A 125679-nucleotide genomic window follows, 5' to 3' on the forward strand; every position below is an offset into this window, starting at 1 on the left:
TGAGGTGATTGATGTTTAGAGTACCACTTAGTTTACACTAAATATTTTTATTATATATTGGCGCACGAATGTGTATTAAAGATAAACATAAGCTTAGGAAATATAGGTTTCACATAATAATGCAAGATAAATTAATAAAATTATCTTGTTTAATTTCAAATAGATGAAAGAATGTTTTATTAAATTTGAAAAACATTATCTATAAATAATTTCAAATAGATGTTATGAACTTGTATATTTGATATATTCAAAAGTGAATCGACGAACGAATATCGTTTCAGCTTATTATGATTCCAGCTTATTATTCGATATTCATAGCTGCTGATCTGTTGAGGAATTCTTGTTGGTTTTTATGGTTATGGCTGATATGAAGTTGGTTTTGAACTTAATATTTTATCGATTATCGAATTTCAGCTGTTACGCCGTCGAACTTGTGATTTGAAGTTGTTTTGTTATCTTGTGATCAGCTGTGATATTGTTGAGTTGGTTGCTGAGTTTTGTAGCTTGATGTATCTACTTTGTCAGATTTGGGTGAGAGCTTGACGAGATCGAGAAGTTCCAAATCGTATCGGCAAAGAAAAGAACAAGGTTTGAGAGTTATAGCTTGATATTTGAGTTGAGGTGCAAGTACAAGTGTTATTGAAGTGTGATGCTTGTTTCTTGTACAGAATGGATAGCTTGACGACACCTTAAACACCATACGTGAAAGGTAAAAGTGTACTTCTACTTGAATGAGATTAAAACTCGAGATGGTTTGTATCGAGTTCCCTAAATCACATACGTGTTTGACTATTTGCTCTTATGTGAATTGTTAATTGAGTTTATGATGTTAATAAATGCTATATTGATGTTATATGTTGCATTCATCTTGTGAGACTTATTCCTTGATTTTGAAATGAACTGAAGCGTTCGATTAGACGATTTGAGGAACTATATATGTATGGCCTGGGTGGTTGAGATAGCCTAGCGTCTGATTTACATGTATGGTGGCTTCAAAGTCTAGAGAAGCAAGATAAGTAGCCCCACCTCGATCGGGAGTGTCGGTGGTTCAGTTACGATATCTTCTTCTCGGGATCTCAACCGATGAAATGAGAGATTTCTTGAGACAAACCTGTTTTTAATCATGCATTGTATTTTATTTATATCATGAGTTTGATATATATATTTATTTGCATGTATGTCGCTTTTACTGGGAAATATGTTTCTCACCGGAGTTATCCGGCTGTTGTCGTGTTTGTATGTGTGCATGACAATAGATGGTTCAGGAACAGGGCAAAGACGGGCTTGATGAATCAAGACTTGAGAGAGTAGAGTGATGATCCGGTGTAGATGTTTGGTTGCTGTCAACTTTTGTTAGTTCAAGAATAATGATCTTGTAGTTGATAGACTTGAACTTTTGTCTAGAGATTCTACTACTTGGTTATGGATAACACTTGATCATGTTGTGTTCACTCTAACAATGATATTGTGGATGTATATTGTAGTTTGATGATATTGTTCTTGGACTTAGTATAGCTTGTAGTTGTATCCAAGAAGCTTGGGACAGCAGCTGAGCTTTCTGATTTTTTTTTCTGGCCGTCTTGCCTGCGCACGGGCGAGCCCTTGCTTGCGCGCGCGCACAGGCTAGCACTTGGGGCTGCTGGCCTGTTGGCCTGCGCACGCGCGAGGGGTGATCCCCGCGTGCAGGGCAATCTTTTTAAAAAAAAAAATAATTTTGTGGCTTTTGTTGCTTAGCTTTAATCCATGAACCTTGGATTATTAATATATTTTGAGAGATTACGAACCGGGTCGTCACAAAATCCAATTCAAAATCCCAATTTTTATTTATCCCAATTTTCACAGTTCCAAGCCACTTTTCTTTGTTGTGAAAGTTCGATATATATTCTTCAGAAAATTGTGTGTTGGTTCACGGGTTTAGCAATTTCCAATTTCTCTTGAAAAAACATAGAAAGTGGGTACTTAAAAAGAGAGCATTGTAAGCTACTAAAAAAATTATTGAAATTAGCGATCTAGCATTAGTTGAAATTTTATTTGAATTTCTAAATTTTTCCTGATTAAAACATTTTGAAATTAAAGATACGGGGCACATGAATTTTTAATAGAACTTATAATTCTCTATTGGACAAAGGATTATTGGAAAAATGAAAATAAAAAGAAAATGTATATATGTCATATTTATTGGAGCAAATCGTTAATTGCACAAACAACATATCAACCTTATTGTTGGTTTAATTAGTTATTATTATTTATTAGGCAATTATTGTAAATAATGAAATATATAATAATAGATTGAGGTGATTGATGTTTAGTTTTACACTAAATATTTTAAGTATAAGCTGGTGAACAAATGTGTATTAAAGAAAAACATTAAGTTTAGGAAATATAGGTTTCACATAGTAACGCTAGAAAAATTAATAAAAAAGTATTGTTCTTGGTTCATCATATAAAGGGGTGGGTTTTCGGTAGGGGTGATCAATTTTTTTAAAAACCGCTCGAACCGACCGCTCCGCACCGTCCCGCACCGCGCTGCCGTGTATTGTTGTATTAGCTAGGGTTATATTTATTGCACATTGTATATACATTATACACAATAGATTCCTATGTCGTCTCCACTCTTTTCTCTCTCAACTCTTCTTCAAACAATTTTCCCATCTTCTTGTTAATCTATTTACTACTTTTCTATACAAATGTTAATCTTCAACCTTGTCTAAACATATTATAGTTGATTAACTTTATTTTGTCGCTTGATTGTTATTTTATTTATTTTTATTTTGTTTATTATATTTTTCATTCACTATTCTAATAATTTGAATAGTTTTATTTTTTCATTTTACTTATCATTAAAATAAACCGCAAACCGACCTCAACCGCTTAAAACCACCGAAAACCGCGAAAACGATTTTAAATACAAAACCGCAACTAAAAAAATAAAATATAACCGAACCGCAATTGATAATTCGATTTGAATTTTTTACGAAAAACCGCCAAACCGCACCGTGATCACCCCTAGTTTTTGGTATACCGTATAAAAAATATTGTATACGGCATTGTAATAGATCATAACATCCGAAATAGTAGTGCTTGATTCTATGATATATATACTCTCCATTGTGTCCACGGATAACAATATCTCTATTGTATGGTGAAACGACCCAAAAACTACTACTGAATTTTTTTTTAAATACTTTAATTACTCTTAAATATAAAATAATAATATCATACGTACATATATATATATATATATATATATTGTTGGGATTATGTCTCTCAAACTCGGCTCGCACAGATCAGTTAGTCCAAAGGGGTCAAAGTGATATTATACATCTATTATGTTGACTTTCTTGGAGTTTGTTGAGAATGGCAGTTGGATTGGTTAATCGTTATATAACCTTCAACCATATAGAGATTGGGTAGATTCAAAAAACAGGATATTAACAGGAGTGGGTTGATCAATACTGAGAGATCGAGACACTTGAGCAGATGAAGCAGGAAGCAGAGCAAGAAGGAATTGGGGGAATCAGCTGGATCTTAAACAACTGAGAAGAAGTTCAATTCTTTTATTCGCATGTTCTTACTTCTCCAGATTGTACATGTACTGTAAACACCTTGGTGTATCAATAAAGAAAATCTTGGTTGCTTCTCCGTGGATGTAGATCACTTGTGATCGAATCACGTAAAGATCGTGTTCTTGATTTACTGCTTTTCATGATTGTGTTTACTATTGATGATTGTGTGATTGCTGGTGGGTGTTACGTGAATTCATCTTGCTTGATTGGCCCAAATCTTATAGCCCAGTATATATATTGTTCTTGTTGTTCTATTCATCCATCAAGTGACGCCGTCTATAGGAATGACTACCTCGATGGGAACAACAAGATTTGATGTTGAGAAATTTACTGGGAACAATGATTTTGGATTATGGAGGATTAAGATGAGAGCAATCTTGATACAACAAGGATTGGTAGATGCACTCAAGAAAGAAGGTGAAACATCAGACCCGAAAGTGGAGAAGATGAAACCAGAACTCCTGGAGAAAGCTCTAAGTGTGATCATTCTATGTTTAGGGGATAAACCACTCTGGGAAATTTCAAGAGAAACATCGGTTGCTGCTGCATGGTTGAAATTTGAGAGCTTGTATATGACTAAATCTCCTGCTAACAGATTGTATATGAAGCAGAGGTTATACTCGTTCAAGATAGTTGAGGAAAAGGGGATCTCGGACCTATTGGATGATTTCACTAAATTGAGCAGCTGAACTGGGCCAGTTAAGGAACAAAAGCAGTCCGAGTTGAGAAGCTGTACTAGAACAATTGAAGGAAAAAATCAATCAAACCATTTCAACTGGTCAGACTAGTTGGGGCATCCAGTTGACAACTCGTAACAGACAACATATAGTCTGGGTTTTGTGATAGTTGTGTTTTGTTTGCATATTTTAATGTTATTTTGTTAGTAGTTTGCATTCATTTATTTGTTTTGTTCGTGTTTTATCTTAGTTTTGTTTTTATGCATGCATTTAGCTACATAACACACTCCCGGGTTTAATTTGTAGGAAGTATCAAGTTCCAAGAAGTAAGGCAGAATGTTGGCAATTTTTCATGCGCTCGAACCCACGTACTCATAGGATCGAGCACGACATCTGAGGATTCAAGGCAGTGGGCTCGCGTAAAATGATGCGCTCGATTGCAGGTACTCATGCGATCGAGCGCGGGCAAGGCAATTTCAAGACAGTAGGTCCGTAATTTTTCATGCGCTCGATCAGACGTACTCATGCGATCGAGCGCGCTAGTCTGTTCGGGAAATATTTTGTAATTTTGGAAACTTTGTTATTTTAAACTTTAGCTTTTATTAGGCTTTTATTCCGATTTTTAGAGAAAATTATCAGACTTTGGAGATCTCTAGGGCGGCTAGGTTTTATTTTACATCTCTCTCTCAAGTTTTCTTCTCTTCTTTTGAATTTTTCTTGATTTTTTGATGAATCGTTGTAACTAACTTTTATACTTGGTTGAGGGAGACAAAACTTTGATATAATTTGTTCATGAGATTTGATTTTTAGTGTTTAATTCTTATTGAGTATCGATATTTGATATGTTTTATTTCATGCTTGTGTGCGAGATTTTAGGATTGGTCATCTTAGGATTTTGCTATGCAAACTATAGCTAAATTAGAATTCAAATCCGTAATTGTTTGAATCAACTAATTTGCGAAGCAACTACGTTTGATATTTTCTGCTGTTGAATTTATTAAATTGTAGGGTCAACTATTGACTAGGCTAAATACATCCGCTGGGGCATGTGTTTTCTAGGTTCATCAGTTTTACTCATTTGAATGCTACCGTGGATTTAAATTTGATCGCTGGTATTGGGTTAATTTATTGGTGAGGGTTAATCTAGAACGTTGGTTTCTAATTAACTAAAATTAAGGTGAAACATGAATTAGTTTTTCAATGATGAATATTTGATTGGATTAATTATTTTTAGTGAATCGATGATTTAATAAATAAATATCAAGGGTGTAGTCGACCGATACCAAGTCTCGTCTCTTATTGATATCTCTAGTTGAATTTTCATTCTTGCATGATAGTGATAATATTAAATTTTAATTGCTTGAATTTTTAATAGTTAATCACAAATCTCAAAACCCCCCTAATGTTTATTTAGAACACATTAAATTTACCTTTCTTCGTGGGACCGATCCCTACTCACACTACTACATTTTTAGTGGTTATTTGATTGAGTTGGGTAATTTGGGCGTGACGCGACTTAGCGATACCAAATTTTGGCGCCGTTGTCGGGGGACGGTGTTTAATTTATTGTGTTCTTTTTCTTTTTGTTTTGTTTGATTAATCTTACTCTCTTCTCTTTTCTTTGTTTCTAGTTTTCTCTCGTTCATGCTTGCAGGAGATTTCGCTAAAGAAGACTTTCTCTACGACCCGGAAATTGAAAGGACTTGCATAAGCGAAGGAGAGAACTTCGTAGGAAACAACAAGAGGAAGCTGCTCGAGCTGCTTTTCCAGAAGAAGAGATGGCTGCAAATGCAAACCCGAGTCTTAGACAATTGGGCACTCCTGATCCCAATCAACAACCTTTATGCATTACTTTTCCTACTTTAGAAAATAATACAACTTTCGAGCTTAAATCTAGATTGATTCACTTATTGCCTTCCTTTAATGGTCTTACAGGTGAGGATACGAATAAACACTTGATGGAATTCCACGTGGTTTTCACAAGTATGAAACCCCATGGAGTGACAGAGGAGCAGATTCAGCTGAGAGCTTTTCCTTTCTCTTTGAAGAGTGCTGCTAAGGATTGGCTATACTACTTGCCCTCTGGTTCTATCACAACTTGGACAGAGATGAAAAGAACCTTTCTGGAGAAATACTTCCCAGCCTCTAGAGCCGTGAACATCCGGAAGGAAATCTATGGAATCAAGCAATACTCTGGGGAATCACTGCATGAATACTTGGAGCGGTTCAAGAAGCTTTGTGCTAGCTGTCCGCAACACCAGATAAGTGAAAATTAATTAATACAATTTTGCTATGAAGGTTTGTTACCTCATGACATGAGTATGCTAGACGCAGCCAGTGGAGGAGTTTTTGTAGACAAAACTCCGGTACAAGCGAGAAATCTGATAGAGAATATGGCTGCCAATTCTCAACAATTTGGCACCATCAGGAATGAGCATGTACCAAAGAAAAACACCGAGGTAAATGTATCTTCCCTTGAGCAACAATTAATTGAATTGACGTCTCTTGTGCGTTAGATGGCTGTAGGGAATGGAAAAACTGCAAAGGCATGTGGGATTTGTGCTGCAGTGGGACATGCTACTGATATGTGTCCCACACTTCAAGAAGAATCGGTTGAACAAGTCAATTCTACTGGAGGATTTCCTGGACCACCACAGCGGAAATATGATCCTTATTCCAACACATATAATCCTGGTTGGAAGGATCATCCAAATTTGAGATATGGGAGCCCTCAAGCAAATCAATCAGGGCCTCAAGCACCACCGCACAATCAAACTTATAGTCCACCGTATCCTCAACAGCATCAGCGTCCTCAGATTCCCAATCCGGGTGAGTTTCTTGAAATATTGTTAAGGATCTTGCTACTAATACTGTAGCTTTCCAACAGGAGACAAGAGCAAGTATCCAAAACTTGAATACCCAGATGGGACAGCTCGCCACCGCCATCAATAAGTTAGAAGCACAACATTCCAATGCTCTACCATCTCAAACAATTCCGAACCCAAGAGAAAACGCAAGTGCCATCACTCTAATGAATGGGAAGGAGTTGAAGATCAAGGAGAAATAAGTGGATACTCCAGCCAAAGAGGAGCTGCAAGAAGAGCCGAAGGCGACTGATGGAGAGGCATCCAAGGAAGAAGCGCCAAGAGGTAAGTTTTCTCCACTTTCTGAATATAAGCATGTTTCCCCTTTTCCCTTAGCACCTAAAGAGTCTAGAAAAGATGAAGGGATAAAGGATCTTTATGAGACTTTTCGTAGATGTGAGGTGAATATTCCGTTGTTAGATGTTATTAAGCAGGTACCTCGATACACAAAGTTCTTGAAAGAATTGTGCACGGCAAAGAGAAAACAAACACTGAAGGGTTGTCAAAAAGTGGAACTTGGTGAGAACGTATCTGCTGTGATCCAACAAAAATTGCCCGCAAAATGCAAGGATCCAGATATGTTTTCTATCCCATGCACTATAGGGAATGTTAGACTTGAGAAGGTCATGTTAGATCTAGGAGCATCAATCAGTGTTATGCCATATTATATCTATGCATCCTTGAAACTTGGTACATTGAATAGAACTGGAATTGTTATTTAGTTAGCTGATAGGACTAATGCATACCCTAGGGGAGTAGTAGAAGATGTGCTAGTGCAAGTGAATGACTTGGTATTTCCTGCAGATTTTTATGTGCTAGACATGGAAAACGTATCGGATTAGTGATAGTGATGATTGTGTATTTTTTTTGATATTGTGGATTACTTGGCACAAGATTATTGTGAGCATGCAGGGAAAGATGATCTAAAGGTGGCTATTATTGCACCCATTCAGCAGGATGATGGAATTGGATTCAGCGAAGAAGTTAAGGAGATTGATGGAATTCTGAACAGTGCTTCTGAGCTACCTCAGTCAGGTAATGTCTCTTATGTATCTCTACCAATTTCTAATACTAGGCGCCTTCCATCTGTTTTGAAAGCACCAGTGGTCGAACTAAAGACACTTCCAAAACATCTTAAGTATATTTTTCTTGGAGAAGGAGAAACGTTACCATTCATAATCTCCAATAGTTTGGAAGCCGACCAAGAGGAATAGTTAGTCAAAGTACTGTAAGAGCACAAGACTGCCATTGGGTGGACCATATCAGAAATCAAGGGAATTAGCCCTTCTACATGCATGCACAAAATTTTAATGGAGAAAGGAGCGAGTCCCTCGCGGCAGCCACAAAGGAAGTTGAACCCACCCATGATGGAGGTGGTAAAAGCTGAAATTCTGAAACTAATTGAAGTTGGGGTCATCTACCCAATTTCTGACAGTCAGTGGGTCAATCCGGTCCAAGTTGTACCCAAGAAAACCGGAATTACTGTGGTGAAGAATAAGGATGACGAGATGGTTCCCACCCATATTCAAAATGGGTGGAGGGTTTGTATTGATTATAGGAAGCTGAATTCCGAAACCCGAAAGGACCACTTTCCTTTACCCTTTATTGATCAAATGATTGAAAGGTTAGCGTGTCATCCTTACTATTGTTTTCTTGATGGATACTCTGTCTATTTTTAGATTGCAATTGCACTGGAGGATCAGGAAAAGATGACATTCACATGCCCGTTTGACACCTTTGCATATCGACGGATGCCCTTTGGACTTTGCAATGCACCTGTTGGAAAACCGGTGTTCAGATCAATTAGAATTGATACCCGGTGCAGCGGAAGTTTAAAAAATTTATTTTATTAATATGGAACGATTCCATATCTGGGTATCAAAACTTTTACGATTAAATTTGTGTAAGTAAAATAAATAATCACAATTAAATATTTTACCTTAAAATCTCGAAGCGAGATTATGGACACCAACAGAATTTAATCTGCTCTTGTTGTATATCCTCGGAACTGATGAACGAACGTTTCTTCAATCAGGTCCACGAATAGAAAACAAAACCCTCTGATTGACTGCACTAGAAATCAATCAGAAGTTTCCGTAGAGAATAAACAGATATGATCTGTTAATCCGAATTGTAATTTTTCACAAAAATCACAAGACCAAATTTTCTCCGAAAAGGGATAGAAGATTTCGAAAATCCTCTTGAAATATTTTGTAGTGTTTCCGAAAATTCTAATAATGAATTGCATGTAATTTTCGAACACTGCACATATATTTATAGATAATTTCTAGACTAGATTAAGTTATAATTGTTTCAGAACTCCAACTCCTTAAAGCCCATAATCCATAACTTAAGCCCAACAAGCCAAGCCTGTTGTTATAGAAATTAATATAAAATTCATCGTGACTCAGATTGATAAACTGATTTTACCAATGTGCACAGAAACCATTTCTGCATCTTTTAAAGTCAAGATAATTTTTCTGAATCCGAATTCAGTGATTTCCAAAAATGCCCATCCCTATGTCATTTTAGGAAATTCCACTCCCTTTAGTTAAGAAGTCCAACTTCTCTTTCATTAAATTTAACTCTTTAAATTTAACTATCTCTACGGGGTTTTAGTAATCCATTACTTGTGTAACCCTCAATGGTTCAGGAATACAGCTAGCCGTGGGCTCACAACTCCTTGTGACTCGGAACAACAATTTCTGACTTACCCATCGAATCATGGTAAGAGCGCCTAGCAACATCGCCCCATGATTCCCTAGGTATTACTGATAGTGCCTGCAAGAACCAGTAGATTTTGGTTAGCGTACAGTACGGTCCCTTCATCCATATATCCCGATCAAATCAACAACCATTGGTATATCGAGAGTCGTTCGAGATTCGATAACTATGCATAATATCTTGGAGATCAAATAGTGACATCGCATGTGTTACTAGGATAACCCATTAACCTAAAACACATCATGTACTCTGGCCAGAGATTCGTCACACTAATATCTCCTCAGATCGCATAAGATATCCACACTCGCAAGTATGTGGTGAATCCTTGACAACAAAGCATCGACTCCTATATGTGTCGTAACTGTACCCAATCCCGACACCTGATGACCCCAATAGAGTCGGTAAACGAGTCAAAGTACAGTACTAGCATATAGAGTCTCAATGATGTTTCAAGTAATAAGGACTAATGGTGTACAACCAAAACCGCGGACTTTATCCACTCGATAAGTGATAACCACTTGGAAAGTCCGAATAGGGTAGTTCGATCATTCATCATATGAATATCCATTTGCATGCTTTGAACATCTCTATGTTCCATACCAATGAAACGTGGTACTCGGCATCGCAAATGCTAGTCTCAATCTCGAGCGATCCTTATCCTTATTTGCGGACGGCTCAATTGACTAGGAACAGTTTAGAATATACAGTGACTATAAGATGTGTTTCATGATAGCCATCCCCATGTGCTACCACATCTTACATACACTATAGTATATTCAAGGTCTTTATCAAAACAACAATAGTATATCATAATATAACAATATGAAGAAAGATAAAGTCAATGACATTATAAATGTGTAAATTATATTAAACAAAAGATTGTTTTACATAGAGTCATAAAAGCCCTTAGCCACAAGTTGGCTAACCGGGCACCCACTCTTTCAGCACCGACCACTTTTCAACGGTGTATGGTTAGTATTTTTTTTATTTCATTGAGCATATCTTAGAAGTTTTTATGGATGATTTCACTCTCTATGGTGATTCATTTGAAAACTGTCTGTCTAACCTTGCTCTTGTCCTTAAGAGATGTGTCGAAACCAACTTAGTCTTAAATTCTGAAAAATGTCACTTTATGGTTGGACAAGGTGTTGTGTTAGGTCATGTTTTTTTCATCTAAGGGAATCGAGGTAGACAAAGCTAAAATTTATATTATTCAGTCTCTCCCTTACCCCATATGTGTGCGGGAAGTGCGTTCATTTCTTGGCCATGCAGGTTTCTACAGGAGATACATTCAAGACTTCGCCAAGATCGCATCCCCCATGTGCAAACTATTACAAAAAGATGTCCCATTTGAGTTTGATGAACCATGCAAAACATCTTTTGATAAACTCAAAGAATCATTGACATCCGCACCAATAATCCAGTCACCGGATTGGAGCAAGTCATTCGAGATCATGTGTGATGTCAGCGACTATGCAGTTGGCGCGGTTTTAGGCCAAAAAGTTGGGAAAGCATCGCATGCTATTTACTACGCTTCGCGTATCCTGAACGATACCCAACGGAACTACTCCACCACTGAAAATAAGCTTTTAGCTGTTGTTTTTTCATTAGAAAAATTTCGCTCTTATTTACTTGGTGCTAAAGTCATTGTTTACTCTGATCATGCAGCTCTTCGTTTTCTGATGGCGAAGAAGGAGGCAAAACCAAGGCTGATAAGATGGATACTACTTTTTAGCGAATTTGATGTAGAAATCAAAGACAAAAAAGGGACCGAGAATTGAGTTGCTGACAACTTGAGTCGCCTAGTTCATATTGATGAGGAGCTGAATTTGCGAGAAGAATTTCCTGATGAGCAATTGTTTTCAGCAAGCGCCGAATTACCCTGGTACGCAAATATTGTTAATTATTTAGTGACTAAAGGGTTTCCTTCTAAATTTTCTAAGGCACAAAGGGACAAAGTGCGGAGCGATGCAAAGTATTATGTGTGGGATGATCCTTACTTGTGGAAACACTACGCTGATCAAGTCATACGACGATGTGTACCAGCAAGCGAGGTAATCCCTATTCTCACGTTTTGTCATTCTTATGCATGTGGAGGCCATTTTGGAGGGAAAAGAACAGCAAGAAAGGTGTTGGATTGCGGATTTTTCTGGCCATCCTTATTTCGAGACGCTTACGTGTTCTGTAAGTCGTGCGCTCAATGCCAGAAGAAAGGTAATATATCCCAACGCAAGGAGATGCCCCAGCAACCTATTTTAGTTTGTGAATTTTTTTATGTGTGGGGCATCGACTTCATGGGGCCTTTTCCTAGCTCATATGGTTATATATATATATTGCTTGCTGTGGACTATGTCTCGAAATGGGTGGAAGCAAAGGCCACTCGAACCTGATGATTCTAAAGTTGTTGCAGAATTTATCAAGCACAATCTATTCTCTAGGTTTGGAATTCCACGCGCTATCATCAGTGATATAGGAACGCACTTTTGCAACCGAACTGTGGCCAGTTTGCTAAAAAAATACCATGTCACGCACAAGATCTCTACTGCATACCATCCACAAACCAATGGTCAAGCTGAGGTTTCGAACAGAGAGATCAAATCCATCCTAGAAAAGACCGTGAATCCTACAAGAAAGGATTGGAGCTTGCACCTTGATGATGCTTTGTGGGCCTACAGAACCGCGTTCAAGACGCCGATTGGAATGTCTCCATATCGGCTGATTTTTGGAAAACCATGCCATCTGCCAATGGAATTGGAGTATCAAGCCTATTGGGCTATCAAAAACTTTAACATGCAGATGGATGAGAGTGGCGAGCACCGAAAGTTGCAGTTTCAAGAATAAGAAGAGATCTGCAATTATGCTTATGCCAGCTCCAAGATTCACAAGGACAAAACAAAGGCCTTCCACGACAAGATGATCTCTAGACGGGAATTCGAAGTCGGTCAGAAAGTTTTTCTCTATCATTCATGACTTTGACTATTTTCAGGTAAGTTGTGTTCACGTTGGAATGGTCTGTTTGTTGTTACTAATGTCTTTCCCCATGGTGCAGTCGAAATTCAAAGCTTGGACACATCCAAAACATTCAAGGTCAATGGCCACCGGCTTAAACACTACTATGAAGGAGTCCAAGCGAACATAGGGGGGGACGAGCATGATATCAATATAGATGCTCCGCCAACTGCCGACTAAATCGTGGCATGCAGTCGAGCTATAGACTGACTATAAATTTAGCGCTGACTGGGAGGCAGCCCAGAGTTTTTTTCCCTTTTATTTTTGTTTGATTTTATTTATTAGTTTATTTTTCTTTTGTTTGTTTTTTTTTTAGAAAATTTTGAAAAATTACAAAAAGTTTCACTGAAGGCATTGTGCGCTCGATCCTGCGAACTCATAGGATCGAGCGCACATTTTTCCCCAACTCTCTGCCCCGGATATTTTATTGGGCGCGCTCGATCCTGCGTACTCACGCAATCGAGCGCGCATTTTTACCCCAGTTCTCTGCCCCTGACTTTTACGTAGCGCGCTCGATCCTGCATACTCACGCGATCGAGCGCGCTCCCCTGTGCGTGTTATATTCTCTCTTTTCTTTCCTTTTCCCCTCATTCTTCCTTTTCTTTTATCGGCCTCCCTAGAACCCTAAACCCCCAAATTTTGAATTCGCTTAAATATTCACCAATTGTTCTAAATTTCTTGCAGGCGTCATTCCAAGGATTGAAATCATCATCCCTTCTCTCATCTCCAGTTCTCCAGCGCCTTGTTTTGCTCAGAAACGCCGGAAACTTTGGTGAACGCCACGTGTTCGACGAATTGCCCTATCCATTTTTCTTGCAAATTCTTGAGACATTATGGGCCCAAAATGCAATAGAGAGATCGGTGAATCTTCTCGCCAAGGAACAAGGGATGCACCTGCTTCACTCAACCTTGCCGGCCGATTCATCAACCAAACGGCTCGGGATAGGTATGATCATGCTAAAACCCATCGCTCCTCTATTACTGAGAGGAGTTTTGATATAGAGGCTTACGACAGCGATGTGACTACCCAATTCTTGAGCCGTGGGTAGGGAACCTTTTGTCAACAACCTTCTCCGATCATTGTCCCTATTGTTAGGGAATTTTACGCTAATGCTGCGGAGCGCACAGATAGTAAGGCCTTTGTTCGAGGCATTTTGGTTTCTTATGCGCCCAAAGATCTGAATAGTCTGTCGGAAACGCCCGACGTTGATGATAGCTTGTACCAGAGCATCGCCCTCAACCCGAATTTGCCCGAGGTCCTTCAGCAATTATGCATGGTAGGGGCTGCCTGGAAGGACCAAGTTACTTTCAAATGCTTTAAGGAGAAATACCTACTGATGGATCCGGCCACTTGGTACATTTTCGTCGCCCGTCGTCTGATGCCCATTTCCCACACGAGCGAAGTCCATGTTGAGCGTGCCGTGCTACTTTACGCTCTCGATCTTAATATGCTGGTAAATGCGGGACGAGTGATTCACGCACAGATGCGGCATTCAATCACTACCAGGACATCGGGTCTTTTCTTTCTAATGATCATCCCGCAGTTGTGCCTACGCGCCGGTGTGCAACTTAGACCCGACGAGGAATGGTTGCCACCAATGCGCCCCATTGATAGAGCGACTATCGATGCCAAACGCGCATTTCAAAGAAGCAAATTCATGGTGGACGATCAATTTATGTCGGTCCACGATCCAGTACGGCCTCCGCCGCTCCCCCGCCAAACTACTACTATAATTGTTAGGGAATTGGCCCACCATGCCCAGTATCAAACTGCCTTCAATGCCGCTACGGCCTCCAATTTTTAAGTCCTGGACTATATTTGTCATGGCATTTCTGAGAGGCTCGGGATCGACCCTACCACGCTTCCACCGGTTGTCCCATTTCCCCCACCTTTCGAGTTTCCATTCGCCGATCCTATCCCTCCTCCTGAGCATGAAGAGGAAAACGACGCCAACCGCTAAACCAGTGGAGTCTTGTTTTACTTTTCTTTGCATTGCATTCTGTTTGCATTTTGTTTTTTTTGGTTTGTTGGTTTGTTTTTTGTTTTTTTAGTTTCGTTCTCAAGAATTGAGGGTAATGCTTTATTTAAGTTGGGGGGGGGGGGTGCATTACATTACATTTGCGTGCATGAGTGTGTTGTTTGTTTATGTTTTGTTTTTGTCTTTCGTTATGTGCATTGTTATGTTTGTGTGCTTGTGTGTCGTATACAAGAGTTGAGGATGAGAGTGTTAGCTTATGATGAGGTAGTTGAAAAATGATGAATTTTTGAAAACTTTTGGCTCTTGATCACATTGAGAAACCGTAGGTTGTTTGTTGATATCGTGAATGTCTGTTAGACCATTGCACAACAATAGGTGTTTGTAGAACTTGATGGTTATTGAGTCTCGATGATCTTGTTGATTTAGCATTTACTTTCTTGGGTACTTTTTGAAAAAAAAAAAGAGACATAAATTTTATAATTGTTTATGAGCAATCGAATACATCCGGGTTGCGAGCAAGATGTTTGAAATCCTACTCATCTTGTTTGTGGCTAAGTCTGCGGAAAAAAATAAAATGTGGTTAAACCTTGAAAAAAAAAATTTAGTAAGGCATCAGTTTTATACGGGCTTGGAATGTGAATGAAATCATATTCACTATTTTATAGCTAAGTGTGCGGGTAATTATTGGGACTGTAAAAGAAGTAGAAAAATTTGGTGCGTAATTAGCTTAAGAGAGTTTGTGTTTTGTTGATGGATTTTTGGGAGGAGAGTTCTTGATTGTGAATCTTGCACTGAATTGTTTTTAGGTCGGCGAACAGTCTTGAGTGCATTACATTACATTTGCGTGCATGAGTGTGTTGTTTGTTTATGTTTCGTTTTTGTCTTTCCTTATGTGCGTTGTTATGTTTGTGTGCTTGTGTGTCGTATACAAGAGTTGAGGATGAGAGTGTTAGCTTATGATGAGGTAGTTGAAAAATGATGAATTTTTGAAAACTTTTGGCTCTTGATCACATTGAGAAACCGTAGGTTGTTTGTTGATATCGTGAATGTTTGTTGGACCATTGCACAACAATAGGTGTTTGTAGAACTTGATGGTTCTTGAGTCTCGATGATCTTGTTGATTTAGCATTTACTCTCTTGGGTACTTTTTGAAAAAAAAAAAAAAAAAAAAAAGAGACATAAACTTTTATAATTGTTTATGAGCAATCGAATACATCCAGGTTGCGAGCAAGATGTTTGAAATCCTACTCATCTTGTTTGTGGCTAAGTCTGCGGAAAAAAATAAAATGGGGTTAAGCCTTGAAAAAAAAAATTTAGTAAGGCATCAGTTTTATCCGGGCTTGGAATATGAATGAAATCCTATTCACTATTTTATAGCTAAGTGTGCGGGTAATTATTGGGACTGTAAAAGAAGTAGAAAAATTTGGTGCGTAATTAGCTTAAGAGAGTTTGTGTTTTGTTGATGGATTGTTGGGAGGAGAGTTCTTGATTGTGAAGCTTGCACTGAATTGTTTTTAGGTCGGCGAAAAGTCTTGACACTTTGTCTTTTGAAGTTGCATGTAACTGGGGTAACATGTCACACACACACGTTCGCATTCGACTGAAGGTATATCATTGATGATCGAGAGTACATGTGCACTTGTTTTTGTGAGAAGACTTTTTTGAGGCTATATTATTCATAATCGCCCTTACATATGTGTTTGTTTTGTTTTATTTTGTTTTGCATGGCTTACTCGAAGGCAAGTAAGGATTAAGTGTGGGGGTATTTGATAGTCGTGTTTTGTTTGCATATTTTAATGTTATTTTGTTAGTAGTTTGCATTCATTTATTTGTTTTGTTCTTGTTTTATCTTAGTTTTGTTTTTATGCATGCATTTAGCTACATAACACACTCTCGGGTTTAATGTGTAGGAAGTATCAAGTTTCAAGAAGTAAGGCAAAATGTTGGCAATTTTTCATGCGCTCGATCCCACGTACTCATAGGATCGAGCGCGACATTTGAGGATTCAAGGCAGTGGGCTCGCGTTAAAACAATGCGCTCGATCGCATGTACTCATGCGATCGAGCGCGGGCAAGGCAATTTTAAGACAGTAGGTTCGTAATTTTTCATGTGCTCGTTCGGACGTACTCATGCGATCGAGCGCGCTAGTCTGTTCGGGAAATATTTTGTAATTTTGAAAACTTTGTTATTTTAGACTCTAGCTTTTATTAGGCTTTTATTCCGATTTTTAGAGAAAATTATCAGACTTTGGAGATCTCTAGGGCGGCTAGGTTTTATTTTACATCTCTCTCTCAAGTTTTCTTCTCTTCTTTTGAATTTTTCTTGAGTTTTTGATGAATCGTTGTAACTAACTTTTATACTTGGTTGAGGGAGACGAAACTTTGATATAATTTGTTCATGAGATTCGATTTTCAGTGTTTAATTCTTATTGAGTATCGATATTTGATCTGTTTTATTTCATGCTTGTGTGCGAGATTTTAGGATTGACCATCTTAGGATTTTGCTATGCAAACTATAGCTAAATTAGAATTCAAATCCGTTATTGTTTGAATCAACTAATCTACGAAGCAACTACGTTTGATATTTTCTGCTGTTGAATTTATTAAATTGTAGGGTCAACTATTTACTAGGCTATATACATCCGCTGGTGCATGTGTTGTCTAGGTTCATCAGTTTTACTCGTTTGAATGTTACCGTGGATTTAAATCTGATCGCTGGTATTGGGTTATTTTATTGGTGAGGGTTAATCTAGAACGCTGGTTTCTAATTAACTAAAATTAAGGTGAAACATGAATTAGTTTTTCAATGATGAATATTTGATAGGATTAATTATTTTTAGGAAATCGATGATTGAATAAATAAATATCAAGGGTCTAGCCGATCGATACCAAGTCTCGTCTCTTATTGATATCTCCCGTTGAATTTTCATTCTTGCATGATAGTGATAATATTAAATTTTAATTGCTTGAATTTTTAATAGTTAATCACAAATCTCAAAACCCCTCCTTTTGTTTATTTAGAACACATTAAATTTACATTTCCTCGTGGGAACGATCCCTACTGACACTACTACATTTTTAGTGGTTATCTGATTGAGTTGGGTAATTTGGGCGTGACGCGACTTAGCGATACCATTTTGTAACCGACGTATTAACTCAAAATCAAGGCAATTCAAAGATATTAAATGGTGTGTAACAGTAGGATTTGAGCCTCTAAATAGCACTCGTATTTCTAATTAAGATTTGCACAAGATTATGAGAAAATACACACAGAAGTTTGAGTGAGAGAACTCAGCTGAACAAACAGCCGAGCTTCAATGAAAAAGGGCATAACCTCAATAATAACTGAAATTTCTATAGCAATCTACGGTAAGTGGACTTTCGGTTTTAAAGCTAATATTATGTTTTAAATTTGTGTTCCAACAACATATATCTGTTTTCAAAGCATAAATCTCTGAAATCTGTGATTTTAATACACTGATGTTTGTGAACTAATGGTAGGAATATATATTCTGGATACTCTATTATGTTTATGTTCTGTTCTGATTACTTACCATTTATTTGATAAACATATAAGAGACTGATCAATTAGCCACGAAAATCATAAGTTAATCGGTGCATAAATGGACTCTGTGTTTTTTATGAATAAATAATACTTCAGCTATGTTCTGTCTATGTATGTATAAATGGACTCCCATTTAATGTCATTATTTGTCATGATCTTGAGTTAATGTGCTAGTTACAACTTTAAAGCAGCAGCTAGAGAGTTGTAATTTCAGTTTGGATGATTGAACTGATTTGCCGAACTGAACTGAACTGAACTCATCTCACCAGTCTAGCTAAATCGACCTGAACTGAAATGAATAGGACAATCTATCTGAACTAATCCAAATTGAATCCAAACTGAATTGAAGTGAATGGAACTGAAATTTCGGGTTTTCACAATATTTTTTATGGCTATGCAAAATAATGAGCCATATATGAAAAATCACGAGCCTTGCTTAATTTGCTTCAAATCTATTCATGGAATAAATGTGTGATAATAGCTCCATCCTGTAATAAGGCTGAGCATATAACATCCACATTTTTGGAGTCAAGGTATGTCCCTGGGATAGAAATATAATTACATATTGTTGCTTGAAAAATTAATTAATTTTCATGCTCCCCTGTTGTACATAAACAATTACCATGATATCTTTAATTTACCACATATTTACAAATGACTACAAAATATATAAAATATCATAAAATCGATTTTCCTCGTCTAGAACTCAAATTCAAATTTACGAAATAATTTTTATTTTGTTAGATTAATTATAAAATGTGTGTAGTAAAATATATATATATATATATATATATATATATATATATATATATATATATATATATTATCATATTGTCATGGTCGTTGTTGATCAAGACGTTTCGTATTTTCCAACTTACGAAAATTAATGCCATTGTGTACGTTGATGTTGAATTGATAAATGCCAATCGTGATTCTTACGTGCATATGTTGACTTCAAAGATTTGGAAGTCTATTAGACCATTTAATACCACAAAATTAAAAGGAGCTACTTTTCTACGAAATCACTTAATGTTATATATGAATGCACATTGTTTATTTTAAAAAAATAATAATAATAATAATTTATTATTGAGAACAGATATTGAAAATTATTTCTTGAGAAGATTTTCAATTGTCAGCTTAACACATATGTTTTAAAACCAATTTCATTTCCAATTAATAAAGGTGAAACTGGAATCGAACTACTTGGATATCGATTAGTTCTCTGGTTTTAAATGGTTTCGGTTCTGGTTTGTTGTACTCGATGGTATGTGAAAAATGAATAGTACGATTTCTGCTATACGTAATAAAACTAGTTAAGATTAACAACGATTTTTGCTGTACGTAATAAAACTAGTTAATACTTAAGATTAACGTTGTATTATAAAATACTATGGATATTTTCATGAATGAGTTAAAGTATATATATAAATTATGTATACTACAAGATCACATAAAATTTAATATTTATTTACGGTTTTGATTACAATTGTAGACAATTTAGATCAAGGTTTTGGTTCCGTTTTTAATTTTTAGGTAAAGTAGAAAATTTACAATGAAAAAATGTCCTTCTAATCACATTTTTATATAAAGAATATTATATATTATAATATAATTAGTAGTTCTTATATGAGACGATTTTACATATATATCTGTAAGACGGATCAATCTGACTCTGTTTACAATGAAGTACTTTTGACATAAAATATAATATTTTTTTATGGAGAGGATTGAATACAAGATCAGTCACACAAAACTGAAACTGTGCTCTTTCCAATACCCAAACTCAGATTTCCTTCAAGTTCCATGTAGGAGATATCTAAAGTATTCGCTTTTTGGTGGCGAGAACTGCAAGTATGAAATATTAAAACCACTGCTAGAAGAAAAAACTGAAGTCTCTGTATGTCCATTTCCAGAAACATATAAAAATTTTGAATGAATTGGTAGATTATTGATATATATATTCAATAAGAGTGGACAACTACTTGACTATCGATTGACGTGACATTTAGTTACTGATTTTACAAGGCACCACGTTAACGATAACCCGTACTCAAGTAGTTACACTCCAAAAACTTACTATTATTAGAAGCATATTTCCTTATAATCATTTTTTATATAATAAATTTTGTTTACTTTTAAAAAAAAAACTCAAATATAATATGTTTTGTAGTTAACTACTAAAATTTTAAATTTTTTAGAAATCTCACATATTTTATTGTGTATAAATAAAACAAAAAATAATAAAAATATATTTTTTAATTAAAATTTAAGCTTATTTATATTATATCTCAAATTATAGTATGATATACAAATATTAGTCGATTTTTTCAAATATATACATACATATATAATATTGTATGTGAAAATTTGATTTACCAAACTTTATTGGTATAAGATACAGAATATATAAAAATATTAATAAAATAATTAAAAGTCTTGGCAAGTGAGTCAAGCATTTACGAGACTCCAATAATGGTAACTTCCGAGAAACTCTTAAAAGTTTTTATGGCATATTTATTTCATCCAGAATTATGGCCTATAGATGTTGGTTAAAAACATTCTTCTAAAAAGCTCGTTTAAGCGATGTTTAATTTTGCTTAAATTTTAATACGCTTAAAATCGATTAAACGATTGCTTTTTAGAACGAAAGATTTTATTTATTTTTTAAAATAAAAACATTTTTATAAATATGCATATTTATAGTTTAGAACTTGAATTATATATTAAATCATATATTTATGGTTAATCTAACATTTTATTTAATGTTTGTCTTAAAATAATTAAAATTATAATATAAATTGAAAAATTTTTTTTAATGCTTAAACTCGTTTTAAGCTCGCTTAAACTTGAAAAGCTTGAAACTTGACCTCCACGCTTCGACGCGCTTCACGTTTTTTAAAACCTTAGTTAAAAGTCAGTACATTCATCAAAATCCCTTCCAAGTAGAAGAGCCAAAAGAAGTTTGATCCTCATACCTTTATATTCAATATATTATTTTTCCTAGAATATATATATACTTTATATTCAATTATCCTATAAATATACATATATATATATATATATAGAAACATGATGCAGGACTAAAATGACAATGTGACCAATTTACAGGACGATTTTTTTTTTATTTTCGATGAAAATTCATGAGCCATCCTAATTTGAACATAATAAATTCGAGGAATAAATGTGACTGATAATCATTGTTACAATCATCAATTGAGGAACACATCAAGTCGTCACAAGTGTGTCATGATTTTCTAACTTAGGAGAAGCGCTTGAAAGGATTGAACTTTTATTTTTTGTCAAATTATTTTTCAATGAGACAAAATCCAATGCTCCACAAACCGTCCATATATGCATGTCAAAAGTTCACATGATACGATTAACGAGTGTTTGGTAGAATTTCTACAAAGCGTTTTACACAAACCTAGAAAGATTTTCAAAATCCATAAGACGTTACAAATTTAGCAAAAACACAATTTAATAAACAATTTTTGTGGTTTTATTTTGTATTACTAAGATAATTTTGTTATATAAGATATTTTTTTGTTGATAATCGTTTGTTATATGTGCTCCATTTGGATGTATTGTGATGGTTTTTGGTCAAATTATTTCACTTCTATGTTAATTTCTTTTTATCGTTTTCCTCTCGATGGAACAATGTATTTTTTTTATTTTTAAACTATATATGTATTGTTCTACTAAATATGATTTTTTTAAAAAAATATACACTTAATTTGTGTGTGTGTGTATTTTTAATTAATTATATCTTCTATCATTAATCTTTTCTTTAATGAGAATAACTTCAAATAGTCGTTGAGTACATCAGATCAAATGTTAGATGAAATATTTGTTTGTTCAAACTTCTATGCTTGTCTTTCATAGAAATTGATCTAGTCCGGATTGATCTCCAGCAGATAGCACTAAAATAGTGCAATTTTTACACTATTATTATGTTAAATATAGTGTAACTAATACTTCATCTCCAACAGTCTTCGCCAAATCTTTGCACCAAAATAATATTCCATAATATTCTTTATTTTTACATATATTTTATAAATTATTTTTATTATATAAATTAATGTGGTAAATTTAATTAAAAATTATATGAATTCGTATATAATTTATAATTTCGTTTTATTATGTAATTTTCTTGAAATTTTAAATATCCTATGTTAATTTTTTTTATATTATATGCCACTAATTATTTTCAAAGTAATATGTTAAATATTATTAATGTTATTAAAAAACAAATAATATAAAGATTCTAAAAAAAGGGAAAAAAAAGGAAAATAATGATAATATCAACAAATAAATCATAAAATAACAAAACAAAAAAGATATTAAAAAAAAAAAAATTATGCCGTTGTGAACAGTGAAACTCCACAACTTCAAAGAATCGGCATTTTGCAGTTCATTGCTGGAGCAATATTTTGCATTAATTTCCAGCAGCACACTATTTTAGTGTAGTGTGCTGCTGGAGATGGTATTAGGACTATCTTGGTCACATCAGTTTAATCGATTCAGATCACTTGTCTTCCTTCCGGATCAGTTTGATTTCTCTCATAGGTTTGGTCAGATTAGACTTATTCTGATCACTTTTGTCATGATAACCAAGACTTAACATTTATCGTACATAACCAAATACATTGACATAAAAATGTCTTCCACGTGCAACACACATCTTACTAGTATTATTAGTTGTTGAGTGGAGAATGCAAAATGCCAGAATTAGACATCTTCGTTTTCGCACTCGAGATGAATAATAACTTTTATTTCTCCTAGTTGTCCACAAATTGCAGTCATATCTAACATTTTTCCACATTTACGCACGGACAAAAACACTAATTCATACTGGAACTTACACACAAAGCACAAATTCAGTTTCAAACGTGGCCTACTTATTGTGGAGTACTATAGCGAAGGAGTTTAGACATGATCTTTTTCAGTGCTACAACAACAGATTTCATGCTAATTATCCTTTCACTCGGATTCTCCAATGAACATTTCAAAGCTATCTCCATTATTGACACCAAACATTCCAGATTTTCGTCCAAATATCTTTCATCTCCACTCAACAATTCTGAATCTATCACCTCTTCAATTGCATTAGGCACCGAATCATTCACCCACCTCCTTAGGCTTAAATCCCCTGTAAATTTTGTATCATTCGGCTTCGTTCTCGTGAAAACTTCCATCAACATTATGCCGTAGCTGTAAACGTCACATCTTACCGACACCAATCCTTCCAAACCATATTCTATAAAACAGGAAAACAAAGAAGTTCAACAAAGATATAGCAAGTGAAACCAAAAACTGTGCAAGGCTGATGGAAAATATTAATGACATGTTTACCTGGGGCTATGTAGCCTAATGTTGCAAGAGTCCTTGTGACAGTAATGCTAACTCCATCGCTCAATAGCTTAGCGATTCCAAAATCGCTCAAATGGGCAACCATAGCATCATCTAAGAGCACATTGCTTGGCTTTAAATCACAGTGAACTATAGGTGTCGAGTAATCATGGTGTAGATATTCCAATGCACATGCTACATCTATCATTATCTTCAGTCTCTGCGCCATATTCAACAAGTTGTTTCCCAAATATAGCAACTTCTCGAGGCTTCCATTCGGCATATATTCGAGAACCAATGCCTTGAACTCTTCATTGGAGCAACTACCAATGACTTTGCAGAGATTTCTATGGCGAAGCCTGCGTAGTACTTCGCATTCAGTGTCAAAACTCTTGAATCCACCTTCTGATTGCAAGTTGAACACTTTTACCGCCACATCCTCTCCATTCTGAAGTCTCGCTTTGTAGACCGAACCATAACTTCCTGTACCAAGTAAATGGCTCTCATTGTACCCTTCAGTCGCCTCTACAAGTTCATGATACGGGAATCGTGAAGGTGCTGTATTCAATGAAATATCTGTTGGAGTTTCTGTCTTGTTTGTCTTGCGGTACCTTGCAAGTATATATGACAACGCTACCACGAAAACTAGCATGGAGATCCCCAAGAAAATGAATACGTTACGAAGAATCACTTTCTTCCTCTTCAACACAGAGACGGTATTTTCTTGACAAGGTGGAACTCCATATCTAGGATCACCACAAAGTCCTCCATTAGACATGAAGAAGTGGCTTGAAAAGGATTTAAAGGGGCCACCAGCAGGGATTGGACCCGTTAACTCGTTGAAAGAAACATCAAAGTACTTGAGATATTGAAGTACTTCCAATGACTTTGGAATTGTTCCAGAAAGATTGTTGTGTGAAAGATCAAGCATCTCCAAACTCACTAACTTACCAATGGACTGGGGAATATATCCCTGAAATCTGTTTCGTGCCAAAGAAAGATTGACAATGCTTTCTAAGCCTTCAATGGAACTAGGAATGATGCCTGTCATTTGATTTTCTGACAAATCTAAAACAACTGCAACTTGAAGATTTACAATATCTGGAGGTAGAAAACCCGTCAAAAAATTAGAAGCTAGATTCAATTCGAGAAGATCATTGAGTTTCCAGAGGCTTGTGGGTATGACAGAATTTAATCTGTTATTCCTCAAGTATAGTGTCCTGAGAGAAGTAATGTTTCCTATGCAGTCAGGGATAGAACCAGTGATCTGATTCTGGCCAAGAGCTACTACATTCAAGCTCTGTAATGTACAGAGATTATTAGGAATGTATCCACTTAATCTGTTGTCATAGAGATATAATCCTTGAAATTTTTTCAAGTTTACAAAAGTATTCGGAATAGCTCCCGTTAGATCATTACTTAAGAGGGTTAGAGTAACCAAATTTTCAAGATTTCCAAATCCCTCAGGAATGCTGCCTCGAAGACCACATTTTTCGGCGTGGAAATATTCTACAGAGGTGGAGAGATTCCCGACAGAAGCCGGAAGAATTCCATTTAGAGGATTCTCCGCGAAATCGAACTCCCACAGGTGGCTGCAATTTTTCAATGGAGTGATGAAGCTTAGCTCTGAAGTTTCACTAACAAAATTGTTCTCAAATAACATCAATCTTTCTAAAAGATTCAACTTGCCAAAGGATTTGGGAACTTGTCCGCTGAAAGCGTTGGAAGAAATGGAGAAAATGGTAAGTTGAGATGAATTCGAGATAGAATCAGGGATTTCTCCGACCAAAAAATTGTCATTGAGGTAGAGTTCTTTCAGATTAGGCAGCCCTTCATTCCAAAGAGATGAAACGTCACCTAAAAACAAACAATTTAACTTAACCAAGAGATGTTGAAATGAAAACAAAACATGGACAGTTTAATTAAAACTAGTATTCCTCTTTTGCGATGCACAGATTGTTATTGTTATATAATTATTGATAAAAAATAGTAAATATGAGTATTTGAATAAATAAGTAGAATACAATTAAATTAAGATTGAATTTTGATGAAATGGTTTGAAGTATAGAGATTTAAATGTATTTCATATATTGTTTAGATAACTTTAAAAAATCAAATTTATCTTGATATAACTAATCACAATGGATTTCAAATTCTTAGAATATTGGAATCAATTTAAATTCTTGATATAATTAATCACAATGGATTTCAAATCCTTAGAATATTGCAATCAATTTAAATTATTAGAATATTGAAATCAATTTAAATTCTTGATATAACTAATCACAATGGATTTTAAATCTTAGAATATTGGAATCAATTTAAATTCATGACTGGGGCTAGAGGGTATTTGACATAGCTTATATGTTATTTAAATCTGTAAGAAAACAAAACAGTTTTAAGTTGTCAAAATAAGCTATTTGACATCTTATAAGATGCTTTTTTAAAAAAATCGTTACACCCCTACTTTTTTAGAAATGTCTTATTTTAATATTTTACTTTCCATGTTGTCTTTGTATATTTTGATATTTTTTTCGCTCAATTTTCACATTAACTAAAAAATTAACAGCCACTCATTTTTCTCATTGACCTAAGATAAATTTTTTATTTTTTATATAAAAATTTATGATAAAATTCTAATTTTTTTTGTATATATGCAATTACTTATATTAATTCATAGTATTATATATTTTTTGGTAATTTTTACAATAAATAGATCTAAAAATATTATCAAAAAATAGATTATAGTTTTTGAAAAACGTGAACTTAATATTATCTCATAAAATAATTATGTTATTATTAAATATGCTAATATATTTTTTTGTATTATTGCGTGACATTGTTTTAAATCTGATATTGAATATATAATCTAAAAAGGCTTATGTTTAAAAAAAATTCAACATTATCTCGTAAAAGGATTTTGCTATTTTTTAAGTATTATGTTATATTTTTTTGGGTCTTATTACATAACATTTTTTTTTATATATGCATCTAAATGAGATTGAATTTTGCTGTTTTTAATTATGTTATTTATTTTTTGGTCTTATTTGTGTAACTTTTTTTAAAAATTCTTTTGTTAGATATATCATCTAAAAAAAATTTATACCGTTTATAAAATTTAAATTTAGCATTATATTTACATAATATTATTAAATATGTCGTTGAATATATAATCTAAAAAGTGAGTATAAAATTTAAATTTAGCATTATCTCGTAAAAATTATTCTGTCGTTTTTAAAATATGATGTTATATATTTTTTGCTTCTTTGTATAACAATTTTTTAAATCTGCTGTTGAATTTTTTTGTGTCATTATGCATCATCGTAAAAATTTAAATTTAATAAATGAATCTATTATTTTTATTTTTTTAAAGCCAAAATTTGAATTTATTGTTATATCGGAACTGTTTTTCATCTTTTTAAAAGCAAAATTTGAATTTGTTGTTATCTCGTAATACTATTATGTATTAATGACTAATTATATTTTTCACAAATAGATTATTAGTTGTTTTTTTATAATTGCATTTTTCGGCTTTTAGTAATGAGTTTTAGGCGAAGAAAAATTGAGCTTTCTTTTTTAGCATATTTTTCTGCATACACACACACATATATATATATATATATACATATATATGTATATATATATATATATATTGATATAGATATAGATATTTAAATAATATTATAAAAAAATGAAGTTATGATTTGAAGTTTTTTTAAATGTGCACAGTGCACCAATAAATATTATATTAAAATTATTTTTTTAAGTAGACTTCACAAAAATCAAAGACGAACGCGTTTGATAATTTTTTTTTCAAATTATTCATTGATATTATAAAGGTTTATTATTATTAATATTTAATAGATATAACATAAATAATTAAATTATTTATTTTTGAGTTATTTTTTAATGTTTATTGATAATTTTTTCAATAGACATCTCATAATTTATAAGATTTTATTAGGTTAGTTGCATAGAAATCGAAAAGAGAATTATAAGATATTTTGAAATTACCCAATGAAGATGAAAGAAAAAAAATCATGATATACAATTTTCATTTTTTTAAATATCACTTTTTAAAAAAATTCGTATTAATTTGTTATTTTTTTCAAATATTTAATTTGTATATGTCAAGATATATTTTATTATTATTTTTATTATTAAATTGTCACTTTGACATAAATATATTACTGTTGACATTTTTTTTTTCACAAGAATATATGCATACAACTCATATTAAATCATAAAATTTTAATTTAACATTTTACTCTATCTATTTTTTTAAAATACTACGTGTTACTATTTGTTAGAACATACATTCAATTTTTTGGAATATGTAAATGCATTTAACTTATTTGATGACTTTTCATATTCTAGCATCATAATTAATATTCTTTCCATTTATAGTATTGGATTTTTGGCGGAAAAACTCAAATTACCATATTTAGTAGACTTGCTTGCTTTTATATATATACAGATATAGATTTCTTGGATTCACAAGCTAAAAATTTCATAATTTTTTTTTAAAGAAAGTTGTTTATTTTTAGACATTTTTAAAAATAAAAAAAAATTCTTAAATGAACTAATTACCATTGTGAAAAATAAAAAGAATTTTAAAAATCGTTCTTAGACCCCTGTAAAAATATTAACGTGATTCTAACTTCTTTTGTTGCATAACATTTTCAACATAAGCGCAGATACTATAATTTATGGAGAATATTCAGCAGTTATCTTTGAGAGTTTAAATTGTGCACGTGATTCTACGATATTTTTATAATATTTTAGCAACTAAAAATACACATAATTTATTGCTTTCAGATACTAAATTCTAATACAATTTATCAAGCACCCATGAGTTTGCTGACCTCTTGGTATGGAGTCACTAAACTTATTGAATAAAAAGCAAAGATGACTAGGAAAGTGTTTGCCATATTATATATGTTTTTGTCTAAGTTTTAAAGTTGAAGAAGTTGATGAAAATAAGAAGTGTATGATGTTTGAAAACAAAAGTGAAAGCTAAAAACAAAAGTGGATAGTATTTAATAAATATTTAATAATTATGTATTATTAATATTTTACTTGAATCACTTTCGAAAAAAAAAAATCACCATACATACGATTACTTTTTGGTTTTCAATTAAATTAATTAGAAAATAATGTAGATGAGTTTTAAGTAGTGTTTGTCAATGAATAAAAAAGATATTATCAACCTTTTTTTTCAAACTTTTGAAAACTTTATAAAGAAAAGTTCATAATTACTTTTTAAAAAAAAATATTTGCAAACACTAGCTACCTAATTAAGAATCACATAAAAACTGATATATATTTTTTAAACCAATAATTTTATTTATTTATTTTATTTGTTCGTGGTTAATGCACAACACTCCCTGTGCTGTGAACATTCAGAAATATTTCAGAGTATTGAGCTTGAGAAAGGTAGGATTTCCAATGTCATCATAGATAGAACCAGTGACTTATATCATGTTGAAGCACTATTTCATTAAAAATTAATCTGTAATATGCAGAGAATATTAGCATTAGTTATTGATTCATTTATTTCGTGAAGCAGTGTTCAAATTGAATTTTGGAAAATGACCCAAAAGTTGATTCTATCTTAATGTTGAGATGGGATGCTGAGATATTACCAGTTAAGTTATTCTGTGACAAGTCGAGTTGTTCCAAATTGGAAAGATTGCCCGTCCCTTGTGGAATTGTTCCTGAAATAAAGGAACAGTTGATATTAATTAATTTCTTGGATATATATACAAGCTACAGTTCGTCAAATATCATTAAAATATATCCATCATGAACTTGTCAGGGCCAATATACAACATTTCCATGATTTTTTAGTTTCCAATGGCTTTATGTATGCTTCCAATTACATGTGTAGTTATAAAAGTTTCAATGATCCAATCCAGTGATTATAATCCAATTTAATTAACACACGTTTAATTTCCTTCTCACAACACAAACACAACACCACACCGTCAAGTGAAGTTTTTTGTTGGAAAATGAGAACACATAAATATATACCTGTAAAATGGTTGGAACCAAGATACAATCTTTCAAGTGCCCTTGCGTTTCCAATTTCTGTTGGTATGGAGCCACTAAATTTATTCAATGACAAGGAAAGAAACCTAAGCTGTGAACATTCAGAAATATTTGGCGGTAATGGGCCTTCCAACTCATTGATAGACAGATAAAGCCCTTTCAAATTTGAAAGGCCGCGCCACATTCCTTCTGGTAGATTACCAGACAAACTATTCCTCGTAAAACCAAGAAATTCCATGGAGGATGAGTTGAAAACCGACAACGGTATAACACCAGTAAGATTGTTATCTTGAATTGCCAATTTTTTCAAGTTCAACAAACTTCCAATCTCTTCTGGGATGCTTCCTTGTAAAGGATTATATGATAAATCCAAAACTTCAAGCTTGGACATATTCGTGATGGTACTCGGGATCGAACCGGTGAAACTATTGTTACGAAGATTCAAGAACCGAAGTTCAACCATGGTTCCAAACCACCAAGAAGGGATGTCACCTACAAAGTGGTTGAACCCAAAATCCAAGAATCTGAGCCTATGCAACTGGGCCAACTCTTTGGGAAGTTGGCCACGAAAACTGTTATTTCTCAAGTTTAGAGAAACTAGGAACGACAGGTTTCCCAGTTGTGACGGCAGATTTCCGCCAAGTCCCATGTTGGAAAGATCAATAGCACCAACTCTTTTGTGGCGAATACTGCAAGTAACTCCAATCCATTGGCATGTGGGGAAAGAATGGGACCAGTTTTGGGACAAAATATGAGAAGGGTCTAAACTAAGTTGGGATTTGAAAGCAAGAAGGGCAGATTCATCAGTGGTTATGTTGGTTAGCGCCATCGCCAAACAAGCCATTAGTGTATGCAATAAAACCACTGCTAGAAGAAATAACTGAGGTCTCTGTATGCCCATTTCCAGATACAGAGGAATTTTGAATTAATTAATGTTATGTTACTGATTATATATATATACTGAGTATATATATTCACTATGCTTTTCCATCAAAAATTTAAAAATAAATAAATTAAAGAACGTCCACTCCTATTGCGTTGGTCCGCAAGTTTACGTCACAAAAAAAAAAACAAAAACAAAAACAAAAACAAAAGAAAGCTATGTTTATATGAAATTAATACTGCGAATTCCCATTTTGTTTAATTAAAAAATAGATATTTTGATTTGAAGAGCAAATGTAAATAATATTTCTTGCGAAAGTTGCAATTGGCATCTCAATATAATATTTTTGAGGGACAAATTGTTTAGTAACAAAAAGTACATAATATATAAAATATCATAAAATTGACATTTTTTTATATATAAACTCGATTTTAATTTTTATATAAAAATTAGATAATCGTATACACCACTCCCGTGGGATCACGAAATTGTTGAAATTCTTCTATGATTGTTAACTTTCTGTGTTTTCAAATTTTGAGTATTCATACGCCTAAAAGACGTACAAACAAGGGGGTGTATGTTCGAATTTGAAAAAATAAGACGTATGTACTCAAAATTTGAAATAATAGAGAACTAATACATCATTATTTTTCATTGGAAATTTTTTCATAATCTCAAGATTTTACAGGATTAGTGTATGAACTAATCCAATGAAAAGTTTCCAACAAAAAAATCTGACTGTATATACACACAACATAAACGAGAGCATGGAGTAGGTGAACTTTTGGTCTGAGATCAGGAGTTCGATTCTCCCTATCAACACTTTCTTGAACTAACCTGTCGCACCGGGCTTGCCTAGTGTGGTTTACGTGACTAACATAGTTTGCAGCTATTGCGTTAGTTCAAGGTTTTACCCAATGTGCACTGAAAATAGCGGGCGCAGATTCCCACGTCACAAAAAAAAAAAAACATAAACGAGAGCAAGAATGTAATTAAAGATAATTTCATGATCATTGTTACGACCGTGGACTAGGTCAACTAAGGGCATAACAAGTCTCGGCATTTAAGAGACTCCAATATTTTCTAACTTAAGAGAAACGCTTTAACGGATTTGACACATCACCAAAACTTAGTTTATCTAGCTAACAATTGTCCTACACGTGCATAGTGATAGGATCTCTTTGGTGGGGTGGTGGTCTTCCTAAACTGAAGTACTATAATATGTAGTCTGTATCAGTCAATCATCAAAGTTGCTAAACTGAAGTACTATAGTATGTAGATGTTAATTAGCAAACAAATATTATATGCAAAAATATGTCAATTAACAGATTATAATTATATCAAGGGTAAATTATAAATTCATACCCAAATCTATTTTCATCTTACATTTTAATACCTAATCCATTAAAACTTATTTTCTACTCCCTGAAGAGAGAAAATTTTGTTTAAAAATACCAATTCTACCCTTATCTATTAAAAATCCTAATAAATCACTATAAAAAAAAAAGGGTGAGAAAATGGATACTAAAAAAAAAACAAATCCAAATAGTATTTATATAAAAATTCAAATTAAAATCAAAGAACATAAACCATATCATAAACATGCTTATGTTGATACATGAGCAAGTATGTGTCTAGCAAGTAAACACATACTCCCAACTCATTATTGGAAGAAATACGACAAAAGATTAAAAGTTCGAATAGGAGATGAATCAATAATCATGCTTAATACAGTAGCAGAAAAGTTAAAAATAGAAATAGAAGAAACAAAATTTGTAATACCCATTATATATCAAATAGAATCAGGAATGGACTTTATAATAGAAAATAACTTTTTAAGAGAATATCTTCCATTTACACAATTTGAAAATTACATAACTTTAAACAAAGGATCATCAACGATTTATATTCCTAAAATACGAACAGTATTTCATGTAGAAAATGAAGGATTTACAAAGAATTTTCATAAACGAAAATACAAATCCAATAGAACTAAAAATAAAAAATATTTTAACAATTAATCATGAAAAAAAAATCATGAAGAAATTTCATGATATTTGTTCTGAAAATCCTCAGGACAAAATTAAGAAAAAAAAATAATTCATTGCTTCAATAAAACTTAAAGACCCTAATATCACAATCCGTGAAGCACCAAGAAGATGCAACATGAATGATGTAAAAATATTCGAAAAAGAGGTTCAAGAATTACTAAAACTTAAGATAATCATCCCAAGCAAGAGTTCACACTTTTCACCAGCCTTTTATGTCAGTAAGAAAGACACTGATAAGAAAAGAATGATAATTGATTATCGAAAAATGAATAATGCAACAATTATGGATGGATATTACATCCCAAACAAGAATGATTTACTATCTTATATAGGAGGAATGAAATATTTCTCCAGTTTAGATTGTAAATCAGAATTCTGGCAAATTCAGCTAGAACCACAAACACAATTACTTACATCATTCAGTTGTCCAAAAGGACAGTATCAATGGACTGTATTACCTTTCGGACTTAAACAAGCACCAGGTATCTTTCAAAGATATATGGATGAATCTTTTAAATCATATGTAGATTTTTATTGTGTTTATATAGATGACATATTAATTTATTCAAAAACACTAGATCAACATTATAAAGACCTCATGACAGTATTAGATATTTGTCATAAAGATGTAATTATACTTTCTGAAAAGAAAGCACAATTGTTTAAAACAAAAATAAATTATTTAGGATTACAAATAGAAGATGAAAAACATTGTTTACAACAGCATATACTTAAGAAAATTCACGATTTTCCTAGTGAAATCAAGGATAAAGATCAATTAAGAAGATTTTTAGGATTATTAACTTATTCTGGAAATTACATTAAGAAACTTGCAGAAATCAGAAAACCTCTTCAGGTAAAACTTAAACAAGACTACAAGTGAAAATGGTCTAAAAAGATACTAATTATATAGATACTATTAAAAAGAAAATAATTAGTAATCTTCCTAAGTTATATTTTCCTTCCAATAAAGATATAATAATAATTGAAACAGACGCTTCAGATGAATACTGGGGAGCATGTTTAAAAGCTTATACAGGAGAAAGAAATTTAGAAGAACTTACTAAAACAGCTACTAGAAATAATGAAGAATTATGCAATTATACATCAGGAACTTTTCAAGGTGCACAATTAAATTATCATTCAAATGAAAAAGAATTATTATCTTTAATATTCACAATTAGGACTTATGAAATTTATCTTATTCCTAAACCATTTTTAGTAAGAACAGATAATATGAATTTAACATATTTCAAGACAAAGAAAATATCAAGAAATGCAGGGAGAAATGCAGTAAGGCTAATTAGATGGCAATTGGAATTGAACCATTATCAGTTCGAGATCCAACATGTCAAAGGAACGGATAATTCATTACCCGACGCATTAACCAGAGAACTTCATCCAAATTATACTATCCATAGTAACGGAATAACAAAAGAGATCCTAAGTGATCCAGAAAATGACCACAAGTCATCCGAACATGCCTTAGAAAGCATGAGTAATATAAATTGATGAAATGAGATTTATATTCAGAGACATGAATTATTTTATGGCTTTCAGTCATCCGAACATGCCTCAGAAAGCATGAGAAATATAAATTGATGAAAATGAGATTTATATTCAGAAACATGAATTACTCTATGAGTAAAGACAATCAATCTCATTTATGAAGATTGATTCAATTCTTGCAAAAGAATTTCATAAATGCAATGATACGCATAATAAAACTATCCGGGTTACTCACGAAAAAGAGTTAAATTTCTAACCATTTATATATATATATGTTTTATTGTGCAGGATGGAACAATTAAATCAATTAGAAGAACAATTGATTGACATAGATGAAGAAATTCAGATTCTTCAACAAAGAAAAAAAAAATATAAAAGGAAAAATTCAGAGGATTAAAGAAAAGATGACAACATCATCATCATCATTCTCACCAAAAACTCCAATCAAGTTAGTAACTCCATTTAACAAAATAATGGAGATGAATGAAAAACAGTCAGTGGTCACAGCCAACACTGATAACCAAGAAAAAGAAAAGAAGAAAGAACCGGTGATCATAGCTAACACCGAGAAAAATGAAAAAAAAAAAGGACGTTTAAAAGTGCCCTTGAAGCAAGAGAAAGAAAGATGGTCAATCTGCGACCACAAAAACCAATTTTTAAAAAAACAAATTTTCCAGAAAAACTCAAGACTGAATTCTTTGAAACATTAAACTATTTAAGAATAGCCAAACCATCTGCAGAATCTTGGCTACAAACTTGTGACACACAGAGCATATCAAGAGCAAGAACACTGCAAGGTGCTCCAGTGCATAAAGTCGCAAGATTCTTTTCAAATGGATTATTAAGTGGATTGGAAGTCAGTCCCAACAATCAAGAAATAGAACTATTTCCATATCAGTTGAGAAATAGTATCATCCAGTTCAAGAAAGCAGTCTTTAAGGACGATCCAGTATTAACATTGAGTATTCACTCAACCCTTCCAGATTGGGATGATAACAAATTCTATCAACCAATGGTATATATTCAATGTCGAAAACAAAAAGACAAGTTCTTATTCGAAGGATCAAATGAAGAGAAACCAGTAATGGATATCTCAACACTTCCTGAGATAAGAATAAAGACATTGATTGACATGATCTCAAAGACAGGAAAGATTGATGGAAACTCAAAGGTTAAAATAAATTTTGCAACCAGTAAAATTTTATTAACCACTGGACACAAGGAGACAATCTAAAAGAAAGAACAAGTCATGTTAGCTCAATTCGAAGCTCCAATCTATGAAGCAAGAGTTGACATGACCCAAGAAACCCAACAAATGATATGTCAAAGACTAAGAACAATGATTTCCACTCACAAATGTGGACATTGCCAAACAATTCAGACAGAAGAAACAGCTGTCAAAGAAGACAAACCAATAAAGAAATGGTCCGAATGTACTAGTGATTCAGAAAGTGACACAATGTAAAAACAAATGAAATCGTGGACCACACCACATGTTAAAGGCATCCACTCAGATGTAAAATGAGTTGTTTTTCATTATGTATTGTCGGGTGGTCCCCCTATTTTCTTTATTATGTATGCGTTTCTCCACGTCTATAAAAGGAGATGTTTTGTGCTGTAAATAAGAAGAAGCGAAGTTTGAGTATCTCTCTCTTCTTAAGTTTCTTACAATCTGATTCATACAATACGTATGAAAACTATCAGAAACTAAGAAACATAAAATCAGAAACAAAATAAGCCTTATGGCTAATAACTAAACAAGCAGGGCGTAAGGAGGATAAGGTTGGAAATCAACCATTGAAGATTCATGGTTAGAGTAAACCTGGAGATCCATAGAGCAAGTATCAGTTGATCAAGTGATCGTTAAGGAAAAGCAAGGATTTGGCCTCTGCTCAAAATCAAGATTCATTCAAACAATGTAACCTTCCTAAATCTCCTGCAGCCCTTAATTCAAAGAAATATTCAAAATACGTTAATCATGTCATCATCCTTCATAAGAAATGGAAGATTGATAATAAAAAAACTGGTTTGAAATAGAAGATGATCATGAATATGATACATTTCATGAATATCGTTTAAATACTTCTGATTTAACCATATTCGAATCAATTTATCAACTAAAAGTTGTAATTATAACCCATGAATGGAACCAAACTAATCTGAAAACATTTATCTGTTATAAATGAATCAGATCTGTAAAGCCATGAATAAGAAAATTCATAAGAATTTGAAGAATTCCGCAACCCCTCTGTTATAAATGAATCAGATCTGTAAAGCCATGAATAAGAAAATTCATAAGAATTTGAAGAATTCCGCAACCTGGTATCAGAGCGGTTAATTAAAGCAGATTATTAATGCCTGGATTAACTTTAGATATTGAGATTAAAAATTTATTTGATAAAATAATTTTACTAAAAAATTTACGTCAAATAGATCAATTATGGTATAAAATAAAAAATCTCCAAACCTTTTATTTCAAAAATCATAAAAAAAAGAACATTTTTCAAGCAACTGGAAAATGATAATTTAAATTTCTGAAAACGATGAAATTGAAGACATAACAATATGTTATGAATAAGAACAAACTTTGTTATCGAAATCCGATCAACAAAAATAAAATAATAAAAGTAACAATTTTTACTAAATGGAAAATTTATGAAAATACGAAAATGAATATCTTTAATTTATATTCTCAAAATATAAATTTTGATATAGAAAATTGTGAAAACAATTTGAAACATCTTAAAAATTGTCAATCTTCAATTAATAGTTTCGAAGATTTTCAGAATTTATTAGAACAGATAGATTCAACAAAAAGGTTTTTAATAGCCTTAAAAAAATTAAGAAGTTCTATCATCTGTTAAAATGACAGAAGTAAAAATTTCAAATCATAATAGTCAAATTGATGAATCTGAAGAGAACCAAGAGTATAATTTGAATATTATATTTAATCAGAATAAGTTTGCTGAGATACAAAAAACAGGGTTTTCTAATTCAAAAACAAATCTAATAGACCAACCAGGAATATTAAGCAAGATTTCAAATTTTATTAATCCCAGAAAAAATTTAATTTATTATTCGATTCGTACAAAAGAACGATCTTGTAAAATAAATAACGAATCAAAGTCTAATACTCTGAAGTTATTAACAACTCAAGATATTGATACCATCATAGCAAAAGCCAGTGAAAAAGAACGATCTGAACTGAAATATGTTCACATTGGAGGAATTGAAATAATAGTATCAGCTCACTACCGAGAATGAATAGATACACCAATTGAAATCACAGTTCGTGACAAAAGGATACGTAATTTTGAGGATTCTATCCTTGGAAAAATTGAAGGAAACTTATGTTACAAAAAGATGAAATTTTGTATTTATCCACAATACAATATATCTCTTTTTGATAAAAACATAAAAGATGTTTTAACATTAGATTATTACTTTTATAGAAATAATCTTATGTTAACAGAAAACCATCCGATCAATATAAACTATGTTGTCGGTTTAGCAATAAGTAATAATTCTCAAACAGGAATAATTTCAACAAAATCAACTATTTCTGTTGAAAGAATGTTTGAAAATATTACAAGAATTGAACACCCTCGAAAAACATTTATTGAAGAAATAAATCCCTATAAAAGATGGAGTTCAGATGACCTCCAAATCACAAAACAGTCTGTACCAAGAAGATCATTATCATTTGCTAGAAATGATGAAGATATTCTTGAAAAGATTGTAACCATGAATCAAAATATTCTTAAAATTAAACAAGCTATTGTTAATGAATCAACCTCATGGAAATGACGTCCTTAATAAAATTAGAAAAAGATCTAGGAGATTTAGAAAATAATATCAATAAGATCAATCTATCAATACAAGAATTAGAGAAGAATTTCAAAGAATATATTGATTTAGCAACGACTAGATTAATAATTAAACAAGAAAGACATAGTAATGAAATATTAAACTATCTTAAGGAAGTTCTTCCAATAGATAAAGGAAAAAGGAAAATGGAAGAAGAACCACCATTCAAAATTGAATCATGGTATAGAAATCCCCTTAGTTATGACAAACATAAGTATGGAGATGTTTAGTGAAACAGACTCATCTGAATCTGAACAAATAGGAGTAAATACAGAAGAATTATATCATTCACATCAGAAATCAGAACAATACAGAGATATGGATATTTCAGAATCAGAGTCTGAAGTTGATTCTAGACCACAATTAAATCTACGAACAAATGTAGAAGGTAGTGGTGGAAGAGATGATGAAGAATTTAAATATAACAGAGACCAATACTCTGGATCTTATAAAGATGTTAGAGACATTCTTAGAGAATCAAAAACATCAGGATTTGTGAAACAAAATATTTTAGATTTAGGTTGTTCAACAACTAAAAAAAGAAAATCAAAGATAGATCATTGGGCAAATGAACTATCAGTACAAATTCAATTAACGCCATTATTAGACAAAAGTGAGAATATTCAAGTTTTACCTCATGGGATGATAAAAATGAAATTGGTAGGAGCAGTAAGAACTTGGGCTGAAAACCTAGTAATTACTAATCTACCACAAGGAATGACAGGACATCGATATTTCGAACTATTTGTTGATGCCTTGTACCAAAATTTTTTAGGAGTTTCTAATAATGATGCTAATCTGGTAGCTAAGAACATAGAACAAAATAGAGCAATTTTTATTCTAGATATTATTAAACTATGCAATTTATGTTATCTAGAAGAATTTATATGTGATTATGAAACAAACTATTATCAGTTAATAAATGCTGATAAAAAAGAACATTATAAATTAAGTATTTTTAATAAAATACCTAATATACCAATAAATAGTAAAGATGAATTCTTAACTAGCGCTTATGCCAAAACACTAGGAGGAGCTATTAAATTCATTAAAGATGTTATAACAAAGAAATGTCATGAAGTAACATTAAATAAAAGAATATCCAGATCTTACAAACAAAACAATAAACTTTGTTGTGACAAAATGTAATTCACAGTAAAGGAATACGGTTGCAAAACAAACATGTCACACAAACATTTAAAACGACAGAAACAGAATAAATTTAATAAACCTTATAAATCTTTTAATAGAAAATTTATTCCCTATAATAAAAAGAAATTTAAAAAGAATTTCTTCAGAAAACCTTATAAAAAAAAAATTTATAAAAAATTTGATAACAAAAAACCACCTTGCCCAAAGGGTAAAGGAAAGAATTGCACATGTTGGTTGTGCAACGAAGAAGGACATTATGCGAATGAATGTCCAAAACGAAACGAAAAGAAAAATAAAGTTAAACTTCTTGAAGAAATATATACTATTGAATTCTATCCAATAGAAACAATTGAATTTTCATCCGACGATGAAAATATTTATTATCTTGATGAATCAAGTGAATCAGATTTTGAATCTGATTCCACATTTGATAATTCAAGAAATAAAAATAATTAAAATAACGACAAGGGCATTTTTGGAAAATGCAACTCTAGGCACTAAACTCAAACTTTTGTTTGGCTTGGGTACCTATTTCCAAGTTGCCCTTATATCAAATGGTTGGATTGAAATGTAAAGAACACAAGAAATTATTTATGGATGTTTGAAGCTAAATTCACCTATATCACCCTTTCTTCCACCTCAGAATGATTCACTTTACAAGACTTTTATTATTACAACTATTTGCATCAGCCCAATCCAAGACTAGGGTTTCTCAACTGCCTATCTTAGAACTCGGGTAGTGTTTTACATTTCATTAAACTGATCTATTATAGTGTTAACAACTCGATAAACTTAGCACAAATTGATCCTACACTTGATCAAATATATCTTTACGTGTATGCTTGATCAGTTGCTTCGATCGCTCTTGAAGCTCTTTGCTAGACAGAGAAAATGTAGATTGTAGCAATTCGAGCGTGTTGATTGTTAAGAAAGTGGAGAGTTGACCAGCCGATATTGATCTTGTATTTTATAAGTGTAGGTTGTAACGGCTCTTTTCAATTCAAATTGCACCAGTTCTGAAACATTGTACTATTCTGACACAAAGGTAAATTGTGGCTTTGTAGTTTTGCGGCGTCAACTATATAAGAAAACTTTATCCCGCAAAGGTAAACTTATATAAAAATTAAATCTTGGTCATGGTGGAATGATCCAGTTTAGCTCATTAATCCAGTTTGGTTGACTCATTCGGTGATGACTTCAGTTTAGCTCTATTCAAAGTCAACTTAGTTAAGGTAGCACTTTAGTTTCGATGTGAAATTGTCGAGTTATGTCTTCAGTTGGGGTCGTGGACAAATTCATTTTACTTTGAGATTTTGCCTATATGTTTTGTCAACACCAAAATGTTGAAGTGTTCCAACAATTTCCAACTTTTTGGTGTTGATAAAGCCTTAACATGTAACTTCATCTTTGGAAAAATCAAATCTTAAATTATACTTTAACTTTATTCGAATTTTCCAAAGCACACAAAGCACAAATCCAGTTTCAAACGTGGCCTACTTATTGTGGAGTATAGCGAAGGAGTTCAGACATGATCTTCTTCAGTGCTATAACAACAGATTTCATGTTAATTATCCTTTCACTCGGATTCTCCATCGAACATTTCAAAGCTATCTCCATTATTGACACCAAACATTCCAGCTTTTCGTCCAAATATCTTTCATCTCCACTCAACAATTCTGAATCTATCACCTCTTCAATTGCATTAGGCATCGAATCATTCACCCACCTCCTTAGGCTTAAATCCCCTGTAAATTTTGTATCATTCGACTTCGTTCTTGTGAAAACATCCATCAACATTATGCCGTAGCTGTAAACATCACATCTTACCGACACCAATCCTTCCAAACCATATTCTATAAAATAGGAAAACAAAGAATTTCAACAAATCAAAAATTGTGGCTGATGGAAAATATTAATGACATGTTTACCTGGGGCTATGTAGCCTAATGTTGCAAGAGTCCTTGTGACAGTAATGCTAACTGTTAGGTGGAAATTAATGAGGTTGGTCGGGGAATTGCAGATGGTTGCTGAATTCCTATTAAATGCAACGCGTAAATAGACACGTAAAATGGCCTATAAATAGGCTCCTCTGATTTCAGTTTATATTATCCCATTCTTCTCTTTTTTTGTATTAACAAAGAGAGAAGAAAATAAAAAGAGAGAAAAAGTGTGTTTTTTTTTCGAAGATCTCTTGTGAGTTAGAGAATTATTTCTCGGTAATACTCGGGGTTTGGGTGTGGTGAGATATAGTGTTTTGTATAAACTTGTAATATTTTTCCGGTTATAAATATTGCAGCAGCTCCGTGGACATAGCCTATATTGGGTGAACCACGTAAATCTTGGTGTTCTTGTTGATTGTTTTATTCCGCAATTTTATTATCGTCATGATTAGGGGTGGGCACGGGAATCAAAATAAATACCATGATAGCTCCGGCATAATCCATAACAACTGGTATCAGAGCTGTTACGATGTCCGGGAGCCTTGGTGAAAAATTTCTTAAAATTCTGAGTATGCTCTGTGGTTGCAGCTTTGTCTGATCTTCCACATCAAAAAAGATTTTTTGAAATTTTATTAAGGCGGTAGAAGCGATGGCCGGAAATGACGGATCGGGTCCTGGAATCAATAAGTTCGATGGTACAGATTTCACGTTCTGGCGGTTACAGATTAAAGATTATCTGTATAGCAAGAAGCTACATCAACCTCTATACGGGGTGAAGCCAGAAAAGATGGAGGATGATGAGTGGGAGTTTCTTGACCGACAAGTGTTAGGGGTAATACGATTGAACCTAACAAAGAACGTGGCACACAACGTGTCAGAGGCAAAAACCACGGAGGAGATGATGTCCATTTTATCGGACATGTACGATAAACCATCAGCAAATAATAACGTGTTCCTTATGAAAAACGTTATTCAACTTGAAGATGGAGGAAGGTGCTTCAGTAGCGGCACACATCAATGAATTCAACACGATTGTTTCCCAGCTTACATCGGTTGAAATTAAATTTGATGATGAGATCCGTGCACTTATTCTTTTGGCGTCTTTACCAAATGCTTGGAAGCCGATGCGTGCAGCGGTTAGCAATTCTGCTGGAAAGGGAAAGTTACAATTCAATGATGTCAGAGATCGAATCCTTGGTGAAGAAGTTCGCAGAAGGGATTCGGGAGAAGCAACATCATCGAGATCTGCCCTAAATATCGAAAACAGAAGTAGGGGCAGGAGTAGCAAAAAAGGTTCTAACCGATGGCGTGGCAGATCCAAATCAAGGAGTGGAAAAGACAAAAATACATTCGAAAAGAAATTAAAGTGCTGGAGCTGTGGTGAAACTGGTCACATGAAAAAGGACTGCAGATCACCCAAGAATAATGCAAATGTTGTTACTGAGGATGTACATGATGCCTTAGTACTATCCATGAAAAGCCCGGTTGATTCATGGGTTATGGATTCGGGAGCTTCATTTCATACCACCGGTGATCGTGAGGTGTTTAGTAATTACATTGCTGGTAATTACGGAAAAGTTTTCTTGGCTGATGGAAAACCGTTGGAAATAGCTGGTATGGGTGATATCAGTTTGAAAATGTCAAACGGATTCATCTGGAAGCTCAACAAAGTGAGGCATGTACCAAAGTTGACCCGAAATCAGATCTCAGTGGGACAGCTCAATGACGAAGGCCATAAAGTGACCTTTGGTGATGGCTCTTGGAAAGTGAGCAAAGGAGCCATGATTATTGCTCGAGGAACAAAAACTGGAACCCTATACATGACTTTCAGTTGCAGAGACATGTTAGCAGCTGTGGATGCTGGAGCTAACTCAAGTCTATGGAATTGTAGACTTGGACATATGAGTGAGAAAAGAATGAAGATGCTGATATCAAAAGGGAAGCTACCGGAGTTAAAAACTGTCGAACACAAACTGTGTGAAAGTTGTGTTCTTGGAAAGCAAAAAACGGTGAGCTTTTCGAAAGGCGGTAGAAAACCGAAAACAGCAAAGTTGGAGCTGGTTCATACTGACGTGTGGGGGCCATCTCCTGTGACATCCCTTGGAGGCTCACGATATTATGTCAAATTTATCGATGATTCGAGCATGAAGGTCTGAGTTTATTTTTTGAAAAATAAATCTGATGTTTATGAAACCTTTAAGAGGTGGAAAGTCATGGTGGAGAATGAGACCAACCTGAAAGTGAAGTGTTTACGGTCTGATAATGGTGGAGAATATGAAGATTTTGAGTTCAAGAAGTATTGTGCACAGAACGGGATCAAGATGGAGAAAACCATTCCTGGTACACCATAACAGAATGGTATAGTTGAGAGGATGAACAGGACCCTGAATGAGCGAGCCAGGAGCACGAGATTGCACGCTGGACTGCCGAAATCATTATGGGCTGATACAGTTAACACTGCAACGTATCTGATCAACAGAGGACCTTCAGTACCACTTGATTTCAGAATACCAGAGGAGGTATGGAGCGGCAAAGGAGTAAACCTTTCGTTCTTGAAAGTGTTTGGTTGTCTCTCATATGTTCACATCGATTCAGCCAACAGAACGAAACTTGATCCGAAATCAAAGAAGTGTTTCTTTATTGGTTATTGAGATAATGAGTTTGGTTATTGGTTATGGGATGACCAAAATTGAAAGATCGTTCGGAGCAGAGACGTCATTTTCAATGAGCAAGTTTTGTACAAGGACAACTCAGACATTCCAACTGGAGATAAATGTCCAGAAGTCCAGAAGTCAAATGAAGTGTCATTGATTGATATTCCTGTGAATGAGTCGGAGGATAGTAACCAGGAAGAAGAAATTGCACAAGAAGCTGACCCACAAACTCCGGTAATTGAACTCAGGAGATCGTCAAGAACAATCAGACCACCTCAGAAATACTCCCCTGCACTTCACTATATTTTGCTGACTGATAAAGGTGAACCGGAGACCTTTGAAGAAGCGATGCAAAATGATGATTCAACCAAGTGGGAGTTAGTCATGGAAGATGAGATGGATTCACTGTCATCCAATCAGACATGGGAATTGACGGAACTTCCGAAAGACAAAAGGCCATTACACAACAAGTGGGTGTACCGGTTGAAATAAGAACATGATGGTAGCAAGCGGTACAAAGGGAGACTTGTTGTGAAAGGTTTTCAACAGCAGGAAGGCGTTGATTACACCGAGATTTTCTCTCCAGTGGTAAAGCTGACCACTATCAGAACTGTACTTGGATTAGTGGCGAATGAAAACTTACATCTAGAGCAGTTGGATGTAAAGATGGTGTTTCTTCATGGTGACTTGGATGAAGAAATATATACGAAGAAGCCACAGGGATTTGAATTACGAGGGAAGGAGAAAATGGTATGCAAACTTCAAAAGAGCTTGTATGGTCTCAAACAAGCTCCAAGACAGTGGTACAAGAAGTTTGATGGATTCATGAATAACAACGGTTTCTTGAGGTGCCAGGCGGATCACTGTTGTTATGTGAAGAAGATTGATGGTTCCTATATCATTCTACTGCTATATGTGGATGACATGTTGATAGCAGGATCTTGTCTGGAAGAGATTTATAAGCTCAAGAGAGAGTTGTCAAAAGAATTTGCAATGAAGGATTTGGTAGCTGCAAAACAAATTCTTGGTATGAGGATCTTGAGAGATAGGGTGAACGGAGTCTTGAAGTTATCTCAGGCAGAGTACGTGAAAAAGGTGCTTAGCAGATTCAACATGGATGAAGCTAAACCGGTTAGTACTCCTTTGGCCAGTCATTTCAAACTAACCAAAGCCCAATCGTCATCGACGGAGCAGGAGCATGCTTATATGAATAAGTTTCCTTATGCATCTGCTGTCGGAAGCCTCATGTATGCAATGGTATGCACCAGACCAGACATAGCACATGCAGTGGGAGTTGTGAGTAGATTTATGAGCAATCCAGGGAAACAACACTGGGAATCAGTGAAGTGGATTCTCAGATATTTTAAAGGTACTATCAGTTCATCTTTGTGCTTCAGAAAGTCAAATTCAGGCTTACAAGGTTTTGTAGATGCCGACATGGGTGGTGATCTAGACGGCAGGAAGAGTACTACTGGATATGTGTTTACATTGGGTGGTACGGCAGTAAGTTGGGTGTCCAAGTTGCAAAAGATTGTTGCACTTTTGACTACTGAAGCTGAGTATGTTGCAGTGACAGAATCTAGCAAGGAGATGATATGGTTGAGATCATTCCTTGAGGAGTTGGGTCAGAAGCTTGAGGATAACACATTACATTGTGACAGTCAGAGTGCTATTCATTTGGCAAATAATCCTGTTTATCATGCTAGGACGAAGCATATACAGGTTCGGTACCATTTCATCAGATCATTTTTGGAGGATGGAATCTTGATGCTTGACAAGATTCCTGGAAGCAAAAATTCAGGTGATATGTTCACGAAGGCAGTGACCACTGACAAACTGAAGTTATGTTCAACTTCAGTTGAACTTCAAGTATAAGAAAGGAGGCATGAGCTGTTGCATTAATTGTGTGAAGAGATGATTGAATTCAAGTTTTCAAGTGGGAGAAATGTTAGATGAAAATTAATGAGGTTGGTCGGGGAATTGCAGATGGTTGCTGAATTCCTATTAAATGCAACACATAAATAGACGCGTAAAATGGCCTATAAATAGGCTCCTCTGATTTCAGGTTATATTACCCCATTCTTCTCTTCTTTTGTATTAACAAAGAGAAAAGAAAATAAAAAGAGAGAAAAAGTGTGTGTGTTTTTTTCGGAGATTTCTTGTGAGTTAGAAAATTATTTCTCGGTAATACTCGGGGTTTGGGTGTGGTGAGATATAGTGTTTTGTATACACTGGCAATATTTCTCCGATTATAAATATTGCAGCAGCTCCGTGGACATAGCCTATATTGGGTGAACCACGTAAATCTTGGTGTTCTTGTTGATTGTTTTATTCCGCAATTTTATTATCGTCATGATAGCTCCGGCATAATCCATAACACTAACTCCATCGCTCAATAGCTTCGCGATTCCAAAATCGCTCAAATGGGAAACCATATCATCATCTAAGAGCACATTGCTTGGCTTTAAATCACAGTGAACGATAGGTGTCGAGTAATCATGGTGTAGATATTCTAATGCACATGCTACATCTATCATTATCTTCAGTCTCTGCACCATATTCAAGTAGTTGTTTTCCAAATATAGCAACTTCTCGAGGCTTTCATTCGGCATATATTTGAGAACCAATGCCTTGAACTCTTCATTGGAGCAACTACCAATGACTTTGCAGAGATTTCTATGGCGAAGCCTGCATAGTACTTCGCATTCAGTGTCAAAACTCTTGAATCCACCTTCTGATTTCAAGTTGAAAACTTTTACCGCCACATCGTCTCCATTCTGAAGCCTCGCTTTGTAGACCGAACCATAACTTCCTGTTCCAAGTAAATGGCTCTCATTGTACCCTTCAGTCGCCCTTAAAAGTTCGTGATACGGGACTCGTAATGGTGTTGTATTCAATGAAATATCTGCTGGAGTTTCAGTCTTGTTTTTCTTGTGGTACCTTTCAAGTATATATGACAACGCTAGCACGAAAACTAGCACCGAGATCCCCAGGAAAATGAATACGAAACGAAGAATCGCTTTCTTTCTTTTCAACACAGACACGGTTTTTTCGTGACAAGGTGGAACTCCATATATAGGATCACCACAAAGTCCTCCATTAGACATGAAGAACTGGCTTGTAAAGGATTTAAAGGGGCTTACCAGCAGGGATTGGACTGGTTAACTCGTTGAAAGAAACATCAAAGTACTTGAGATATTGAAGTGCTTCTGATGACTTTGGAATGGTCCCAGAAAGATTGTTGTGTGAAAGATCAAGCATCTCCAAACTCACAAATTTACCAATGGACTCGGGAATAGAGCCTTGAAATCTGTTTCTTGCCAAAGTAAGATTGACAACACTTTGTAAGCCATCGATAGAGCTAGGAATGATGCCCGATAGTTGATTTTCTGACAAATTAAAACTCACTGCAGCTTTAAGATTTCCAATATCTGGAGGTAGAAAACCCGTTAAAAGATTAGAAGCTAGATCCAACTCGCGAAGATCGTTGAGTTTCCAAAGGCTTGTGGGTATTCCCGAGTTTAATCTGTTACTCCCCAAGAATAATGTTCTGAGAGAAGTAATGTTTCCGATGCAATCGGGAATAGAACCCGTGATCTGATTCCCGTGAAGCACTATTCCATTCAAATTCTGCAATGTGCAGAGAATATCAGGAATCGATCCGCTAATTCTGTTCTAGAAAAGAGGCAGTTCTTGTAGATTTTTCAAGTTAACAAGAGTATTCAGAATAGTTCCGGTGAGATCGTTTTTAAATAGAGCTAGAGTGACCAAATTTTCAAGATTTCCAAATCCCTCGGGGATGATACCTCTAAGACCACATTTGTAACCATAAAAATACTTAATTGAGGTCGACAGATTCCCAACAGAAGCTGGAAGAATCCCATTGAGTGGATTCTCAGCAAAAGTTAACTTTCTTAGATGGCTGCAGTTTTTCAATGGAGTGATTAAGCTTAGCTCCGATGTTTCGCTAACAAAATTTTTCCAGCCTAATAGTAAACTTTGAAAAAGATTCAACTTTCCAAAGGAGTTGGGAACTCGTCCACTGAAACTGTTGACAGAAAAGGAGAGAATGGTGAGCTTAGAGGAATTTGAGATATAATCAGGGATTTCTCCGAAGAAAAAATTGCCATCGAGGTAGAGTTCTCGGGCATGCGATCTAGCAGTAAGCCCCGTCATGATTTATTGTTTGAGCATGCGATCTAGCAGTAAGCCCCGTCAGGATTTATTGTTCGGACATGCGATCTAGCAGTAAGCCCCGTCAGGATTTATTGTTCGGGCATGCGATCTAGCAGTAAGCCTCGTCAGGATTTATTGCTTGGGCATGCGATCTAGCATTAAGCCCCGCCAGGATTTATTGCTCAAGCATGCCATCTAGCAGTAAGCCCCGCCTCACTCTGTTTCTCAGGCATGCGATCTAGCAGTAAGCCCCATCAGATTTATTTTTGGGCGTGCAATCTAGCAGTAAGGCCCTGACATCTTTATTTAAAGTCCCGGGGTCTCAAGGCCTGGACACTCATTTAAAATCCCATGACAATATCTCCGTCATGGCAGTCCAGAAAAGTCCATGGCACTATCTACGTCATGGCACCCAAAGCCCAGGAGGTTCCAGGCCCCGGCATCTATCTAAAGCCCAAGGTATTCTAAGCCTTGGCACCTTACATAAGCCCGGGAGGTTCCACGCCTCGGCACCCTATAAGCCCAAGGTATTTATAAGCTGTTGGCACTCTATAAGCCCGAGATGTTCCATGCCCCGGCACCCTATAATCCCAAGACATTTATAAGCCCTTGGCACTCTATAAGCCCGGGAGGTTTCACGCCCCGGCTCCCTATAATCCCATGGCATTTATAAGCTCTTGGAACTCTATAAGCCCGAGAGGTTCCACGCCCCGACACCCTATAAGCCCTTGGAACTCTACAAGCCCAGGAGGTTCCATGCCTCGGCACCCTATAAGCCCAAGGCATTTACAAGCCCTTGACACTCTATAAAGCCTGGGAGGTTCCATGCCCCGGCACTTACGAAGCCCAAGGGATTCTAACCCTTGGCACTCTATAAAGCTCGGGAGGTTCCATGCCCCAGCACTTACGAAGCCCAAGGGATTCTAACCCTTGGCACTCTATAAAGCTCGGGAGGTTCCATGCCCCGGCACCTACTAAAGCCCGGGAGGTTCCATGCCCTGGCACCTACTAAAGCCCGGGAAGTTCCATGCCCCGGAACTTACAAAGCCCAAGGGATTCTAACCCTTGGCATTCTATAAAGCCCGGGAGGTTCCATGCTCTGGCACCAACTAAAGCCCGGGAGGTTCCATTCCCTGGCACCTACTAAAGCCCGGGAAGTTCCATGCCCCGGCACTTACAAAGCCCAAGGGATTCTAACCCTTGGAACTCTATACAGCCCGGGAGGTTCCATGCCCCGGCACCTACTAAAGCCCGAGAGGTTCCATGCCCCGGCACCTACTAAAGCCCGAGAAGTTCCATGCCCCGGCACTTACAAAGCCCAAGGGATTCTAACCATTGGCACTCTATAAAGCCCCGGAGGTTCCATGCCCCGACACCAACTAAAGCCCGGGAGGTTCCATGCCCCGGCACCTATCAAAGCCCAAGGTATTCTAAACCTTGGCACTCTACAAAACCCGATGCATTTGGCACTACAAGTCTATTGACTTGGCATGAGAGATTATTTGATCATTTACTCACCAACGACTATATCGATCCAACCTCGAGGATTTTATGTTCTTCAACAGTTATTATATTAATTCGACCCCTCGTCAAACACAAGTCCATGGTCATTCTCTCGGCCTTGCATGCATGGAATCTTCTCACCTGACTGATTGATTCGACTTCTGGAGGGTGATTGGTGCATTTGTGTCTAAGTTCATGGGTGGAGTGAACAAATCGAGACAACGAGTGGTGACTCTAGCCCGAATTCTTAAGGGGGTGTAGTGATGTCATGGGATATATCCCGAGATATCGTCTGATATCTCGGGATATATTTATTTTTTCGAATGAATTTAGACCGGGATTTGTGATAACAAGCAGGTTATTGGTGGTAAGTGATGTCTTGTAATTATTATTGGATATGGGCCTCGTCAAATATTTACTATTTACATCTGAGCTTGGACTTGTCAATATAATTAAACCATGGGCCGCATCTCATGAAACCATGGGCCTGCATATCATCAGATCATGGGTTTTGCCCTCTTAGTTATGGGCTGACATCAGAGGCTACACGTCGGGCACGATCTAAATCACAGGAAAGTTTTATATACTGTTTTTGTCTGATTACACAGGGGAGGTGGGAAGGGAGTTTCTACACTTTCTTCCCCATTATGCTCTCTCAGTTTTCTTCTATATTTTTCTCCCATGTTTCTCTGCCTGACTTAGGCATCGGAGGGGTCACGCCGGGAGAAATCCTGGCGTCCCCTGACCGGTTTTTTCATGAATTTCAGGCAAACACAGGAGGAGAATTTACGAACACGGGAAGGAAATTTCGAGATGTCATCAACTATGGACAATTACCTCAGCACTTGTTGATGTGACATTCATTTAGTGATTGTACAAATGAGTCGGTGCTCACAATTCACATATTTTTCAGATAGATAATATGTTTTTTAGTTAACTACTGAAATTTTTTAATATTTTTAGAAATCTCCAGCATATTTTATCGTGTATAAATAAAATAAAAAATTATATTAAAATTGAAAATTATTTATATTCGATATCAAATTTTAGTATGATATACAAATATTAATCGATTTTTTTTAAAAAAAAATTAAAAAATATGGGATGTGAAAATTTTGATTTAGCCAAAACTTTATTAAAGTTTGGTATAAAATACACTATATATAAAAATTTTAAGACTAAATTTAAGATATTTTTGTTATTTTGTACTTTTTAATTTATTTTGTATTATATCTTTTGGTGTTAACAACATAGTTTTTATGGGTTTATTACAAACTATCTTTACATGCATTACCCTCATGATAAATCTAAAGGTCCTTATTTATTATTACATGTGGAGTCTACTAAAAAATAATGGACCCCACATTTATTGATAAATGTCCACCGTTAAATCTATATCAAGGCAATGTCTGTATAGATATGACGTCTTTTTTATATAAGGGTTTTATTTGAACTCAATGTGTATCATGTAGATAAACACTAAATATTAAAATTAATCTGTGCTTATTTTGTTTTTTATTTTGAAGAATGCTAGTATACAAATATGTTAACTATACACATTTAATAAATAAAAATTTTGTCAGTAACTGTATCTATTATATATATATATATATATGTGTAGCAACTCATGCATACGGAAATTTGTGTGCATATATTTTAAACATAATTAATTATTTTAAAAAAAATTCAAAGTTTTTGCAAAAAAAAATGTTGATCATGAATTTAGTTATTTTTTCAAATATAATGAAATATATTTATTATAATAATTTTTATTGGATTAAAGAATGGGTATTTTCATCCATATATACATTAATTAAACTACAAAGTTTGTTACTCGGCTAATGTATTATAATATAGTATAGTATAGATATATGGTATAATGTATGGATAATATAGATAATTAATTTTAAATTTTTAAGTTTTTTTTTTTGAATGGATTTAAAATTTTAAGTTATATATAACAAAAATTTTAGGGGATATGGGAAAAAAAAATTGTAAATAACAATTAGTGTTTAAGATATTAAATAATTAAAAGTCTTGGCAAGTGAGTCAAGCATTAATTTACGAGACTCCAATATTTCTGACTTCCGAGAAACGCTTAAAAGTCTTTATCACATATTATTTATTTCATCCAGAATTATGGGTGTTGGTTAAAAGTTCATTCATCAAAATCCCTTTCAAGTAAGAGAGCCAAAAGAAGTTTTATCCTCGTACCTTTATATTCAATTATTTTTCCTACAAAAAATATATCTATACAATATTATAATGCTAGAGAATCACATAATAACCGTTTTGATCATTTTAATGATTGTACAAAAACACCCTTATTATTTTTACTAAAATTAAAAATACATGAAGGGAGAATTTGAAGAACACGTCTCCACTTTCTCAACTATTTTATCATGTTCTTTTTTTAACCAGCCATGTTGCAGTCCATAAATTATATATAATATTTTTGTATTGTATCACAAACGCAACACATATACATTTCTGCTAGTATATATGAAACATGACTAAGTGGAGGACTAAAACGGCAATGCGACCAATTTACATGATCGATTTGTGATTTTTTTTTATTATTTTCGATGAAAATTCATGAGCCATCCCAATTTGTACATATATAATGGTGGAATGAATGTGAGTGATGATCATTGTTACGATGAGGAACACATAAAGTCTTCACAAGTTTGTCATGATTTTCTAACTTACGAGAAATGTTTGAAAGGATTGAACTTTTATTTTTCTGTCAAATTCTTTTTCAATGAGAAGAAATCCTCTGCTCCACAAACCATCCATATATGCATGTAAAAAGTTCACATGACACAATTAAATGAGATTGAAACATATTATGCACGTCGAGTAATGGTTTTTTTTATATTTATATTTGTTAATAACTAAGAAATTTTTATTCTGAAAATAAAAATAACGGATCAATTAATTGAAACGAATATTCGATCCGACCAATAAAAAAATATTATTTATTATGTAAAAAAAATAGTATTCATTACATGTATGGGATTGGTCGACCTGTTCCATGAGTAAATACTCGTGATACCATTTCACAAAAGAATTAATCTGTAAAATAATACTAAACGAAGATAAGATTAATTAAAGAACACAGTATACCGCCTAGTTGATTTCCAACGTGGTGAAAACGCTTAAAAGTTTTGGATGCTTAATTCCTCCCTCCATAATTATCGGTGTTGGAAAAGCCGAAAAGGGACCATTGACAGTGTCGGCGTTGATTAAAACCATTAATCAAATTATATTCCTCGTGATTTTTTATCCTTAATTCATGCGTTATCTTTTTTTATAAATAATTTTAAAAAAAAACACATTGAAACATTGAATGCGTTGGTTAAGAAAAAAAAAGTTGGTTTTAGTTCATAAATTAATAAATTATGTCTTATTAATTTTGCAAATTACCCTTTTGTTTTTCTGTATTCATTGATCGGTCCCAGAAAATAAAAGAGAGGTCGTGTCAACAAGAACGAGGATTTTGGCCGCACAAATCAAGGTGCCAAAAAATAAGTGATGAAAAAATGATTTTAACATATATCACTCACTACCTGATAACACCATGTAAAAGAGAAGATGCGGAAATCATAAAATATCCATAAGCATACAGACAGCTTACTTAATTCTTATCCTTGCTGATATATTTAGTCTGACAAATTTCCTAGGCGAGATGAGAGAAACTTTACAGCGATTAATTTTGGATTTAAATCACTACTTTAGCCGAATGCAGAACCAGAAGCTGATGTGAAATCATGAAATAAACAGCTAGATATGAACAGCAGCGGTTCTTTTGCCATTTTACAATTGTAATTAGTTCTTCAATCTTTTCCTTCCATATCCTCATCCGAACAAGGATCCTCCATCTCGCTGCCACTAGTTGAATCGTCATTTCTTGGAACATCGGACCTTTTACCTGATGGAGAAGACGAATTGTCTAAAAGGTTAAACCTGGAAAACTTAACTGCCTTTCTCCTTTCGCCATTTTTCGTTTTTCGTTTTCTTCTTCCTTGTTCTGACGATTGAATTGAGTGGGCAGCAGCCATAAATGCACTATTCATGCTTTCACTAATCTTTCCATCTTCTTTTCCATGTTCTTCCTCACCCTTGTTATCGATGTAAAAGAAGGTATCAGAATCTTCTCTGGCCCATCTTGTAGGTTGCTTAGACTCTTCTTCCGAACTTTCCAATATTAACTTTCCACGGGATTTTAAAAACTCATCGTCAAAGATCTTAATTCCTCTATTCTCTATGTTTAGCATCCATCCTGAATAGTTGGAAACAGTCATTGAAGAGAAATCGTACAAAATAAGTGACCCATGAATTTTGGGGAGGGGTGGCCAGTGAGTCCACCACTGAAAGTACAACAGTGAGTTCTAAACACGGTTTTGTTTGATTTAAAACTACTTACTCAGAAACGATTTTGGTGATGATCCACTAGGTCCATTGGCGCTGGACTCATTCCCTATCTCTCTCCCTACCCATTTAATTATTTGCGAAGGCAAACTAGAAATATCAAACGCATTCAAGTAAGGAATAGCTTTGGTCTGATCTCTTGCCCTGCAGCAAAAGTGGAGGCATCTTAAAGTTTACATCTTGATGGCAACTGTGAGGTAACAAAAGGATTTATCATTCATCCCTTACCGGAAAAACTCAATGGCTTCATGAGTGACCATCAATTTTGTGAAGGTGACACCTTTTGCATGCTGGGCAGGTAATCGACCCAAGCTTTCAGGACTAAGGAAAGAATATTCAACCAATATTAACGACCCAAACAATATTTTCCTCAGACCATCTTCATATTCGGGGTTCTGCAGAAAGTTAATACAAGGACCAAAGTAATCTACATAAGAAGTTGAACTGGACCAAAAGGAAACAACAATTCCAGTACCATGAGCAAAGGTCAGCAAATACAAGCAGCGATTTTTGCTCAACAAATAAACTCATACAATAGTGTTGCTTGTTTTAATATTAACGAATAGGAAAGATATGTGGCAAGCCAACTAACCACAATTGAGGTTATAGACAACACTGGCTCCTGCAGCATGCTCATCAGGGCTCCTACAAGCACAAGCATAAAGAACTGATGTTAGGCTTCCCAGAAATCAAGTATCATGTATCCCTATGCCAAATGTGATTAACAAAATAAAACTATCCCCAAAAATACAGTAAGTGTAACAAGAAACCCAAAAGAAATGTTGGAAGAAACCCATAGATATTAGCTGCCAGTGGTTGTGGACCTTGGCAACCTAATACATTACAGAAACGGGTAAACCACAGACTCTAGGCATTGCACACAAGCATGTGAGAGTAAACATGCCGGGTGTCACTACTCAAATTTCATTAGAGAGTACTATTATTTTACACAAACCATATATGTATGAGCTTTGAAATCCAGTTATTGAGCTGACGAGCCAATATTTGAGCTCATCCTGCAACTTCTCTCCAAAACCCTCCTCTCTTATTTTCAAGCACAGCTTTAACAAAATAGCCTCAGCAACCACGAACCCTGCAAGGTCCATCATGCCACACCCTTCAACTCTAACTCTTTTAACAATGTCAGGGCTCAGAAGTGGAAAAAAAGCTCTCAAAGAATCAACGTTTTGGTTCTGCACCACATTATCTGAAATCCATAAACTAACTAAATCCTCTAGTGGGCAAATCAAACTTTCCAAATCATCAAATTTGTTATCCAACCCTTCACTGCAAACATTTAGATATGCAAGGATTGAATCCACCAGACTTTTGATCTCTCTATCGGCTTTTCTCTCTTTCTTGGAACCCAAATGTCTGTCCTCCACATCAAGTATACAATAATGCAACTTGCATAGAACAGGTGCAACCAAAACTATACTCTTTACTAGATTGCAAGAAGCAGAGTAAGAAACTATAAGCTGAAACAAATCCATTATGGCTAAAATTCGATTCAAAGAATCAATTTTTGGAGCAACGTCGCCATTACAGCTCAATGCTGTAAGAACCCAGATGGATTCTAGTGGAGGGTCAACTTTAGCTTGCACTAATTCTTGAAAATTGGAGATGAAATCAGAGGAATTTGCGGGATTCCGGAGCTGAAAGGAGGCTAAGAGTGCTGGAAGCGAGTTATTGAGAAAAAATTCGTAATTTTTGCCGATCAAGCGTGGCGGAATCTGGGATGTGGGGGCAGCTACGGTTGACGCCATGACTGAACTCCGAAGGTGTGGTGAATACTTAAACCCTAATGTCGATTTGGCTCAATGAAATTAGGGTTTAGGGATTGGGTATCTCCAGCTCACACGGACAGCGAAAAATATTACTTTCGGGAGTCCCTGCGTATATATATTTTTAATTTGATTAATTGTTTTTAAAATCTTTTATTTTTTAAAAAGTGATTAATTAGTTTTTTTTTAAAAAAAAATTAAGTCATTGCTAATATTTAACAAATCATTTTTTAGATTTTACTCGGTTCATTTCAACCTACCTATACAGACATTACCCCATGATAGATCTAAGGGTTCTCATTTATCAATATACGCGGGGTCCACTAAAAAATAATGAATCTCACATTTATTGATAAATGTCAACCGTTAGATCTATCTCAAGGCAATGTCTGTATAAATAGGATCTAACTTACCATTTTACTCATACATTAGTTATTTTGGAATTTACCAAAAAGAGTCTTATAATTACTTTTATTGAATAAAAGTAACGTATTTTTAGATTACACATAGAGACAAATGAATTTGAGAGACTCGATCTATTCGAATTTTCCCAGGATTTTGGTTAATTGGGAGTCATTAAAGTTAAAGTCCATCCCACGTGGCTTCAAATAACCAATCAGAAACAGGTGAACACGTAACACCAACCACCCTCGACATTTAACAAAGCTCCTAAACTGAACTTAGCAGATCTTTCGGTAGTGTAAATAAACCAAACATCTTGTGTGCTTTTTGCGTGACAATGGCGAAATCCCATCAAGCACTACTAGTTGTCTCGTGTTATCTCGTATTCCTGATACTTTCATGGATGCCCGTATCTCACTGCGCCAAGAAACCAGCGGGGGTAGCAAGAAAGGAGGACATCCCATACATAAAATGCCAAGTTTGTGAGAAGTTGGCGTCGCAGTTGTACCACCAAGTTGAAGCTAAACAAGCTGAGATTTCTCCTAAAAAGGTATTTTTTTTATATGGGTATCTCTTCAAATTCGTTAACGTGTTAATTTTGATTGCGACTTTTACTGTTTTATCGTATTGGAAGTAGATATCAGAGTATCAGATCATCGAAATTGCGGAGAATGTTTGTAATTTGAAGAAGCAAGAAGCTGATTGGATTCTCAAAATTGATATCGTGGAGAAAGGAGATAAACTGGAGGTAAATGAGTCAACAATTGTGATGGTTATTGAGCATTAAATCGAATGAGGATGCTTGCTTACATATTCTTGCACTCAGCTTGTTGAACAAGATTCTGAAGGACAGTGCAACTCTGAATGCAAGACAATAGAGCGAGCTTGTCAAGAGGTCAGATTGCTACACATTAGTCTTTTTTCGAATTAGTGGCTACAGGCTGCAGTAGAACTCTATGCATCTGATGTTCTAGGCATGAAAATTGATCTGCCTGTGTACATAAGCTTATTCACCAATGAATTTTTAGCTTTTTGTTTGTAATTGTTCGTCTTTGTTTGGAGGAAGTGGTAATTGATCTTGAAGTTATCACATGATAGGATATGGGGTCTAAAATGATAGCGGCTTCTCTAATCCCTTTACTCACTTAGAATTTTAACAGTTGGAAATTTTCTTTTTCCCCTCATCTGACTGCTGAGTGGACTGAGATTCTGCAAATCCAAACTGTCCTGCTTGAGTGTTGCTCTAACTTCTTGATGTATCTGGTTTTTTAGTTAAAGGAAAGTCTATTGCTACAAAGGTGTGATTGATTCCTTTAGAATTGCATGTTCTCAAACAAAAATATCGGGGAGCCTTGTGTTCAAGGGAGAATCCGGCAGGGCTGCGAGGAGGAGGGACAGTCACTCTTATTCAAACGAACACTTTTGAAATTTACTGCAAGTTCACCGCCGAAATAAAATCTATTCAGTCACCCATTTGCCCCCGTCCCAACTTTCTGAATTCTCCTTCCTAGTTTTCTTTGATTCCAGTGAACTTCTTACACCTGTGAAACTATCAAGAATGCGTTCAATAAGAGGTATATGTGTTATTTTCAACTATCTTAAACCTTGATAACATTCGTAAGTAGCTCAGAAGATCTCCTGATACGGATAGACTAATGCTCTCGTTTGTCTTGTTTGATTGATTGGGAAAAAAATACTGAACCCTTTAGTTATTTTTCCTGTAATTAAACTCTTGGATATGTGATTTTCCAGGTTCTGGGTTATTCGGATACAGATGCTGCAGAATATTTGTATAAAAACAAGCCTCAGCTGGACTCTTTGGTTAATTATATCTGTAAAGACCTCACAAAGGCATGCCGTTCTAAGCCACCACCAGTTCCTAAGGTAAAATCAGATACTAGCAAGCTGGTTTTGCTAGCAGTCATTTAGGTGGCTTGTCTTCTACAATACTTTTTTGTCTGGTACTATAAGTGATTATCGGACTGGTAAAATGACAAACAAAATCTGTCTTATAACTATATTACGTCCATGTCATAAGATTATGCATGTATTTGATTGGGCGAATTAGTCTTAACTTGAGGTAAATCCACAAATGCTTCGATGTTTACCTTACAGGATAGGATTCCAGGAGAACTCTTTGAAGCTAAGTCCACTAAAGACGCCGAAATGGAGAGGCTGATGAAATCCATGGAGGTATTCATTGTTTAAAATTCTTCATAACAGCATGCATTTTCGACCTGAAAACGGTATTCCAGGTCCCTGACTAAAATTTTCTTATTTTAGGGCATTCCAGGAGCACCGGGCATGAAAATGTACTCAAGGGAAGACTTGATGAACCAAAACTTTGGCGATGAAGATGCCGAAGATGAGGACGACGAAGAGGCAGACTTTCCTTCGAAATTGGTCAGCATCAAGAATCAACTTCCTCTTTTATTTAAAAGCTGCTAAATTTAGCAATTTATTGAGCAAATGCTAAACCTTTGTCGCAGGGAAAAGTCCTGAGAGATAAAGATGCAAAAAAGTACGACTGGAAAGAACAGATTACGAGAGGAGCAATGGATGTAAGCCAGAAATTAAAAGGTCATGCTAACAGAGTTTCAAATAGAATAAGACTGTGGTGGAAAGGCACGAAAACAAATTGGAAGAAGAATTCGAAGTCCAGCAAAGCAGAACTTTAAACTTAAGACGGTAGCACAAGATCGGTACCTTCTGTCTTCTTTGAGTAATTTTCATTTATAGCTACGCAACCATGGCGTTCTTAACGTTGTTGAGGTTCTTGAAAAGATGTTTATGATTTATGCATCAATTTTGTAATATTTGAACGAGAGCACAAATACCAAGTTAATAGGAAATATAATAGTAATTGAAGTTGAACCAAGTAAAATTCTTTTCCGAAGCAAAAATGTGCCACACAGTTGAGCCATAAGCGACCAAACACTTAAGCTGCAATATAAGATACATGATGTAAGAATTACATCAGGATTCAGGAATGTGATAACAAAAAATGAAAAAAGTGGCAGCTTTCAGGAGGTTGGTGAGCAGCTCTAGGTGCGATCGCAGCAGCTTTTGGCTACACCTAGCCGAGAAAAATCTGACACCATATGAAAGCACCATAAAATCAGCGCATTCGGTAGTATTGAGTTCTAGACGCCTGGCAATGTCGACCATTTAGGGAATATTTTAAGGTAATATCCACGTCGCGTGGGTTTTTCTTGTTGGGTGTAACAGTAAGCATCCCCGTGAGTGCCTCCCCTTGGCAAATAGTCAAGTTGTCTTCTAGATAAAGGACAGTTTGTTTCCAGTGAGTTGCACGTGACTTTGGTCCTGCAGAGGGATTAAGTCATGATATAAGCAGAATAAATGCAACAAAGTTTGACGGTGGTTCTTGCCATCCAATTTTACTGCTTATGTACGAATATTGTGTTTAAAGCTAGTATTTAGATATATAACAATCCAATCTCATCTGAGCCCCTAAAAGGGACACAAGCTTCCCACAACAAAAAAGATGAATAAGATCAGCATCGATTGATGAAAACCACGGCCCCAAAAATGTTGAGATCAGGTACCAATTTATTCATATGCATTTGTGCCAGAGATCTCCATGACACCATAATTCAATCATTAAAAAAAAGTGTATACCTGTAGAAAAGCCCATCAATTTGTGGCACTTTGTGAAAGAAACATCAAAATATGCCACAAGAGCATGAATATAGTCATCGCGCTCTGCGACGAGCTTAAAAGGGGCGGTGAATGCAGCATCCCCGGCAGACATTTTGGAAATGTCCATTGTCTGCATGAATAGGGGAAAGAGCTGGTTTATGACATAAGTTGATCCACAAGCTGCATGATATTTAAGAGGGAAAATAGAAGCTTCCAACCTTGAGTAACTGGCAGTTCGTCACAATCTGGTTCTGATCTACCGTATCGACAAGGGGTTCCCATATGGCTTGCTTCCTTATACAACTCATGTCAAATCCGTATACATTTTTCCAAACTACGATATAATAAAATGTCAATGAAACAGAAATTCAGTTTAACTTGAACATAGGTACGGGTGACAGTAAGTGATATGATATTCATTCAAAACAATCAATGCCAGAGGTGGTTAGGCTCACATTCAATTTTGTCCTCCTTGTAGTCAGCATCTTCAATTGCAGTCAAATAAAGGGAGGCTTTGTCTGGTAATACAAGTCCTCCTGGGACCTGAATGGCGCAAGTAATCCCCAAATAATTGCTATATTATATAAACGACCAAATTCAAAACTGTCATAGTTTTGAGCTGCTGACATGCAACTAAGAAATGAATGCCTACATATCCCATCCACACTAGAAATGAATTGCTAGAGTGGAAAGCAACTTACAAGCCACTTGTCACGGGCAAAGAGGACAGTGTTTAGCATGTTTTCATATACCAAAAAATATCCCATCCACTCAGAAATAATTACATCAACTTGAGCAACTGGAAGCTCAATCTCTTCAACCTTTCCCTGAATAACTGTTATCACTGAAAGCAAAAGTAGGACAATGAAATCCATCAGACCAATTAAACTGTGATGTAAAATGAAGATATGACACATAGTTTAGAAACTTCGAACCAGAAAAGAGTATTACCGTCTGAAAATCCATTTTGTTTTACAATTTCTTTAGCCATATCGGCCATGCTGGAGCATTCAATCTGAAATCCAAAGGCAAGGTAAGGAAATATTCAAATTGAAAGTAAAACTGAAACCAGAGGCAATTAGAAACATGCCATGCCACGAGAAAAGTCACATCAAGATAGCAGACATAGCACCACAAATAGAAACGATAAAGCAACAGCTATATCTGACATCTTCCTTCAAAACTAAAACCATAAAACTCTTGAATGGTAAAAAAATGAGAAACTTTGTTTTCAACAAAGTAATTGTATATACTAACCAATTTCTAAATCAAACAAGAATAGCAAATAACGGCTATAAATACTTTGGCAGAACATGGAATACAAAAGAAATAGTATCCCTAAAAAAGGCTAAGCGCAAGAAAATATGGTGACAATGATCACAAATAGAAACCCTAAATTCACACTAAAATAACAGACTTCTGATATGCTAACAAAATGAATTTAAATAGACATATTTGTGATAGAAAAAAATTCTAAATCGCAAAGCATTTAAAAGATTAATATTTTTTTTTTCCTTCAACATTTGAGGATGGACACGGGATAGATAACTTCGAACACTAGCTGTGAAAAGATCAAGCAGATAAATTTCATGATATTACAATGATAGAGTTTGTGTGAATTTGTGCATAAATGAACTTTTCTCTTTGTAAAATTGGTCAATCAAGTCAAAATCATCATGCATTACATAATGGATACTGAATCGAAAGAAAATAAATCGTATCCAATGCAAAGAGATAGTGAATATATACTTCATTAGTTCATTACCGCGTAAACATGTTTAGCCCCTGCTTTAGCACAAAAGAGTGAGAGGATCCCTGTCCCAGCACCCACATCAAGGACCACTTTATCCTTGTAAAGAAATGGGTTTTTATAAATAACATTTTGGTACGTCTTAGTTCTGACAGAATCCTTCAACATCTCCTGTATCATAAAATTCACTTGGATTAGAGTTAAAAACACTAATAAGAGCTAGAACATATTGTCCAGCTGCAAGTGCAACAAAAGCTTTTACTCCCAGAAGCTTTACATTCAAAACTCCATACTTACTTCATGGATACCTGCAAACAGAAGAACAGAAAAGATTATTACTTCTTTGTTTAGCCTTCATAATTTCGCCAAAAATAAAACAATCATGAATGAAAAGTTAACCCTTTAAAACTTTCTCTTTTCCAATCCCATTGGAACTATAAACTCTTTCTATTTGAGGGAGGAAGAATGAGATAAAAAGAACCAATATATCAGCAATGTTCGGCGCCGGTGCCAAATAAGCACACCAGCAAAAAACAACTAAACATTTTTTAAAAAATAATTCCCGAAAAATTGGCTCCAATGGAACTAGCGATTTTTGTAGGAGGAACCATTTACCAAAATGGGAGTAGGAATCGAAGTAATAATCGGCGCTTGTCTTGTTATCGCCACCAGTGATAATTTCTTCCGGCTCGCACATGGAAGAGCTTTCCGTTGCCACTTCCTCAAGGGTTTCGTCTTCATCTTCTTCATACTCGAACCTGATTTTGGAGGGCTTATTGGCAGAGTTTTGGCTTTCATTTACATCAAAATTGTTCGGAGCATCCATGATTTTCCCTCTTTAGGGTTTGATTTGATTTTGGGGTAAGATGTCTAGGGTTTTGGTCGGCTGAAAGGGTTTTAATTTAATTTAAGCATGAAAATAATAGGGCTGACGGATCGAAAAGTATCTATCTTTTTATCTATACTATTAATCTTTACTATTTTAAAATATTTTTCTCCCTTTTAATAACTACTTTGGTCTGATTTTGATGACACTAATATTAAATTTAAAAATTTAACCTCACGTGCTTTGAGTTTGTGACACGTGTTTGCCCCCTAATAGTCACTTATTTTCTACAAATTAAAAACAAAACTGAAAGACCCACGTTTCAACATTTTTCTCCTCCCCCATCCTGCCACACCATCCACTCCCCACGTTTTTTTTAGTTTCTCTCCCTCTATCTTCCTCATTCCTCAAAAAAAAAAAAAAAAACTCTTTTCCAAAACCAAAAACAGAGCGCAAGACTATTTGTGATGCAAGGTTCTAGTGCACGATCTTTTGATTAGTGAATGATGGTCAAATTATTTTCCGTTTGTTGTTGTAATTGTTTTTTTTTCCTAGAATTTTATTTCTATCATCTTCTTATACAACGTTGAAGGATATTTTTCGAAGACTAAGTGTTCGCAGAAATGTCATACTCAATATACTTGACTTTTGATTATGAGGTTGAAGCTAAACCGGTACGTATTGGTGATGCATTTATTGATAATAACTTGGTGATGCATTTATTAATAAAAATTATTTTGTTTTGGCAATCATTAAATTCCTTATTTTCGTTTTACTTTTATTTTTCAGATCTAGCCATTAATTTCTCTTCCCAAATACAGGTATTATGCAAATTATATATTTTACTTTGAGAAGTGGTTCTTTTGAATCTGTATTCTATTGTTTACTAAATGATTAGACACATATTGGAATATAGTAGAAGAAATTTAAACATCGGGCAATACAAATAACATGAAAATGTAAGTTTCATTGTCATTTTTCTAAAAAAATTGTAGGTTAATCTATTTTAATAATTGTTATCTGTTAAAAAAAGGTGCTGGAAATGTAAATTATTTATCAAATGAGTATTACCAGATTTTATAAACGCATAATGTTTATTATTTTTCTTATTTCAGGTGATTGTAATTTGAGGAGAGAAAGGTTCAACGAGAAGTGAAACCATATCGTCAAGCTTATGAATCCAATGGTTTCGTTTATTTGATGCTGTTGGAGCCACATCGTCATGCTATTAAACCAGTACACTGGGTTCGTCTATTTCATGCATACTGCAGTTGGATGTCAGTTCAATATTTTATTTCTCATCCCTTCTTCATTAATTTTCTTATGTTTAAAACATTATAATACACTATTTTTTTGCTCAATATATATACTCAATTTATTATTAATCTTCATACTCAATTCTTGTTTCTCTGCGAGGTTTTCCAATATTTTTCATACATTCAGAATTTCTTGAGGTTTTTTTATATTTGAATTTGTTTTCCATAGTTTCATTCGTTTCGCAGGTGAGGATTGATTGGCTGGGCTAATACCAGCAATTAGTGGTGCATAATTTGAAAAAAAAAAAAGAAAGAAAAAAATTTATAAGTTATTTTTTCATTTTCTGCATATAATTTCATTTATTTGCATATTAATTTTCTTCCAAAATAATGCCTACAAAATATATTTTTCTTAACATTTTCCTAAAACAAGTTATGCAACTAATTATTTCTTCACAATCAATCTTACATAAAATATTTTTCTATTTCATTCTGCATTTAAAAATGAAATGCATTCAGTATAACTCTTGATTTCATCATATAGATGTTCATTGACTGCTTCTAACAAGTTTTTTGTTTTTCATACCAAAGTGATACATTTATTTAACAGAGGCAATAGTAGGTAGTTGTATGTTGTTTCAGATATACGTTGTCTGAATTAAATTGCTCCTCGGAGAGATTTAATTTCTAAATTAACAAGTATTTATGGATTAGACATACTAAAGTTCACGGATGATTACTGAAAATGTGAAGTGTAACAGAGGTCAAGCATATATAAGATTGAAAATTAAAATTTTTAAGTCATAATCTTTACTATTAAATTTACATATAATATTTAAAGTTCTTTTTATTGAGGGTGATCAATAATCCGATCTTTCATCAATCTGTTATAGATTATGCCGGAGCGAACATGACGATAATAATTGCGGAATAAAACAATCAACAAGAACATCAAGAATTTACGTGGTTCACCCAATATAGGCTACGTCCACGGAGTTGCTGCAATATTTATAACCGGAAAAATATTACAAGTGTATACAAAACACTATATCTCTTACCAACCCAAACCTCGAGTATTACCGAGAAAATAATTTCTCTAACTCACACAAGAGAACACTCAAGAAAAATACCAAAAAAACTCTCTTTGTTTCTTATCTTTCTTTTCTCTCGATTTTGGGATATTAAAACCTGATGAATGGGGAGCTCTATTTATAGAGCTCCCTGCAATGTGAACAAAGAAGCAACGTGCATCTTTCCTCCAAGTAATTGTCAAGAATGGATGCTACCGGCCATTGAATTTCAATCCAACATGTGCATTCAATTTTGATTGGTGGTTGTCTCCAACTTTCAACAATCTCCCACTTGAAGACTTGATTTCAATCATGACTTCACACAATCAATGCAGCAACTCATACCTTCCTTATTTATGCTTGTAGTCCAACTGAAGTCGAGCACAACTTCAGTTTGTCAGTGGTCACCACCTTGGTGAACATATCAGCGGGATTTTTACTTCCAGGAATCTTCTCAAGCTTCAAGACTCCATTCACCCGATCTCTAAGGATCCCGATTCCAAGGATTTGTTTTGCAGCACTCAAATCCTTCATAGCAAATTCTATCTTTAGTTTATCTATCTCCTTCAGACAAACTCCTACTATCAACATATCATCTACATATACCAGTAGCATGATATAAGAACCATTAAGCTTCACATAACACCAGTGATCAGCATGATACCTCGGGAAACCATCATTATTCATTACACCATCAAACTTCTTGTACCACTGTCTTGGAGCTTGTTTGAAACTGTACAAGCTTTTCTAAAGTTTGCACATCATTTTCTCTTTACCTCGTACTTCAAATCCCTGTGATTGATTCATTTCTTCATCTAGTTCACCATGAAGAAACACAGTCTTTACATCTAACTGCTCCAGATGCAAATCGTTTTTTACCATCAATCCAAGTACAGTCCTGATAGTAGTTAACTTTACCATCAGAGAGAAAATATCAATGTAATCAATGAATTTTTTTTAACCTTTTACAACAAGGCTTTCTTTGTACCGCTTGCTACCATCGTGTTCTAACCGGTACTCCCACTTGCTATGTAAAACCTTTTTACCTTCAGAAAGTTCTGACAACTCCACATGTGATTGGATGACAGTGAATCCATCACATCTTTCATTGCTAACTCCCAATGTTTAAAGGTCTCATAAACATCTGATTTATTTTTCAAAAAATAAACCCAAAATTTTCCTGCTCGAATCGTCAACAGTAGTGCCATAATATCTTGAGTGATATCCAAGGAATGTCACAGGAGATGGTCCACAAACATCAGTATGTACCATCTCCAAATCCGCCGATTTCGGTTCTCTAACCTCTTTTGAAAAGCTCACATTTTTCTGCTTTTCAAAAAATACAGCTTCACACGGCTTGTGTTCAACGATCTTTAATTCCGGTAGCTTTCCTTTTGAAACAAGCATCTTCATTCCTTTCTCACTCATATGTCCAAGTCTACAGAGCCATAGACTTGAATTAGCTCCAGCATCCACAGCTGCTAATTTATCTCTCAAACTGGAAGTCATATAGAGTGTTCCACTTTTCTTTCCTCGAGCAACAATCATGGCTCCCTTTTTCACTTTCCAGGAACCATCACCAAAGATCACCTTATGACCTTCGTCGTCAAACTATCCTACTGAAATCAGATTGCGGGTCAACTTTGGTACATGCTTTACTTTGTTGATTTTTCAGACAGATCCTTTTGTCATCTTCATCCGGATATCACCCATACCAATTATTTCCAAAGGTTTTCCATCAGCCACGAAAACTTTTCCGTAATCTCCCGCAATGTAATTATCGAATACATCACGATTACCAGTGGTATGAAACGAAGCTCCCGAGTCCATAACCCAAGAATCAACCGGGCTTTCCATGGATAGTAATAGAGCATCATGTACCTCCTCACAAACAACATTTGCGTTGTTCCTTGTTGATTTGCAATTCTTTTTCAAGTGGCCAGTCTCACCACAGCTCCAGCACTTCACATTCTTTTCAAATTTGTTATTGTCTTTTCCATTTCTTGATTTGTATCCACCATGCCATTGGTTAAAACTCTTTTCGCCACTCCTGCCCCTTCCTCCATTATCGAGATTTAGGGCAGATCTCGATGATGTTGCTTCTCCTGAATCCCTCCTGCGAACTTCTTCACCAAAGATTCGATCTCTGCCATCATTGAATTGTAACTTTACTTTTCCAGCAGAATTGCTAACCGCTGCCCGCATCGGCTCCCAAGCATTTGGTAAAGACGCCAAAAGAATAAGTGCTCGAATCTCAACATCAAATTTAATTTCAACCGATGTTAGCTGGGAAACAATCGTGTTGAGTTCATTTATGTGGCACGCCACCGAAGCACCTTCCTCCATCTTCAAGTTGAATAACTTTTTCATGAGGAACACTTTATTATTTGTCGATGGCTTCTCGTACATGTCCGACAAAATGGACATCATCTCCTCCGTGGTTTTTGCCTCCGCCACGTTGTGCGCCACGTTCTTTGTTAGGATCAATCGTATTACCTCTAACACTTGTCGGTCAAGAAGCTCCCACTCATCATCCTCCATCTTTTCTGGCTTCACCCCGGATAGAGGTTGATGTAGTTTTTTTGCTGTACAGATAATCTTTAATCTGTAACCGCCAGAACGTGAAATCTGTACCGTTGAACTTATTGATTCCAGGTCCCGATCCGTCATTTCCGGCCATCGCTTCTACTGCCTTAATAAAATTTCAAAAAATCTTTTCTGATGTGGAAGATCAGACAAAGCTGCAACCACAGAGCATACTCAGAATTTTAAGAAATTTTTCACCAAGGCTCCCGGACACCGTAACAGCTCTGATACCAGTTGTTATGGATTATGCCAGAGCGAACATGACGATAATAATTGCGAAATAAAACAATTAACAAGAACATCAAGAATTTACGTGGTTCACCCAATATAGGCTACGTCCACGGAGCTGCTGTAATATTTATAACCGGAGAAATATTACAAGTGTATACAAAACACTATATCTCTTACCAACCCAAACCTCGAGTATTACCGAGAAAATAATTTCTCTAACTCACACAAGAGAACACTCAAGAAAAATACCAAGAAACTCTCTTTGTTTCTTATCTTTCTTTTCTCTCGATTTTGGGATATTAAAACCTGATGAATTGAGATCCCTGCAATGTGAACAAGGAAGCAACGTGCATCTTTCCTCCAAGTAATTGTCAAGAATGGATGCTACCGGCCATTGAATTTCAATCCAACATGTGCATTCAATTTTGGTTGGTGGTTGTCTCCAACTTTCAACACAATCATCACCAGTCACCGCAATCTTCCTGCCATTATGTAATTTGAATTAAGAGACCTAAAGCACGTAGAGAGACTTTAGAGTATTGCTGTTCATATTAAACATGGTATATAATGCATGCATGAACACATTTTTTTGTGTAACTATTCAGGTTGGATGTCTTTTTTGTGTGATTATGCATAAATTATTAGATCTTATATGAAGTTTTAGTCATTATAGCAGTGAGTTTTATCTAAAGACACAACATATGTTAAAATTTTAAAGATTAATCAATGAGATATGGGATATGGATTTGTTGTTTGTTTATTAGTTGGAAAATGATCTAGATATTCAAATTTAGAATCAAGTAACTCAAGTCTTCGTCTATTTGGATTTGCAGCCAATTATAATTAAAGACTGGTGTACAAAGTAAATCAGGAAGGAAATACTATATACTTTATGAGAAAAGACTTGCCAAGGAGAGAAGCAAATAAGATCACTGTCTAGCAAATGAAAAGTTTACTTTGAGTATTTTCAATACCAGCTATGCAAGTTGAATGGATGGAGGAGCATTCTCATGGAATGAGAAAACATATCATGAAGATGATAATTTTATTCTTTGAAATAAAGGGAAAATTATTTTTTAATGAAGTCAACATTAAAATAACCAAATATGTTATTACAAAATTATTTTATTATTATAATATCTACATGGCATTGTTTCAGTTATGCTCATATGTATGCTACAAAATAAATGTCATACATCTATTTTGACACAAACTAATAAGTTTTTCATGATTTAATTTAAATGGAATGTGAAATAGGAAAACATTTACAGTAATATAAACTGTCCAAATATAAATATAAGAAAAGCTGATTTAAATGTAATTTATAATTCATAAACTATGTTTTCACACGCAACGCGTGTGCATCGGTCACTAGTTTAATAAAGGGAGAAAGCCTAATAATAACTACTTTTGGCGAAGCTTTTTTTAATATTCCAAATATACACTTAATTTGTTGTGGCTTTTGTTTTATTAATTCAAATTTGATTTACTTTTTTAATTTATTTATTTAAACTTTATTTTCTTTTTTTTTAGTCAAAGAATGTTTAATGTGTTCCGCCACAATTATAAATAATTATATAATCATATTTTTTTATTAAAAAAATCGTTTATCTTTTATATTTTGTCTACACGCATTGCTTGTGCCAAAGTTGCTAGTTTTTATTATTCGGAGAACCCAATTTCTTTTTCTTTACCAAAAAACATATTGATACGATAACGTCTATGACTAACAAAATAACATTAATCAAATATTTTTAGCAAATCATTTTCTCTCATATATATTTGAATACACTCAAATATACTTCAGAATGATATTTTTCAAAAATAAAGTTTCACCAAAGTTATTTTTAATTTGATATTTCTCGGATGATATAACTTGATATTTTGGATCGATTTTGAGGTTAATCTCTTTATTTGTTACGTTGTTTTAACAAACGTCATGAATCCCTTTCAAAAAAATACAAACAAACAAACATCATAAATCACTCATGTATACTTAAGTTGTATTAAAATTGGGAAAATAAACTCACGACCCGCCTTCAATTAACAATACATATTTTAACCCATTCATTCGATTTCACAATTCTCCTTTTGTCTAACCTAATTAGGGGTGGAATCGGGTCGGGACCCGTCCCGTAACCCCCTTACCCGATTTCCGTCCCGATAGAAATTGAGATATTTTTTTTCTCCCGATCCCGCACTCGAGAAGTTTCGAGACACGAATGTTCGGAATCCCGTCGGGTCGGGAGAGGGTAATCCCGAATAAATTTTTTTTAAAAAAAAATTCTATGTAAATATTTTTTTAAAAAAAAATTACGAAAAAATCAAACAATTTCTTAATACATTACAAATAAATTAAAATTTCTTTATATATAATCATTAAAAAACTAAAACATTTTTTAGTGCATTACAAACAAACTAAAACAACTACTTGATTAATAAAAAAACATATAATTATTCATAAAAATAAAAAAAAATAAAAATTTATAACTCAATGTTAATATTAAAAAAGATAAATATAAAAAAAATTATATGATATATAATTATAAAACATTAATATTAAAACATAAAATTAAATAAAATATTTTTTTAATTAAAAAATATTATTAAAAAAATATTATTTTTATATTCTGGTCGGGTCGGGAATCCCGTCGGGAAAAAAAACATTGATCGGGTCGGGAAAAGTTCGGGACGGGAAAATTCGGGACGGGTAACATCTATACTATTCAATTTTCAATAAATTCACTTCATAATACCTTCAAAAATTCACAAATTCTTATTCTTTCATTCTCAAAAAAAAAAAAAAAAATCATCTTTGAGGCATTAAAAACCTTCACAAGCTTGAAATTATTCAAATCTGACCAGTAGGAAATTTGCAAAAAGAGAATGTTAAAAAACAATGATGACTAGAGCTGTAAAATGTAAATATATCAAATAACTTGTCTAACTTTGGTGTCATTGTGCTCCAAGGGGTGTCCAAGTTGGTGAAGTATGTGAAATTTTGGTCAGAGATCAGAAGTTCGATTTCCCCTGCCAACATCTTCTTAGACTAATCTGTTGCACAGGGCTTGCCCAGTGTTGTTTACCTGACTAGCGTAGTTTGCAGACTATTTCATTAGTTCGAGGGTTTACCCAGAGCACACCGAAAGGTAGCGGTTGCGGTTCTCACATAAATAAAAAACAAAAAAAACAAAAAAAAAAAACTTTGGTGTCATTGTAAAATTTCAAAGCTAATTCCGCCTTATGTGGTGGTACACTAACTTGTTTGTCTGCATTTATAAGTGTGAATGACGTACCAGGTCTACGAGTTACAAGGTTAACAAGAAATTAGTTTTTGACATTCATTATTTGACATGGTCTTCAATGAAAAAGTATATTAGCATGTAATCCACCCAATATGTCGGATCCAATTCACGAGTTGAATGTTGTTAAATGAGGTTCACAAGAATGATACGATATCAAGAAATTTGGGTAGAAGTCTTGTTTCTCAAATTTTGTTATATGATCGAAAATTAACATGGACTATAAATAAACAAATTTCATACTTCGCGCAATTCTGACAATGAAATCCCTTTGATTTAAAAATAATCTAAAATTGCAGGAGACTTTGAATCATCGTAGGATTTTATGTCGCTTGACTCAGTATCACCATGCTCTCGGTCGCTGCACATTTTACATTAAGTCCAAATAAACATTCAATCACAGGGAGGTAAGGTAGAAAATCTCGGAAACATAAGCAAGTGAACATTGAGGAATTTCAAGTAAATCGACCCATACTAGATCCAGTATATTGGAATATATTCTATATTATCTTCTGTATATTTTATATTTTGTATTTTCCTTTTATCTTTTAGGTTTTCTAGTTGTATATAAACTAGTCTTGTATTCATTCTTGGAAATATATCAAAACAATATTATTCAATCAGTTTCTATATGGTATCACGAGCCTCTGGCATATGCCACTAAAATATCCTTAACCCTAGCTGTCGCCGCCCTCCCTCTTCGCCGAGCCGTCGCTGCCGTTTTCCATGGCCGCCGCCACCACTCCAGCTGCTGCCCCTGCCACTCCAATCTCCTTCAATGCTGCTGCTCATACGCCTTTGAAGCTCACCTCCTCCAACTTTCTCTCATGGCACGACCCTCCTTACTGGTCATGATCTGCTTGGATTTGTTGATGGTTCTCATCTATGTCCGACCAAATTAGTTACAACAAGTTGGTATATGTAGTTCTGGAATTCACGAGGTTCTATCATCCAACAAACCTCAACAGTCGAAATTCAAACATAGGAAGGCAAGGCAAAAAATCTCAGAAGCATAAACAAGCCATCGTTGAGGAATTTTACGCTAATAGACCCATAACTAGATTCATTAGTTGCGCACGTACGTAACAAGGAAACTTTCTAACATAATTAAAAACAAAGAAATTTGGGATATGTGTTCTTTATCAGTAATATTTTTAATCACCAAAAGACCACAATTTTCTCCTAGCAGCATTAAAAAACTCTTCGCTGTTACAACTACAATCTTAATCAACTCTAAGAATTTAGATTTTATTCAAAGACTGCAAAGCACGAACACTAGCAAAAAGATGACAGCACATAAGAAAATATGGGTGTCAGAATCGAGATGCTACTGCTACTAGGGTAGACTAATAGTGACCTACTACTGTACTAGAGCTGATTCTATAGAGGCATTAACTAATTGTTGTTAGTGAGTTCAATAGTGTAAGCCACTGAACTATCCTTTGTCTTGGATCTCCGAGAGTTAACCAACAAATATACTTGTGCGGAAAGATTTCAATTAAGAGATTGGACAAAATCAGCTGGCTCTATTGACGTGTGAGTGTAAAAAAAATAAATAACACAGTTGATTGTTTCTGGATGTTCGGGAACTCAATTGCTCTTACGTCACCGCTTCTTTTGGTTCATCCAGAAGGTACTACTAGAAGACTTTGAGTATTACCTTTTGCAATACTCCGCCTCAGCTAGGACTTATCCTACTACCTATAACCGAGACTCTTAGACTCAATAAATCAGTTCTCGACTGATTTTACAAGAGTGTTTTGGTCATCTCACTCAACTGATTAATTAGTTTACAAAGATTGTACAACTCAACACATAGCACAGTATGATCCTATCTGATCTGATATGCTTGATGCATGTGCTGGTGTTCTTTGGCTTCTGTATGATCTTTTATGTAAGAGTTTTAACTCTTCTTGTGTAGATATGAACAACTAAAAGTTTTTGTTGTTCTTTGATAAGCTGTAATTTTTTGTGAGTTCTTGTAAGCCGGATGCTTCTCTTTGCATCCTACGGTCTCTATTTAAAGACACAAGATAATTATCATCTAGATTCAAATATGTATTCGTTGGATTGGAGCCGTTGTCTTGATTTGAAGCTTTACTGACATGAAAGTACACTGTTATGCGGTTGGTCAGTTCGGTGTGTAGTAGTGTACATAAGTCTTTATCCAAGGGTTAAAGACTTATGCTGGTTACTGGTGAGCGGCTACATATCTGCTTCTGCTCTAGTTTTACTGTTCTGCTTTGCTTAAATGAACAGCTTGACTACTGGTCAACTTTCTCTTTGACTTCCGCTACTTCACTGCTTCTACTTTTGTTCTACTACTGATATGAAACTCAGATATTTGGTTTCCTAACAATTTCTCCCTTTTCGGTGTTTGACAAGACTTAAGAAATTTATCACTTGTCATTTTTCCTTTTTGACAAGCATACAAATTCTTGAAGTATGTGGGAATTTTTTTCAGACGATCTTGAAATTTTAATGCTCGATAAATCGTCTGATGCCATTTGTTGGGATTTGTTGGTCTGTTCTTCTGCTAACTTTCAACTTCATTAATTTCTCCTACGAGTTCTTTCTTTCATTCTGAGTTGATTTGCTGCCTTTTTTTTTTTTTTTTTTTTTATCATTCCCCCTTAGTTACTGCTTCTACTAAATTTCAATCATATATTATTCAGCTATTTTTTTATTGAACTTTTTTTAATCTCCTTAACCTCTTTTGCTGAGAAAAGTTTCTTCATGCGGTAGCCTGTCTAGAGGTTATAGATTACGAGGTTGGTGGATTCCAATAAAGATCTCTTCATATTTCGTTCAGTACCTGTCACGTCATTGGGAAATGTGAGTTTGCCTCCTGATCCAATCCATCCCAATACGTTTCTCATTTTGCAAACATTTTAAAATTTTTATCAACTGAGTAGCTATTTGATCTTTAGAGGATAAAAAGATTACCTAGGTAAATCGAGAGTAATCATCCACAATAACTAAAGTATATCTCATTTCCCCTAAGCTTTTGATTGGTATAGGACCGAATAGATCCATGTGCAATAAGTTTAAGCATTTGGAATAAGACATACACCATTTTGTTTTAAAATTTGCTTTCACTTGTTTGCCCTGCTGACAAGCTTAACAGACTTTATTCTTTTTAAAATCCCCTTTGGGCAAGCCAAGAACCAATTCATGTTTGCTCAGATGTTTAATGGACTTAAAATTTAAATGATTCAAATGCTTATGTCATAACCAGTGCTTATCATTTTGAGCAACAAAACATGTAGGAATTGATGGTTGATCACTTTTCCAATTTATCCTATATGTGCTTTGTTCCCTTAATCCGGTTAGCATAACTTCACTTTTACTAGATTTGATTGTGCATGAGTGTTTGTGAAATTCAACAATATGACCATTATCACACAATTGACTGATGTTAATCAAATTATAGCATAGATTATCAACAAGTAGCACGTCATTAATAATAATATTACCATGAGTAATCTTACCCTTACCCACGGTTTCACCTTTGAGTTATCACCAAAAATTATTTTAGGTCCTTTGTAGTGTATGATTTCATATAATAATTCTTTATTTCCAGTCATGTGCCTGGAGCATTCACTGTCGAGATACCAAGTTGTCTTTTCTACTGTATTGTTTTTCTTGACTGATTTTACTGATAGTACCTGCAAAAGAAACATATTACTATGATACCCTTATCTATTTGGGTCCAAACTGGATTATTCCTTTCGGGACCCACACCTGAATTACCCTGACGGGTTTACCCGTGTGTGCATCCAAAATTTGAATAGGTCGAGGGGCCTGATGTCTGCTTGTGTGTGGTCTAGATACTACTGATAAGTGCATTTTATGCACTTAATTTATATATGATTTAACTTGGATTTTGTGATGTATCGAGTGAATATTATGCGTATTTGTTGTTGTTTTTGTGAGTTGCAAGGATTTGAAGAAAAGTAGCAAGAAGAAGCGGAAAGCCGAATTACGGGACAGCAAACTTCAGAAAATTACTGGGAATGTTACAGACACATAAATCCGATCTCCACCGTTCAAATTAATTTAGGATGTTTTACAGTTGCTGTCAAAATTTCAGCTCGATCCGACGACTAGAACTCAAGTTATGATTTTTACAAAAATGCTGCGCAGATAGTGAAATGGTAGAACAAGTAGCGCCCCAGCTCTAGTTTTCCAGCGCTCCAGCGCCCGTAAATTCATGTCCAGAGCACCCCAGCGCCGTCTTGTGCGCGCTCCAGTGCTAGACGTCCGTCATTGAAAAATAAAATATGAAACTTGAGCGCCCCAGCGCCAAATTATTAGCGCTCCAGCGCTGCGCAGTCTCCAAAAATATGGAAAGTCTTTAATCGAGTTTTAAAAGGGATTTTATGACTTATTCTGGAGGATACGAGGGTTTAGAGAGTTTTCAGAGCATAGAGACGGCTATTGAGAGTTTTGAAGTGCACAAGAGCTCGAGAATTTGATACGAAGACAGAAGACGGTGGCATCCGGCGACGGAGAAGCTTCATTCTAATTCGTTCTAGTTTCTCTTTGAACTCTATTTTTCTTAGTTTATGGATTGTTGGAAAAACATGAGTTATTTGATTTTGAATTGCGTTATGAACTAATTTCTTAATCTAGAGGTAGACGGATCTTGACTGGAAACCATGATTGACATATTTTGATTTAGATATTTAAATTTCTTCGCACAGTTTATTTGTGTTTTCCTGATTTTAATGCTTTCAATTTACTGGCTATAGATTGAATGATATTTTATTTAGAATCTATCACTCGAGAGAGAAGATTTTGAATACGACATAGGAAAATACATCTATGGTGTTTATACTGTTCGAGAGGTATATAACTCCATAGAAGTCATTAGAAGAATTCTTTTGCTTTTTACCGGATTTAATAATTGAACTTTGATAGAGATATTGAGTTTGTTATTGAATACGAATTTCTGCTTGACACTCGAGAGAGGTAGTATAAAATAATAGGGATTCTTTACTAATAAACTAGAAGAATTAATAATTGAACAATCATTAAAAATAAATTGTGGTGGACAGTGAAGTGAAGTCGAACCTCTAGCATTTATCGCTTATTGAATTTTTCTCTCATGAACTCGTGGTTATTTAGTTTTGTTCTTGCAAATTTTAGTTTTATAAAAATCAAACCATTTTCGTAGCTCTATATAGGATTATGATTTTATTAGTTGCAAATATTTGATATAATATCATTTATTCATTCTCCGTGGGATCGACTTGGACTTAATTCCTATATTATAACTTGACATCGTGCGCTTGCGAGCGAAAAACACGCAACAAGTTTTTGGCGCCGTTGCCGGGGAATGAATTTTATTTGATTTATATTAAATTGTGCTAATTGGTCTTAATTTTGATTTAGAGCATTTTATTTTATTTTATTTTGTTGGTTCTGTGTATGCAGTTTATGCGAAAAAGCCAAAGTTACGAATTACTGCTCTTTGATCCGAAAATCGAGAAAACTGGTAAAGCTTTGAGAAAAGCTAGAAGAGAAGAGTTGCAACAAATGGCTGAAGAAAGGGAAAGAGCTGTCAATAATGCTCTGGTGCCGATCAGAGATCACTTTCGACCAGTGATCAATACTCATTATTCAGGGATAGCTCGGCAGAACATCACGACAAATAATTTTGAGTTGAAGCCAGCTCTGATTAATATGGTGCAGCAGAATCAGTTCAGGGGTGCAGCTACTGAAGATCCAAATCTGCATCTGCGTACTTTTCTGGAGATTGCTGACACAGTGAAGATTCATGGTGTTACTGAGGACACCATCAGACTACGATTGTTCACATTCTCTCTTAGGGACAATGCTCGTAGTTGGTTGCAGTCACTACCTCTTGGGAGTATCACTACATGGGAAGCCATGGCATCCAAATTTCTGGCTAAGTACTTTCCTCCTGCCAAGTCTGCCTAGCTGAAAATTGAGATCACTACTTTCAAACAGCAAGATTTTGAGCAGCTTTATGAAGCTTGGGAGCGGTACAAGGAGTTGCTTAGGAAGTGTCCAAACCATAATTTTCCGGATTGGGAACAGATTGAGTTATTCTACAATGGTTTGAATGGCCCAACGAGGATTTCTGTGGATGCTGCAGCTGGAGGTTCAATATTTTCTAAATTTCCTGAACAGGCTTATGAGATGCTTGAGCAAATGACTGTTAACAGTTATCAGTGGCCGAGTGAGAGATCTGTAATAAGGAAGTCTGCTGGAATTCATGAGGTTGATGCATTCACTGCTTTGACTGCTCAGATGGCTACTATTTCTACACAGTTGGCTGCACTGACCAAAGGCAATCAAGTTTCTATTAAGACAACATCGTTGGCGACTGCCGTAAATTCTGCTGATGGATTTGAGAGTGTGGAGAAAGCTCAATATGTGAACAACAGAAATTACAACAACTATCAAGGTAATCCTGTACCCAATCAATATCACCCTAGTCTGCGTAATCATGAAAATTTTTCTTATGCTAACAATAATAATGTGTTGAATCCTCCTCCGGGATACAATACAAATAAGGGTGAGGGTAAGCCTCCTTTGGAGGATGTTGTTAATGCTTTTGTGCAGGAATCGAGCAAGAGGATGGCGATGACTGAGACTCGCCTTGACAGCTTAGAGACGTATGTGGCCAACATGGGTGCTGTATTGCAATCCATGGAGACTAGCATTGGGCAGTTGGCGAACGCATTGAAAGATAATAACAGAGGCCAATTCCCAAGTAATACTGAGGTGAATCCCAAGGAGCAGTGTAATGCTATCACGTTGAGGAGTGGGAAGCAGGTGGATAATGAAGAGGGCAAATATGAGATCAAGACGTCTGAAAAAGTTGCAGTTGACGAGAAGAAGGTCGAGGAGAAAGAGTCTGATGCTTTGGCACAAATGCCGAATTATGCGAAGAAGATGCCACAAAGGATCAAGAAGAAGAAAGTGGACGAACAGTTCTCAAAATTCTTGGAGATTTTCAAAAAGATACATATCAACATCCCTTTTGCTGATGCTTTGGCACAAATGCCGAATTATGCGAAGTTTATTAAAGAGGTGATGTCCAAGAAAAGGAGGCTGCAAGAGAATGAGGTGGTGAGCTTAACTGAAGAATGTAGTGTTGTGCTCCAAAAGAAGATGCCACAAAAGCTGAAGGATCCAGGGAGTTTTACTATTCCTTGCACTATTGGTTCTTTTTATTTTAATAATGCACTTTGCGATCTAGGAGCTAGCATTAATCTGATGCCTTTGTCTATTTTCAGGAGCTTAGGACTTGGCGAGGTGAAGGCCACAATGATCGCATTGCAGCTAGCTGATAGATCTATCACATATCCGCTTGAAATCATTGAAGATGTTTTGGTAAAAATAGATAAATTTATTTTTCCGACAGATTTTGTTGTGCTAGATATGGAGGAGGATGCAAATATGCCACTAATATTGGGGAGACCTTTCTTGGCCACTGCTGATGCCAAGATTGAGGTGAAGAATGGTGAGTTGTCGATGGGTGTGGACGGAGAAAGAGTTATTTTTAACATATTCAAGAAATCAAGTAATCCACCCATCGAGGAATTATTCATGATTGAGCGAGTTGTGAAGCTGGATGGTCATCCCAAACTTGTTCATGAGGTAGATTCAAAGAAAAATGATCCGAAGGTGCCAAAGAAGAAAACGAAGAAGAAATCAAAGTTTAAAAAGGTTGTTGAATATATTTGGAGGGTGAAAGCGAAAGGGAAGACCCTCAACAAAACGGAACCGGGCTAGAATTGGAATAAAGTCGGGCTATGGACTATAAACTAAGCGCGTCTTGGGAGGCAACCCAAGCTAGTTGTTTTTTGCATTTTTTTTATTTTCTTTTAGTTTTTTCTGTTTTTATTTTTATCATGAGGAAACTAGACATTAATAATGATTTTGAATTGTGTAGGTTAAAAAGTATGGAGCTGAAAGAGTTTAGGAGCCACCCCTGATGAAGAGTTTTGAGTGATTAAGATGGTGCTGAGTACTAACGCTTGGTGCCTAAGGTATGTGTCCCTTGTTTTTAATGAATACTGTACATTGAGGACAATGCACAATTTAAGTTTGTGGGGGGGTTTAAAAATTGTGAAAATTTGAAATTTTTTATGAGTTAGTTGGAGTTGAAGGCATGATGTTGTAATTGTGTTTGCCTATGATGAAAATAAATTTTGTGTGCTGAAAAAGTTTATGTTAGCTATATTTAATCTTGAGTTCTCACATTTATGCACGAATGCCATGATTTTCGATACTCCTAGCAATTAGAAAAAAAATTATGTGGATTTGTGATGTGGATTAGAGGATTTGATTCTTAACTCTTGTGATTTTTATTTGAAACTGAGGTAGATTTTTAATATCATAAAAGTGATTTAGGCATTTTTTTTTTCGAATCTATTGAGTTTTTTTAGCTATTCTATATTCATGAAAAATCCAAAAAAATTGAGTAGCAAAAAAAGTTCAAAGAAAAGTAATGGCGGAGAAAGTAAGGTGAGGGGAGGCCTTGAAAAGAAAAAAAAATGGATTGAAATTCTAGTCCAAATACAAGGCATAAAGATGGAGATGTATGGAGTAGAAAAAAGCCAAGACTAATGTCTGGCAATGCAAATAAAAAAATTTTAGCTACTCATAATCCTGCACAAATTGAAAATATTCAATTTCCTTTGCTTTGCATCATGAGTCCTTGTTTGCATTGATATATATATGGATTCTTATCTCCTGCTGATTATGCTTGAGCCTAATGTTAACCGAAAAAGTCTTGTTGATCTGTGTGAGTAAAAGTTGAACTTGGTTGAGAGTATTTTGAAACTTGAGGGCGGAGTTAATGATTTTATGAAGCTTACGGATTGCATGATTTTACCGAAAGTTAGGTGGGTAGATGAGATTGGAAAATCACACACACACGAGAACTCTTGAGAAAATTAGCGGGCATGTGTATTGAATCTTGAAATGTAAAAATTCAGAGGTCGACTATAATGCTCATTACTGTTTTGCTCGGGACTAGCAAAAGTCTAAGTTTGGGGGATTTGATAAGTGCATTTTATGCACTTAATTTATATATGATTTGACTTGGATTTTGTGATGTATCGAGTGAATATTATGCGTATTTGTTGTTGTTTTTGTGAGTTGCAAGGATTTGAAGAAAAGTAGCAAGAAGAAGCGGAAAGCCGAATTACGGGACAGCAAACTTCAAAAAATTACTGGGAATGTTACAGACACCTAAATCATATCTCCACCGTTCAAATTTATTAGGATGTTTTAAAGTTGCTGTTAAAATTTCATCTCGATCCGACGGCTAGAACTTAAGTTATGATTTTTACAAAAATGCTGCGCAGATGGTGAAATGGAAGAACAAGTAGCACCCCAGCTCTAGTTTTCCAGCGCTCCAGCGCCCGTAAATTTATGTCCAGAGCGCCCCAGCGCCGTCTTGTGCGCGCTCCAGCGCTAGAAGTCCGTCATTGAAAAATAAAATACGAAACTTGAGCGCCCCAGCGCCAAATTATTAGCGCTCCAGCGCTGCGCAGTCTCCAAAAATATGGAAAGTCTTTAATCGAGTTTTAAAAGGGATTTTATGACTTATTCTGGAGGATACGAGGGTTTAGAGAGTTTTCAGAGCATAGAGACGGCTATTGAGAGTTTTGAAGTGCACAAGAGCTCGAGAATTTGATACGAAGACAGAAGACGGCGGCATCCGGCGACGGAGAAGCTTCATTCTAATTCGTTCTAGTTTCTCTTTGAACTCTATTTTTCTTAGTTTATGGATTGTTGGAAAAACATGAGTTATTTGATTTTGAATTGCGTTATGAACTAATTTCTTAGTCTAGAGGTAGACGGATCTTGACTGGAAACCATGATTGACATATTTTGATTTAGATATTTAAATTTCTTCGCACAGTTTATTTGTGTTTTCCTGATTTTAATGCTTTCAATTTACTGGCTATAGATTGAATGATATTTTATTTAGAATCTATCACTCGAGAGAGGAGATTTTGAATACGACATAGGAAAATACATCTATGGTGTTTATACTGTTCGAGAGGCATATAACTCCATAGAAGTCATTAGAAGAATTCTTTTGCTTTTTACCGGATTTAATAATTGAACTTTGATAGAAATATTGAGTTTGTTATTGAATACGAATTTCTGCTTGACACTCGAGAGAGGTAATAGAAAATAATAGGGATTCTTGACTAATAAACTAGAAGAATTAATAATTGAACAATCATTAGAAATAAATTGTGGTGGACAGTCAAGTGAAGTCGAACCTCTAGCATTCATCGCTTATTGAATTTTACTCTCGTGAACTCGTGGTTATTTAGTTTTGTTCTTGCAAATTTTAGTTTTATAAAAATCAAACCATTTTCGTAGTTCTACATAGGATTATGATTTTATTAGTTGCAAATATTTGATATAATATCATTTATTCATTCTCCGTGGGATCGACTTGGACTTAATTCCTATATTATAACTTGACATCGTGCGCTTGCGAGCGAAAAACACACAACAACTACTGTGGTTTGTTTGAACTTTTGATCTTTGTTGTTCAGTCTGTACCGCTTTTGAACAAGCATGCAGTTGAAGTACCGGTTCTGTTTCACCTGAAGATTCATGTACTTAGATTGATTTGGTTCAAACTTTGACTGTTTAAACTTAGATTTGTTTCCCTTTCTTTGTTCATTCCGTCTAGGTTTGACCCATGTTTCTCCTTTCCCTGGATTTTGAGGTTCCACATATCCCAGCCCTCTGTGCTTAGCCTTGTTCTCATAGCGTATTGGCTGTCCATCATTGATCTTAGGCTCATTGTGTTCATATATCGTACTAGATCGAACAAATCTTATGGCATTAGGATTGTTCTTACTAGGATACGATTGAGTACTTTCCTCAGTAAGAATGCAATCATTTGAACCATATCCAAGACCGGTTTTGTCACGTGCATGTTTCTGGTTCTCATGTATCTTACCTAACGAGGTAGAAGCATTATTCCAAGAGTTGATTATTTTAAGCAACTTTTGATTTTCATACATAATAGCTTGGAATACTCGTCTCATGTCATCATTCTCAGCTGCTAGCAGATTTAGCTTAGTCTTTAGACTGTCAAGTTCCTTTCGCTGTAAACAACTAGATTCTCTTGACTTATCAATGAGACTTGTTTTTTCTGCTTTCGCTTCTTCGAATGATACAGAGAGATTCTGATACTCATTGATCATGTCATTAAGTGGTTGAACAAGGTATTCACGTGTAAATTCAGAAGAGTTAAAATCAAATACCTCAGTATCATCATCTTCGTTTTGAGAATTGGCCATTAGACACTGGACTTTCTCCTCCTCACTTTATTTGGACGAGCTATCTGAATCAGATGACTCAGATTCAGTTTCTACCCACTTGGTTTTTCCTTCATCGGCTACTAGCACTCTTTGTTCCTTCTTATTTTTGAATGTTCTTCTTCTTTTTTTTTTTTCCTTTTGGGGGGGGGGGGGGGTTATTTTATACAACCTCTAAAAATATTTGACTCTAATGCAATATGATTGAGCAAATGTTAGTTTACTCAACCGATTTTTCTTTAACTTTCTAGAGATATAAGAGCTACTTAAAATAGTGCGAAAACAGCTCTTGCTAAACTAGATGATAATGATGAGATCGTGTAATGCAGTAGCGTAAGTAAGCAACGATATGTTTATGGATGTTCGGAGCTCAATCTCCTACGTCACCCCTTCTTCCTCATAGGAAAGATACACTAGAAGACTTTGGTTATTACAACAACGTGCAATACACCCGATCCAAGTTAGGACTTATCAAATGTCCAAGATGGAACTCCTAGATTCACACTAATAAGATTCTAAGTTCTTATCAAAATTTTTTGAGTTGATGATGATAGCACTCTAAGCTTCTTGAAGGCTTAGAATCTTAAATCCTTGTAGCTAATAGTGTTCTTCAAACAATGGCTCGATTTGAGTAACCCTTAAAAAGATCTCTTTGTAGATCGGATAAGATTTTGAGAGAAGGGTTGACTGAGCAGTCGAGTATTCAAAAATTAGTTTCAAGTGCTCAAGTATGCAAATCTTTGTAAGCGTGGCTCACTCTCTTTCTGAGTAAGCTCTGATATTTATAGTAGTTTTTCTCAACGTCTTCTTTTTGAGAATGGTAGGAAAATATCTAGAGTGTCAGATATCAGTCCTTGATCTGTGATATGCGATAATATCTTCTGAATATCTGTACTAGGAGCGTCTTAAATTGTCTATTCAATGTGTTGTTCACATTAAATGCTATTTATGGTTTTTCTTATTTTATCAGACGGCTCCTTAAATGCTTTGTCCTTTGAATTTAAGTTGTCTTGTCAACTTTCTGAAAAACTGGGAATTCGTGACTTCTTGAGTACGATAGATATCCTGTCAACTTGTAAGTTCAGTAGATATTCTTGCTTTGATAACCCAGATCAATTGAGCATACGTCGGTTTATGTTCTTAGCTCGGTTGACAGATATCGGTTGTCGTGCTAAGGTCAGCTGATACTATTAATTCCAGTAGATATCTCTTGGTCAGCTGATATGTTGGAGTTGGTAGACTTTTCTTGAGCTCTTTTTTTACATGTAAGCGGCGGCCGTACTAAAACAACAAAGTATTGTTTTGTTATCACCAAAAGTTAGGATTCAACAATTTTTCCCTTTTTGGTGATGAGAAAATCTAGGCCCCAAAAATCATTATGAAGAGAGTTTTACAATATGAATTCATTGCGAAAATGAATTGCATTGATACAAAACATGTTACATGCAATCATTCGAAAAAGCGCAATAAAATCCTATTACACCTACGTTGCTGAAATATGATAAATATACCTGATATCATTATTTCCTTTGCTGTGGGACATCTTGAATTTGTCGTACGGTGTCAATTGATTTTCTGGACACTTCCCCCTTTTTGATTGATTTGATATCACCACGGTTTAGATGAGAGATGATATCTCCAAATTGTGCACCGACGGTGGTTTTGAAGGAGTCAATACGAGAGTTAATATGAGCAGTCAAGTCAGCTTGAAGAACTGAGATTTGTGCGGAGGTGTGTTCATTTGTGCGACAAATAGTTTGTGATACTTGTTCGGCAACGGTATCCATGGCTCGAATGTTGCGTTTCTTGTAGTTTTTTAGTTCGGTGACGCATCTGCCAATATGAGAAGATAGACTATTGAGACGAGACATAATTGCTGATCTAGAGCTTGCAATACCAGCATCTTGTCCTTGGATGCGATTGCTAAGGCTCTGCGTTGTAGAGAAAAGTTTGTCTATGATGCGTTCCAGAGCATAAGTCAAGGATTCTGGTTCATCAACCGAAGGTGAAGCAAGTTTGTCAAAGTCGCTTCCAGAAACGTTGAGCGTGATTAAGTTCTTCGGTAGTATTCGTAACAGGGGAGGAGGTAGTGTGCTTAGCAAGTGGTGGTGTTATGGTCGTGTTATCCAATGAGGAGGATACATCGATCCTAATCGCCTGATCAACTGGACTGATTGGACTGGTAGGCTGAGATTCTTGAGTAGTCGGTTGAGGAGAGGAGTCAGCAGAGTGAATCTCATGAAGAGGAGATGTAGGCTGAACTTCATCCAAGTCAGTTAAGGACTTCAAAACATATGACACTGAAGTAAGTGGGATCTCATGAAGAATTATCAAACTTTTGAATGGCTACTGTGAGTGAGTTTGGTCATTGCCCTTGCACAGTTGAGTGAGTTTCTCCCAGATCTCTTTGGCAGTTGAACAAGTCTTGATCTTGCTGAACATGTTTTTGTCCAAAGTTTTGTACAGAATATCTTTGGCTACATTGTCAAGATTTGCTTTATTCTTGTCCTCAGCGCTCCATTTTGCTCTGGGGTTTTCAACCATCTGTGGTTCACCTCCTAAAATGGCTATAACTGTATTGACTTTGAGAATCTTGATTGGGCCATCAGTGATAATGTACCACATATCATCGTCTTGAGCAGAAAGATGTGTCTGCATTTGTATTTTTCAATCATCATAATCTTCCTTAGAGAACATATGAATTTTGTTTAGAGAAGTCATGATGAGTAAATATCAGCAGCTAAGAAAGAACCCTCTCTGATATCACTTGTTGGGGATCGGTAGTGTGTGTACAAGGGGGTGAATACACACTCTAAGAATTTTATGCTTTAATGCGATAAAATTAAGCAAAAATTAGTTCACTTCACCGATTTTTCTCAACTTCCTAGAAAAATAAGAGCTACTAAAATAGTGCGGAAAATGGCTCTCACTAAATTAGGTGATAATAGTGAAAATATGATGAGATGTAATAATGTAAATGTGCACAGAGTTGTTTATGGATGTTCGGAGCTCAATCTCCTACGTCACCACTTTTTTCTCAAGGAAAGGATACACTAGAATACTTCGGCTATTACAACATCTTGTAATACACCTGATCCAAGTTAGGACTTATCACTGCCTAAAATGGAACTCCTAGATTTATACTGTTATGATTCTAAGTTCTTATCAAACTTCTTCGATTGATGATGATGAACGGCTAAGCTTTTGAAAGCTTAGAATCTCAAATCCTTGGAGTAGTCAAGGTTCTTCAAACAATGGCTTGGATTTTTTTGAGTAACCCTTGAATAGATCTCTTAGAAGACCATACATGCTTCTGTTTGAGCGAAGAGTTGAATGAGGAGTAGAGTATTGAAACAATTTCGAGTGCTCAGATGCTTTGATAATTTGATGGCCGTGTGTTTTTCTCTATCTCTTTCTTCGTTTGGCTCTAGTATTCTCAATCTTCAACGGTTTTATCCTTTTGTGTCAACGGTAAAAAACATCTTTTCAAACAGATATATATCATACAATATTTCTCGTTTTGTGGAGTGAGATCTGTTCATCTTCTAAATATCTGTAGTTGAAGCTCTTTTAATGTCCATTCAATATGTCTTCATAATAAATGTTATTAATGACCTTTTGACTTTTGTCAGGCTGCTCCTTAAATGCTATGTCCTTTCGCATTTAGGTTGTCTTGTCAAGGATCCGTTACTTGTATACCGGTTGACATTCATAATGATGACTAAGATCAGTTGAAGCTGGAGAACCAGCTGATATAAATTATGGAGTCGGCTGATATGTGAAAGTCAGTTGATATCCAAGAGTTCAAATGATGTATGTAAGCAGTCGATATCTTCCAATTGATTGACATGATAAGATTGGTTGACATCTTTCGATACACGTTTTTCCAGTTTTACATATAAATGACGGTCATACTATAACAATGATATATTATTTTTTATCACCAAAACTCAGGATTCAACATAAACTTCACATATAATTTATTATATTTTAAAATATTTATATATTTAATATTTTTCTATTTTTAATTTGTCCAACTATAATGTGTTTTGTTATGCAAATTTAATTTTTAATGTTTAGAAAACAAATCAATTAATTTGATTTTTTTAAATTTACATATAATTTATGATATTTTTAAATGCTTATATATTTAATATTGTACATAATTTATATTATTTTTTCCAAGCATAATGTGTTCAATGATATAAGAAAATAAAAAGATACAGAAATGATTTTTTTTACAAAAATTAAAATGTATAATAAAAAAAATACAAAAGAGAGAAAAAAAAATTTAGCAAAAAAAACCCAAAATTTTGAATAAAAATAAATAATATATTTAAATATTTAAAAATAAATAAATTTGGCTGTGGGGGTACCCCCAAAAATTTGAATAAAAATAAACTATATCAACTTTTGTTTCTTGTTTTGCAGTTTGACAAAATGGTTTAATTCCTCCACAACCCATAAATAAAAAAATAATTAATATTGACTCAATTGATCAACAGTATGTTTTAACACAAATATAATTCTAATCATAATTATAATTGTAGCTTATATAAATATTGCAAAAGTATTGCGATCAGTGGTTCAACTAGCTAGTTAATTACTCCCAAATTCACACATGTCATATATGTATACATGTAGAATCCCATGCTAATATAATCCACAACAACATGTTCAAATTAAATGGTGTATGTATAGTACTTGTTAGAAGATAGATAATTAATTACTCTGTTAAAAATAAATGTATACAAGTAATTGGATCGATCCATTTACAACTCAAATATTCTTCTTCCTAAATTTGAATATATATATATATATATATATATATATATATATATATATATATATATATATATATATATTACACAGGACTAACTGCTGCCGAATCATGGAGATGAAAGCAGGTGGGGACCAACGAGCTGATGCCATGAGACAATCTTGATGCGAGATGATGATGGCGGCGGCGGCCGCGGCTGCATCTTCCAGCAAGAGGGGCGGCTTTATGAAGGGATGATCAAGAAGCATGTGGTCAGTACATCTTGATCTTGGATACTTAACAAAACACTTGTTGGGAAAATCCATGGTCTCTCTCGAAATCTTCTTCGGCATCTCTGGAATCTGATGTCTACAAGCGATTTTGATCATCACATAGGTTGTGGACTTAATTTGGAGATTGAAGAGATGTGGTATTCCAGTTGATCGTTCGTAGGAAATTACAACAAGAGTTATTTGCACTAATTCTGTAATAGTTGGTGCCAAGTGAAATATTCACTATAATTATTATCTCAAAACACCCTATGAATATCAATTAAATCATACGAGTGTCCAAGCATGTTTTGAATGTCAAAACGAAAAATTTTAAACTATCGCCGCGTCTTGGGCACGAGAAAAATGGTACTCCAACAGTAACTTCTTTTCTTTGACAAGAGACTTGGATTCAGATGATTTAGAAGATTTGACAGCGACGATGAAAGAATAATAACGAGGCAGCCATCTTGTTGTTGTTGTTGGATTAAGCCTTTGGAGACGAAGGCAAAACCCCCTCTTCCCAAAGTTTCTCCTCTGATCCAATGCATCGATATAAGATCAAGTAATTCGATTACAATACTAAATTATAGCATTTCGTGACCGAGTAATATAATTATTAGTTATGTGGGATTGTTGTCTGCTTTAGGATTTTGTGGAATTGGATTTTCTTGGATTGACTAAAAGCCTCCTTATATCTTGTTAACTGCATCGATTAATATATACGAGACGTTCTCATGAATAATAATACAAGTCAATCCTATTCTTATTTACAATAAAAAAAATAATGTTTTTGACATAAAAACAATAATTTTTCATAGACAATCCAAATAGGGGATCTGTAACACAAAATTGATCTGTGAGTCTGTCTCATAAGTTTTTGTGAATTTATATATATGTTTTTAGATGGAAAAAAATTATTTTTAAAAATTCTATGGGGAAATAAATTTGTCTTCAATTAAATCGGCCGGTCTGCTCTATCTCTTACAAGTTTAAAACATGGACATGTGTAGCTTTTGCTTATTAAATTAAATTTTTTTTTTGCAAAAGCTTAATACGTAAAATATTTGGCCCAAATCATCTTACTATATTACTAAAGATATGAAAGATGCTAGATGTACACCTTGTAGTGTACACCTTGACATATAAATACTTACAATTTTTCTCATTAAATACAAAATTATCTATGATAAAAAAAAAATATCTCGTTGGTCAAAGAAAATTTTGTAATTAATAAAAAAAGATGTAAATCAAGGTGTACACTAAGATGTACATCTAGCATTACTCTAAAGATATTATTAAAGAAGAGCATCAATACTTATAGTAACCGAATGAGTGTATTAGTTCTAGAATTTTAATGACTTTTGTGAAGTTTAAAAGTTTAGAGATATTCAATCTAGAATTTTATATACTCCATAAAATTTTAATGATATTCAAGAAGATCATTTTTAGAGTTTTAAAAAGTCACGTGATATTCAAACTTGACTTTTAAAAACTGTACAAAAGTGTAGAAGTATTCAAAATGTCAATAAACTTTTAAACATTCTATAGAATTTTATTAAGTACAAAAATTAAAATATAAGGTACACCAATAAAATGTCAATATTTGTGTTTGGTTCATCCTAAAGATTTGGGTGAACATTTAATTTATGTATACACATTTTCATCACTATTAATAATAAACTCGATACAAATAATATTCTCATACATACTACTTAGATTAAAAATAATCTCTATACAAACATATTTTTTTTTATTTCAAATTTGTAATAAAATAAAAATTAATAACATCATGCATTATGTGAGATTCTAAATAATTTTTACTTAAATTAAAAATATTAAAATTTTACAGAGTTACATTAACTATTTAATTGCAATAAATTTAATAGTATTTATCGATTTTTGTTAATAAAATCAATAAGTAAGTAAAAATTTATTTATATTGATAGATAAATTATTTTAAAGAAATATAATTGTTTTAAAAAATATATAAATAGAAGTTGTTGAAACTCAACTACTAATTCAAAGAAATAATAAACTTTTAAAATAGCAATCGTAAACTACAAAATTAATAGGATTCTAGAAAAAAAATTACAAATATGTGTAAAAGTCATAAAAAAACTAATCTATAAGATTCTGTGAAAATATTTATAAGTTTGTGAGATTTTACAAAGTCAGTAGAAATCTATCAACTCCACGAAAACTGTAATGTAAAAAAAAATCAGTAAATCTCTGTAATGAATACACCCCAAAAATTAATTTGGTGAAACCAAATATAAATTAATATCTAAAATATCCTAAAAAAAGAAAAAAAAATTTGTTATAACTGAATTTTGAACACAAAAAATCATCAATAATCATCGAGATTTTGATATGGTAGCGGTTTTATAACGTTTATACCCAAAAAAACATTAGTTCGTAAAATGGAAATGAGAGCAACAACAATTTGATTTTTTAGGATATAATTAGCTTAAAAGTTAATCACTTTGAGTTCTTGACTTCTTGACCTTATTTTTCTTATTTTATTAATTAAAATATACTACTTTTAATTTATAAATTATGTTTTAGTATATACCGAAATTTCCAAAATTTTATATCAATGGTGCTAAGAAAAATTTCAGAATCGTTATCATAACCTACAAAAATTTCAACTTACCTGAATATATATAATTTCATTATGTTAACGGTATACTGAAAATTTTGATACTTTCACCTTTGTTATGAACAATATCCTTTTGATTTAATATATATATATATATATATATATATATATATTTATATATATTAAATATTTACTATTCTTATTATATTTATTGTGAAATAAAAACTATACATATGCACTACACGTACAGAACCCTAACATTTAGATTGTGTCGATTTGATTGGATCATTTTAATTTTTATTACCAAAAATGTTACAAATTATAATGAAAGTAACTTGTGAAATTGTATCATAGATATATATTCGTACGAATTAAATCGGTCTATATTTAAAAAAATTAAAATCTATATATATATTTTTCGTGGATTAAAATTTGACTAAGAGTCTAAGACGATATTGTAGAAATTTGTGCTCAATAGAATTGATTTCATTTACACCAAACGGAACCGAACAAGGGTGTTTTATTTCGGAATTTTTGCAAAGACAATCTTGACTTGAAATAAGAATTCGCAAAAAAACAATATTGACAACTTCACAATCGAAAACGATATAAGAATATTTTGTGGTAAAAAACCATTTTCGTCCTATATCTTTACCTGTTTTATTTTTTTTAGTCTTCTAATAGTCAAAGTTCTGTATTGGTCCTCTATCTCTACCTATTAGGATCGAAATAAAAGTGTAGAGGGGGGTGAATACATGCTTAAGAATATTTTAGAGCTACAATAGCTCGTTTTTGAAATGTTCAAGCACGAACCGAGCACCAATAAATTATATCGAGTTTGATTTTCAAAACAAGCGGCATACACTCGAAATAATTCTTCGTAGAAACCGAATAAACATTTAGAAATCATTTGAAAGGGATGCAAGTTGAAATGATAAAAACAGTTTGGTTGAAGCATTTTATCAAACACTTTGTTTGCAATATTTTGGTCTATGAAAAACACATAAAATGCTTCAACAATGCATAACTAAAACAATGGCAATAAGAAAGTAAATGCGATAAACAAATAGGCACAACTTTGTTTATGGATCGGATGTTCGGAGTTCAATCTCCTACGTCACCCATTCTTCCTCATCGAAAGGAACTACTAGAAAACTTTGATTTATACAACTCATTTGTACAAACTCAATCCGATTTATGACTTATCTAATGCCTAAACAAGAACTCCTAAAACACTCTTTTGTAGGCCTCAAACTCACAATCTGCCCTATGCCAAGACTACAAACACAACTTTAACGTCTTTGTTCTAAAACTTTCACTCAACTAATCTTTCAAAAAACATCTTTCGTATGTGTGTGAGTGACCTCTCTTCAACTGAAATTTAGCAACATTTGGATGTGGAAGAGTGTTTTATAAAGTGGGTTTGGTGTAGAAGATTTAACGTTAAAAGCTCATCTCTTCTTCTTGTTCCTCACACCTTGGGGTTGCTCTCATTCTAGATTTTTTAGCCTTTATAATCTGCCCATGCTTTTAATCCCCATTAAAAGCTTGTGTTTGATCTTCAAAGTGTTGTATTTATACACTCCAAGAATGATATGAACGTTAGATTCAAGAATATGAACGTTTGAGAAGTTTCTGGACACTTCTGAAGTTGCAACGGTCATATTTGAGTTGTTGAAATTTTTTTCAACTTGACATGATTTTACTGTTCATCGGGCTGGTTGATTGATCTGGTCTGGTAAGACTTTGATCTGGTTTGGTCGAACTTTGATATGATCTGGTCCAACTGATCTGGTATAGACCAACTTTGATCTGGTCTTGTTAACTTGATCTAGTCTAGCCATGTTTGATCTTCTATGTTCACTTGGTTATAACTCTTGATTCACTGATTTTTGGGCAAAATGATAAACATAAAAGCTGTAGCCCTTTATCTTGGATTTTCAAGAAATGATGAATCGCTCGATTTCAAATTTGTATGTGAAAGATACACTCGAAATACTCAGCTGCTCCAGAACTTCTGTTATGCAAAATTTCAGAGCTGAACCCGACTCTTCATCATGCTTTATCAGCTTCTTACACTCCGATACAAATTGAGCTGGTTGAAGATGATTTTTAGATCACTCTCTTAGCTTCATAAGGCATACTGAATCGTTCTTTTTGGATAAGAGAGTTTTATGATATAGCCAAAATACGAAAGTTGTCCATGTTTGATTGATCTTATTTGCATCCAGCTTGATGTTGCAACCAACTTTTCGCTTAGATAGCTTCAAAACTAACTAATATAGTTTGAAATATGACATGTAAATATTTTAGTAAACTTTCCAACCGTTTGGCATCAAGTCATTTGTATCACTGAGCTATGAGATATGTTCGATTTAATCAACTGCGCCAACTTGAGTAACTTGAGTTCTAGCTCAAAAACTTCCAATTTTGATCTACTAACTGCAACACTTGATGAAATATGTTATAAACACAATAAAAAGTTTTGTTATCATCAAAATCAAGATTGCTTGTGTTTCACAAACAAACACTACTTGTTTTTTTTAGTCCTCTAAATAGTCAAAGTTTTGTATTGGTCATTTAACTTTTAAATTGTGAGTATTTTTGTTCGGTTTTTACCGGAATGTTTAACTTTTCAAGAAATTTTCATCATTTTTCAATTTGAAAGGGTACTATCCTATTTGAAATGTCACTTAAATTTCACTTTATTAAACCAAACTATAAAATAATAATAAGAAGAAGAACATACAAAAAAATCGATGTAATAAACATGTTTTTCGTATCTTCTACCTCAATTAATAACACCAACAAATATTAAAGTGATTCTAAAAAACTATAGAGAAAAGATACCATTTTACACATAAACAAATATCAAATCTCAGAGGAAAAATCGCAATGAATATTCAATCATAAGAGATTTAAATTTAAGTTTAAAAATTAATTTTCCATATTTCATGAGAAAATAGCTATAATGCTCATAACCATATATATTTTTTAACCTTTCTTGTTTATGATTCAAAAAGCTAATTCAAAAATAAATCAATCGAGTTAATATTAATTCTTTTTTTTTTAATTTTATTTTTGGGTTGTGGAGGAATTAAACCATTTTCTCAAACTGAGAAACAAAAAACATTTCAAAATTTGATATAATTAAAAAGAATTAATTAAAGTTCACGGTTTTTTACTTTTGATTTTGTTTTTTTTAAAAAAAAATTATGAACACACATATATTTATTCTATTAACATACCAAAATTTATAAAATTAGATGACATTCTAAGTAGTATGATTATCTTTCAAATTGAAAATCATCGAATTTTATTGTCTAGTCATCAATTTTCGACAAAAAATTAGATATTCCGATAAAAATGTGACCAATATTACCAAAATTTAAAATTTAGAGGACTAATACATAACTTTAACTAGTTAAAAGACTAAAAAAAATAAGATAAAAAACAGAAAGAAAAAGTTAGAGGACCAAAATGATTTTTTTCTCGAATATTCATTCAGTAGCGGTTCGTTCTTTTCAATATACAAAATAGATATATGCGATGACAAATTTAAGATAATGAAGTGGTTTTTCAAATATCAAATATCAAATTATTATTTTATCTTACTTTAATTCATTTAAAAAGAATTGCTTTTTTTTTTTTATTTCAGAATTGCATGTTTTTTCAAGACAGTTAATGTTGTATATCATGAAAAATAATAAAAATTTTACAAATTTAAAAATTGAACAATATATTTGATATATGAGAAAAATAAAAACAATTAATATTTATAATTGATGCGGAGGTAAAGCTACTGTAGTGATTACAGTACTTACTCAGAATGCAACCTTTAGGATATGCAAGAAAAAAACAAAGAGTTTAAGGTTGAATTCATGTATATGGATCGGAGGTGAGCTTCATGGACGACATGATTGAGAGTTTAAAGCATATACGCCACCTCAGGCGCCTTACCAACTCGTCTATGGTTTTATGGGAAATTTTTGCTCTTTATTGGTTAAAAGATAAGAGTATTTGACATTATATATATTCTAAGGCATAAATTTATTACCAAATTTCAGTACTGAATATTATTTTCCAAAAAAAAAAAGTAAATAAATATCAATTTTCAGGTATAACTAGTGATCAGACTGTTTTCTCTTTAAAAATGCCTTTTTTTCTCCACTTACAAACATCCTAAAAAAAAGTGTTGAGATATAAAAATTCCAACCAGAATTTTAATACTTGAAAAGTAAATATAGTAAATTTAAAATTCTGTAAACAAAAAATCAACTATATATGACATGTACTGTAAAGAAAGTTTCTTAGTTTATTATTTATTTGGGTTATATATCAAGAAATCCAAAATGTTAAAATATAGCTTCTATTTCATCTATGCAATGCATCCGGCATCCCTTGATCACCTTAACAATGACGAAATAAAAAAATTATTAATCTACCCGAGCTAGAATTTTAAGTCATCCAATGCTTTAATTTTTTGAATTGAGCTACTCGGACTAATATCAAATTAATCCAAAATTATTCAATGTTCGGAGACAACATTCGATGTTTTTAATCAAACGATTCATTAATTTTGAATTTGAGGCATGCATGTTCCATATAATCAAAAATTAAAATTCCAATATATAGTTTTTAAGTTTTATTTTTAACATTTTAGAAAGTACTGTTTGGTTTACCGGATAAGACGATTGAAAAAAATATAACATATAGATGATAAATCAATATATATCTATATATGAATAAAATAAATTAACGCTGACACATTTATTTTTTAAATCAAAAAGACTTAATTAACTTTAATAAACTAACTAATGCTAACATCACTCAACATGGGAGCGACGTTATAAGTTCGATATTCGATTCAAATTTGATGAGTTTAAATTCGGATAAATTATTATTAAATTCCATCCAAAAATTTAAGCTTAGTTGCGGCCCAACACTTGTTGCTCAATAACATCCAACAGAGATTATATCGTGGGAAAGGGGTTTGGGAAGTAGGAGAAACGAACTGATATACTATATGTATCTATCTACTGTATATCTCATAGACTACGATACAAAACTGTAGTTTATTTATTAAAAAAATGATCATAGACTACGGTTCCAAATAACCGTAGTCTATTTATTAAAAAAACGATCATAGACTATGGTTCAAAATAACCGTAGTCTATTTACAAAAAAAACACGCTCATAGACTACGATTTAAAATAACCGTAGTCTATTTATAAAAAAAAACACGCTCATAGACTACGATTTTTAAAAACCGATGTTGTAGAACACAAACAACAACGGTTTTCACAAAACTGTAGAGTTATATTTTAAAAAAACGCCCATTAACTACAGTTTCTGTAAAAATCCTAGTTAAATGTAAAACTACTACGGTTTTATTAAAACCCGTAGTCTTTCTAGTGTAGTTTAATTATTACCAAATTTCTTGTAGTGAAAAGTGTAGAGGGGGGTGAATACATGCTTAAGAATATTTTAGAGCTACAATAGCTCGTTCTTGAAATGTTCAAACATGAACCGAGCACCGATAAATTCTATCGAGTTTGATTTTCAAACCAAGCGGCATACACTCAAAATAATTCTTCGTAGAAACCGAATAAGCATTTAGAAATCATTTGAAAGGAATGCAAGTGGAAATGATAAAAGCAGTTTGGTTGAATCATTTTATCAAACACTTTGTATGCAATATTTTGGTCTATGAAAAACACATAAAATGCTTCAACAATGCATAACAAAAACAATGGCAATAAGAAAGTAAATGCGATAAACAAATAGGCACAAATTTGTTTATGGATGTTCGGAGTTCAATCTTCTACGTCACCCCTTATTCCTCCTCGGAAGGATCCACTAGAAAATTTTGATTTATACAACTCATTTGTACAAACTCAATCCGATTTAGGACTTATCTAATGCCTAAACAAGAACTCCTAGAACACTCGTTTGTAGGCCTCAACCTCACAATATGCCCTATGCCAAGACTACAAACACAACTTTAACGTCTTTGTTCTAAAACTTTCACTCAACTAATCTTTCAAAGAACATCTTTCGTATGTGTGTGAGTGACCTCTCTTCAACTGAAATTTAGCAACATTTGGATGTGGAAGAGTGTTTTATAAAGTGGGTTTGGTGTAAAGGGATTTAACGTTGAAAGCTCATCTATTCTTCTTGTTCCTCACACCTTGGGATTGCTCTCATTCTAGCTTTTTTAGCTTTTATAATCTGCCCATGCTTTTAATCCCCATTAAAAGCTTGTGTTTGATTTTTAAAGTGTTGTATTTATACGCTCCAAGAATGATATGAACGTTAGATTCAAGAATATAACCGTTTGAGAAGTTTTTGGACACTTTTGAAGTTGCAACAGTCATATTTGAGTTGCTGGAATTTTTCTCAACTTGACCTGATTTTACTATTCATCGGGCTGGTTGATTGATCTGATCAGATAGATCTGGTCTGGTACGACTTTGATCTGGTTTGGTCGAACTTTGATATGATCTGGTCCAACTTTGATCTGGTCTTGTTCACTTGATCTAGTCTAGCCATGTTTGATCTTCTCTGTTCACTTAGTTATAACTCTTGATTCACTGATTTTTGGGCAAAATGGTAAACATAAAAGTTGTAGCCCTTTATCTTGGATTTCCAAGGAATGAAGAATCGCTGGATTTCAAGTTTGTATGTGAAAGATATACTCGAAATACTCAGCTGCTCCAGAACTTCTGTTATGCAAAATTTCAGTGCTGAAGCCGACTCTTCATCATGTTTTATCAGCTTCTTACACTCCGATACAAATTGAGCTGGTTGAAGATGATTTGTAGATCATTCTCTTAGCTTCATAACTCATAGTGAACCGTTCTGTTTGGATAAGAGAGTTGTAAGATATAGCCAAAATACCAAAGTTGGTCATGTTTGATTAATCTGATTTGCATCCAGCTTGATGTTGCAACCAACTTTTTGCCTAGATAACTTCAGAACTAACTAATATAGTATGAAATATGACATGTAGATATTTTAGTAAGCTTTCCAACCGTTTGGCATCAAGCCATTTGTATCACCGAGCTATGAGATATGTTCGATTTAATCAACTGCGCCAACTTGAGTAACTTGAGTTCTAGCTCAAAAACTTCCAACTTTGATCTAATAACTACAACATTTGATGAAATATGTTATAAACACAATAACAAGTTTTGTTATCATCAAAATCAAGATTGTTTGTGTCTCACAACCAAACACTACCTGTTTTTTCTTTTAGTCCTCTAAATAGTCAAAGTTTTGTATTGACATTTAACTTTTAAATTGTGGGTATTTTTGTTCGGTTTTTACCGGATGTTTAACTTTTCAAGAAATTTTCAGCATTTTTCAATTTGAAAGGGTACTATCCTATTTGAAATGTCACTTAAATTTCACATTATTAAACCAAACTATAAAATAATAATAAGAAGAAGAATAACATACAAAAATCGATGTAATAAGCATGTTTTTCGTATCTTCTACCTCAATTAATAACACCAACTCATATTAAGCGATTCTAAAAAACTATAGAGAAAAGATACCCTTTTATACATAAACAAATATCAAATCTCATAGGAAAATCGCAATGAAAATTCAATCATAAGAGATTTATATTTAAGTTTAAAAATTAATTTTCCATATTTCATGAGAAAATAGCTATAATGCTCATACCCATATATATTTTTTAACCTTTCTTGTTTATGATTCAAAAAGCTAATTCAAAAATAAATCAGTCGAGTTAATATTAATTCTTTTTTTTTTTTATTTTCGGGTTGTGGAGGAATTAAACCATTTTCTCAAATTGAGAAACAAAAAACATTTCAAAATTTGATATAATTAAAAAAATTAATTAAAGTTCACGATTTTTTACTTTTGATTTTGTTTTTTGTTTTTTTAAAAATTATGAACACATATATATTTATTCTATTAACATACCAAAATTTATAAAATTAGGTGACATTCCAAGTAGTATGATTATATTTCAAATTGAAAATCATCGAATTTTATTGTCTAGTCATCAATTTTCGACAAAAAATTAGATATTTCGATAAAAAATATGATCAATATAGCCAAAATTTAAAATTTAGAGGACTAATAAATAATTTTAACTAGTTAAAACTAGTTAAAAGACTAAAAGAAAAAAGATTAAAAAAAAAAAAGAAAGATAAAGTTAGAGTACCAAAATGATTTTTTTCTCGAATATTCAGTAGCGGTTCGTTTTGAATATACAAAATAGATATATGCGATGACAAATTTAAGATAATGAAGTGGTTTTTCAAATATCAAATTGTTTAATCGGATAAAACCAGTTTTGTTTCACGGAACGAATAAAATCAGTTTTATTAAGTGAATTATAATCCTATTTTCGTATTATTTAATTTGTTATAACCTCGAGTATTTTGGAAATATCGTAATTTGTAATATTGTAGTGTAATTTAGTTAGGATTTTGGTTCAATCAGATTTTCTTGGATTTCGTGTGTGTGTGGATGTGTGTTCTCTCATTTTTTCCTTTTTTTTTAAAAATGGCTGTACTGAAATAATATATATATTTGTTTCCCAATAGATTGGAAAAATAATTTGAAATACAATATTCAAACAAAATTATTATTTTATCTTAATTTAATTCATTTAAAAAGAATTGCTTTTTTTTTTTGTATTTCAGAATTGCATGTTTTTTCAAGACAGTTAATGTTGTATTTCATGAAAAACAATAAAAATGTTACAAATTTAAAAAGTGAACAATATATTTGATAAATGAGAAAAATAAAAACAATTAATATTTATAATTGATGCGAAGGTAAAGCTACTGTAGTGATTACAGTACTGACTCGGAATGCAACCTTTAGGATATCCAAGAAAAAAACAAAGAGTTTGAGGTTGAATTTATGTATATGGATTGGAGGTGAGCTTCATGGACATGATTGAGAGTTTAAATCATATAAGCCACCTGAGGCGCCTTACCAACTCGTCTATGGTTTTATGGGCAATTTTTGCTCTTTATTGGTTAAAAGATAAGAGTATTTGACATTATATATATTCTAAGGCACAAATTTTGTACCAAATTTCAGTACTGAATATTATTTTCCAAAAAAAAAGTAAATAAATATCAATTTTCAGGTATAACTAGTGATCAGACTGTTTTCTTTTTAAAAATGCCTTTTTTTTTCTCCACTTACAAACATCCTAAAAAAAGTGTTGAGATATAAAAATTCGAACCAGAATTTTAATACTTGAAAAGTAATGATAGTAAATTTAAAATTCTGTAAACAAAAAATAAACTATATATGACATGTACTGTAAAGAAAGTTTCTTAGTTTATTATTTATTTGGGTTATATATCAAGAAATCCAAAATGTTAAAATATAGCTTCTATTTCATCTATGCAATGCATCCGGCATCCCTTGATCACCTTAACAATGACGGAATAAAAAAATTATCAATCTACCCAAGCTAGAATTTTAAGTCATCCAATGCTTTAATTTTTTGAATTGAGCTACTCGGACTAATATCAAATTAATCCAAAATTATTCAAAACTAATACATAAAAAATTTCAAAAAAACTTTGTGGGTGGCACATTATTTAGTTCCACCCTTGCAACTTAATTAAGTGGAAATTGCTCAAAAATCCCAATACAAATATGTTTTGCTCTGCACTCCTTAGCCACTTTTTTGTACCACATTTTTTGTTAATTTGTACCACATCTTGTATGGTTTTGTACTATATCTTATATTGTTTTATACCACATTTTATGACTAGGGACCCCAAAGCAAAACATGTTTGCATTTGGGGATTTTTGAGCAAATTGCCCATTAATTAATATATTTAAAAAGAAGAAAGGAACTTTGCCAAAACTATTGATCAACAGTATATTGTTTTAACACAAATATAATTCTAATCATAATTATATATAATTGTAGCTTATATAAATATTGCAAAAGTATTGCGATCAGTGCAAGTTCAACTAGCTAGCTAGTTTAACTTCATATTAAAAAATATTGTTGAAGTTACTCCCAAATTCACACGTCATATATGTATACATGCAGAATCGATCTCATGCTAATTAATCCACAACAACATGTTCAAATTAAATGCTGTATGTATACGGCCTGTTAGAAGATAGATATTAATGAGTCTGTTAAAAAGAAATGTATACAATTAAGTAATTCGATCGACCGATCCATTTACAACGTACTCCAATAATATTCTTCAATTTCTTAATTTGAATATTATATATATATATATATATATATATATATTAATTACACACACAGGACTAGCTAACTGCTGCCGAATGATGGAGATGAAAGCAGGTGGGGACCAATGAGCTGATGCCGCGAGACAATCTTGATGCGAGATGATGGTGGTGGTGGTGGCGGCGGCGGCGGCATCTTCCGGCAAGAGGGTCCTCCGAACACCAGTTCGGAGCATCCGAACCTCCCGAGCCATGCCCAACATTTTCGAGTATCCTGGATCTATTTGTGGAGTCCGTTAGTCCAACAGGACTTCCCTAATCATGTATTAACAATCAAGAACATGATCATGTGATTAATTACTCATTAATCGCTAATTCGAGATGCGGGTTACTACAAGTGTCACCGCTAAGATCTGTAGTTAGTACGGCTGATACAGTCAGCAGTTTGGATCGAAGGTGCCGTGTCGTTTGCGGTTAACGAAGGAAAACTGACGGTAGTCAGTAGTGTTACTCAAATTTTCGCAGGATTGCTGATAAGAAGGAAGTGATTCTCAAGATAATTGTTAAAGGCGTGAGAGTTTGGAATCAATGCGGATTCGAAACCGAGTATATGTTCTGATGTGATTGAACAAGACCCTGCAGGTTTAGCGAGGTTTGGGGTTGTCAAAGTTATTCGACCAGATGTTTCGAACTGGAACTATTGGTGAATTGAGCAAGTGGTCTATGTTACGTTCTCGGGGTTTACCCTAGATTTCGAGGACAAAATCTTTCAAGGGGGGTAGAATGTAGTAGCCCGTATCCAAAACTAACAATTAATGAGTAATTAATTGAAGGATCATATTCGGATTAAGTAAAACATGATTAAGGAAATTTCAAATGGATTAACGGAGTCCAGAAATGGATCCAGGACACTCAAAAATGATGGGTATGGTTCGGCAGGTTCGGGCGCTCCGAACTTGAGTTCGGAGGATCCGAACATGGACGGAGCCATACTTCGGAGGCTCTGAAGACTTCGGACAGTCCGAAGTGGGTTTGGACGATCCGAACTCATGCGGCCAGCTTTCCCAAAATAATACGTCATTGGTGACGTCATTGAAAAGATGATCGGACGATCCGAAAAGCCAGTTCGGACGACCCGAACAGTGTATTGGACAGGTGTATGGTTGCATGCGATTGGTTGGACTCGTGGCGGAGATCGGATGGCCCGAAGCAGTTCGAACGATCCGAAGTCAGGATCGGACGATCCGAACGTGCTCTATATATATGAGGTTCGAGCTCCTCATTTGGTGCGAATTCCGAGTTCCTCTCCTTCTCCCACGTGGCTCTATTTTAGGGTTTTGGGTACTCTTATTTTAGAGTTGGAGTAGGAAAAAATATTATAGTATAGTCATACAGTGTGGGGACCCGGGTTGCTAATCTTATCTTAGGGCAATTATTGTAATTAACAATTAAACAAGTACTTAAAAGAATTAAAGAAACAAGAGCTAAAAAAAAAATTTTGTTTTAAAAGGCAGGGTCTCGCTCGATCGGGGAATATGCTATCAAAAATCTGCTGCCAAAGAATGGATAAACAAGTCATAATCTTTTATACATGCTACAAAATCAAATACATGCTATCTTATAATGTCTTACAAGCTTCTAAACATAATAAACATAAACTAGCATGTATTCAAGCCATAATATACAAAGTTCTTGTATCACTTCTAGCATGGTTCAACAACATAAAGTACAAGTCGTGCTACTTAAGCCCGTGTCCTCACTTGCTATGCCTCTATCTCGAGCTATCCTTGTCTTTTCTGACTAGCTCCTGCCCCACCTATTGCCATGCACACATACAAAACAAAGCAATAGTCGGATAACTCCGGTGAGAATAAAATCCCAGTATAAACAACTTTAAACGCGAGATAATAAACGTGAATGCAATGCAAATGGCAAAGGAAGGCTATCAAGCTGATATCAATAAAACTTAGTTCTTTGGGATCCCGAGGAATAAAATAACTATCAAACCACCGATACTCCCATTCGAGGCGGCATCAAGTATTTTAGTCCTCTGACTTTGGTACAACTATAGTGAGTCTTCTGGCTCTGAACATAAATCCATATTCTGTGCCATGAGTCAAGCTGACTCTAGAAATAAATTTACAGTCCATGCCACTCACTACAGCTCTCCAAACGTCATCTGCACTCTAGGCGATGGCTGCCCTCTGTGCTATTAAGGCTGGAGTTCAAGATGAATGCAACATAAGCTGTATGCATTAAAAGCTATAAAACACATCTTGAACAACTAAGCATATAAGCAAACAAAGCAGTACAAACAAATAATCACATAAGAAATATAAAGAAACAAGTATGTGATTGACATGGGAATACTTGAAATGAAAGCTATTTCAAGCGTTCTATCCCATCTGGATTTGCTGTCATTTATACCTTTCTATGTCACGTCTGAAAGTACTTCAAATCTGCAAGTACATCAATGAAAATTCATATCAAAAGGTTGCTCCACTTCTCAACTCAATCTCAAGTGCAAATGCTAGCAAACCTTGCTTCAAATCCTTCTCGGTTTGACTCGGAGATCTCGAGTTCGGCAACTTCGATAGAAAGTTGATAAATTACATATCGAATAACTAACAAGATCAGATGCCATTCAAACCATGCTTCGTTCAATCAACAATATCAAAGTCTTGACATTTTGCAAATCGACGGCATAACGGCTAAAACCGGCAATCCAAACAATATCCAAATCAATCCAACAATCCAGATAACTTATAATCTCTAACATATCATCTCATTACCATAAAAATCAGTATCAATCAAATATGGTAGTGTTCGAATTATTCTTCCCAAATTCATATAAAATCCGAACGACAGTCTTTTTCCGAACCGTCTGCGAATACACGATCGGTACAGCTGATATACGCATATATGATAAAATCATAATTTTCCATCTTTCACATAAAAATAAAATCTGAGATATGTGAATAAAACATGTACCAAATCGAAGGTCTCGGAGCTGTGATCGCAGATATATATTTATCTGGAATTTCTGACAACCGGAGCGCGAGTTATCGAAGCTTTTTCGGATCAAAAATGGTGTCTTGGAGGGTTGAATCGTTTCCTCTGTTTTCCTTCTCCAAATTCTGATATGTCACGTGTAATTCAGAATTATTCAAGTGGAGAATGAGATATATATAGCATATTTGCACTTTAGTCCCTGAACTTTTGGCTATTTGCAATTCAGTCCCCGGAGAAGCGATTTAATTCAATTTCAATCTTTATTCATTTAAGAATATTAGAATTTAATTCTAAACTCTAAATATTCTCAAATTAAATATTTTCGGATTAAAATTAAATAATCCCTGGCCTTACATTTCTCCCCCACTAAGACATGAGTTCGTCCTCGAAATCATAAGCAAGTTGTATAGGCAATCTGTATACACATAAGATAATGAAATAGCATAAAACAAAATAAGAACTCACATCAATGAAACAACTCTGGAAATCTCTGTCTCATGTCTGACTCAGTCTCCCAAGTCGCTTCTTCGATGCCATGTCGACTCCACTGAACTTTGACTAGCTGAATTATTTTGTTTCTGAGCTGTTTGTCTTTGCGATCAAGAATCTGAATAGGCTGCTCAAAATAACTAAGAGTCTCGTCAAGTTCAGCTTCATCAGGCTGAAGAATATGGGAAGGATCAGGCTGATACTTCCGCAGCATAGAGACATGGAATACGTCATGAATACCAGAAAAAGATGGAGGAAGAGCAAGTCGATAAGCAAGATCGCCTATCTTCTCGATAATCTTATATGGACCGATAAAACGTGGAGATAACTTTCCTCTCTTTCCAAATCTGATCGTACCTCTAAACGGAGAAATCTTCAAGAAAACTCTGTCTCCCTGATCAAAAGATAGAGGTCGTCGTCTGATATTTGCATACTTTGCTTGTCTATCCTGAGCTGTTTTCATTCTTTTTTGAATAAGCTTTACTTTCTCTGTCATTTCTCGGATCATATCAGGCCCAACATCAGGAACATCTGAGATATCATCCCAGTACAACGGTGATCTGCATTTCTTTTCGTACAATGCTTCAAAAGGAGCCATCTCAATGCTCGTCTGATAGCTGTTATTATAAGAGAATTCTGCAAGTGGTAATGAATCTTGCCAACTAGTACCAAAATCTAGTACTACAGCTCTCAACATATCCTCAAGTGTCTGGATAGTCCGCTCTGACTGTCCGTCTGTTTGAGGATGATAAGCTGTACTCAGATGCAATTGAGTACCAAGAGCTTGTTGCAAGCTATGCCAAAAGTGTGATGTAAATCTAGGGTCTCGGTCTGAAACAATAGATTTAGGCACACCATGTAATCTTACCACTTCTCTGACGTAGATTTCTGTCATTTGATCATGTCTGTACGTCATTCTGTACGGAATAAAACATGCTGATTTCGTCAAACGATCAATAATCACCCAAATGGCATCGCACCCTCTGGATGAACGTGGTAGCTGTGTAACGAAATCCATGGAAATGTGATCTCATTTCCATTCTGGAACTGATAGACTCTGCAATAGACCACCTGGTTTCTTTCTTTCTGCTTTTACCTGTTGGCAATTCAAACATCTGGCTACAAATTCAGTCACATCTGACTTCATTTGTTTCCACCAATACTGCATTTTCAAATCATTATACATTTTTCTGCCACCAGGATGAATACTGAATCGACTACTGTGAGCCTCTTTCAAGATTTTTTGTTTCAAAGCTGAAACATCTGGAACAACAAGTCTGTTATTCACATATAACACATTATCAGCACTGACCTGATATTCAGATTGATGTCCAGATCTGACCATAGCAATCGAATTCTGAATATTCTGATCCTCTTTCTGTGCTTCTTTGATTCGTATCAAAAGTTCTGGCTCAGCTCGTATAGCACAAACAAAGATAGGGTGCATATCTGTTGCAAATATTAATCCAGAAAGACAACAATCTTCCACCATTTGAGATACACCTATCGTAGATAAGGATAAAGAACATACCTTTCTACTTAAGGCGTCCGCAGCTGCATTAGATTTTTCTGGATAATATTTAATCTCGCAATCGAAATCTTTCAATAAATCAAGCCATCTACGCTGTCTCATATTCAATTCTGATTGCGAAAACAGATATTTCAAACTTTTGTGATCTGAAAAGATTTCAAACTTCTCACCATAAAGATAATGTCGCCATATCTTCAATGCAAAGACAATAGCGGCAAGCTCCAGATCATGGATAGGATATCGAGTCTCGTGTGGCTTTAACTGTCTCGAAGCATAAGCGATAACATGACCTCTCTGCATAAGCACACAACCCAGACCCTTGTGAGAAGCATCACAATATACAACAAAATCACCTGTACCTGATGGAATCGTCAAGACAGGTGCACTTGTAAGCCTTTTCTTCAACTCCAAAAAACTAGTTTCACAGGCTTCAGTCCAGACATACGGCTTATTCTTCTGAGTCAGTTGCGTAATAGGCTTCGCAATGCTGGAAAAATCTCTGATAAAACGTCTATAATAACCTGCCAAGCCCATAAAACTCCGTATTTCTGGTACTGATGTAGGTCTAGGCCAATTCAATACAGCCTCGACCTTGCTTGAATCCACTGAAATCCCATCACTTGAAATAATATGCCCAAGAAACACAACTTTCTGCAACCAAAATTCACATTTCGATAACTTAGCATATAATTTCTCATTTCTCAAAGTCTGTAAAATGAGTCGGAGATGTTCAGCATGCTCATGTACATTCTTGGAATAGATCAAGATATCATCGATAAAAATAATGACAAAGTCATCCAAATATTTTTGAAATACCCGATTCATCAATCCCATAAATACTGCAGGAGCATTGGTTAAACCAAAAGGCATGACGATAAATTCATAATGTCCATACCTTGTTCTAAAAGCAGTTTTAGGAATATCTTCATCTCGTACTCTCAGTTGATGATATCCAGATCGCAAATCAATCTTCGAATAGATAGCTGAACCCTGTAGCTGATCAAACAAATCATCTATTCTAGGCAGTGGATATTTATTCTTGATGGTTACCTTATTCAGTTGCCGATAATCAATGCATAAGCGCATGGAACCATCTTTCTTTCGTACAAACAGTACCGGAGCGCCCCAAGGTGAAACACTCGGTCTAATGTACCCCTTGGCTAACAAATCTTCCAATTGATCCTTCAACTCCTTCAATTCAATAGGTGCCATTCTGTAAGGAGCCTTGGATATTGGTTGCGTACCTGGCATTAGATCAATACTGAAATCTATATCTCGTACTTGAGGTAAACCAGGAATTTCATCAGAAAATACATCAGCAAATTCATGCACAACTGGAATATCTGTTACTGCTGGACTGGATTTCAATACATCGACTGCATAAATCAGAAATCCTTTCACCCCTCTCTGCAATAAACGGGTCATAGATAACACAGATATCAAAGGAATCTTGGCTCGAGAACCCTTACCGTAGAATTTCCATTCAGATGCCATTTCTGGTCTAAATCGAACCACTTTCTGGAAACAATCTACAGTTGCTCTGTACTTGGTTAACATGTCGATACCAACAATACAATCGAAATCTGATAATCCAAGTACTATACAATCTATATTAATCACATTCCCGTCATATTGCAACGCACAATTTCGAATCATTCGAACAGATATAATACCTTCACCCAACGGTGATGACATAGAAACAACAGTAGGCAATGGCTCAGAAGATAAAGAATGCATCATAACAAATTTTTCAGAGATGAATGTATGAGATGCACCTGTATCTATCAAAACATAGGCAGGATAACCATAAATAAAGCATTTACCTGCTATGACATCGTCAGGTGCCGCCTGTGCCTGTTCCTCAGTAAGTGCAAAAACTCGAGCCTGTTGTCTAGGAGGTTGAGTCACAGTCTGGCTTCCTCCTCCTCTGGTCTGTTGCTGAGGTTGCTGAGGCTGAAATGAATGCACTGATTGCCTTTCGGCCTGAGGTATTGGTCGAGAAGAACTTTCACCTATAGCTCTTTGAGGACATACCTTGGCATAGTGACCAGGTTGACGACAAATATTGCAATTACCTGTCACACCCTTGCACTGATCACTTGAATGTTTTCCACCACACTTAAAACAGAATGCTCCTGATTCACCAGTTCTCTGACCTGCCCCAAACTGTCTCTGTCCACTAGAACTTGAAGAACTACTACCTGGCTTCTTAAATTGCTTTCCCTTTGGCCTGAATCTAGAATCCTTTTTGCCACTGCTTCCTCCCTCAAATCTGGGAGATGTTTGCTGAAACTGTGGCGGATTCTGTGGAATGAAAGCTGATACAGGCTGGGGAAATGGCTGTGGAATGAACGGTGTTCCTCTTTGTCGCAAAATACCTGCTTCGGCTCCCTTAGCTTTATTCAAGGCATCAGCAAAAGTATTTGGTCGTCCACTGTTCACCAAGGTAAACACATCTGGATTAAGGCCATTGATAAACTGATCCGCCATTGCTTCATCAGTAGCTGCTATATGTGGTGCAAACTTCAAAAGACTTGAAAATTTGGCCACATATTCCTCGATATTCAAATTACCTTGCCTTAGATTGGCAAATTCAGCACCCTTATCCTTCCTATAGGAGACTGAAAAGAAACGTTGATAGAACTCAGTTTTAAATACAGTCCAGGTGATAATCGTACCTCGTTGTTCCAATGCCCGTTTGGTAGTAATCCACCAACTTTTGGCAACTTCATGAAGTTGATGTATTACCAGTCGGATACGACGATCATCTGTATAGTCAAGTGATTCAAATAGTTGTTCTATATCTTCAAGCCAATTTTCACAATCAACTGAGTTTTCTGTTCCTTTTAGTTTTGGCGGTTTGAATGACTGAAATCGCTTTAACAAAGTCTCCATTGGAGTAGCAGTAGGATCCAACGGGTCAGTAGATGTACTACCTTGTGCATTCTGAGTTTCAACAATTGGCGGTGGTACTTGTACTGGTTCAGCTGGAGGAGCCACTAATGGCTGTCTAATGACCGGTGCTTTACGGGGAGGCATATCTGATTGTCAAACAGATTAGTGCATAAACAATTTATTCCATCCTTCTCTGATAAGCATTCTCATGCATTCTCATGAGAATTCAGGTTCTGACTAAGGATATTCTGGAATACAATTGCATATATATAGCATACGGTAGCAATAAAAGCACATAATCATGCAATCACATAATTATTGCTATATATAAAGCATGCTAGCAGATAATGCACATAATCAGATATAACATGTACTCTCATGCAATATTAAACAATCAGACAGACTCAAACTACCCCGCTCATCAACTTCTATCTAAATCCAGAAACTTATGCTCTGATACCACCTATTGTGGGGACCTGGGTTGCTAATCTTATCTTAGGGCAATTATTGTAATTAACAATTAAACAAGTACTTACAAGAATTAAAGAAACAAGAGCTAAAAAAAAAATTTTGTTTTAAAAGGCAGGGTCTCGCTCGATCGGGGAATATGCTATCAAAAATCTGCTGCCAAAGAATGGATAAACAAGTCATAATCTTTTATACATGCTACAAAATCAAATACATGCTATCTTATAACGTCTTACAAGCTTCTAAACATAATAAACATAAACTAGCATGTATTCAAGCCATAATATACAAAGTTCTTGTATCACTTCTAGCATGGTTCAACAACATAAAGTACAAGTCGTGCTACTTAAGCCCGTGTCCTCACTTGCTATGCCTCTATCTCGAGCTATCCTTGTCTTTTCTGACTAGCTCCTGCCCCACCTATTGCCATGCACACATACAAAACAAAGCAATAGCCGGATAACTCCGGTGAGAATAAAATCCCAGTATAAACAACTTTAAACGCGAGATAATAAACGTGAATGCAATGCAAATGGCAAAGGAAGGCTATCAAGCTGATATCAATAAAACTTAGTTCTTTGGGATCCCGAGGAATAAAATAACTATCAAACCACCGATACTCCCATTCGAGGCGGCATCAAGTATTTTAGTCCTCTGACTTTGGTACAACTATAGTGAGTCTTCTGGCTCTGAACATAAATCCATATTCTGTGCCATGAGTCAAGCTGACTCTAAAAATAAATTTACAGTCCATGCCACTCACTACAGCTCTCCAAACGTCATCTGCACTCTAGGCGATGGCTGCCCTCTGTGCTATTAAGGCTGGAGTTCAAGATGAATGCAACATAAGCTGTATGCATTAAAAGCTATAAAACACATCTTGAACAACTAAGCATATAAGCAAACAAAGCAGTACAAACAAATAATCACATAAGAAATATAAAGAAACAAGTATGTGATTGACATGGGAATACTTGAAATGAAAGATATTTCAAGCGTTCTATCCCATCTGGATTTGCTGTCATTTATACCTTTCTATGTCACGTCTGAAAGTACTTCAAATCTGCAAGTACATCACTGAAAATTCATATCAAAAGGTTGCTCCACTTCTCAACTCAATCTCAAGTGCAAATGCTAGCAAACCTTGCTTCAAATCCTTCTCGGTTTGACTCGGAGATCTCGAGTTCGGCAACTTCGATAGAAAGCTGATAAATTACATATCGAATAACTAACAAGATCAGATGCCATTCAAACCATGCTTCGTTCAATCAACAATATCAAAGTCTTGACATTTTGCAAATCGACGGCATAACGGCTAAAACCGGCAATCCAAACAATATCCAAATCAATCCAACAATCCAGATAACTTATAATCTCTAACATATCATCTCATTACCATAAAAATCAGTATCAATCAAATATGGTAGTGTTCGAATTATTCTTCCCAAATTCATATAAAATCTGAACGACAGTCTTTTTCCAAACCGTCTGCGAATACACGATCGGTACAGCTGATATACGCATATATGATAAAATCATAATTTTCCATCTTTCACATAAAAATAAAATCTGAGATATGTGAATAAAACATGTACCAAATCGAAGGTCTCGGAGCTGTGATCGCAGATATATATTTATCTGGAATTTTTGACAACCGGAGCGCGAGTTATCGAAGCTTTTTCGGATCAAAAATGGTGTCTTGGAGGGTTGAATCGTTTCCTCTGTTTTCCTTCTCCAAATTCTGATATGTCACGTGTAATTCAAAATTATTCAAGTGGAGAATGAGATATATATATAGCATATTTGCACTTTAGTCCCTGAACTTTTGGCTATTTGCAATTCAGTCCCCGGAGAAGCGATTTAATTCAATTTCAATCTTTATTCATTTAAGAATATTAGAATTTAATTCTAAACTCTAAATATTCCCAAATTAAATATTTTCGGATTAAAATTAAATAATCCCGGGCCTTACAGACAGTGTCTGACATAGTAGCGGAGCAGTGCTCGTGTAGCGGAGCAGTGCTCGAGGCTGTGGAGCTGCAGCAGGGGTGAGCCCTAGTTGCGGGATAGTCGTCATCAGTGGGCTGACGACGGACACAGGTATAGCTATAGTCTCCTTAAATTATTTAGGAGTATGCAATAGTTTAGTTAAGGCTTTTAGAGCTTAATGAATAATGCATGGGTATTTGCATTGTAGAGTTGATGATAGGCTTGGAACCTAGAGTTGGACTGCTAGGACTGCCTGTAGAAAGGTACGTAAGTACTGACTGAGATTTCCAGCGGATATGCATGCTTATATGTTGTATTTATGTGTTTGAATGTTATTGTTATTGATATATGGCATGTACATATCATCTTGTGTCTGTACGTCTGTACATCTTTTGAGATGAGCCAGTTAGGGTTACTCAGCCCTGTTTGGACGTTTGATATCGAGTATCCTTAGGTACTGATACCTAGAGGACTCCGTGGTCCGTGTCCGAGATTCGGGAGTGAGTGGTCGCACACAGTGGTTAGCTACCCCGATGTGACGAGCTCATACTCCAGGCGCCAGTCTGAGCAGTTTGTATACAGTTATCCCAGATATGGATACCCTGTCATTTGCATGCATCATATTTGTATGTTTATCCATGCTTTCGTATTGAGCTTAGCGCTCACGTCCAGTCTTTTCTGTGTATTTGGACACCCCATTCGACGGGGCAGGTTTAGGTGTGGGATTGAGCACCAGGAGCTTGGAGAGGCCAGTAGCCCTTGAAGACAGCAAGATTAGCTGCATGTTTATTTTAAGTAATTCGATTGGGTTGTATAATCGAGTTTGTTTAGCCGGTTGTATTCTGCCGGTCTTTTTGTATTTAAGTCTTCTGCAGCGATTTTATTTAATGCATGCTTAATTATGCTCTTATCTCTGATTAGGTAGCGGATCCGGTATGGGTCGCTACAATTAATACATAACTTTAACTAGTTAAAAGACTAAAAAAAAGAAGATGAAAAACAGAAAGAAAAAGTTAGAGGACCAAAATGATTTTTTTCTCGAATATTCATTCAGTAGCGGTTCGTTCTTTTCAATACACAAAATAGATATATGCGATGAAAAATTTAAGATAATGAAGTGGTTTTTCAAATATCAAATATCAAATTATTATTTTATCTTACTTTAATTCATTTAAAAAGAATTGCTATTTTTTTTATTTCAGAATTGCATGTTTTTTCAAGACAGTTAATGTTGTATATCATGAAAAACAATAAAAATGTTACAAATTTAAAAATTGAACAATATATTTGATATATGAGAAAAATAAAAACAATTAATATTTATAATTGATGCGGAGGTAAAGCTACTGTAGTGATTACAGTACTTACTCGGAATGCAACCTTTAGGATATGCAAGAAAAAAACAAAGAGTTTGAGGTTGAATTCATGTATATGGATCGGAGGTGAACTTCATGGACGACATGATTGAGAGTTTAAAGCATATACGCCACCTCAGGCGCCTTACCAACTCGTCTATGGTTTTATGGGCAATTTTTGCTCTTTATTGGTTAAAAGATAAGAGTATTTGACATTATATATATTCTAAGGCATAAATTTTGTATCAAATTTCAGTACTGAATATTATTTTTCAAAAAAAAAAAAGTAAATAAATATCAATTTTCAGGTATAACTAGTGATCAGACTGTTTTCTCTTTAAAAATGCCTTTTTTTCTCCACTTACAAACATCCTAAAAAAAAGTGTTGAGATATAAAAATTCCAACCAGAATTTTAATATTTGAAAAGTAAAGATAGTAAATTTAAAATTCTGTAAACAAAAAATCAACTATATATGACATGTACTGTAAAAAAAGTTTCTTAGTTTATTATTTATTTGGGTTATATATCAAGAAATCCAAAATGTTAAAATATAGCTTCTATTTCATCTATGCAATGCATATGGCATCCCTTGATCACCTTAACAATGATGGAATAAGAAAATTATCAATCTATCCGAGCTAGAATTTTAAGTCATCCAATGCTTTAATTTTTTGAATTGAGCTACTCGGACTATTATCAAATTAATCCAAAATTATTCAAAACTAATACATAAAAAATTTCAAAAAAACTTTGTGGGTGGCACAATATTATTTAGTTCCGCCCTTGCAATATAATTAATACTAACATAATCGCACACGCGTTGCGTGTGTATAAAATCATGCAATATATTTAATATTGTATGTTATATATAAATATTATTTTTTAAATAATATTTAAATTTATTTTTTAACATTTATAAAATAATATAAAAATAAATTTATATTTTTTATATCAATTTATCTTATCTACAATGTTTAGTTGAAAAAAATATGGAAATTTGAAATATCAAAACAAAAACAAATAAAAATAAAATTATAATATTTATATTACATAAGGAAAATTTCGGCAATTTAAAAGATGATGTCTAAGTGGGAGATTCTTTATATATAGGGAGAGATATTTAAAAAGAAAAAAGGAACTTTGCCAAAACTATTGATCAACAGTATATTGTTTTAACACAAATATAATTCTAATCATAATTATATATAATTGTAGCTTATATAAATATTGCAAAAGTATTGCGATCAGTGCAAGTTCAACTAGCTAGCTAGTTTAACTTCATATTAAAAAATATTGTTGAAGTTACTCCCAAATTCACACGTCATATATGTATACATGCAGAATCGATCTCATGCTAATTAATCCACAACAACATGTTCAAATTAAATGCTTATGTATACGGCCTGTTAGAAGATAGATATTAATGAGTCTGTTAAAAAGAAATGTATACAATTAAGTAATTCGATCGACCGATCCATTTACAACGTACTCCAATAATATTCTTCATTTTCTTAATTTGAATATTATATATATATATATATATATATATATATATTAATTACACACACAGGACTAGCTAACTGCTGCCGAATGATGGAGATGAAAGCAGGTGGGGACCAACGAGCTGATGCCGTGAAACAATCTTGATGCGAGATGATGGTGGTGGTGGTGGCGGCGGCGGCTGCTGCTGCATCTTCCGGCAAGAGGGGCGGCTTTGATGAAGGGATGATCAAGAAGCATGTGGGCAGTACATCTTGATGTTGGATCCTTAACAAAACATTTTTTGAGAAAATCCATGGCCTCTTTGGAAATCAGCTTCCTCGGCATCTCCGGAATCTGATCGCTACAACCGATTTTCATCATCACATCAACGGCATTCATACATGATTTATCAAACTTCCAAGGGGAATTATTCCCTGTCAACATGGACAAAACGGTGCATCCCAAAGACCAAACATCCGATTGAGGTACGTATGTTTGATTGGATATCGACTCCGGCGCTGCATAAAGAACAGTACCCCTGAAACCCCCATCATCATCATCTTCGTCTTCGCCGCCTCGGCCACGCATGTTAAGAGCACTTCCAAGGTCTGCGAGCTTCGCAGTATCTTCAACACCAGCTTCTTTAACGATGAGGATATTGTGGGGCTTAATGTCGCAGTGCACGTACCCCATTGCGTGCATATGAGAAAGAGCCACGAGAATTGATCTCGTGTGCTTCTTCACAAGAGGCTCCGGCAAGCCTTTTCCGGCGTTAGAAGACTTGTTGATCTCGCCGGCCAAACAACCTCCGGAGGCGTACTCGAGAAAGATATTGTACAACTCCTGACCATCTTCTTGGGACGTCTCGTCCCCGAAACATCGGATGATGAACGGACAATTGTTGAAACGATCCAACAACTTCTTTTCTTTCACTAGTGATTTGCATTCCGATGATTTTGATGATTTTACAGCAACCACCAGGCAGCTGCTATCTTCTTGTTGGATTACGCCTTTGCTCACAAAAGCGAAACCACCTCTTCCCAATTCTTCTCCTCTAATCCAATGCATTTCTTCGTGTGTTTCTTGCGTACGTTCTTTTCAGAATTTGGTTTAAGATGAAAAAGCTAGAATGGATCGGAAGGTGTTTATATAGAGGGAATTCCCGAGCGCTTACAATTTGTATTCTGTGAGGAGTTTGGTTTTCTAATTAGGATGGGATTTTCATTGATTGCCTAATTAGGAGACCAATTTAAAATTTACAAGTTCAATGTAATTTGCTTTTAAAATCAAATTTACGAGTTTAAAATGTGATCACATTTGTAGCTTTTGCAAATTTATATTAAATATTTTCAAATTTACGAGTTTAAAATGTTGACAAAATTTTAATATTTGTAAAGGGGATAATATATGTCTTCACCCCAAAATTATATGGCCCCTTTGGTTTTTTTTTTTTTGTTGAAGACGTTTTTTTAGTTTTTTTTTTCCTTGTTCCTATTATATATTTTCCCAAACTTTAATTCCAAATCCAATTTTAAATTCAAATCCAATTCAAATTCCAATTTTTAAAAGAACCAAACACATTGTTAGGAATATAACTAACATCAATATTTTTTCAGTGTATTTTGCAAATTATAGCTTCTAAACTTTTTCTACAAATATTTTTATTTATAATATATTATCGACATAATCCTTTCTACAAGATGATAATATTTATCACTAATTCATTATTTTTAAATTTTTATAACAATTACAATGAGTAAAATAGAAAAAAAAAACATATAAATTACAATTCCAAAATGAAAATTTACCCTAGAAGAATTTCCTTGTTTTTTTCGGATGTTATCTGAAGTAGTAGTTAGATAATTTCCGATAGATGCACATGAAGTAAAATTGTACTGTTTTACTTCGCATTAAAACGAAAGTAATAGGAAGATAATTACATAAGTCTTTGCCCAGTCCATGAAACCCCAAACCGATTTGAAATTGTTTCACTGTCGAAGTAAAAACACGTGTATTACTTCATCAATTTCATAAAATTGAAAAGTAATTGATCCTCGATTACTTCACGAATTATATAATTATCGAAGTAAATAAATACACAACTTCATAATTTTTGAATTGTGGTTAAGTAAAATGTGTCACTTTACCTCCTCATTTTTTTTGAATATTTTAGTAATTTATTATATAAGATTACGACGAAGTTTCAATTTGACGAAATAATGGATGCAGACGACTTCAATAGTTTTGAAATATGGCGAAGTAAATGTGTTTTTCTACTTTGCCACAAGTTAAATTTTCCGAAAAGTTTTTGTATATTACTTCACAACTATATTTATAGTAGGGAATGAGAGCGACGGCAATTTGATTTTTGAGGTTATAATTAGCTTAAAAGTTAATCACTTTGAGTTCTTGACTTCTTTACCTTATTTTTCTTATTTTATTAATTAAAATATTATACGTTTAATTTATAAATTATGTTTTAGTATATACCGAAATTTCCAAAATTTTATATCAATGGTGGTAAGAAAAATTTCAGTATCATTATCATAACCTACAAAAATTTCAACTTACCTGAATATATATAATTTCATTATGTTAACAGTATATTGAAAATTTTGATACTTTCACCTTTGTTATGAACAATATCCTTTTGATTTAATATATATATATATATATATATATATATCCATATATATTAGATATTTACTATTCTTATTATGTTTATTGTGAAATAAAAACTATACATATGCACTACACGTACAGAACCCTAACATTTAGATTGTGTCGATTTGATTGGATCATTTTAATTTTTATTACCAAAAATTTTACAAATTATAATGAAAGTAACTTGTGAAATGGTATCATAGATATATATTCGTACGAATTAAATCGGTCTATATTTAAAAAAAAATTAAAATCTATATATATTTTTTTTGTGGATTAAAATTTGACTAAGAGTCTAAGACGATATTGTAGAAATTTGTTCTTACAATAGAATTGATTTCATTTACACCAAACGGAACCGAACTAGGGGCTTTTATTCGGAATTTTTCCAAAGACAATCTTGACTTGAAATAAGAATTCGCAAAAAAACGATATTTACAACTTCACAATCGAAAACGATATAAGAATATTTTGTGGTAAAAAACCATTTTCGTCCTCTATCTTTACCTGTTTTTTTTTAGTCTTCTAACTAGTCAAAGTTCTGTATTGGTCCTCTATCTCTACCTGTTAGAATCAAAATAAACACTACAACAAAAATGCTGAAAGACTACAGTGAAAAAACGTAGTTAATTGGGGGTTTAAAACCGTAGTTAATAGCCATGTAGTTAAAAGTGCGGTCATAGATTACGGTTAAAAACCGTAGTCTTTTGTATTGCACTTTTAACTACATAGCCTTTAACAATGGTTTTAAAGACCTCTTTAACAACGGTTTTTCACCCTTGTCTTTTTTTATGTATAAAACAAAAAAAAATACAATTTCCAGTATTATAAATTCCTCAGAATTTGAAATTTGAAAATAAAATTTAATATATAATTTTTCAGTATTGTAAATTACTCAAAATTGAAAATTTGAATCCTAGTTTCATACACACTAAAAAATAGAGTAAAAAATGGTTCTAAATTCCTAATCTTTCTGGCTCTGCTAAAACTACCTCGAAGCCTAGCTCCCTTGCTGTTGGAGAGACTTCCCCATGATTGGTCAAGACACGTGTTTCTTTCCTCGTTATGATCATGATACGTGGCCTCGACCCTGTCAAGTTATCTTCCTTGCTTGTTATGTTACGAATTGACATAACCCTTTGTTCTCTTCAAGGAATATGTTTCTATATTCCTATGTCTAATGATCGACTACAAGACGAACGTCCTTCATCTAAAATATATGCATACATCTGTTGTAGATCGGTTATCTCACGTAGTAACTTCTTCTCCCTATCGTAAGCAGACTCCAACTACAAGAAGGAAATAATATTAAGATTTACTTTTCCGAAATAGCTTCAAATCTAAGTATAGAAAAATGCATATGCCACAGCAGAATGAAAATTGGGCTCCAACTATCAAGCCTAGCACCGCATAGAAAACGAAAGCAAGATCAATGAAATATTATTAATTACCTTTCTATCTGTAAAAATTGTATAATTTTTTAAATAATATTGCAAAACGGAAATAAACCAATCATCCAGACTCGTAAATTCTTATCATGAACTATTTTTCGAGAATTTTATCAATAATTCCTTCATACTATGCAACGGAGAATATTACCCCTTATCATTACCTTCTGCTCTTTAGCGCAAACCAAGAACGTGAGAATTTATTTCGGTGTTGGTGAAAGTACATTATTAATGCTGAATAACATACATTCACAGAAGCACACAAAAATCTAACATTTTCTGACCAGCCCCCTGCACATAGAAGAAATTATATATATAGAAATACAACAACAGATGAGACTAGAACATACAACATGAGAAAACAATATTTAAGCAGCAAATGCTGTCACACAGGCATTCACGGATCTGATAATAATGTTGTGCAATGAATTCCTCCAACAAAGACATATTCAACATCCAATAATAAAACAAAGGATTTTGAGAATTGACGACTAGCTGATATTTTTCCATCTTATCTTTCTATGATGTGGAGTTAAACTTTACCTTAAGAAGACGTCATTTGCGATCTTGAAATGACATGCTATATTACATGCTGATGATGGAGTACTCTTAAAAGAACTGCAATGAAAATTAACCAGGCAAAGAAGAGAAAGCACTATCTGCAAATCGATAAAGTGGAACTTAACCTGTCGTGTAGGTGCAGCCGCATATAGATGTCCAAACTTTGCAGAATTGCAACCAATCCAAGCGTAAATCTGTAGAGAAGGGAGAAATAAGGGGTCATGTTTTGCACACTTTCAAAAGCAATAGATAGAATTTACTCCCAATCACAGAAAACAGTATACGATGGTTTGAAATTCTTTTTTTGTTTTCTAATTCAAATTCAAGAACCACAATATTATCGAGGTATATTATAAATTAGCAATGAACCATTATGATTCTCATTTGGCATTGCAGTGATAAGTGTATTTTATACACTTAATTTATATATGATTTTAATTGTTAATTGTTTGTTTCGAGCAGATTTATGTGTGGGTTTTGTTGTTTTTGTGCTTGTAGAGAATTATTGGATTTATTTGGAAAAGAGAAGATAAAGAAGAAATTTGTGAAAAAGAAGAAATTGAAGAAGAAAATAAGGGAATTAAAAGAATAAAAGAAAAGAGAAAGAAGAAAAGAAAAGAAAAAAAGTCAGACAAGAAAAGCGAAGGGCTTAATGGGCCTTCAATTTGGGCCTTGTTGTTAGCGCTTAAACAAGCGCTAAAGAAGAGGAGAGGAAGAGCTATCGCACATCTTTCCGGAAGATTTGAAGACTAAAGGCAGAAAGTCATACACGCCCGCCTGGCTACGTGAAGCGCCCGCCCCGTCGCTGTATCTGATGTTTTAATTATTTCGGGAAATTATTCTATTGGGCTTTTGAGTGGGCTTTTACACGACAATATAAAAGGGAATTCTTATCAGACATGAGGGGGAGAGCTGCCACAACACATTTTGGAGCTTGATCGTGATATTTTCTGAAGGAGAATTTTGTGCTTTACTCGAAGAACGAAGACGAAGATCGATAGTCCGGACATGGCATCGACGACGGATTTGATTCTTATCTTTTATTTATTTAATTCTGAATTTATGTCTCGATTTATGTTTTGTTTTATTCAGAATTTTGTTATGAACTAATTTTTTGGAGTCTAGAGGTCGGATGGAAGGTGGTGTAGACGCTTTCATGAACTTTTGATTTTATTGAATTGAGTTTCTTCTAGATTAATTGTTTTTTTCTAGAATTGATTGTCTTTTCAATTATCTGATCAATAATTGATTTGTTATATTTATTTGAAATCTGGCACTCGGGATAGGAGATTTTGAATAGGACCATTGGAAAATACACTGTTAATTATTTATACAGCTCGGGAGAGTGTATAATTTTAACAGAGCTTTTAAAGAGAATATTGTTTTGTGATAGATCACTGCGATAAATTCTTAATAGGGATATTAGAATTGAATTGTAGTTGATAAAAATTATTTGTTGCTCGGGAGAGGGAAATAATAAACTTAAGTGTTCTTGGCTATTAATTGACTGGAATTCATGAAACTAAATTAATTAGGATTGATTGTTGTTGAAACCAGGTGAAATCTATACCTCTAGACTATTATTCTCTGATTGATTTTGATCTGAAAGTTGTGTGCGTGCTTATTAAAATCATCTGCTTATTTTATTTTTCTGCAAAAATTCTGAGTTATTGATTTTCTAGATAAATTTAGACTATTTTAATTACAAGCACTGATTATTTTCAAATTACTCCCTGTGGGATCGATATCTGATTTTATCACTATATTAAAACTTGACACTCGTACGCTTGCGAGGAATTTTCACAAGAAGTTTTTGGCGCCGTTGCCGGGGAGTAAATTTTGATTATTTTTTAGTCTTGTTACCAATTAGTCTAGATTTTAAGAGTTATTTTTATTTTATTTTTAAGTTACTAATTAATTTCTTCTTATTTTTAATTGCAGTCTATGCGACGATCTCAAAGTGCGAATTCTCTACTTTTTGATCCGGAGATCGAACGAACTGCACGTGCTTTAAGAAGAGCTAGAAGAGAAGAAATTGAAAGAATGGCTGAACAAGAAGCACAACAAGCTCCCCTGGTGCCAATTAGAGATCACTTCAGGCCAGTAATCTAGGCTCACTACTCTGGAATAGCTCGTGGAACTATCAACGCAAACAATTTTGAGCTGAAGCCGGCCTTGATCAATATGGTTCAACAGAACCAATTTAATGGGAGCACCACTGCTGATCCTCACCTACACCTACGCAACTTCTTGGAGATAACCGATACGGTAAAAATTAATGATGTGTCTGAGGATATTATTCGTTTACGCTTGTTTCCTTTTTCTCTCAGGGATCAAGCAAGGCGTTGGTTGCAATCACTGCCGTTTGGAAGCATCACTACTTGGGAGGGGATGGCAGAAAAATTACTTGCTAAATATTTTCCACCTGCCAAGTCCACCCAGTTGAAGATAGAGATCAGCACTTTTCGGCAGATGGACACTGAACATCTATACGAGGCGTGAGAAAGGTATAAAGAATTAATTAGACGTTGTCCTAACCACAATTTTGCAGATTGGGAACAGATCGAGTGGTTTTACAACGGACTGAATGCGCCTACGAGGATGAATGTGGATTCTGCGGCTGGAGGTACCATTTTTGCTAAGGATCATGTACATGCCTATGATATGCTGGAGCAGATGACGGTCAATAGTTTCCAATGTCCATCTGAGCGTATGGGAGTAAAGAAGCCAGTTGGAATGTATGCAGTGGATCCTCTCACATCCATCACTGCTCAATTTTCTGCGCTGACTACACAGGTAGCTGCATTGAATAAAGTGTGTTACAGAACCAGCATGTGTTCCGGGTGCAGTGGATGAATCACACTATCATGAACAAGCCCAGTACATAAATCAGAGAGGTTATGGAGGCTATCGAGGTAACCCTGTCCCAAATACTTATCATCCTAGCTTGCGTAATCATGAAAAATTTTCATATGCTAACAATAGAAATGTGTTGAATCCTTCGGGGTTCAATGGAAACAAGGATGAGGGAAAGCAGTCTTTGAAGGATGTTGTTAGTACCTTTGTGCAGGAATCAGGTAAGAGGATGGCGAGAACTGAGTCTCGCCTTGACAGCTTGGAGACGCACATGACCAACATAGGTGTTGTACTTCAATCCATGGAGACTAGCATTGGGCAGTTGGCAGACGCACTGAAAGATAATAATCGCGGTCAATTCCCAAGCAACACAGAGGTAAATCCCAAGGAGCAGTGCAATGCCATAGAGTTGAGGAGTGAAAAAGAAGTTGGAGTCCAAATCCCTATTGTTGCAGAGAAGAAAATTGAGGAGAAAGTTGAAGATAAGGAGCTTAAAACTGAGCCAAAACCGATGTACAAGCCTCCACTTCCCTACCCGCAGAGGTTTAAGAAAAAGGCGTTGGATGAGCAGTTCTCCAAGTTCTTGGAGATTTTCAAGAAAATTCACATCAACATTCCCTTTGCTGAAGCTTTGGAGCAAATGCCGAACTATGCGAAGTTCATCAAGGAGATGATGTCCAAGAAGAGGAGGCTGCTAGAGAACGAGGTGGTGAATTTAACGGAAGAGTGCAGTGCGGTACTACAAAAGAAGATGCCACAAAAGCTTAAGGATCCAGAGAGTTTTATTATTCCTTGTTCTATTGGCTCTTCTTATTTTAATAATGCACTTTGTGATTTAGAGGCCAGTATTAATTTAATACAATTATCTATTTACAGGGCCTTGGAGTTGGGAGACATGAAATCGACTAAGATTTCATTGCAGTTGGTGGGTCGGAGCATTACATATCCCCTAGGAATTGTTGAAGATGTTCTAGTCAAGGTGGATAAATTTTTTCTTAGCGGATTTTGTGATCTTGGATATTGAAGCGGATCATGGTGCTCCGCTGATTTTTGGACGCCCGTTTTTGGCTACTGCGGATGCCAAGATAGAGGTAAAGAAAGTTGAATTGTCGATGGGTGTGGAGTGCGAACGAGTGGTCTTCAATTTATTCACGAAAACACCTAATCCACCCGTCGAAGAATTGTGTTTAATTGAGCCAGTTGAGAAGTTGGAAGCGCCAAATTTACCAACAAAGAAAGCCACGAAGAACGAGAAAGCAAAATTTAAAAGGCGGTTCGTGGAATTTATTTGGCGAGTAAAAGAGAAAGGGAAGATCTAACACCGATGAAAGTCGGGCTGACGACTCTAAACCAAGCGCTACTTGGGAGGCAACCCATGCATTTTCTTTTATTTTATTTGCTTTTATTTTCAGTTTAATTAATTATAGTTATTTAATTTTTTTAAGTACTTTTATTGTCAATTTTTAAGTTTAATTTTTCTTAATTTTCAAATTTTTTTTTCAGGCTCCAGAAATCTCAAATTCGAGGAGACGGCGCCCGCCCAATTTTCTTGAGCACCCGCGCTGCATCTGGGAAGAAAATAATGTTGATTTGCGAACTAAAGGCGCGCCCGCCCTACTACTTTGAGCGCCCGCGCACACGTTTCGCTCCAGTTATTCAAGAACATTGCACTGCCTAGCGCTATCGCGCAACTCAAAGGCGCTCCATTAAGCAATATCGCGCTCATCACTTGCGCAACACCATGCGCCAACATCCCTCAACAGCGCATACTTAGGCGCTATCGCGTTACGTCAACCACGCAAGACTTAAGCGCTATCACGCACTCTAAGCGCGCTACAGGAAGCACTATCACGCTCACTTACAGAGCTATAACAAGCGCTATCGCGCGAAAGAACCGCACTTACTTAAGCGCTATCGCACAACATATGCTTCAGAGATTTAAAAGCCCACTCCACTCGAGTCTCGTTTCCAGGCTCTGTTCAAATCTCACACTCTCGCACGATCTTACCATCGTAAATCTTCCACTCAACAAAATATCACACCTCTAGGATTTTGATCTTCATTACAAGGCAGAGATTCCCAGAATTTGCTCTTGCTCCATCTACGCTCGTCCAGAAACATGGGAATCTTGGAGGGTTTGGAAAATTTTCTTCTTGAACGGTACAAAAGCTGAAATTTTCTCAATTACATTTGAGCAGTGTTAAAGTTTGTGTGTTGAGGCTGTTGGGTTGTTTGAATTGTGGTGTGAAGAAAGTTTGATGCGAGTGAATTTCGATATCATCGACTTCGTGCATACCAAGTGTTGGTTGAATTGCTTGGGTTAAAGTTGTGTTTGAACGTTGCTGGAATTGGTTGGAGTTTAGTGCATTGTTTGTTTGAGGCATTTGATTTGAGTTGAATTATTGTGTTACAATGCCACCGAAAACCAAAGGAAAGGGAGCACTTTCTTCGTCCTCTGCTGCTCCATATGATAGACACAGATTTTGGAATGCCACAGCAGAGGAGTACTGCTTTGATGTAATGGACAGAGGGATGCACAAAGAAAGGGGAATGAGTTTGAGAGAGTGTAATGCTCCGGCGTTAATTGAAGCTGAGAAAAGAGGTTGGGAGACATTTGTGAGGAGTCCACCAGATGCTGTTATATCATTGATTCATGAGTTTTATGCAAATTTGATGGTCAAAGACGTGAATCTGAAAGTTCGAGTTCGAGGAAAATTGGTGCTTTTTGATAAGAGTACAATTAACAGTCTCTATGACATGCCGGATTTGGACATTGCAGATGATGAGTATCAGGTATTCAAGAATGAGCCATTTCCAGATAATCTTGTACTTCAAACTTTGTGTCAGGATGGGGCGGAATGGAAGAGGAATGCAAAGGATGAAGCTGTTACATTTCCATCCATCTTTCTTCGACGAGAAGCGAATAATTGGCATGAGTTTGTGGCTTCCAGAATGTTGCCATCTGGGCATACATCTGATGTGACTAAGGTTAGAGCTGGTCTTGTGTACTGCATTGTGACTGGAAAATCTGTTGATGCTGGGAGGGTGATTCAGGAATCTATTATTGCTGCAGTTAGGGGTTCTTCGACTATCAGTTTACCCCACTCGTCCTTGATTACTCAAATTTTTCGGTTAGCCGGTGTTGTGTGGGATGATACGGAGCAGATTCTTCCAATTCAAGGTTCTATAAGAATTACTGGTGTACTGAGACGGGATAAGAAAAATAAAGTGACCAGTACTTCTGAACAGGCAGCTGAACCATCGCAGCCCTCTGAGCCAATACCACACTTTGAGCCAGCACCTTCCCATTTGGAAGGACCTATGTCACTACCGATGCACCCGGCCACTGAGTATTCTACTCGTGATGATTCTACGGCCGTGCTTGCTCAGATGAAGAAGCACTGGAAGATGATGCGAGCACATATGACATATATGAATGACTTCACTGCCGCTCTCGCCCAGAATTATCCTCCCACTGTTATGCCTTATCCACCTCCTCCGCAGTGTTCTCCTGATGATAGTGCTGATGTTGCACCTTCTTTCCATGGAGATGATGATGATGACGCCGAGTCCTGATGCTCGGTGCCGAAGGTATGAGTCCCTTGTTCTTTTTATTGTTTTTTTAATCATTAGGGACAATGATTACATTAAGTTTGGGGGGTGAATTAGTTGAATTAGTTGGTTAGTTGATAGTCGAGTAGTTGAGTTTTACTGTGTGCTTAATAGATAAAATTTTTTTGTTGAGTTTATTTATTGTTTAAGTGAGTTGAGTTGAGTTTTGAAAAGAAGTCAAGAAATAAATGGATGCATGGCTGATGAAAAATTTTTGTGCTATAAATGAAATCCATGATTGTCTAACTATCTGACAAATATTTTTGAAAAAATGGAACCAAGTGAATGAATAATTTCTATATACTCTGTGATTAATACTTGAATATGATTTTTGAGACATACAGTGTGGGGACCTCGGGTGCTAATCTCATCTTAAAGGGCGATTAATAACAAGTAATATTCAATCAGAATATTAATCTGCTTAAAAATCAAATAAATAATAATACAGGACATTTGGCGACGCAAAACCATACATTTGGCGACGCAAAAACACGTCGCAAAAGATCAACAAACTTTTTTTTTTTTTTAGTAGACCTTGACGCGCGGGCGCGCCTAAGGCTCGGGCCAAGGCACCCAAGGTGCCTTGGTTAGGCGCGGCCGCGCCTGGCCCTCGGATTAGGCTTCCAAATAGCATGAATTAAACATCAAAATCTAGAAGAAAACATGCAAATCCATGAGCTAATCAAGCAACTAAACATGGAACTTAACATACAACCCATAAGATCTTACATTGTTCTTATTCTTGCCAACCATACAAGCCTTTATGTGCAAGTGTTTATAACAAAACCTATACAAGATCTAGATACAAAGGTTGACATCAACTCTACTGCATAAACCCGAGTTCACGACATGCTACTCTTGATCTCGTTCTTCTTACAACCTTCTTTGTCTTGTGCTTGCCCCATCTATTCCCATGCACACATACAAACATAGAAATAGCCGGATATCTCCGGTGAGAATTGAATCCCAGTATAAAACAACTATATCATGCATATCTTATAGTTTAAATAAATACTCATATAAACATCTCAAAAAGCATTAACCAATATAATGCAATGCATGACTTAAAAATCTGCTATCAAGTTCTATATCGGTTCTTGGGATCCCGGGAAAAAGGAACACAACAAATCTCCCACCTACTCTCCCTTTCGGGGTGGCGTTGAGCTCTTTTTCCGGACTTTGGCATACTATATCAAGTTTCTAACCATAGGAGTTGATCTATCTCCTAGGTTCCTTTATATATATCCAAACGTCCGTATTCTTTTGGCGAATCTGCCATTCCAAATCTCAAAGGGTTGTTGGCTTAAGATGAATGCAT

At 34.6% G+C, this 125679-nt stretch overlaps 5 protein-coding genes, 1 non-coding gene and 1 pseudogene across 6 annotated transcripts; 1 reads left to right on the forward strand and 6 right to left on the reverse strand.

The window, feature by feature from the left end:
* Positions 1 to 23284: 23284 nt before the first annotated feature.
* On the reverse strand, positions 23285 to 30615 carry LOC140888341 (uncharacterized). Its single transcript, XM_073296021.1, has 5 exons — positions 29769 to 30615; positions 29332 to 29452; positions 29210 to 29247; positions 23739 to 25592; positions 23285 to 23643 (listed from the first exon to the last, which is right to left on the reverse strand). Exons 1-5 carry the CDS (start codon positions 30613 to 30615, stop codon positions 23285 to 23287), a joined length of 3219 nt encoding a protein of 1072 aa, XP_073152122.1.
* A 10130-nt stretch (positions 30616 to 40745) lies between these two features.
* LOC140888342 (probable LRR receptor-like serine/threonine-protein kinase At3g47570) lies at positions 40746 to 48018 on the reverse strand (annotated as a pseudogene).
* Positions 48019 to 53053: 5035 nt separating this feature from the next.
* On the reverse strand, positions 53054 to 55809 carry LOC140891778 (uncharacterized). Its single transcript, XM_073300416.1, has 5 exons — positions 54908 to 55809; positions 54545 to 54597; positions 54181 to 54347; positions 53948 to 54096; positions 53054 to 53803 (listed from the first exon to the last, which is right to left on the reverse strand). Exons 1-5 carry the CDS (start codon positions 55716 to 55718, stop codon positions 53358 to 53360), a joined length of 1626 nt encoding a protein of 541 aa, XP_073156517.1. The 5' UTR covers positions 55719 to 55809; the 3' UTR covers positions 53054 to 53357.
* A 570-nt stretch (positions 55810 to 56379) lies between these two features.
* Positions 56380 to 59012, forward strand: LOC140887243 (uncharacterized). The gene is made up of 7 exons (XM_073294363.1): positions 56380 to 56688; positions 56776 to 56886; positions 56965 to 57033; positions 57891 to 58022; positions 58254 to 58331; positions 58422 to 58541; positions 58628 to 59012. The coding sequence occupies exons 1-7, from the start codon at positions 56476 to 56478 to the stop codon at positions 58814 to 58816; spliced, it is 912 nt and encodes a 303-aa protein (XP_073150464.1). The 5' UTR covers positions 56380 to 56475; the 3' UTR covers positions 58817 to 59012.
* On the reverse strand, positions 59002 to 62463 carry LOC140887244 (protein arginine N-methyltransferase 1.1). Its single transcript, XM_073294364.1, has 9 exons — positions 62164 to 62463; positions 61846 to 61856; positions 61564 to 61719; positions 60750 to 60813; positions 60500 to 60642; positions 60254 to 60341; positions 60017 to 60132; positions 59778 to 59928; positions 59002 to 59462 (listed from the first exon to the last, which is right to left on the reverse strand). The coding sequence occupies exons 1-9, from the start codon at positions 62372 to 62374 to the stop codon at positions 59257 to 59259; spliced, it is 1146 nt and encodes a 381-aa protein (XP_073150465.1). The 5' UTR covers positions 62375 to 62463; the 3' UTR covers positions 59002 to 59256.
* A 14300-nt stretch (positions 62464 to 76763) lies between these two features.
* On the reverse strand, positions 76764 to 76869 carry LOC140893998 (small nucleolar RNA R71). Its single transcript, XR_012153554.1, has one exon. It is a non-coding gene; the product is annotated as a small nucleolar RNA R71 (small nucleolar RNA).
* Positions 76870 to 113310: 36441 nt separating this feature from the next.
* LOC140888343 (mitogen-activated protein kinase kinase kinase 20-like) lies at positions 113311 to 114288 on the reverse strand. Its single transcript, XM_073296022.1, has one exon. It carries the CDS (start codon positions 114286 to 114288, stop codon positions 113311 to 113313), a length of 978 nt encoding a protein of 325 aa, XP_073152123.1.
* Positions 114289 to 125679: the final 11391 nt, after the last annotated feature.

This window comes from Henckelia pumila, chromosome 3 (genome assembly GCF_033568475.1).
Source record: "Henckelia pumila isolate YLH828 chromosome 3, ASM3356847v2, whole genome shotgun sequence".
NCBI classification, from domain to species: domain Eukaryota; kingdom Viridiplantae; phylum Streptophyta; class Magnoliopsida; order Lamiales; family Gesneriaceae; genus Henckelia; species Henckelia pumila.

Coding starts and splice junctions, on each gene's coding strand:
- LOC140888343 (XM_073296022.1), bottom strand. CDS start 114,288: ATGCATTGGATTAGAGGAGAAGAATTGGGAAGAGGTGGTTTCGCTTTT.
- LOC140888341 (XM_073296021.1), bottom strand. CDS start 30,615: ATGGCGCTAACCAACATAACCACTGATGAATCTGCCCTTCTTGCTTTC. Junction 29,453..29,768: donor TGGTTCCAACCATTTTACAG/GTATATATTTAT, acceptor CCTTTATTTCAG/GAACAATTCCACAAGGGACG. Junction 25,593..29,209: donor AGTGCTTCAACATGATATAA/GTCACTGGTTCT, acceptor GTTTGTTTTTAG/GTGACGTTTCATCTCTTTGG.
- LOC140891778 (XM_073300416.1), bottom strand. CDS start 55,718: ATGGCGTCAACCGTAGCTGCCCCCACATCCCAGATTCCGCCACGCTTG. Junction 54,097..54,180: donor GAAGCCATTGAGTTTTTCCG/GTAAGGGATGAA, acceptor CTTTTGCTGCAG/GGCAAGAGATCAGACCAAAG. Junction 53,804..53,947: donor ATCACCAAAATCGTTTCTGA/GTAAGTAGTTTT, acceptor CCAACTATTCAG/GATGGATGCTAAACATAGAG.
- LOC140887244 (XM_073294364.1), bottom strand. CDS start 62,374: ATGGATGCTCCGAACAATTTTGATGTAAATGAAAGCCAAAACTCTGCC. Junction 60,643..60,749: donor ACAAAATGGATTTTCAGACG/GTAATACTCTTT, acceptor TTTTGCTTTCAG/TGATAACAGTTATTCAGGGA. Junction 59,463..59,777: donor ATTGATGGGCTTTTCTACAG/GTATACACTTTT, acceptor ATCCCTCTGCAG/GACCAAAGTCACGTGCAACT.
- LOC140887243 (XM_073294363.1), top strand. CDS start 56,476: ATGGCGAAATCCCATCAAGCACTACTAGTTGTCTCGTGTTATCTCGTA. Junction 57,034..57,890: donor TAGAGCGAGCTTGTCAAGAG/GTCAGATTGCTA, acceptor GTGATTTTCCAG/GTTCTGGGTTATTCGGATAC. Junction 58,332..58,421: donor GGCTGATGAAATCCATGGAG/GTATTCATTGTT, acceptor TTCTTATTTTAG/GGCATTCCAGGAGCACCGGG.